Source organism: Notechis scutatus, chromosome 3 (genome assembly GCF_049901735.1).
Source record: "Notechis scutatus isolate UNSWTSFEM ecotype Mainland chromosome 3, rNotScu1.2, whole genome shotgun sequence".
Classification (NCBI taxonomy): domain Eukaryota; kingdom Metazoa; phylum Chordata; class Lepidosauria; order Squamata; family Elapidae; genus Notechis; species Notechis scutatus.
The window spans coordinates 204,898,116-205,042,294 of NC_142011.1; the positions used below are offsets into that span (position 1 = coordinate 204,898,116).

The 144,179-nt window shown below is 44.9% G+C and overlaps 1 protein-coding gene across 3 annotated transcripts; it reads right to left on the reverse strand.

Annotated features, from left to right (window-relative positions):
* Positions 1–1,402: 1,402 nt before the first annotated feature.
* SLC45A4 (solute carrier family 45 member 4) lies at positions 1,403–103,316 on the reverse strand. 3 transcript variants are annotated; one of them, XM_026683819.2, is made up of 8 exons: positions 103,075–103,316; positions 35,799–36,587; positions 18,827–19,015; positions 14,743–14,922; positions 9,272–10,347; positions 7,708–7,807; positions 5,568–5,779; positions 1,403–2,395 (listed from the first exon to the last, which is right to left on the reverse strand). In XM_026683819.2, the coding sequence occupies exons 2-8, from the start codon at positions 36,037–36,039 to the stop codon at positions 2,030–2,032; spliced, it is 2,364 nt and encodes a 787-aa protein (XP_026539604.1). In that variant the 5' UTR covers positions 36,040–36,587; positions 103,075–103,316; the 3' UTR covers positions 1,403–2,029. The 3 variants fall into 3 exon arrangements, with proteins under 3 accessions (XP_026539604.1, XP_087818384.1, XP_087818385.1); XM_087962258.1 differs by lacking the exon at positions 103,075–103,316 and adding an exon at positions 96,635–96,723; XM_087962259.1 differs by lacking the exons at positions 35,799–36,587; positions 103,075–103,316 and adding an exon at positions 21,320–21,524.
* Between the last annotated feature and the right edge of the window lie 40,863 nt (positions 103,317–144,179).

Sequence of the window (144,179 nt, forward strand, 5' to 3'; positions counted from 1 at the left end):
TCTTTGATTGACTCCCTCCTCTGAGCTCTTCAAATCCCCAGCTGAAGGACGACCGCGGCAGTTGTGTAAAACGTGACGTCTTCTTTTGAAACAGATCGACGGTTCAAGTAAGAGATCAAAAACGGCTTCTTTGAATTAGATATATAGAAAGTTAAATACTTGCTTCTTAACCGCTGGGCTCGCTGACATGCATTTTACAGAGATGTTACCGGAAGGAGCAGCAGGGGAAAAAAAAAAAAAAGAACACCAAGAGGGCCTCCCAAATTTGCAACACTCCACGAGGAAATCTGCCTCGGAAACCGTCTATGGGAGGAGAACTTTCTAGAAGAGTGAAAAACCGAAGAGATTACATGTGGTATGGAATCAAGAGTCGGGCCCTATTAGGGGTTCCCTTGGAATTTGTCCCAAATGATGCCAAAAATGATTTTTTTGAGGTGCGAGACCCGCTGAATTTCTGCCTTCCTCCAGCAGCAGAATTTCGGCGCCTCCGAAGGACACTGTTGGAGCAGGCGGGCCTTACGCACGGAAGCCGCTCAAATCAACATCCGATCCAAAGAAACAAGAAAGGCGGGTAGGAATTTTCGACTGAGGAACAAACGGAAGAAGAATTTCTTTGAGACTCCAGCGACATCTCACCATCCCCCTCAAAGCTGAGGAAAAGAACTGCAGCGTTTTGGGAAAAAAAAGCCGCGTTCTCGAAGACCTGAAAGCTTTTTTTTTTTTTTTTAATTAAAAAAATTAAAAAGCAAGCGAGGAAAAACAAACAAACAAACCAACGAACACGTAGGCAGACGAATATTCGTTACTCTGCAAACCTCAGAGGTAGGCCTTTGGTTTTTGCTTGTCCATGTTGAGAGAAACTCCTTGTTCGCCACCGTTTCCAGCCTGGAAGTTTCAGGAAAAAGTGCAATCAACAACCCTTCCCCCTCCCATCTCCCCCCAAAAAGCCTTCCCCCAAAAAAAAACAAAACCCAAGGGAATCCATCCTTGAAGAGACTGACGATGGAGATTCCCCAAGCAGCTTTGTCGCAAAGGAGGACATTTAAGGACATTTAAATGCCACTAAGCTGGGAAAAAGAAAAATCGAAAAATTCAAATTGACCCAGTTTGTGGGTTATCAATAGTCACTGCCTTTCCCCTCCCTCCCCGCAGCCCTGGTTCTTTTTCACACTATCCCAAACTGGCTGAAATTCTCTTTCCTTCCACCAAAACAGCTTCTATGGATCCAGGTTGCCTGGGGTCCTAAGTGAAAAAATGACCCCATCAGCCTGAGGGTTTTATTTTTATTTAAAAATAAATAAATGAACACGCGCTCCCACTGTTCACTCCGCTGCAATAATTTCGCATAAAATTGGGGGCGAAAATAGCAGTGACTCCCAAAATAATGAGTTCCAGGCCAAAGTTCAAGATAGGAAGAGGAGGGGGAGGGAACACCCCCTCCCCCAACCAAGGAAAGCTGTCGATTTTAATATTGCATCAATTCTACAAATGCACACATTTCAACCAGCTGCAATTGATTGTCTTAAGAAAAACCACACGGCCTGATCAAAATAAAAGCTGTTTTTTTCCTGGGGGGGGAAAAAAATGCCGAAGTAAGAACAGCTTAATTTAAATCCCAAACTGTCCAATTGTCAAAAAAATAATGAATTGGCACGGGGAAGAAGAAAAAAAAAAAAGAGAGAAAAGGAACGCCATGACTTTTAAAAACCCCAAAAACAGAAGGATGTTTTCCTGCTTGTTGATTTAAAAAAAAACATCTCGGAAATCCGAAAAGTGTTTCTCTTCGTTAAAAACACCTCTAAGAAACAGAGATTTTTTTTTTTCCCCTGGATGGTAGAGAAAGCAGTCAGCACGAAAATTCTCCGAGCTCCGCAATTGCGCGAAAGGACCTTTCTCCCCCGTAAAATCCCCTGCTGCAAATTAAAACAGCGGGAAGCCGCCCCGCTAAAAATTCAAAATGTTGCTTTGAAGGATGTTCTGGGTTTTGCATCTGGATTGCTTGGAATGTGTGTGAGAGGCCGGGACGCCTTCACACCGCTGACTCGCTTTCCACCTCTGGCGCAGCTGGATCTTTTCCGCGGCTGAGTTTGATCACCGTCGGTTTCTCCTCGCTCCCACCGCTGTTTTCGGCTGCGGCAGGTGGGGCCAACGCCTTCTGCTCTTCCTTCAAACTCTCCCCAACATCTGGGTAAATCACCAAGAAGGTGGCCGTCAAGAAGCCCAGGAAAGAGCCCACGGATGCCACGACAGGGATGACCCGGACGGTGCCCACGGCATCCACCACACCTCCCAGGGCAGAAGCTACCAGGATCTGGGAGATGTAGACCTGGCACGACAAGATGGCACAATCGATGCCAAAACCTCGCTTGGAGTTGCCAGGGCTGTGATGGATGTACTGCGAAAAAGAAAGAGCACAAAAACAAAACAAAAAGACAAGTCAAGGTTTGCACTGGTGGTGCAGAGGTGGGAATGCAGTACTGAAGGCTATTTCTGCTGACTGCCGGCTGCCAGCAGTTCGATCCTCACCAGGCTCGAGATTGATTCAGCCTTCCATCCTTCCAAGGTGGGTAAAATGAGGACCCAGATTGGTGGGGGCAATAGGCAGACCCTGTAAACCGCTTAGAGGGCTGCAAAGCACTGTGAAGCGGTAGATAAGTCTAAGAAGGAATGAAGGAAGGAAGGAAGGAAGGAAGGAAGGAAGGAAGGAAGGAAGGAAGGAAGGAAGGAAAATAACATCTGAAAGAATGGGAGGAACAAAGGAAGATAACATCTGAAAGAATGGGAGGAAGGAAGGGGAGAGGAAGGAAAGAAGGAAGGAAGGAAGGAAGGAAGGAAGGAAGGAAGGAAGGAAGGAAATAACAGGAAGGAATGGAAGGAAGGAAGGGGAATAGGAACCTGAAAGAATGGAAGGAAGGAAGGGAGAGGAAGGAAGGAAGGAAGGAAGGAAGGAAGGAAGGAAGGAAGGAAGGAAGGAAGGACATCTGAAAGAAAGGAAGGAAGATAACATCTGAAAGAATGGGAGGAAGGAAGGGGAGAGGAAGGAAGAAAGGCAGGAAGGAAGATAACACCTGAAAGAATGGGAGGCACGAAGGAAAGAAGGGAGGGGAGAGGGAGAAGGAGGGAAGGAAGGAAGATAACACCTGAAAAAATGGGGGGGGGGGGAGAGAGAGGGAGGGAGGGAGGAAAGGCCATGGTGTTATAGTGGTTAGAACACAGTACTGCAGGCTGACTCTGATGACTACCAGGAGTTCGATTCTGACCGACTCAAGGTTGACTCAGCCTTCCATCCTTCCAAGGTCAGTCAAATGAGGACCCAGATTGTTGGGGGCAAGAGGCTGACCTTGTACACTGCTTAAAGAGAGGCTGTAAAAGCACTGGGAAGCGGTATATAAGTCTAAGGGCTATTGCTGTTGGTGCACAGGTAGTTCCTGACTTCTCCATTGCTTCTTCTGAAGAACCGCCAGCATTTTTTAAAAATACAGGTATTCCTCAACTTGCCATAGTTCGCCTAGTGACTGTTCAAAATTATAACGGCACTGAACAAACGGCACTTATGACCATTTCTCACCCTTACAATTGTTGCAGCATGCCCAAGGTCACGCAATCAATTTTCAGGCGTTTGGCAACCGACTCATTAGTTATGACGGGCGCCGTTTCCCGGAGTCACATGATCCCCTTTTGTGACCTTCTGACAAGCAAGTCAAAGGGGAATTCACTCAATAACCCTGTCAGTAACTTAACAACTGCAGTGATTCACTTAACAGCTGTGGCAAGGAAGGTCATAACATGGGGCAAATCTCCCTTAATAAATGCCTCCCTTAACAAACATATATTTGGGGCTCCATTGTGCTCGTAAGTCGAGGACTACCTTTATCTGAGCAATGTTTTGCAGATCCAAGTGTTATAAACCTAGCAATCGCTCCCAAAGGTGCTTGTTCAAAAGGCAACTGGACTTTGTTATTCCTCGAAGAGGTTTCGCTTCTCATCCAAGAAGCTTCCTCAGTTCTAGAAGCTTCATCCAAGAACTGATGAAGCTTCTTGGATGAGAAGCGAAACCTCTTCGTGAAAAAACAAAATCTAGTTGCCTTTTGACAAAGCACCTTCGGGACAACCATCACCTGGGTGACTGGAGAATCTCCATAGACATAAACCTAGCAATTGTTCTAAGGCTTGGTTTGTCTTAAAATGGTGAACTTTGGGGTAGGTGAATGTTCTAGTACCATGATGGCGAACCTATGGCACACCTGCTGGAAGTGGCACGTAGAGCCATCTCCGCCAGCACGCGAACCGTCGCCCCAGCGCAGGTCCACTGCGCAGGTGCCCGCCGCCCACCTGATCGTTGGATAGCTGCCGCGCATGTGTGAGGGGCATACAGGAGATGCGCGCGCATGCACAGAGATGCATGTCCTGCATGTGGGGGTTGTTGCATGAGCATGCCCAGAGATGCGTGCGGTGCGGTGGTCGTGCATGCATGTGCAGGGGTGTGGGTGCCCCCGCATGCACTGCCTTATGGGTACTGGCATGCGTCCGCATGTGTGTATGTGCGCACTTTTGGCATGTGAAGACGGAAAGGTTAGCCATCACTGCTCTAGGAGACCCAGGCCATTTGGTGATTGTGCTGTTTAGAGGCTATGGTTTTCCCAGTGGCAATGTATGGCTGTGAACGTTGGACTGTAAGGAAGGCTGAGTGCCAAAGAATGGCGGCCTTCGAACTCTGGTGCTGGAGAAGACTCCTGTGAGTCCCTTGGACTGCAAGGCGATCCAACTGGTCAGTCCTAGAGGAGATCAACCCTGGCTGTTCTTTAGAAGGCCAGATCCTGAAGATGAAACTTAAAGACTTTGGCCACCCCATGAGAAGGAACGACTTGCTGGAGAAGAGAACGATTGAGGGCAAAAGAAGATGGGGACAGCAGAGAATGAGGGGGCTGGATGGAGTCACTGAAGCAGTCGGCGTGAGCTTAAATGGACTCCAGGGGATGGTAGAGGACAGGAAGGCCTGGAGGAACGTTGTCCATGGGGTCACGATGGGTCAGACACGACTTCATAACTAACAACAATAACAACACCGTTTAGCACAGGGGTGTCCCCAGTCCGTGCTGGCTAGGGAATTCTGGGAGTTGAAGTCCACAGGTCTTAAGGTTGATAAGGTTGGGTGGCACATTTAGTGGCACATTATAGGAATCCACACATGGGTGGATTCAATGTCAGATTGTGCTGGTTGGGTGAGTCCAGAGAGGACAGATACAGGAGAAGTTCTGTAGAAGGTCTTGGTCACCATTTCATACCAAGGTAAGGGAGAAGTTCTCCTTTCCCTAATGATCTGCGTGCATCTGTATGGTTGGATAGTTGAGGGACCCATAACTCTATGAAGAAGTGTCCACAGTTCACCCTCCAACCTTTGATGGTAAGAGATGCTCCATTACTTTGACTGGGAAGCCCCTCAGTCAAAACAAGACACTCTCATCCCTGATCTAACTGGGGTTCTCCAATCCCAAAGGTGGTGCAACCTTAAGACTTAGTGAACTTGGTGAACAACACCCAGAATTCCAGCCCGAAGGCCACCTTACCTGCTTGATGTCATGGTACTGTCCCAGGAGTGCATAGGGGCAATAGGAGATGCTCATCGAAACAATTCCCATGGTGCTGATCATGATCATGGCGACGTAGACGTTGGGAAAAATGGCCATCACCGCTGTGCCGATGGAGAACCCCAGGGTGCCCAAGATGTAGATCACTCGTATGCTCAAGTCATAATTGTCCAAGTATTTCTGGAGTAAAGCTGGGAAACGATGGGCACAAGTCACAGTTACACAACATTCTGAACTTCTACGGATGAGGGCAACAACCCACCCATTCAACCTCTTCCACCCATGCCTACTGAGAAGATAGGATAGATGTGCATAAATTCTCCAAGCAACCTTGGCCGGCTGGGGAAGTCTGAGAGTTGAAGCCCATGGATCTTAAAAAGTCGCTCATTGGCTTAGAGAAAGGACGTCCCACTTGGGCAACTTAAGACCTGTGGACCTCAACTCCCCAAATTCCTCTGGTTTAAAGCGAGGAGAAATAATCCTTCCAGGTTTAAGAGTTGTGTTAACCTCAGAACTGTTGGAGAAAGCATCTTCCCCCAAAAGCATGACATGCCACACCAAGTATCAGGCAATAACCGAGTTGATGAATCTCACAGTCTCTTGACTAACTTAAGAATTACATGATTGGCTCATTGTGTCTTTTATTCCTTTGAGACATTTGAGAGGGCAATCCTCAGGCCAAAGCTTACAGCAGGAGTCTCCGAACATGGCAGCTTCAAAACTTGTGGAGTTTCCACGCTCAGAATTCCTGGCTGGCTGAGGAACTTTGGGAGCGGAAGTCCACAAGTCTTAAGGTTGCCAAGTTTGGAGACCTCTGGTTTATAGGACCCGTATGTGGTCTATATAGGATATACCTTGGGCCAAGCATCTTCCTCCAGTCTTGTGCCCAGATATACAGCTACTGCAACTCTCAACCAAAACAACTTGAGGGCAGCAATATGGAAGCAAATGGTTAAGGAAGGAGCTTTAGCTCTGAAGGAGAGGACATATTTTCCATGCTGAATGTCCCAAACTAACTGAGGTCTTCTCTGGGAGATTCACTGTCTTTCCCATTCCAACATGGAGATGTTATCCTTCAACATGTTCTAGTTCACCATCAAAGCTGACACCAGCCAGAGCAGAGAACAACTCAAAGGAGTAGTGGGGGAAAGATGTGGAGAGACCTTGGCCCATGGAATTGCCAAGAGTTGGATATGACTGAATGGATAACATCATGATAGGTTGTGATGTAATATGTTGTTATATAATGATATGTAATTCTCAAATACAGCTCATCTGCCTGGACTCCACACTGTATAATGGACATTAATACGATTGAACGAGTCCAGAAGACTACTTCACAGCTCGCAATAGAATACCTTATACTATCAGGCTTGAAATTTTAGGTTTAGACAACTTAGAACTACACTGCCTACGGTCTGATCTAAGCTTAGTACACAAAATTGTCTGCTATAACATCCTACTTGTCAACAACAACTTCAGCTTCAACCGCAATAACACACGGGCAAACAACAGATACAAACTCAAAGTAAACCGCTCCAAACTCGATTGCAGAAAATACGACTTCAGCAACAGAGTGCTCAACGCCTGGAACTCACTCCCTGACTCTGATGTTACATCCTCAAACCCCAAAAACTTTAACCTCAAACTGTCTACCGTGGACCTCACTCCATTCCTAGGAGGTCTGTGAGGGGGCGTGCATAAGCGCACCAGCGTGCCTACCGTCCCTGTCCTACTGTTCCCACTTATTCATACTCATTTATTATGTATATACTTATACCTGCTTATAATTATATGCTTACATGTTATGTTCATACTTATACTTGGTTTCTCATACATGCTTGAGAAACTAACTAACTAACTAAACATCTTGATTTCAGTAAAACATATTCATTCATTTATTCATTTCATTCATCTTCATTCATTCATTCATTCATTCATTCATTCATTCATTCATTCATTCATTCATTCATTCCATTCATTCAAATTATATAGCTTCCCATCGCACATACCTCACTCTGTACTGCTCACAATGAAACCAGAGTCTGCTTCCTCTTCCCCATTATGCAACTATTATTCACCCAGCTTTAACCCAGGACAGTAGCACACAGCCTCTCACCTGAACACACAGCAGCAGTAGCAGCATAGATGACCAAGCCCCAGCAACCCATCTGGACGCCAGCGCTGTAGTCCTGCAGTTCGGTCGAATTAGAAGGAGCCTGCCAGGAAAGAGGAGGCTTTGACCAAAGGCAGAAAGACTTGCAAGAAATGTTTGGCCACCGTCCCCACCAACTTTCCAGCTGCCCTTCTTTAAAGCAGACTATTTGTCGAGCTCACTGAGGATTGAACTGTGGGGTCCTTGGTGTTCTCTGAGCTTGGTGGTTTTCTTGCAGATGTTTCATTACCCAACTAGGTGACATCATCAGTGCTAGAAGGGGGTGGGTTTTGTGGAAGAGCAGGAGGAGGAGGAAGAAGCAGGAGGAGGAGGAGGAGAGGAGGAGAAGGAGGAGGAATGTGGGGTCCTAGATGCTCTCTGAGCTTGGTGGTTTTCTTGCAGATGTTTCATTACCCAACTAGGTGACATCATCAGTGCTAGAAGGGGGTGGGTTTTGTGGAAGAACAGGAGGAGGAGGAGGAGGAGCAGAAGGAGGAGGAGAAGGAGGAGGAGGAGAGAGGGGAGGAGGAGGATGAGGAGGAGGAGGAGGAGCAGAAGGAGGAGGAGGAGGAGGAGAAGAAGGAGGAGGAGGAGGAGAGAAGAGGAGGAGAAGGAGGAGGAGAAGGAGAAGGTGGAGGAGCAGAAGGAGGAGAGATGAGGAGGAGGACCCAACAGGAGAGGAGGAGGAGCAGGAGGAGAAGAAGGAGGGGAGGAGGTTTGTGGAGGAGGAGAGGAGAAGGAGGAGGAGCAGAAGGGAGGAGGAGGAGGAGGAGGAGGAGGAGGAGAAAGAGCAGGAGGAGGGAGGAGGAGAAGGAGGAGGAGGAATGTGGGGTCCTAGATGTTCTCTGAGCTTGGTGGTTTTCTTGCAGATGTTTCATTACCCAACTAGGTAACATCATCAGTGTTAGAAGGGAATGAGGTTGGCAGAGAGGAGGAGAAAGAGGACTATGAGGTCGTTGGGTGCTTTCTGTGCTTGTGCTTTTCTTGCAGACAGTTCATTACCTAACTGGTTAACATCATCAGTAATTATCAGCACTGAAGACGTTATCTAGTTTGGTAATGAAAGGTTTGCAAGAATACCACCAAGCTCAGAGCGCACTGAGGACCTCACCCTTCCACTTCCTCCTACGAGGCTACTTAGAACTTGCCCTTAATAGAAAGGTTCTCAGTTCAACTTGCAGATACACAAAGGTGAAAATGGTCTATCAAATCTGCTTTATGGTTACGTCCCAAGCTGGAGGGGAAAGATTACACTTTGAAACGCTTTCTCCCTGGTTGCCTAGAAGTTACTTTCCACTCATCACGGACAACTAGGCACAGGATGTTACACAAGGCTGAGTAACCTATGTGTAATGTTGAGTCGCCTTTACAAATTTCTATTGGGACTGAATCTGTTTGTGAGAGCAGAGAAGATTTCATTAATGGGATCTGTGTGTGTGTGTGTTTGAATGTGTGGCTGAGTGTGTGTAGTTGTGCCAACATTCCTCCTCTGCTCATCGGCCCCCGGCGACACCGGTGCTGTTCTCACCTTGGGATCACCATGGAAGATGACCTGCCCCATGAAGTCGGTGTAGAAGACGGCTTCAGCAATGATGGAAAACCAGGTCAAGAGGTGACAAACGCAAAGCCGCAGCAGCTCTTTGGGCATCTTCAGCATGGACAACCACAAGAGTCTCACGGTGGTCTCCGTTTCGCCTTCCTCGCTTTCCGTGTCTCCGCTGGAATTGGTGGCGCCGCTCGGGTTCCGGTGCCTGTACCTCTGCCGCTGCCTCTTCTGCATGTCGTAGATGTCGTTCATGCTCCGAGAGGACTTGATCAAGACTACCGCATTGGCCCGCCGGAAGCGGTAGTGGTGGGACCCGATCTTCCCATAGTAGGAGAAGGTGTTCGAAGGCTGGCGGTAGAACATGTGTCTCCGCCGGCGCATGGAGCTTGAGGTGCACGACTGCTTCATGCCCACCTGGATGTGCCCATTCAGGAGATCTTTTGGTAGGGAGCCGTTCCCGTTGGGGACTTTGGCCTCGTTCAAGTGGTTCTCAAGTAACACTTCGTCCTCCTTCTCGTTCTCCCTGAGGAAAGCGGACAAGCGGTTGAATTTGGATTTCATGAGTTCTTGGCTGGTGCTGCGTGGCGTCGCCGGGGAGGACGAATCCTGGAAAATGGAAGGCTCGATCTCGTGAAGGAAAAGCAGCTCTGATTCCATATCGAGGGTGGCGTCCGGCATGTGCAGGACCGAATCGCTCTTACTCCTGACAATGTCCACCTCCAGGAACTCCAGGTTGAGGTCTTGTTCGGACTGGACCTCGTCTGGGAAGAGGGAGTTCCCGTAAGGATCCTCCTCATTGATGACGTTGAGCCGGTTGAAGGGAGGGAGGCTGCCGCTCATCTTGACGCTCGAGAGGGTCTCCGCTTCATCGTCGATCCGGTCCTGCTGAGGGTTGTATTGCTCTTCTTCGATGCTGCATAGGTGGAGGACAACGGAAACAGAGAAGATAATGGCGGCAAAGAAGAAGAGGACTTGCTCCTGGGATTTGAAGAGGCTGCCTAAGATGGTCTGCATCCAGTTGAGGCCGCCCAGCATGTAGCCAATGGCTCCTCCCAGGCCTATGGACAAAGAGAAGATCAAAGGTACAAAATGGCCGCTCTGTTGAAAGATGGGAAGAACCGCACAGGTGGGAACAAGCTCCTCCCTCAAAGAGTTGCGGATTGTGGGGGGGAAAAGAAGAAGAAAGTTCACTGAGGAACGTCAAAGGATTTTCACCTGGACTTTCCTTGTGTCCAGAGTTGTGGATCTGAACATTGTAAGCATTACCGTATTTTTCGCACTATAAGATGCACTCCCTCCCCCCCAACAAAAGTGGGTGGAAATGTCTGTGCGTCTTATAAAGCGAATGTTGCCGAAGCCCCGCCCACCCACTGGCCCACCACCCTTTGGCCTCTGCCTCCGAGCAATTTGCCTCCTTGCAGCAAACAGCCTGGTCAGCTTCAACACAGCCTGATTTAGCACGAGCAGCTGATGGGCGGTTGGATGGCCACCCGGAATACCGCCCATCAGCTGTTCTAGGCTGCGGGGATCACCCACACCCATCGGTGACGCCTATCACTGCCTCTGCGCGCCCGATTTTTGGCTTCTGCGCATCCCATTTTCGGCCTCCATGCGCCCCGTTTTCGGCCTCAGTGCATCCCGTTTTCGGCCCATTCCAGGTGGCGGCGATCCCCGCTGCCTGGAACAGGCCGAAAAAGGGATGTGTGGAGGCCAAAAACGGGTGGTGGCATGGAGTTGGCGATAGGCGGCGGTGATAGGCGGCGGCGATGCCCGCAATCTGGAACAGCAGTATTCCAGGAGGCGGATCCAACCGCCAGTCAGCTGCTCGTGCTAAATCAGGGTGTGCTGAAGCTGAGGTAAATTGCTTGGAAGCAGAGGCAAAAATTGTTTTTTCTTGTTTTCCTCCCTAAAAGCTAGGTGCATCTTACACTTCGGAGCGTCTTATACTCCAAAAAATACAGTAATAAAGGAGAATATTTGTAGCTCAGAGTGGAAACCAGGGGTCCTTGGCGCTCTCTGAGCTTGGTTGTTTTCTTGCAGGCATTTCATGACCCAACTAGGTAACATTATCAGTGCTAGGAGGGAGGGGGGTTTGTGGAGCGGAGGAGGAGGAGGACTGTGAGCTCCTTGGTGCTCTCTGAGCTTGGTTGTTTTCTTGCAGACGTTCTGCTACCAAACTAGGTAATATCATCAGCAGGCCAGTGCTCAGAGAATACCAAGGATCCCTTACCGTGAGCAATACCACCCTTCTCCCAATTAGGTGATGCTACCATGATGACTACTATGACTACTACCAGTACATCCAGGAGGCCCAACCAGCATGGAATTTGTAGTTCCTCTACTTGGGAAAAGCTGCAATGGGTTATTCATGCTATGGTCCATGGTTTAGTCCAGGGGTCTTGAAATCTGGACTTTCAACTCCCAGAATTCCCCAGCCAGCTGTAGTGACTGAGGAATGCTGGGAGTTGAAAGTCCACAAGTCTTAAAGTTGCCAAGTTGGAGACCCCTGCCCTGATTGAAGCATCTTTTTTTTGGGGGGGGAGAACACAACAGCGATGCTTGTATAATTTGGAGTCACGTGCAGATGAAGTCTGGGAAGAAAAAGAAAATTCAAGATGGCTGGCTGAGGAATGCTGGGAGTTGAAGTCCACAAGCCTTAAAGTTGCCAAGTTTGGAGACCCCTGGTTTTACTTCCCTGATTTCTGTCAATGATCAGAAGGTCTTTCTTCTAACCGTCTCATAGCCGTAACCGTGTTTAGTTGGGAGGGGGACAGGATCGTCACCCCAGAGCCAACTGCAAACCTGCGGGGATTTGAGCCCTGACTTGGTTGCTGTTGGGCACACATGCTTCAACTACACACCACCAATAAACATTTCTCCAGTTGCTTCAATCTCCGGCCTGTTGCCATCCAGCTGCAAGATTAGGCTGCAGCCTCCGGGGACTTCTCCACTAGTCTTAAAGCTTTTAAAAGAGAATGCAACCGATGGAGGCGATTTATTTTAAGTGTGTTTGTAAAGCGTTAGGAACTCCTTCTCTCTTGCTAAGATTCCACTTTCAAGCATAACATTCCCAAGCAAGGAGGAGGTGATGACTACTATTACTATCATTGTTGCTGTTGACTTGATCTTCAATTCGATTCATAGTCTGGGACTGGTAAAAACTTCACAGTTCCAGGACCTCAGTGCTGTTGAGGTAGCGTCTCTGTCAGGGGTGTCAAAACTCGATTTCCTTGAGGGCCGCATCAGGGTTGTTTTTGACCTTGAGGAAGGAGGCGTGACCGGGACGGGATGGGTGTGGCCCTCTGCTACCGAAAACGGAGCTTGTGGGGGTGCTGCACACATCTCCCCCTCCCCCCAGCTCCATTTTCGCTGGCAGAGAGCTGCAGGTGGCTGTCCCAGCCGAAAACGGTGCCCGGGAGGGTCGTGAGCAGCTCTCACCAGCTCTGTTTTCACTGGCACAGGAATTGCAGGTTGGTTCTCCACTATATTTCCCATGGTGGCCCAAGGGCCAGATCCTGCAGGCCAGTTTGATACAACTGGTCTAAGTGATATAGGAAGTTACGAATAAGGTGGGGTGTTTTTTTTTTTTTTTTTTGTAAAGTCAGGATATTCAGGTCTAATAAGTTCAAAATTTCCATATAATCTAGGCAGCCCCAAGGGCTCCTATTGGTACAACCATTGATATCTTCCTCCGCAGTCGCCCAACTTCAATTTTTTGTCATTTTTATTATGATTGTGGTTATTGTATGGCACTGTGACATTAACCAGGAGAACACCACGCCATGCCATAGCAGAGGGATAGTTAGGCTGCCAAGTTACCAGCTCTGTTGTAGGAAACGTCCGCGTGCTTCCCAAGGTGCGCCACAAGGGGGCGTGCTGGCTTTGCACCAGAGAGAAAGGGCAAGCGGGTCTTCCTGCCGCGTCATGCAGGGCTCCTTTCCCTTCTTGGAGCCGCCTTGCAAATGGGTGCCGCGGCCAGGAAAGTTCAAAGCTGGCAAGAATCTTACTGCCTAAACAGAGCACCGATTCATCTCCTCACTGAAGTGGTACCCACGTATCTACTCGCATAGAACGGGCTTTCAAACGGTTAGGTGGACAGAAGCAGAGATGAATGACAGGAACTCACCCCGCCACACTGTGCTAGACTCAAACCGCTGGAGCAGAGACCATCTCCAACGTCGTTAAGCGACTGAGCCACCGCGCCTCGTGGAGGAGGAGGTGGTCAAAAAAATGCCAAGAGAAGGATCACCATTTTATTAAGTTGGGAGGATTTATTCAAGTCCGAGCTAGAATCTCACCGCTAGGCTGCACTCAAATAAATCCTACCGCTGTCTACAAAAATCGGTGAACATCCAGAGCAGAAGGGGTATTCAGCAAGTTGATCAGTTCTGGAGAACTGGTAGTGGGAATTTTGAGTAGTTCGGAGAACCGGCAAATCCAACCTCTGACTGGCCCCGCCCTCATCTATTCTCTGCCTCCCGAGTCCCAGCTGATTGGCTGGGTCTTCTTTGGTTGCCCTGCACAGGAGAATGGAGCTGGAAAGCAGGCTAGTGGGGTGGGGAGGGAATGGGGATTTTGCAGTAACCTTCCCCCAGGAGTGTGTGTGTGTGGGAATTTTACAGTGACCTTCCCCTGCTATGCCCGCCAAGCCATGCCCACAGAACCGATAATAAAAAAAAATTGAATCCCACCACTGATCCAGAGGCTGGGTTTAGGAGCAACACAGCTGCTTAGATTAGAGAGGGATAAAACACAGTCTTCAAGAACAGCCTGGAAAGCTGGCTACAAAACAGAAAATCTCAGCAGCATTTTATTTTAAAAAAATAAAATCAAATGTTATTATTAAAGTCTTAAAAATACCCAGGCGGCTTGATAAGATCTATTTTATGGAAGTCTTCAAATCGACAAACAGCTAGAGAACAGAAGGGACTGGTCTGTCCGAATGAGTTTACAAGAGATGCCTTTAAAAGTTTTAAATAAAAATTTTAAAATAAACTTCAGAAGGAAGAAAGAAAAAAAAAAGAAAGAGAAAAAAGAGAAAGAACGAACCAGCCATGAAAAACTCCTCAAGAACTTACTTTACATGACACTTTCCCCACCTTTTATTTACCAAAAATATACTGATACACGGGGAATATTAACTATTATTTCAGTATATTTGTTTATTAGTTAAATTGATCATTTAATTATATGGTTGACCAACTCACACAGAGTCCCGAGAGGCAGGTGGAATACAACGTTAGTGATTACATAGTTACTAAAATATATTACATTAAGCTAGAAAGAAGGAAAGAAAAAAAAAAAGCCCAAACTTATGCCTCCTGTCTTTGGCTTGGAATGATTTCAGAGGTAACCATGTATTTCCCCCGGGTTTTCACCACAAAGATGTTAGCGACGTTATTCTAAGCGTATAAAACTGCAATGTTACAAGGGGTGTAACGTAAACATCATACCGGCTGAAAAAGCATGGATGTTGAGGGCCATATCCTGCTCTTCGCTGTCCACCACATCCAGCAAATAGGCGCGGATGGGCCCCTCAGTCGCGTCAGCGCAGAAGTCCAGCACCACCACGCCGAGCACGGTGAGGACAATGCCAATGGGCTGCTTGTCTGGGACATCTCCGATAGCAAGGCCTGGAGAAGAAGAGAAGGACTGTGGGTTGCTTCGCGTAAGACAAATTCCAGGAGGGGTAAAGACCTTTTTTGGGGGAAAAAATCAGAGGCAGGGAATGAAGGAAGGAAGAGAGGGAGGGAGGGAAGAAATGATAGAAGTGGAAAGAAAGGGGTGGGTGGATAAGAGAAAGGAAAGCAGGATGGAAGGAAAGGAAAGAAAGGTAAAAAGGAAGGAGATTGGTGGATGGGTAGACGGAATGATGGATGGAGGAGGAAAGAAAGGAAAGAGGAAAGAAAGGAGTGTGGGTAAGAGGGAGGAAGAAAGGGAGGGAAGGAGGGAGGAAATGATAGAAGTGGAAAGAAAGGGGTGAGTGGGTAAGAGGAAGGAAAAGAGGATGGAAAAGAAAGGAAAAAAGGAAGGAGATTGGTGAACAGGTAGATGGAATGATGGATGGAGGAGGAAGAAAGGAAAGAGGAAAGAAAGGACTGTGTGGGTAAGAGGAAGGAAGGAAGGAAGGAAGGAAGGAAGGAAGGAAGGGAGGGAGGGAGGGAGGGAGGAAGGAAAGAAAAGGAAAAAGGAAGGAGTTTAGTGGATAGGTAGATGGAATGTTGGAGTTCATGGATGGATGGATGGATGGATGACTGGGAAGAGGAAAGAAAGGAGTGTGTGGGTAAGAGGGAGGAAAGGAAATGATAGAAGTGGAAAGAAAGGGGTGAGTGGGTAAGAGGAAGAAGGATGGAAGGATGAAAAGGAAAAAAGGAAGAAGATTGGTGAATAGGTAAATGGAATGATGGATGGAGGAGGAAGAAAGGAAAGAGGAAAGAAAGGAGTGTCTGGGTAAGAGGAAGAAAAGAAGGAAGGGAGGGAGGAAACAAAAGGAAAAAAAGGAAGGAGTTTAGTGGATAGGTAGACGGAATGATGGAGATCACGGATGGATGGACTGGGAAGAGGAAAGAAAGGAGTGTGCGGGTAAGAGGGAGGAAGGGAGGAAAGGAGGGAGGAAATGATAGAAGTGGAAAGAAAGGGGTGAGTGGGTAAGAGGAAGAAAAGAAGGATGGAAGGATGAAAAGGAAAAAAGGAAGAAGACTGGTGAATAGGTAGATGAAATGATGGATGGAGGAGGAAGAAAGGAAAGAGGAAAGAAAGGAGTGTGTGGGTAAGAGGAAGAAAGAAGGAAGGGAGGAAGGAAACAAAAGGAAAAAAAAGGAAGGAGTTTAGTGGATAGGTAGACGGAATGATGGAGATCATGGATGGATGACAGGGAAGAGGAAAGAAAGGAGTGTGTGGGTAAGAGGGAGGAAGGGAGGAAGGAAGGATGCTCAGATGGGAGAGAACCACTGTGGTTCCCTTTTAAATTCTCAGAGAAAATGGAGAAATTAGGAGCTCCAACACAAAACCCTCCAAGGAACGCCAGGATGGTGGCACCGAAGGGGTGCAAGTCACCTCGCTCCGAATGAAATATTGCCGTGGAACCGATTCTCAGGCTAAGTTCCTAAAGATAGTAAATTCCCAGCTTCAATTGTTTCCTCACAATGTTTTCTTATTTTTTTTATTTTTTTTGTCGAGAGGGATAAGGGGGGGAAAAAAACCCAATCCTTTTCCATTTAGACATGCGATAAACAACTTTTAAGATCTCGTTTATAATCTTTTTTGTCCTTCCATGCTTGGGGAGAACAGGGAAGAGGGAGAAACACACACACACACACACCAAAATGATCTGGGTTTTTTTTGTTTTTTTTGTGGGTTGGTTGTCTCTCTTTTTTCAAATAACGCTGGAAACAGGATGTCTTTGCCAGATATGCATTAAAAGGAAATCAGAAAACAACAGGAACTGTTTCCCTGTGAAAAAGCTCCCACAGGGTTCCCATGCCAGGACCTGCCTCATTCATCCCGGCTTCGAAGCCGATATATTGTGCTGCAACACAATTATATGAATGGGAAGGTGTGCTTGTGAACACAACGTGCTTGTCCTTGAGGTAAACATGGCAGAAAACACAAGGCTTAGGCAGGCTAAGGGCTCCCTCTCATCAGGTTTGGTTCAACGTGGGCAGCCGCTGAAGAGCTAGCTGGTTAGTTCGTTACAGAATAGAGCTGGAAGGGACCTCGGAGGTCTTCTAGTCCAACCCCCTGCTCAAGCAGGAGACCCTATACAGGTAGTCCTCGACTTACGGCGGTTCGTTTCGTGGCCGTTTGGAGTTACAACGGCACTCGATGACTGAGGACCGTTTTTCGCAATTACAAATTGCAGCATATCCCCATGCTCAAAATTCAGGCGCTGGGCAACTGGCTCATACTTATGACCGTTGCAGTGTCCCATGGTCTTGTCTTAACAACTGCATTGAATTGCGTAACAACTGTGGTCAAAAAGTGGTAAAAACAGCCCCGCATTAACAAACTCCTTGCTTATAGCAAGGAAAAACCTGGACCCAATGACGATCGTGAGTTGAGTTCTATCTGCAGCCATTATCCTCTCATCATCAAATCGGCTCTTACATCATCACTGAGCACTCTGACTTACCCAAGAATAAAATAAGGAATGTGAGTTGTAAGTTTCTGTGATTTTTTTTCCTCTTTAGGAAAGATTCCTAGAGATAAATTCCTAAAGTATTCAGATTCCTAAACTATTTTAGGAATTTACATAAAATAGATTCCTAAATGCCTAAAGTATTCAGATTCTTCAACTATTTTAGGGATTTATATTAAATAGATTCCTAGAGATAAATTCCTAAAGTATTCAGATTCCTAAACTATTTTAGGAATTTGCATAAAATAGATTCCTAAATGCTTAAACTATTCAGATTCTTCAACTATTTTAGGAATTTATATCAAATAGATTCCTAAAAATAAATTCCTAAAGTATTCAGATTCCTAAACTATTTTAGGAATTTATATCAAATAGGTTCCTAGAGATAAATTCCTAAAGTATTCAGATTCTTAAACTATTTTAGGAATTTACATAAAATAGATTCCTAAAAATAAATTCCTAAAGTATTTAGATGCTTAAACTATTTTAGGAATGTATATAAATAGATTCCTAGAGATAAATGCTCAAAGTAGTAATTAGTGCAGCTACTCCTCGACTTACAACATTTCATTTAGTGACCATTCAAAGTTACAACGGCACTGAAAGAAATAACTTACGGCCATTTTTCACTCTTCTGACCATTGCAGCATCTCCATGGTCACATGATTTACATTCAAATACTTGACAAGGGGTCCATATTTACGACGGCCGCAGTGTCCTGGGGTCACGTGATCCCCTTTTGCGACCATCTAAATGAGCAAAGTCAGTGGAGAAGCCAGATTCGCTTAATGACGGTGTTACTAATTTAACAACTGCAGCGATTCACTTAAACAAACTTCACTTGGTATTTCTCATTTAGCAGCATATATTTTGGGCTCCATTGTGGTTGTAAGCCAAGGACTACCTCTAAGCCGATTCCAAATCCACCCAGCACATCTGGAGATGTCCACTTTTTGGGGATAGATTTAAGTCCCTCCATCCCAGAGGTGGTATTCAGGAGGTTCTGACCAGTTCTGGACAACCAGTAGCGAAAATTTTGAGTAGTTTGGAGAATTGGCAAATCCCACCTCTGATTGGCCCCGCCCCCATCTAATCTCCGCCTCCCATTGAGTCCCAGGTGATTGGCTGGGTCCTTTTTGGTTGCCCTGCATAGGAGAATGGAGCTGGAAAGCAGGTTAGTGGGGTGGAGAGGGAATGGGGATTTTGCAATAGCCTTCCCCTGCCGTGCCCAACAAGCCCACCCAAGAAGCCACACCATGCCCACCAAGCCACGCCCACAGAACCGGTAGTAAATTTTTTTGAATCACACCACTGCTCCATCCCCTTCGCTTCCAGCCATCAAGGGAGGGTCTTCATTGCCCAAAAGGGGCTTACTCCGAAATCTGTAGGGCTTCACTTACCAATAACGGATCCGTTTAAGAAAAGGGCGACGCCAATGAGGACCCCAATGCAAAGGGCGAGAATGAACGGCCGTCGGCGTCCCCAGCTGAGGGTGCAGCGGTCGCTGGCCGAACCAATTAAGGGGGTAAAAATCAGGCCCAGGATTGGACTAAGGAACCAGGTGAGGCTGTAGTACTGTTCAGGAAGACCTAAAAAGAGAAACCGGGAAACGTGGGTTAGTTCCGCAGGAAGGACTGGCGGGAGGAACCTGGGCTATTTCAATTGGAAGAGAAGGGACCAGGAAATCATGGCCGCGTACGGGAAGGAAAGGGAGTCAGGAACGCTTTTGGGGTGTGTTTGCGTGTGTAAGGCCATGATGTAGGACCAGGGGTGGGATTCCACCGGTTCGGCCGAACCCCTTGCTCCGAACATCAGCTGTCTCTGAACCGATTCGCCGCGACGGGCATGTAGGCCTGCCTGCTCGCCCTTCCTCTTTCCTGTCCTTTTACTTCCTTTGTTTACAGCATAGCTGATCCACGTGGCCAAGTGGTTTGCCGTGCCTCAGCTGTTTTCTTCACAGAGAACTGCTGTAGAAGGTAAGTATTAGAGCTGTTCGTAATGCGGAACGAAGCCCGCATTCGCGTCCAATCCCCAAACCGGTTGTTATACCGGTGGAATCCCAGCCTTGTGTAGGACATCAAAAACACGATTCCTGACCAGCAAACTCTGGCTATATACATTCCACCCCCCCCCCCCGCGTTCCCTCAGTGTGTTTTGGAGCAATGGGTGTGCAGTTTGCAGAATTGGCAGCAGGAGGCAGCAAAACAAGAGTCAGGCCTGGTTAACCTTTGGAACGGAGGCCACCAGGAGATTCCTTAGTTAAAAAAAAAATGCTGGAAGAAACCACGGCAAATCTCCTTATTGGTGCCAAGAAAAAGAGCATAGTTACATTCTTGTAGGTATCAAGAACACAGCTAAGGGTTTTAGGATGGCTTTCTCTAAAGTTTCCTTCACATGTCGGATTGGGTGTCCTGTGGATGGGTCCAACTACCACAATGTCACTGTTGGCCTACGACAGTGATGGCAAACCTTTTTTGTTGTGGTATGCCGAAAGTGTGCATGTGCTGGCACCCACAATGCAATGCGCCCTCCCCTCCCGCGCATACGTGTGCAACACCTCCACCCCGCCCTCTTACCTGCACTGCACATGCACGCGACTCCCAGCTGAATTTTGGCCTGTTTGAGGCCCTCCCGGAGAGCCTCTGTAGCCTCCGGAGCCTGAAAAACGGGCCTTCCGGAAATGCTCATTTTCAGCCTCCAGAGGGCCCGAAAGTGCCCGTTTTCCAGCCTCCAGAGGGCCTCTGGAGCCCAGGGGCGGCTGTTTTTTCCCTCTCGGAGGCTCGAGGAAAACCTCTACAGCCTCGGGAGTCTGAAAACAGGCCAGTTTCGGCATTTCTGGTATTTCTGGAAGGCCCATTTTTCGGCCTTCTGAAGCTTGCAGAGGCTTCCCTCAAATGGGCCAAAAATCAGCTGGGACATGCGCGCATGCGCAGTACAGGTAAGTTTGGCTGGAGCTCACAGGCCCCGCACAAATGGCTCTGCGTGCCACCTGTGGCATGCATGCCATAGGTTTGCCATCACGGGCCCAGGAGAATTCTGGGAAATGCCACCCGAACACATCTGGGCTCTTCTGCTTATTCTCTGCCAATGCAATGTTGCAAAACATAAAAGTTCCACTAACAGCTTTTCAACAGCAAAGAAAATCAACTGCGAAATATCTCTGTGTTAGGACTGCTATTTGCTGGTTGCAAAGTCAACTCTTTTCTCCTTTGGAATTGCTAGAGGAAAAGCAGGGACAACGAAAACACTAAATGTATACATGCAGATATACATTTTAGACAGCAATGCTAACATTTAGCCAGTAGATGGTGCCAGCTGCAGAGTAACCATTCTAAAGCTTTTTAAAAGTCACAACACAGTCAACAACAGACCACTGCAGTTGAGAAGTCCCAATGAGCCATCAAACATCCTGAGTCGGTTTTGAAAATCCATATAATGGAATGGAAAGGAATAGAACAGAATGCAGAACAGAATGCAGAATACATAGAATAGAATGCAGAACAAAATATAGAGTAGAATGCAAATAGAATAGAATGCAAACAGAATGCAGCATAGAATATAGAATAAAACAGAATGCAGAATAGAATAGAATGCAAACAGAATGCAGCATAGAATACAGAACAGAATGCAGCATAGAATAGAATGCAAACAGAATGCAGAATAGAATATAGAATAAAACAGAATGCAGAATAGAATAGAATGCAAACCGAATGCAGCATAGAATATAGAACAGAATAGAATGCAAACAGAATGCAGAATATAGAATAGAACAGAATGCAGAATACATAGAATAGAATGCAGAACACAATGCAGTATTAGTTGCAGTATTCCAGGTGTGGCTTTACTTGAGGATTACCTATGTTATACTTGGCAGAAGATGGAGCAACCCTTACCCGATGCCATTTGGGAAAACCAAAATTCCTCCAGGGTTTGCAGCCAAAGAACTCCATGCCTGATGAACTGGATTTCCCAAATCTAACTACAATATTTCAGTGGACAGATTTCTGGGCTTTCGTAGTGTGCAGACAATAATTTGGTCCTCAACACCAATAAGACCAAGGAGCTTATAGTGGACCATAGAAGGAACAGATCAGACATCTAGCCCTTGCTTATCAGTGGAGACCGAGGGGAGCACGTGGCCAGTTTTAAGTTTCTGGGTGTTACCATAAAAGAGGACCTGACCTGGGATGCTCACCCTGGTCAAAAGGGCCCAGCAGAGATTATACTACCTGAGGCTTCTCAGGAAACAACAGCTGAATGGAAAACTGCTGGTGACTTTCTACCGCTGCACCATAGAGAGTATCTTAACTTACTCCACCTGTGCCTGGTTTGCCAGTTGCACAGTGGCAGATAGGACAGCACTCCAGAGGGTTAACGTCATTGCCTAGAGGATCATTGGTTGCCCTCTCCCCTCTTTGGAAGAGCTTTATAGCTCCCGCTGCCTTAAGAAAGTTCAAAACATTCTCAAAGATCCATCTCATCCTGGCCACCCTTTTTTTGAACTATTACCATCTGGCAGACGGTACAGGATAATTAAAAACAAGGACAAATAGGCGGAAAAAACAGCTTCTATCCCAGGGCAGTAACTCTATTGAATTATACTGTATCGTGCAATATTAATGCAATATCAGGGGTTTTCAATTCAATTGTATAGAATGCAAAGAATGTGTGTTTGTGTTTTATTTTTATAGTCATAATGTACACTGAAGAGGGCATTTAATTTCATTGTATGAGGTGCAATGACAATAAAGTAAAGTAATAATAACGGACTTCAAAGTCATCAGCCCAAGAATGTTCTGTCTTTCCTCTTGGCCCCTAGAAGGCCCTGCTGGGTTTATGGACTGGAAAATGGGAATTGCAGCCTGAAATAGTGTGATTATGTGGTACAGGTATTCCTTGACTTACAACTATTTCGTTTAGTGACCGGGTCAAAGTTACCATTGTGGCTTAGGACTGTTTTTTACACTTCTGACTGCTGCAGCATCCTCATAGTCATGTGATCAAAGTTTGGCCACTTGGATAATACGCTGGCTCGTATATTTATGACGGCTAAAGGGTCCCGGGGTTACGTCATCCACTTTCATGACCCTTTTGGACAAGCCAAGTCCATGGGGAAGCCAGATTCGCTTAACAACCAGGCGACTTACTTAACAAATGTAGTGGTTCACTTAACAACTGTGGCAAGAAAGATTGTAAAAATGGGCCAAAACTCGTTTCTTAACAACTGTCTCGCTTACCCGTGGAAATTTTGGCTCAATTGTGGTCGTAAGTCGAGGACTACCTGCATTTGAGGGAAAACAGCTACCCACACATCTGTTTCATGAGCAAATGAAGTGCCTCCATCTTTAAAATCCAACTATCAACACTATCACCACTGCTATTGTATTGTAATTGAATTTGAATTCTTTATTGTCATTGTATGTATATACACAGTATACATGCAACAAAATTCACACAACATCCAGAGACCAGACCCAACACACACACACATGACAATCCCCAAACACCTCCCCACCTACCAAAATTCCCTGCCCCCTAAAAACACACAAACATCCACACAACAGATTAAGTAATCCTGTCCAACAGCTCACTGATGGTGGTATTTAAGTTCATTGTTGAGTGCAATTATAGCTCTGGGATAAAAACTGTTCAGAAAAACGTGTGGTCCAAGTTTTAATTGTTCTGTATCTTCTGCCAGAAGGCAACAATTCACAAAGATTGTGAGCAGGATGGGAAGAGTCTCTGAGAATATGGTAATTGTAATTTTTAAGCAAATGTATATGGCCACCCAATTCACTCCTGGTGACTTCAGGCAGCTTACAAAAGTAAAACCCCAAATAAAAAACTCAACACACACAAACACACACACTGACAACAACAGGACTCCCAAGTTCTGTTCTGTTCTGTTCTGTTCTGTTCTATTCTATTCTAAAGTTGAGTCAAGCTGATATCCCTTTAAAGCTTTAGAAGTTAAATGCTGTTCTCGGTCTAGTGCTATTGCCTTATCTGACGCAGAAAATCACATGGCGAGGGTCAAGTTATGCAAACTAAAAAGAACTTCTGAATTCCAGACTAGATTTTAAAAGAATGGGATTTCATGCCCCATTACCTTGGAGGAGGTGTGCTCAATCGGCTTGGAACTAGCCAAGCACAAAATCAAAACCCATTTGAAATGTTCTTTCGGGTCACAATAGGAATATAGTTTTGCCCGGAGAGCCAGAACGGCCATCAACGAAGCAACAGAAACCATACCTGCCATTTATGAATTTTAAAACCTTGGTCGAGTTTGTGTTTTGCTTGCTCAAGAGATACTTTTACACCACCTCAGAGGCTGATATCCAGGTTTTGCACGTTCTGTGGGTAACTCAGATACTCAGTAAATTAGAATTAGAGTAACACAGCTGGAAGGGACCTTGGAGGTCTTCTAGTCCAACCCCCTCTGCTTGGGCAGGACACCCCGTACCATTTCAGACAAATGGTTGTCCTATCTTTTCTTAAAAACTTTCAGTGTTGGAGCATTCACAACTTCTGGAGGCAAGTTGTTCCACTGGTTAATTGTTCTAACTGTCAGGAAATTTCTCCTTAGTTCTTTCTAGGTTGCTTCTCTCCTTGATTAGTTTCCATCTATTGTTTCTTGTCCTGACCTTTTGGTGCTTTGGATAATAGGTTAGAATAGAACAGAATAGAGTTGGAAGGGACCTTGGAGGTCTTCTAGTCCAGCCCCCTGCTCAAGCAGGAGAACCTATACTATTTCAAACAAGTGGCTGTCCTCACTGTTAGGGAGTTTCTCTTTAATTCCAGGTTGCTTCTCTCCTTGATTAATTTCCAAGCATTAATTTCTTGTTCTTCGCTCAGGGGCTTTGGAGAATAGCTTGACTTCCCTCTTCTTTGTGGCAGCCCCTGAGATATTGGAAGACTGTTATCATGTCACCCCTTAGTCCTTCTTTTCATCAAACTAGATGTACCCAATTCCTTCATGCTTTGGCCTCCAGTCCCCTTGCTTTTTTCTCTGCACTCTTTCCAGATCTTTCAAGCTCTACTATTTATGACCCCAGTTCTTGATCTCTAATTAGGCTTGCAAAGATAAGGCACAAAGGAAGAACTTTCTCAACAATGTGATCCGCGCCGAGGTTTGCTCAGCTATGGGCAAAGGCCAAAAGTGACCAACACCCTGTTTTGGGAGGGTGAACAAAGGGATCCTTACCTCACAACTTCAAGGCTGAATGGAGTCCTTGGGTTGTTGTGAAACTGTACGGGGAGAAGCTCTGGGAGTGGTTTTAATGGAAAGGAGGACTACTAGGGGTGACATGACAGCAGTGTTTCAATATTTGAGGGGTTGCCACAAAGAAGAGGAAGTCAAGCTATTCTCCAAAGCACCTGAAGGCAGGACAAGAAACAATGGGTGGAAACTAATCAAGAAGAGGAGCAACCTGGAATTAAACAGAAATTTACTGACAGTTAGGACAATGACTCAATGGAACGGTTTGCAATGACTCAATGGAAGATGCGAATGCTCCAACATTGGAGGTTTTAAAGAAGAGATTGGACAGCTATTCTTCTGGAATGGTATACAGTCCCCTGTTTAGACAGGGGGTTGGACTAAAAGACTTCTAAGATCCCTTACCAGGGTGACATGATAGCAGCCTTCCAATATTTGAAGGGCTGCCACAAAGAAGAGGGAGTCAAGCTACTCTGCAAAGCACCTGAAGCAATGGATAGAAACTAACCAAGGAGAGAAGCAACCTGGAATTAAGGAGAAATTTGCTGACTGTGAGAACAATTAACCAGTGGAACGACTTGTCTTCTTTAAATTGTGGGTGCTCCAACACTGGAGGTTTTTAAGAAGAGATTGGACAGCCATTTATCTTGAATGGTAGGAAGTCTCCTGCTTGAGCAGGGGGTTGGACTAGAAGACCTCCAAGGTCCCTTCCAGCTCTATTCTGATTGATTGATTGATTGATCTCTTCTTAAAGACTTCCAGTCATGGAGCACCCACAACTTCTGAAGACAAATGGATTAATTGTTCTCCCTGCCTCGAAAATTTCTCCTTATTTCTCAGTTGCTTCTCTCCTTGATTAGTTTCCATCTATTGTTTCTTGTCCTGCCTTTTGGTGCTTTGGAGAATTGGTTGACATTGATTTATTATCTCCCCCAAGCAAGGCAGGGATCCCCTTTCCATCACCTCTCTCTCTCTCCCTCTTGAATTGTTGGGGGTGCCTGAAGAGGACGGAACAGACGAAAGGAAGTGCTAGAAAACAATCTGGGGGAAAAAACCCAACAACAGGGCACCTCAAACAGCTCCTGATAAGCCGTGATCTGATTGTAAGTCAAGGAACAAAAACAAAAAATAAAAAGAAAAGAAACGGCATGTTTTTTTGCATAAAGCTTCGGGGCCCCACACAAATCAACACAAAACAATTTCATTTGTTTGCAGCCTCGGCTGCCGCTGAGACCCTGGCGGAACGGCATTTCCCAGCCGGCTACAAACAAACAGGACATTATACAGTAAATAACTTTTATTTCTTCTCTCCCCCCTCCACCTCCAGACCAAAAAGAATAAAAAAAGAAAAAGAAAGATAAAGAGGTTTGATGACTGGTCAACAATTGTGTGACCCAAAGAGTTTGCAGTTCACAGGAAGCCGATAGGACTCACTGACTGGTCACACGGCAGGCTCACAAGTTGTGGTATTTTAGGAGGAGGGGTGGGGTTTGGGGTTTGAGAACTTCCATGCAGGCAAAAAGTCTAGTACAGCAGTGGCTAACCTTTTGGGGTTCCTGTGCCAAAAATTTATTTATTTTATTTTATTTTATTTATTTATTTTTGTCAATTGCTTACAAGATAATAGGTATAAGTAAAAACATAGTTATGAATACATGGATACATATAAGAAAAATAAAAGAAACAATAGGACAGGGACGGTAGGCACTTTGGTGCGCTTATGCACGCCCCCTACAGACCTCTTAGGAAGGGGGTGAGGTCAATAGTAGACAGTCTAAGGTTAAAGGTTTTGGGGAAGAAACCACAGAGTCAGGTAGAGTATTCCAGACATTGACCACTCTGTTGCTGAAGTCGTATTTCCTGCAATCAAGTTTGGTGCGATTAACCTTGAGTTTGTATCTATTGTTTGCTCTTGTGTTGTTATGGTTGAAGCTGAAGTATTCATTGACAGGTAGGACATTGCAATGTATGATTTTATATACTATACTTAGATCGGACCAAAGGTGGCATAGTTCTAGGTTTTCTAGGTCTAGAATTTCGAGTCTGGTGGCATAAGGTATTCTGCAACAAGTAGAGGAGTGGAGAACTCTTCTTGTGAAATATTTCTGGACCTTCTACATAGAGTATGAAAAGAGTTGGTCCTAGAACACTGCCTTGGGGGACACCACTGTTGACAGGTACAGAATTTGATAGGACACTCCCAATTTTGACCATTTGTTGTCTGTTTGATAGGAATGCTTCTATCCAGTTATGCAGGTGTCCAGAGATACCGTAAGATTTTATTTTTAGGAGTAGTTTGTCGTGTACCACTGAATCAAAGGCTTTACAGAAGTCTATGTAGATTGCATCTATTGCTTTGCCCTGATCGAGTTGTGTAGTCCATATGTTTTTGCAGTGTAAGAGTTGCAGATTACAGGATAGTTTTTTCCTAAAACCAAATTGTTTATTAGAGAATAGGTTGTTTGTTTCTAAGTGGAGGATGTGTTTGTTTCTAAGTGGAAGATTGTGCTCGCGCTTGTACGTTCACCCTCACGTGCCAGCACCCAGATGGCAATGCGCACTCCCCTACGCATGTGCGCGCAATCCCCATCCCCCCGCTGCTCCCTTACCTGGACTGCGCCTCACAGCTGATTTTCGGATGGTTTGAGGCCTTTTTCTGCCTCCTAGAGGCTTGAGGAAGGCTTCTGCAGGCTTTTCAGTCCGAAAATTAGGCCTGTTTCGTCACTTCTGATATTTCCAGAAAAACAGGAATTGATGAAACGGGCCTAGTTTTTGGCCTGAAAAGCTTGCAGAAGCCTTCCTCAAACCTCTGGGAGTCGAAAAAGGCCTCAAACCGGCCGAAAGTCAGCTGTGAGGCGCAGTCCACCCCTCCACCCAGAAGGATACCCTACACCATTTCTGACAAATGGCAGTCCAGTCTCTTCTTGAAAGCATCCAGTGATGAAGCTCTCACTTCAGAAGGCAACTTCTGTTCCATGGGTTGATTGTTCTGTCAGAAAGTTTCTCCTTATTTCCAGGTTGAATCTCTCTTGGATCAGTTTCCATCCATTGTTCCTTGTCTGGCCTTCAGCTGCTTTAGAAAATAGCTTGATCCCCTCCTCTCTGTGGCAGCACCTCAAATATTGGAAGACTGCTATCATGTCTCCCCTGGTCCTTCTCTTCTCTAGATTAGTCAAGCCCAGTTCCTGTAACCGTTCTTCATGTGTTTTAGTCTCCAGTCCCCTAATCATCCTGGTTGCTCTTCTCTGCACTTTTTCTAGAGGCTCAACATCTTTTTTATACTGTGGTGATGAAAACTGGATGCAGTACTCTAGGTGTGGTCTTACGAAGGCTTTATAGAGTGGTATTAGTATTTCCCTTGATCTTGATTGTATCCCTCTGTTAAGGCAACTTAGGATATGCCAATTTTGCAATGTACACTTGGGATTCCCACAGCCTTCCTGTCTGAAAAGAAGCAAAGTATTGTGCTATTAATGTCCAGCTTTTGTGCAGTAAGGCAGCTCCGAGAAGTGTAGAAATGGGACCTCTTGTTGCCAAGTCTTGATTTATGTATCTGGACAGGTTCACAATCCTCCGGAGACAGTCAGCTTTTAAATTCATGCCTTTGTTTCCATCCAAAATAGGTCAGGGCCAGCGATTATAATGATGGGAAGTGCTGAAGGTGCTTTAATTATGGAAGTTCCTGACAGTTTTTTTTTTAAAAAAAAATTATTTTGTTGGGAGTTTTTCAACAAAGTTTTGGATGAATTTGATAAAATAAACCTGTAAATTCCAGGTGATTATTAACACAGGGAGACCTCAGTTGAATGTTGTGAGATACTGGGATATAAAAAAATAGCAGATATAGGGGTTGTTTTTAGCAGGGGGTGTCTCTCAAAATACTGTTTTAGATCCATTCAATTCTGAGCAAATTTATTTTTAGAATATTTACCGATTTCCAACCCCACCCCCCTTAAAGCAAGCTAGATTTGGAGCAGGATTTCTTGCCAGTTTAAGCATTTGTGGTTCGTCGGTTTCAACCTGATACTATTGCGCTGTGATCCAGAGGTGGTATTCAGCCCATTCTGACCAGTTCTGGAGAACTGGTAGTGGAAACTTTGAGTAAGTTTGGAGAACCGGCAAATACCACCTCTGACTGGCCCCACCCCCATCTATTCTCTGCCTCCCATTGAGTCCCAGCTGATTGGCTGGGTCTTCTTTGGTTGCCCTGCACAGGAGAACGGAGCTGGAAAGCAGGTTAGTGGGGTGGGGAGGGAATGGGGATTTTGCATTAACCTTCCGCTAGGAGTGGGGAGGGAATGGAGATTTTATTTATTTATTTGATTTGTCAATCGCTTACAAGATAATAGGTACGAGTATAAACATGAGTAAGAATACAGGAAATCGGTACAAATAAAATAAATAATTTTGCAGTAACCTTCCCCCAGGAGTGGGGAGGGAATGGGGATTTTACAGTATCCTTCCCCTGCCACGCCCACCAAGCCACACCCACCCATCAAGCCACGCCCACAGAACCAGTAGTCAAGCCACACCCACCCACCAAGCCACGCCCACAGAACCGGTAGTAAAGAAAAATGTGAATCCCACCACTGGTGTGATCCATAGTGGTTAGAGGTTTGGGCAGCATTGACTGTGTCTCCTAAGCCATGTTTAAAAAAAAAACCAAACCCAAACAAACAGGGACTTGCGATGAAATTGATACCCTTTGCGTGATCTCTGGAAACTTGGACATCTTGTTTTGGTAAATGAGGCGAGGGATACCTTAAATCATGTAAAATATCTTTTATTGTTTTTAAGAGAGCCAAATGTTAAGAGCCAAACCCCTTTTTTCCAATGGAGGGCACCTCAAAAAATTGTTGACCGGCTACAATTCTCTTGGTGGAGAGGACCATTCCAAAACAAGGACATTTTTCTTATATTCCTTGGATTTGCCTCTCTGTTGCCCCCATGCGAAGCTAAAATCCACAGTGTGAATTTTGAGCAATGGTTGAGGTCTTCAAAATGCACAATGCATAAAATACTTCTCCTCCTGCTTCAAAGAGACTCTGACATGGTTGAAGCTTGTCGAGAACTTGAGGGCTGATTTCCTTGAGGGTGTGAGTGGCGTGGGAGATTAATAGGATATAGAATGGAACGGAATAGAATCAGAAATGAATAGAATCCGAATAGAATAGAATAGAAATAGAAATAGAATAACAGAGTTGGAAGGGACCTTTTCTCGTCCAATCCCCCAGCCTAGGCAGGAAACCCTACACCTTTCACAACCTCTAGAGACAAGTTGTTCCACTGAGTAATTGTTCTAATAGAGTAGTGTAGAGTAGAGCAGAATAGAGCTTAGAATAGAGAATAGAGTAGAGTAGGAGTAGAGTAAAAATAGAATAGACAATAGAGAATAGAGTAGAGTAGAGTAGAGTAGAGTAGAGCAGAATAGAGCTTAGAATAGAGAATAGAGTAGAGTAGGAGTAGAGTAGAGTAAAAATAGAATAGACAATAGACAACAGAGTAGAGTAGAGTAGAGTAGAGTAGAGTAGAGTAGAGTAGAGTAGAGTAGACAGAATTGGAAGGGACCATAAGGCCTTCTAGTCCAACCCAGGGGTGGGCTTCAAAAATTTTAGCTAGGGGTTGCTGGGTGGGCATGGCCATGTTGAGTTTTGAACCTGCCATGCAGCGTATGCAACCTTGAACCGATCCTAGGTGACTAGAGAAAGATTAACAAAGCTCTATCAGGAGGTTTTGCAGAGAACTGCAATAATGACTCACTCCTGGCCATTAGCCAGACCCTCCCTGACCCTCTCCCAAATAAGGAAATGCATTAATTGTTTTTTTTCTCTTTCCCTTAAGCATTACATCACCGTGTACCCTTGATATATCCAGCATTATTTAAAGTCAGCCGTGGCTTGCACTCAATCCGTCACTCGGGCATGTCAGGGAGAACTAAAAATCCAATATTGAAGGTAGACCGATTAATCAGTTTTATTGTATAACAGCGGGTCTTGCTTGCGTTAAGAGTTAAAATAAGGTCATCCAGGAGGCAAGGGATAAATTCTTGAAATGAGACTTGATGCCAGGAAGAGGCCAAAAAAAAGTAACAGAGCATCGTACGGAATGAGCTGAAGCAAAGCAACACAGCGCCCGTCTGAAAGTCTTTTGAGCAGGCGTGATATATATGAAAGGGAATAAAAGCAGCGTAAAAGCAGTTTTTCTGAGGAAGAATTGCAGAGGACATAAAGGTGAAGTACCCGAGTTGCTAGCTGTGAGAAAGACAGAGGCTCATGGCCCACCTCGAACCACTCAAAAGCGCCTTTTCCACATCAAGGGGACAAGAAAAATGGCAGCCATAAAAAGTGACAAAAAGAGATTTGCAGGCATCCGGACCCTGCCAAAACTTTGCACGGCACCGAAATCACAAAAGAGCTGGTTGGCAAGGCCTGGCATATAGAGTACAAACAAGGAGGCAGGACTACAATTTTAAGCAGCCAAATTTGAGTTTATTCTCACACAGGGTCCAATGCTGTGGGGTTTGGGAAACTTACTCCTTGGGGGCTCCCTGTGTTGTCCCACAGATTCCTTTATTTTTGAATATTTTGAGGTTTTCTAGTCGAGGGGTCCCCAACCACTGAGCCACAGCCCACTATCGGGGCTGCGGCCTGGTTGTAACTGGGCTGTAGGAGAGATAATGAGTGTGCCTGTGGGAAGCTCCACTCGTGTGAGTGGAGGCCGTTCGTTCGCAGGAACCTTCCCCTGGAGTGGGGAGGGAATGGGGATTTTGCAGTATCCTTCCCCTGCCACGCCCACCAAGCCACACCCACAGAACCGGTAGTAAATTTATTTAATCCCACCACTGAATGAGTCACTTAACCACTGTGGCAAGAAAGGTCACAAAATGGGGGCGAATCTCCCTTAGCAAACATCTCACAGAGCAAACATAAATTTTGGGCTCAATTGTGGTCGTAAGTCAAGGACTACCTGTCGGAGAAAATAGAATTTAGAGTCATCTGCCCACGGTGTTGTTTACTTGTTTGTTTTTTTTTAACAGAGAAGGAATGCATTTTTTTAATATTTTGCCCGGGTGATGTTTTTAACGCTTGGAAAGCCACCCAAGGTTTCTCGGTGTGTGGGTGGGCTTTCAAAGTCAACTAAACAAAATTACATCATGTTGTTCCCTTATAACTGTTTGGCGGGGAGTGCCTTTGCAAAACTGATCATCAGAAAACCAGTTGGTCCACTCCACTGGAGTGATTTAAGGCTTAAAAATAAATAAAGGCCAGCCGCTTGAAATACCTGCTTTTCTCACCCCGGAGAACACAAGAATTCTACCATGCCACTTCTGAATAACGTGGACGATATATTTTCTTTGCAATTAGCTCAACCGTCACGTGCATGTGCCATGCATTCAAATGCCCACATAAAACCAGCCGATGATCTAATTGAGACCTTTAATCAGCTTTCAGGTTAAGAAGAGTAAGAGAGGCTAGTTGGAAAGGAACCCAGAAGCATTTGGGAAGATTAAGTAACGGCTTCAGTTGCGTCAGAGTTGAGTCTTTGTCTCTTTCGCCAGCACCTGGACCTTTGTTGTCCACATCCAGATTGGAAATCTGACGGCTTCCCAAAATTCAGAAGGAAAATCGGATGGCTTCCCAAAATTCAGAAGGAAAATCGGATGGCTTCCCAAAATTCAGAAGGAAAATCAGATGGCTTCCCAAAATTCAGAAAGGAAATCAGATGATTTTACAAGATTTAGAATGGAGATCGGATGCTTTTACAAAATTCAGAATGGAAATCGGATGATTTTACAACATTCAGAAGAGAAATTTGATGCTTTTACAACATTCAGAATGGAAATCTGATGATTTTACAACATTTAGAAGGGAAATCTGATGGTGTTACAAAATTCAGAATGGAAATCTGATGGTTTTACAATAAGCAGCCAGCAGTGTGTGGCGGCAGCTCGAAAAGCTAATAACAATCCTTGGTCGTATTAAACAGAGGCAGAGAATCAAAATCATGTGAAGTATTAGTACAGCTTTATAAAGCCTTAGTAAGGACCACACCTGGAATACGGCATCCAGTTTTGGTCACCACATTACAAAAAAGATGTCAAGATTTTGGAAAATGTGTAGAGAAGAGCAAACTAAGATGACTAAAGCCCTTGAGACTAAAACATATGAAGAACGGTTGCAGGATTTGGATTTGGCTAGTCTAGAGAAAAAAAGGATCAGGGGGCACATGATAGCAATATTCCAGTATTTGAGAGGCTGCCACTAAGAGGAGGGGGGTCAGCTTATTTTCCAAAGCACCAGAGGGGGAACCTTATGCCATTTCAGACAAATGGTTGCCCAATCTCTTCTTTAAAAATTTTTCCACTGATGGAGGAACACCCACAACTTCTGGAGGTGAGTCATTCCGCCGACAACTTGTTCTAACTGTCAGGAAATTTCTCTTTAGTTCTGGGTTAATTTCTCCTTTATTCTAGATTAATTTCTCCTTAATTCTAGGTTAGATCTACAACTAGAAGCTGGCTTTCTTCAAGGAGGACGAGTCTCATGAACTCTGGCACTTTCATCGCCCCATTCCTGAAAATGACCTCCTTTTGGAGGTCTGGAACCAGCATTTTCTTGGTTGCAGGAAAATTCCTTTGGAGCAAGGCAGCCCCCCCTGCCCTCCTCCCCTCCCCCGGCTTCATAGACATGTCAGGGCAGGACAGACCTCACCAGCTCCAAGGGAACATCTTAGAGATTTCCAAGCTGAATTACTTCCCCGTGGAGTCTCTTCCCCAGGCTGAGCGTTTCGCAAGCTAAGCTCCTTATTTGCTGACGTTTTGCAAACTTTGCCGCCCGCTGTTTACCTCCTCGGTGCTTGACATGACTTAGCAAAAAGCAGCTGAAGTTTCCACACAGCCTACATCGTCTTATGTTTAGCCAAGAGGCAACTGGACTTTCTGGATTTTGCTTTGAAGATGTTTCGCTTCTCGTCCAAGAAGCTTCTTCAATAAAAGGATGGTGCGGAATGGAAGGATTTATATTCCTTGCGGACAAAGCTGGTTGTTGGCATCCTTTTTGAGGGTCATTAAGGCTACTTGGAGGTTTATCTGTGCTAACAGTGGAAAGGGGTTTTATCCATACCCATTTGCACTACTCAGGTGACCCTTGGAGGTTTATCAGCGTCCTGAAGGGTCACCTGAGTAGTGCAAGTGGGTATGGATAAAACCCATTTTCACTACCAGTACTACTACAGATAAACCTCCAAGTGGCCTCAAGGACTCTAAAAAGATGCAAATGACCAGCTGTCTAAAAGGAGTATCAATCCTTCCATTCCCCATCATCCAGTCAGAGTTGAAGAAGCTTCTTGGATGAAAAGGGAAACATCTTCAAAGAAAATCCAGAAAGTCCAGTTGCCTCTTGAAGAAAAGCACCTTTGGGAGAACCATGACTGGGTGACGGAGGATCTCCACAGACCTACATCATCGGCTTTCCAATCCACCTTCAATTAGGAGATCAATTTACGATAGGATTTTCAGGTGCATTGACCACTGGGGCTTCCAGCTCAGGCCAAATCCATTTTTTTTTTTAGCGTTAGCGTTAAATTCCCAACCTGCCCTGCATGAAGGTAACTGGGGAAGCTTTGTGCAGGTAGTCCTCGATTTACAACAGTTTGTTTAGTGACTGTTCAAAGTTACAATGGCCCTGAAAAATATGACTTATGACCGTTTTTCACAGTTACGACCTTTGCGGCATCCCCATGACCACCATGATCCAAATTCAGACGCTTGGCCGCTGGTTCATACTTATGACCGTTGCAGTGTCCCAGGGTCACCCGGTCCCCTTTTGCGACCTTCCAACAAGCACAGTCCAGAGGGGAAGCCCGATGCACTTAATGACCGGGTTACTAACAATCACTTCATCGATGGCAAGGATTCACTGAAGAACAGTTCAGGCAAGGACGGTCGTAAAATGGGGCCAACCCTCCACTGAACGAATGTCTCACATAACGACAGGAACTTTGGGCTCAATTGCGGTCACTAAGCCGAGGACCGCCTACAGTTCCTTGCAGCCAACTTCCTTGACCCAGTTTAAATCAGAAACTTTGCCAAAGGCTTTTCACCCTTGTCTTAAAAGAGCTGGAACGGAGTGAGATCCTTATCTTAAGCGACGCTGTGTGGGGTTGGTTAGGCAGGCGATGAGCTGACTGAGGCCCATTTAGCAAAAACGCTTTTATCTCCTATCCAGGCAGATAAAAACCAAAATACCATCTGCTGCAGAGCTAATTTAGATAATTGAGTAAGGTTTGGAGTAAGACACGGGGCAGCCCTGAAGGATCAACTCTGTCTCCTTCCCCCGCCTCCAAAAAACCAACAACCCAGAAAGTCCAGTTGCCTCTGGAAAAAGCACCTTTGGGACAACCCTGAGCTGGATGGCGGAGAATCTCCATAGACTTTTAGCTATACACTTTGGGATGAACACCCTTGGAATGGTGTGGGAGTAGGAATGGATTTCCAGAGGAAAACTGCAGACTACAGGAACCATTTAACAGATAACAGATAATCAGAGTTGGAAAGGATCTTGTAGGTCATCTAGTCCAACCCCCTGCCCAATTGGGAGACCCTACACCATTTCTGACAAATGGCAGTCCAATCTCTTCTTGAAACTCTCAAGTGATGAAGCTCCCACAACTTCTGAGGGCAACTCCTGTTCCATTGGTTGATTGTTCTCACTGTCAGAAAGTTTCTCCTTGTTTCCAGGTTAAATCTCTCCTTGTTCAGTTTCCATCCATTATTCCTTGTCTGGCCTACAGGAGCTTTGGAAAATAGCTTGAACCCCCTCCTCTCTGTGGCAGCCCCTCAAATATTGGAAGACCGCTATCCTGTCTCCCCTGGTCCTTCTCTTCACTAGACTAGCCAGGCCCAGTTCCTGCAACCGTTTTTCATATGTTTAGTTTCCAGTCCCCTAATCATCCTGGTTGCTCTTCTCTGCACTTTTTCTAGAGACTCAACATATTTGCACTACTCAGGTGACCCCGAGGACCTTGAGGCCAACCTCACTCCCTTCTAGCACTGATGATGTTTCCTAGACAGGTAATGAAATGTCTGCCAAGCAAACCACCACGTTCAAGACAGCCACCATCTCCCTATGGAGGCCCGGCACATTTTGACTTACCAATTTGTAACAATACCGGTGTCACCAAAGCTGTCTCCATCGCGTAGCAAAATTCCCTGCCAAACATGACGGCGCCGTGCATCACCCATAGCCGTACCGGGATACGGTCTATGGATCCTTCGCTAATCGTCTCTTCTTTGCTCTCGCGCTCTTTTTCCGGTTTCTGGAGCTGAACGCCCGGAAGCTCTTGGACTTGCATAGATTCTGAGTCAGCATTCTGGGGAGCCATTTTCATCACCATAAAAAATACAATATATATTTTTGTATATCTATATCTATATATCTATTATCTCTATATATAGATTTTAAAAAAATTTCTCCTTTTTTTTTGTTTTGTTTTTTAAAAAAATCTCTATATAAATAATTCTGTCATCTCTTGCAATAAATTAGGGTGCCTTCCGCTGTTCCTCATGGCATCCCGTTCCTTGTGCGCAAGCAAATATTTGTAATTTCCCTCAGGAGCAAAACGGGGTTGGGGGGGTTTGGCATCGAATCTTCACAAAGGCTTTTCCAACATTCGTAGAGGAACATCCAAACTTATTTGGTAGAAAGAAAGGATTTTTTTCCCAACATATGGCTTGGCGGGCTTCCTTTTGTTGTTGTGGTTGTTGTTGTGGGGTGGTTCTTTTTTTTTTTTTTTTTGCTTACTGGGATTTAGAGTTAAAAATCCATAATTGCCATTCAGTTAATACCAGTTTCATAATGAGAAACGAAGAGGTGCTGAAGTCGTTCTGCTGGCTACACAAAGGTGAAGAAGAGATGCGAATCCCCATCGAGCGGCTGATAAATCTGGAATCAACATTAAAAAAAAAGAGAGAGAGAGAAAAAAAATCAAGTCACGGATTAACAGGCGTGTTAAGAGAGCTGCCTCTCCTTTCGTTCACTGAAAACAAGGGCTCCCTTCAGTCCCATGGACTCTCCTGGCCGGCCGCCTTGTGTGCGGCCCCTTGGAGCAGCTCTCTTAACGTATCTGATTTGCTTTTTTTATTTTTTATTGTCGTCTCTCTCCCCCCGGGCAGAACCACTTTAGGTTTATTATTTCTAAAAAAATGTGTGCCCCTCTTTCAAAAGAGTCTGGAGTAATTAGAAAGAAAAAGAAAAAAAAAAAAAAAGAGAGAGAGAGAGAGAGAGAGAGAGAGAGAGAGAGAGAGAGAGAGAGAGAGAGAGAAAGAAAGAAAGAAAGAAGAAAGAAAGAAAGAAAGAAAGAAAGAAAGAAAGAAAGAAAGAAAGAAAGAAAGAAAGAAAGAAACGAAGGAAGGGAAAGGGAAGGAAGGAAGGAAAGAAAGGAGGGAAGGAAGGAAGGAAAGGAAGGAGGGAGGAGGGAGGGAGGGAAGGAAGGAAGGAGGAGGAAGGAAAGAAGGGAGGAAAGGAAGGAAGGAAGGAAAACAAGAAAGAAGGGAGGGAGGGAGGGAGGGAAGGAAGGAAAGAAAACAAGAAAGGATGGGGAAGGAGGAGGAAGAAGGGAAGGAAGAAAAGAAAGAAAGGAGGGAAGGAAGGAAGGGGAAGGGAAGGAAGGAAGGAGGAGGAAGGGAAGGAAGAGGAAGGGAAGGAAGGAAAAAAAGAAAGAAGAGAGAGAGGGAAGGAGGAGGGAGAGAGGGAGGAAGGAGAGAAAGAAAGACCAGTGTTGAGATTTCTTTCTTTCTTTCTTTCTTTCTTTCTTTCTTTCTTTCTTTCTTTCTTTCTTTCTTTCTTTCTTTCTTTCTTTCTTTCTTTCTTTCTTTCTTTCTTTCTTCTCTCTCTCTCTCTCTCTCTCTCTCTCTCTCTCTCTCTCTCTCTCTCTCTTCTTTCTTTCTTTCTTTCTTTCTATCATGCCTGCCTGCCTGCCTGCCTAACTAACTAACTATCTCTGTCTATCTCAGGGGTCTCCAAACTTGGCAACTTTAAGCCTTGGAAGTTGAAGTCCACAAGCCTTAAAGTTGCCAAGGTTGGAGTCCCCTGATCTAGAAGGTAGCAAAGGACACACAGGTCGTGAAGAGGGACGTGTGTCGCGTGCCCCCACCCAGAGGATGGGTGAAGAGCCCTGGAGAAATATTTGGAAGCAGCTGCCATCAACATTGGCCCCGAAAGAACCCTGCTTTTTTTTTCCCACACGTCGAGAGCAACTGCTTCGCTGTATCGGCCGGTTTTGCCAAGTGGCGCCTTTCAAAGGCTTCGTGGCCTCCAAGCAACTGGGGACGAGATCACGGGTCTCAACTGCTCTGCCTTTTTCTGACCCAAACCTGGTTCCAAGGAAGCAAACGCGAGACAAAGGTAACAGCACAACCTTTTAATGTTTCTTTACGAGCCCCGTTCCTTCACGGGCAAAAGGCTGCTTCAAACCAATTAGCTCCGATAAGAAAGAGCCTGGCCAAGGTTTTGCAAGGCTGCCAAGAACACCAGATAAAGTTACTAAGCAATAATTCCAACACGAAGAGTCTCCAAACACCAACTCAGATATTCCTCATGTCCACCAGGCTCGAGTGTAAAACTTCTTTGCCTTCTGCAAAAAAAAAACTGTGGTTTCTCAGCTGGCTTTTATCTCCTCAGGGAGGGGCCATTACCTTGCAGCCTTACTCCCGAGTCGCCCAGGCTGCAGCAGCTGCTCTTTCCTTTGAGCTGCCCTGCGCGCATGCGCACTTGGCACAGGCTCCTCGGGGACCTCTTCCTCACTGCTGCCAGCCTCCACAATCTCCGAAGGTAGCTTTCCACTCCCTGATGGTCCTGGCCCCATCCCTGCCTCACACGCAGGCCCCTCATCCGAGTCCTCGCTCTCCGAGACCTCAGCCGTCCGCATCTGTTGCCAGCGAACCACAGCACTGGCCTGTGTACAAATATCCACATTTTAATGACGTCACTTCCCTGCATTAACTAATATTCAGCCTTCCAGTGTCGGCAGTGTTGGTTACTAAGGAATGTCAGGCTGAGCTCTGAGGCTCTTCTGCTTTGGATTAAAAGCAGGAGAAGGCGGGGAACAAATTTTCACGCTTGGGTTTTAATGTCTCAGTTCCCCCTGGATGTTTCAGAAATTCGGTGCCTTGCCTGAATCTGCTATCTGTGAATCCGTGACTTCTCAGCCTTCCTCAACCCCGTGCCCTTTCTGTGTCTTAACAGGCTTAAGGTTGAGAACTGTAAACTGCTAACACGGATCATGTTACCTAGCTGGGTAATGAGACGTCTGCAATCAAACAACCAAGCTCAGAGGGCACCAAGGACTCGCTACTCCTTCTCCTTGTTCAAGAAAGCAACCGAGCTCACAGCATCGAGGACTCCATAATCCTCCTCCTCCCCCTCTCCACAAACCCCCACTCCTTTGTAGCATTGATGAAGTTACCTAGTTGGGTAATGAAACGTCTTCAAGAAAACAACCAAGCATCAAGGACTCCCTAGACATCGTCCTCCTACCCCCCCTTGCAAACTCCACAACCTACTAGTACTGATGAGGTTACCTAGTTTGGAAATGAGACGTCTTCAAGAAAACCATCAAGCTCAATGAGTACAAAGACTCCACTGTCTTCTTTGTTCTTCTTCTCTTTCTCCTCTCTTTCCTCTCCGCAAACCCCACTCCTTCTAGCACTGATGATGTTACCTACTTGGGTAATGAAACGTCTGCAAGAAAACAACCAAGCACCAAGGACTCCATAGTCATCCTCCTCCTCCCCCTTCCCCATGCAAACTCCACAACCTATTAGCACTGATAATGTTACCTAGTTTGGTAATGAAACATCTTCAAGAAAAATATCAAGCTCAATGAATATCAAGGACTTCACTTTCTTCCTTGTCCTCCTCCTCTTCCTCCTCCTCCTCCTCCTCTCCACAATCCCCACTCCCTTCTAGCATTGATGAAGTTACCTAATTGGGTAATGAAACGTTTTCAAGAAAACAACCAAACTCAGAGAACATCAAGGACTTCATAGTTGTCCTCCTCCTCTCCACAAATCCCACTCCCTTCTAGCACTGATGATGTTACCCAGTTGGGTAATGAAATGTCTGCAAGAAAATAATAACCCAGCTCAGAGAGCATCTAGGACCCTGCAGTTCAACCCTCAGCAACAAATATTCTGTTAGGACTGTGTAATTCCTTCTGGGCATTTCAATGGAGAATCCTTGAAATTGCAATTTTAATCCATACAGAGGGCACTAAACTAGCAAAGACTGCATTAGATCAATCCTTTCTAGATCAAGCTATGCCCAAAGAACGTATGACTAAGAAAGCACTATGAATAGCACACAATTGATATGCAAAGCCAGCAGATCAATGAGCTGCAGAGGAAACAACAACAGAATATGAATAATTATTTTTTTAAAAATATTGTGCATTAAAGCACCAATCTTCTCACAAGGATAAGCATAGAAGAGCAATTTAAATCCAGAATGTGTGACTCACATTTTTTAAAAAAATAAAGCCGGTTGGGAATATAACCTCTATTATCAGAATGGTGGAAAATACATTTTTAAGGCTTGAAATCTATTGTTATAACAAGCAGTGATGATGTCACATTTAAAAAAGCAAACAGAGCACAAATTGCACAGACCTACTTATGCAAGCAACTCTCAACATTACGAATTCCAAAACTGCAGTCAAATAATTACGGAAGGATATCTCTTTAAATGTGCTAAGTGTGTTTTATTTTATTCTTAATTATGTAATCCTGGCATGGAAAAATCTATTCATGAGGTCTATGCAAACGTGACAGCACATAATCAATCAGATAGGGTGGATTTGCTAATCGCCTTGTCAGCTTTATATTTTCCCTACATCTGGCTGCCATTGTGCAAAGCCCAATTAAGACTGTTGATTACAGTGGGCGTTGTCTTGAAGATTATCTCAAGTTGGACAAGTCTGGGCTTCAGGGATAATATCTCCTTCCCCCACCAGCCAGCCATGGATACAGCCAAAGGGAATGTAAAGCTACCTGCAATTAACTGAGAACCAGTTTACGGCCTAGAGGTTTAAGCACCAGGGTAGAAAGTAAAATACTATGAGTTCAAGTCCTGCCTTAGAAATGAAAGCCAGTTGGGGAACTCTGGGCCAATCACCAGGAGACTGTGAGTTCTAGTCTCATTTTAGTCATGAAAGCCGACTGGGGACTCTGGGCCAATCACCAGGAGACTGTGAGTTCTAGTCTCATCTTAGCCATGAAAGCCGACTGGGGGACTCTGGGCCAATCACCAGGAGACTGTGAGTTCTAGTCTCATTTAGTCATGAAAGCCGACTGGGGGACTCTGGGCCAATCACCAGGAGACTGTGTATTCTAGTCCCGCCTCAGTCATGAAAGCCGACTGGGGACTCTGGGCCAATCACCAGGAGACTGTGTGTTCTAGTCTCATCATAGTCATGAAAGCCGACTGGGGGACTCTGGGCCAATCACCAGGAGACTGTGTGTTCTAGTCCCGCCTTAGTCATGAAAGCCGACTGGGGGACTCTGGGCCAATCACCAGGAGACTGTGAGTTCTAGTCTCATCATAGTCATGAAAGCCGACTGGGAGACTCTGGGCCAATCACCAGGAGACTGTGTGTTCTAGTCCCGCCTCAGTCATGAAAGCCGACTGGGGGACTCTGAGCCAATCACCAGGAGACTGTGAGTTCTAGTCTCATCTTAGCCATGAAAGCCGACTGGGAGACTCTGGGCCAATCACCAGGAGACTGTGAGTTCTAGTCCCGCCTTAGTCATGAAAGCCGACTGGGGCAGTGATCCCCAACCTTTTGCGCGCGCCCGGTACGCATCAGCTGGGCGCGCGCCGGTCCGCATCAGCTGGCGCGCCATCTTTTGATGAAAGCGCCCGGTGACCTCACGGAACGCGTTTCATCAAGATGGGCGCATCGCCGTGCTTTTCTGGTGAAAGCTCACGGAGCAGCGCCATCTTTTTTGATAACGTGCTTCCGGTGAGCTTTCGGAAAAGCTCACCGGAAGCACTTTTTCATGAAAAAGATGGCGGCCGCGCCGTAGGAGTTGTTCCGCGACGTGCGGTCGCGACCGGTTGGGGACCCTGGACTGGGGACTCTGGGCCAATCACCAGGAGACTGTGAGTTCTAGTCTCATCATAGTCATGAAAGCCGACTGGGAGACTCTGGGCCAATCACCAGGAGACTGTGAGTTCTAGTCCCGCCTTAGTCATGAAAGCCGACTGGGGGACTCTGAGCCAATCACCAGGAGACTGTGAGTTCTAGTCTCATCATAGTCATGAAAGCCGACTGGGAGACTCTGGGCCAATCACCAGGAGACTGTGAGTTCTAGTCCCGCCTTAGTCATGAAAGCCGACTGGGGGACTCTGGGCCAATCACCAGGAGACTGTGAGTTCTAGTCCGCCTTAGTCATGAAAGCCGACTGGGGGACTCTGAGCCAATCACCAGGAGACTGAGATTTCTAGTCCCACCTTAGCTGTGAAAGCCAGTTGGGTGATTTGGGGGGGGCCAATCGCGCTCTCTTTGTCTCAGCCTAACCTATCTCACAGGGTTGTTGTGGGGGAAAACAGGAAGAGAAAGGTATGTTGGATATGTTCGTCACCCTCAGAATTTGTGGGAGCGCCATCACTGGAGACTTGGACTGCCATTTGTCAGAAATGGTGTAGGGTCTCCTGCTTGGGCGCGGGGTTGGACTAGATGACCTACAAGGTCCCTACCAGCTCTGATTATCTGTTATCTGCACCTTACATTGTTTGTAGAAATAATAAAGGCGGGATGCAAATAAATAAAGTAGACGGGTCCAACAATCTTTTCAAATTGAGCCAAGCTTTTAGCAAGGCCCTTACTACATATAAACAACCAGAATACTTTATTATATGACATGTACAGATAAGCTATTTCTTGCGACCATTCTAAAGTGGGGGAGGGGGATCTTGCTAAACTTAAGCAAGGCCCTCAGGGTATCTCTGGTTATACACTTCTTTCTCTGTTATCACCATCAGCTAGGGGCTGGCATGGTATAATCTCGAGAGAAATACACAATGCAATATTAATGCACAGTAAAATAGAAGAAGCTGTGTTGAGTAAGCAGAGAGCCAATTTGCATTATTTTTTGGGGGGAGGGGAACGTGAAGGCTGTGGAGAGATCTGTGTCCCACCGGATTACCTTTCCACCAACTTTTGTGAATTCTTTTCAATTCAGCAGATTCACTGAGGCCAATCCAAGAAGAGACCGGCGCAATAAATCTTAATAAAATCCCTGTTTTTGCTTTCCGGGCAGTTAAGATCTCCTCCTGAAAGCCTTGGAAAAGAAACCTAAGGAAGTGCTGGAAAATAATAATAATAATAATAAGATGCTCGAAGCCAAAACAAAAGGATGAACAACTGCTGAATCACGTACCACTTCTCTTGTACGCAGGCACTGAGTTTTCCTATCCGAGTGCTGAAAATTACATTTCTTGCCACGGACGCACATAGGATTTGGACCGGGCCCAAACTCAAGTCTGTCAAAATCCTTTTGAGCCTTGAGCCTCTCTTCTGTGATCTTAGCAATCCCACCAGCTTTTTTTTGTCATCTGCAAATTTGATGAGCACCTGTCACCGAGGTAATCGATGAAAATGTTGAGGCGCACTGGATCGAGGACAGAACCCTGGGGTGCTCTATTGCGGGAAGTGGTCCATTCTGCAGCAAAAAAGCCAATGTAAAATATTCCTGCTGGCTTTCTTGCCTAAGGCAGAACTAGAAATTGAACTGGTTCTTTGAGGACCACATCAATATTGTAATTCTCCTCCGTGGGCTGGGGGGGGACGGAATGGGAGGGAGACAGGACAGATGCCTCCTGCAGTACTCTGCCGGCCAAAATGAGGTGCTTCCCCCCTCTGCCTGGTTTTCAGCTTGAATGGCCTCCTGCAGCACTTTGCTAGCCAAAACAGGGCACAGGGGCCGTGCACAGCCCCCCATGCCTCATTTTTGGCCTCCTGCAGCACTCCACTGGCCGAAACAGGCCCCACGGCATTAGTTTTTGGCCAGCAGAGTGCTGCTGGAGGCCGAAATTGTGCCAAAAACGGGCTGGAACTTCGTGAGGCTTCCATGGGGCCTGTTTTCGGCCGGCAGTGCTGCTGGAGGCCATGTTGGCTGAAAACAGGCTGCGTGGGGACCACACACAGCCTGTTTTGGCTGTCAGAGGCACCATGGGCAGGTCCTTTGATATTTCCAAGCTGGCCCCGCATGCCAGATTTAAGCACCCTGCGGGCTGGATCCGGGCCGCGGGCCTTGAGTTTGACACCCCTGTTCTAGAATCTGGAACTATCCTGGTTTCTGGATCCTATCCAGTGCAAAGAGTCCTTGACTTCATTTAGTGACCATTTGAAATTACAACCGATTGCACTTCTTAACCCACAAAACGTCCAGGTTCTTTTTGGCTGGTTAAGAACACAGTGAGACTAGGAGAAAACCAGAAAAAAAAAGGCTCTCCAGCCAAGACAAAGCTGGAAGAGGCTACAGTTTCAGAAGCTGGATCAAGCCCTGGGCCAACTCACAGCGGGGAGACATCACAATCCCCACAACTGGCACTCCTGTCCTACAGTTTTACATTAAAAGGGATGCACAGAACCTTCCAAGCCGTAGCAACTCAAGGATCATAAAAGCTCTCCACAACTAATGGTTTCTGGATGAAGCCACCATTCAAACTGCAGGGCAGTGTTAACCAAGCCTGCATTGGCTTTTATAGCTGAGTACACGAAGGAAGATATCCAGGCTAGAGTTGCCAAAAATAGTCCATCTCTCTTGCTGGGAGACAATTTACTCTAACTTGAATCTTTGGAGGTAGATGCCAGCCAGAAGCGTTGAAATCTACAATTCCCCCAAAATGCCAAACCAGATGCTGGCTCAGAAAATTGTTCTTCCTCCGTTATCCCCAAAGGACCCTAGTTTGAAAATACTTTTTTTTTTGTTTTCATTTAAAAGAATAGCTTTAAAAACCAAACCCAAACAACTATAGTTCCTTTCGTCTTGCTGTAGACCCCCTTCGGATTAATTTCTCCAGAAGACCTATGACCAGGGGGTGGGATTCAAATTTCTTAACAACTGGTTCTGTGGGTGTGGCCTAAATTTGTGGGTGTGGCTTGGTGGTCATGTGACTGGGTGGGCATGGCTTGCTGACTGGGAGTGGCTTGTATATAAACATTGTAAATATTTATGTAAATATTGATTTTTTTATTAAAAAAAAAAGAACAACTTTTACCCAAAATCAGCCCAAGCAGGCAGTCAGATTGAGTTGCTTGCAGAATCACAGATTCGCTCACAGATTGGCTTTTTCTGCAATCTGCTATCTGAGTCTGTCACAAGAAAATTTGCTTGCACAACGCAGGCAAGTTGGATGGCGCGCATGCGAGATAAGGAGTGACTGGGCGGAGAGGGGGAAGGGGCAGGGCTAGCCAGTGGCGTGATTTGCCGGTTATCCAAACTGTGCAGAATGGTAACAACCAGTTCTATATAGGAACTGGTCCGAACTGGTATAGAATCCCACCCCTGCCTCTGACCCTGAGATAAGCATTAAATTTTTCCCCCCCCTGTCCGCTGTCTCTGTGTGTGAACTTTGCAATTCGGCAAATGCCATCCGTGAATTTTGTCCCACCAAATCGCCTACAGCTAGTCTTTGAACTTTGAACCGTTTGGTCCAGCGACTGTTTGAAGTTAGAACGGCACCGGAGAAACGCGATCTACGACCAGGGATGGGGCTGCTGCGGGTCCGCAGGGGATCGGGAGAGCCCCTAGCTAAGACTCTGTGCAATTCGGAGAACCCCCCAAATCCCACTCATGGCTGGCCCGCCCGCCCTGCCCTTCCCCTCCCAGGAGAGGCTCAGGGAGGGCAAATACCAGCCCCTGGAAATTCAGGAAGCCCAGAAATGGGGCCCGTTTCTGGCTCCCAGGGAGCCTCCGGAGTCCAGGAAGCAGTTTTCACTCTCCCGGAGGCTTGAGGAAAGCCTCCGGAGCCCAGGGAGGGCAAAAACAACACCCCCCCTTGCCATGGTGCCGGAGGCTGACTAGGCCACGCCCACCATAGCCACGCCCACCCCGCGGCAGAGAACCTGTTGCTAAAAGTTTCGAAGCCCGCCCCTGCCTACAACTGGTCTAACTTCCAAGCATTGTAGCATTCCCACCATCACACAATTAAAATTTGGGCGCGTGGTAAACCAACATGCAATCACACCGATGGTTTTTGACCTATTTTCCAAAGCACCCGAAGGCAGGGACAAGAAGCAACGGGTGGAAAGAAATCAAGGAGAGAAGCAACCTGGAATTAAGGAGAAACTTTCTCACAGTGAGAACAGTTAACCAGTGGAAAACCTTTGCCTCCAGAAGTCGTGGCTGCTCCAACACTGACATTTCTAAGAAGAGATTGGACTGAAATGGTGTAGAGTCTCTTAATTGAGCAGGGGGTTGGAATAGAAGACCTCCAAGGCCCCTTCCAACTCTGTTATTCTGCCAAGTGATATAATACATAAATCATATTCAGAATACAACTTCTCAACACATTTAAAATATGTGTAATAAATCAAGATTTTGTTTTCTTGTTTGGACCAGACATTCCAATGGACTATTATTATATCTTCCCTTGTCCACTTCAATTTTGGATTTTTTTCCCCCCTTCCAACATTGATTTCTTATTCAACTCTAGCTCTAAACTTAACACCTATTATTAACAACACGAGCCTGGCAGCTCTCAAAGCTTGAAATCACGATGGTTGCAAAGGTCGTAACTATAAATAACGGTCATAGGTCACCTTTTTTTTTTCCAGTGCCCTTGTAGCTTTGAACCTTCACTAATCGGACAGTTGTAAGTAGAGGACTCCCTTTACCACCCAAGCGGTACCACCAAGAGGTCCTGTGTGGGAGAGGCACCCTTTTTGCAGAACTGGTGGACACACAAAAGAGCATGAATGAATTACTTCTAAGTGATCTTAGTGGGCACAAGGGGCCCTTTCTTTTGGGTAAAAATGTGACGGGTGTCCCAGATCTCCAGACAGCCTGCTTTCCTTCTACATGCCAATTTGCTTTCTCCGTGGGAGGAACGCAGAGTAGCTGTGTAATTGCACTGCTTCATATCTCTAGATAAGAGAGGCAACGAGAGCCTTGCCTTCAGCCAAAGGTCTGCACGCTGAATCTTATTATATCCCAATAATTGATTGCAAAGAGAAATGCTTACACATGATTACACAGAGCGCCCAACCTCTTGATAACAGGTCTTCAAAGGGAGACTGCGGGGTGAATTTAAGGATGAATTTAACGCGAGGAGAGGGAAAAAAAATAAAAATTCAAGGGCCAGCCTCTCCAGAAATTATTTTTTTTCCTGATCCTTCCCTTGTTTCTCACAGTCGCTCAGCAGCTCTATAGAAGTGGGTGTGCCTGCATGTCAGATCTATCATCCTTATTTGCATTTTTATCCATTCTCCAAAGCACCTGAGGGCAGGCCGAGAAGCAACAGATGGAAACTAATCAAGGGTAGAAACAACCTAGGACTAAGGAGGAATTTCCTGCCAGTTAGAACAATTAAACCAGTGGGACGACTCGCTTCCAGAAGTTATGGGGGCTTCAACACGGGAGGTTTTCAAGAAGCCATTGGACAGCGACTGGTCTGGAATGTTCTAGAGCAGGGGTGTCCAACCTTGGCAACTTTAAGACTTGTGGACTTCAACTCCCAGAATTCCTCAGCCAGCTTTGCTGGCTGAGGAATTCTGGGAGTTGAAGTCCACAAGTCTTAAAGTTGTTAAGGTTGGACACCCCTGTTCTAGAGCAAGGGTGTCAAACTCAAGGCCCACGGATGCGACCTGCGGGGTGCTTAGATCCGGCCCACGGGGGGGACCCCAGAAACAGCAAAGAACCAGCCCGCAGTGCCTCTTGCCAGCAAAAACGGAGCCCGGGGGGCCTGCACGTGGCTCCCCCCAGTTCCGTTTTCGCTGCCGGAGGGCTATCAAAACAAACTAAAAACAAAAACCAAAGGAGAAACGCTTCCCCTTCTGCATTTTGAGCACGCAAGAAGGGAGAGGGAAGGAGAAAGGGAAAAGAGGAAAGACAAAGAAAAAGGAAGGGAAGGTGGGAAAGAGAGAAAGGAAGAGAAAGAAGGAAAGAGGAAAAGGAAGAGGGAAGGAAAAAAAGAAGGAAAGGAAGAAAGGAAGGAAGGAAGATTATAATGAGAGTGAGGGAGGGTCTGAGGGAAGCCCTGCCTTACTTAGCACTTGGCCACCACAGGTGCCCCCGGACACGAGTGACCGTCGAGCTGGCCACAGGGATGCTTCGCAAATTGACACCCGATCCATTAAACAACCACGTTAGTAACTGAAGAACTGCAGAGATTCATTTAACAACCGTGGCAAGAAAGGTTGTAAAATGGGGCAAACTGTGTGTTCTGACCCAGCTCCCCAATCACGACAAACCCTCTGTAACCAATCAACGGTTCCTTTATTAGGAGTGCCAGCAGCCCCGGCAAAAGGTTTCTCTCTCACTGCAGGCTAACAAGTCTGTCCGGCAGAGAGAGGAAGAGTTGCCTGCCACACCTATTCATCTCCAACCCCTGCCTTTAAATCCCCAGAACTAGGGGTGGCTCTTTTGTCCCAAGGACCGGCCCATAGATTTCCACTGCTCTCCTCTCCTCTGCCTCCTGCGCATCAGGCCCTGGACCCAGCTGTTCCTCCTCTTCCTCATCAGCCACCTCCAGACCTGGGGGCCGTTGACTCTCCATCTGAGGGTTGACCGATGGCTCAGGCTCCTCCGCCATCTCTCTGACAGCTCCGTTCCCTCTTCCGCCTTGGAGCTCTCAGGTTGCTTTGATACTGGCTCCCTGACTCCCACGCCTTTTTCCTTCTCCGATTCTGCTGGAGGGACTGGTGGTTGGCAGGCCACAACACTGCCTCCTTAGCAACAGAAATTTGGGGCTCGGTTGTGGTTGTAAATCAAGGATTATCTGCACTTCAAATTGTCTCTCCATAGAAGATATGAGTTTGAGGGGAGCAAAGCTGTGAAAGCCTTCCCCGCGGAGCCCAGCTCTGCTGTCTTCTGGAGGGAGCAGCCCTTGTTACACTGTGAAACATGAGCCAACAGACTGTACTTCTAACCCACAAAATGTCCAGGTGTTGTTGTTGTTTTTTTTTTTTTGGGGGGGGGGGGATAGTTAGAACACAGTGAGAGACTAGGAGAAAACCAGAAAAAAAAGGCTCTCCAGCCAAGACAAAGCTGGAAGAGGCTACAGTTTCAGAAGCTGGATCAAGCCCTGGGCCAACTCACAGCGGGGAGACATCATAATCCCCGCAACTGGCACTCCTGTCCTACAGTTTTACATTAAAGGGGATGCACAGAACCTTCCAAGCCGTAGCAACTCAAGGATCATAAAAGCTCTCCACAACTAATGGTTTCTGGATGAAGCCACCATTCAAACTGCAGGGCAGTGTTAACCAAGCCTGCATTGGCTTTTATAGCTGAGTACACGAAGGAAGATATCCAGGCTAGAGTTGCCAAAAATAGTCCATCTCTCTTGCTGGGAGACAATTTACTCTAACTTGAATCTTTGGAGGTAGATGCCAGGCAGAAGCGTTGAAATCTACAATTCCCCCAAACGCCAAACCAGATGCTGGCTCAGAAAATTGTTCTTCCTCTATTATCCCCAAAGGACCCTAGTTTGAAAATACTTTTTTTCCCCTTCATTTAAAAGAATAGCTTTAAAAACCAAACCGAAACAACTATAATGCCAAGAGGCAAAATACAATGGTAATCATGCAGTATAAAAGGAAGCTACCTAAATTGCTTGCGATTGTGATTAAAATTTTGTCATTGGGTTGGACCATACATAAACCTATTGCTTCATCTTCTCATGTTTAGAAAGATTTTTTTTTTCAAAAATAGGTAAAGGACTCATTCCCTAAAGCCATTCCTTGGTATCAGATATATATGATTATTCTATTTCTGAGCTGTGAAAGAGATAGCCAAAGCATTAAATGCCAAATCCCATAATTTAGGAACATAGTTTAACTTTAGATTTTAATCCTTATTCTTATATTTCTTTCCAAAATTGTATTAACCTATTCTAGGATTTGGAATGAAAAGAAAGCTATGGCTGAATAAGAACAAATAATGAGTTTAAAACTTTCACATTTCTCAATGATGCCAACATAAATGCAAAAACTGATGTCCAACTTTTTAAAAACATTTTTTGAGGGATCCAAGAGACATGAAATAATATTTTCTGGTCAATTAGTTTAATTCTAAAATCATGCAAGTATGTTTCACATTTCTTAACACCCATATCTATCACTTTTCCAAACTGGGTACACCATTTCAATTCTTTCTTCCACAGTTCAGATAAATAAATAAATAAATGTGAACCTTTTAAAATAAGTCTGTTAGGTTTCCAAGTGATGAATCTTGACAAGGTCCTTATAGAATTTAATTGTTGCTTTCAAACCAACTCTTCAAGATCCTAGAACTGTATGAACTTCTGAGGCTGTTAAAGGCCACAGTATTTAATCACTATATATTTCAACAATTTCTATTGCCAGTTCTAGGTTGCTTGATGAGTTTCCATCTGTTGCTTCTGGTCCTGCCTTCTGGTGCTTTGGAGAATAAGTTGACCCTCCAACAAAGAAGAAAGGGGGTAAACCTATTTTCCAAAGCACCCGAAGGACAAGAAGCAATGGGTGGAAACTAATCAAGGAAAGAAGCAATCTGGAATTAAGGAGAAACTTCCTGACAATTAGAATAATTAACCAGTGGAACAGAAGTTATGAGTGCTCCAACACAGACAGAAGAAGAGATTGGACTGAAATGGTGTAGTCTCTTAATTGAGCAGGGGGTTGGAATAGAAGACCTCCAAGATCCCTTCCAACCCTGTTATTCTGTCAAGTGATATAATACATAAATCATACAGTATACGACTTCTCAACAAGTTTAAAATATGTGTAATAAATCAATGGATTTAAAGATTTTTTTTCTTGTTTGGACCAGACATTCCAATGGACTATATATCTTCCCCTGTCCACTTCAATTTTGGATTTTTTCCCCTACAATATCGATTTCTTATGAAACCCTAGCTCTAAACTTAACACCTATTATTAACAACATGAGCCTGCTGGCAGCTCTCAAAGCTTGAAATGAAGATTTCTGCTTAACCGAAGTCAACCCTGGCAAGATTTCAAAGGAAAAATCGTATCTTTTGACAGATACGTGGTCTCCAGAGAAGCTCAGAGGGCAATATTTGAAGAAGTTCTCGTCCAGGAAAAAAAATATATAGAGAGGTTAAAATAAAAGCCCAATAGCATTGTCCAAAATCTGGCACGTTGAGGCTGCTTTTTAATCATAAAACAATCTGAATTTGGCCAAAGAGGTTTGCTTGTTAATTTGTCTATCTACGTATAGGAGCATCCCAAAGAAATTAATCTTGTATTGAATAGAAATTGCATCACCTCTTAAAATAGCAATAGCACTTAGACTTATATACCACTTCATAGTGCTTTATAGCAGTGGTGGGATTCACATTTTTTAACTACCGGTTCTGTGGGCGTAGCTTGATCGGCGTGGCAGGGGAAGGATACTGCAAAATCTCCATTCCCTCCCCACCCCACTAACCTGCTTTCCAGCTCCATTCTCCTGTGCAGGGTAACCAAAGAAGACCCAGCCGATCAGCTGGGACTCAATGGGAGGCAGAGAATAGATGGGGGTGGGGCCAGTCAGAGGTGGCATTTGCCAGTTCTCCCAACTTACTCAAAATTTCCACTACCGGTTCTCCAGAACTGGTCAGAACCTGCTGAATACCACCTCTGCTTTATCGCCCTAACTCTAAGCGGTTTACAGAGTCAGCATCTTGCCCCCAACAATCTGGGTCCTCCTTTTACCGACCTTGGAAGGATGGAAAGCTAAATCAACCTTGAGCTGACTGAAGTTACACTTTAAAAAAAAAGGTGACATGACTGTTTTTCACACTTACGACCGTTGCAGCATCCCCATGGTCATGCAATCAAAATCCGGAATGTATTTATTGAGGTCGCAACATCCCGGGGTTACGCAATCCCCTTTTGACAGGCAAAATCAACGGGGGAAGGCTGAGTTCACTTAACGACTGTGTGACTAACTGAATGACGGCAGAGATTCGCTGAAGAAGCAAAGTTGCAAAATGGGGCAAGACTCACTGAACGATGCCTTGCTTAGCGATGCAAGTTTTGGACCTCTGTGGAGGCTGTGCATCGAGGACTTATTCATCAGGGACAGTCAGAATAACAGGAATAAAACCGAGAAAAATTGGCATTCGCTATGGTTTTTGTGAAGAGTGAACACCATGGCAACACTGCTGCGTTTCCACCATCCCCTTAGCCTCCTACTCTTTCTCTGTTTGTCTGAACAGTTCTGAACCCTTGAAAAGCAAGCTCTCAAAACTGTGGTTTATTTTGGTCCACGTCGGCCGCTGAGTGCCTGGTGCCATTTTAAGGGTTTCATCAACGAAGTAGCGTGGCGGAGGGGGAAAATAATAATAGTAATAATAATAATAATGTTCTAGCAGTCTAATTGTCATTTGGGAAGGCAAAAGGAGGGGAGGGAGCTGCAGGTTGTCTGAATTAACAACTTCCTCTATTGCCTGGTTTGAAATGGTTGAAAGGAAACGGTTGCCAAGCCACATGACTTCCAGCTGCAATGCAGAGGAATGTGTGCGATAAGCTGCTAATGCTGGCTAGCGGCATATCCTTTATCGGAGACCATGAAATAACGGAGCCAGCAGTTCACTTCCTTCTGAAGACACACAACCTGTTTGAAGCAGTTTTAGATTCCGTGACACTGTCGAGGAAAAAATAAATACAGGCAGTCCTCTATTTAATGATGGTTCATTTAAGGACCATTCAAAGGTCCTGTGGGAAGCCCCCCACTTTTCGTAGAAGAATGAAATATTTTGAGGCATATTAAAAAGGCAGAATATTATATTTCCCCAAAGGGAGAAATGGAGAAACATGTTTTTAGAGGTAAAAAGCAGCCCTCACTTTTTCTTAATAGCCCACAACAGATGCCAGCACTTAAGGAGATAAAGAGCTTATTGAAAGAAGAAGCCTACTATCTAGATGGCTCCATTCATAAGCAAAGCAAATACTGCAGGCAGAAATCCATTCAAGGCAAGATATTTTGAAACTGCTTGCAGCAAAGTTTGACAGCTAACAAAGGCAGAATGGTAGGATTAGAAAGCAGCCCCTCACCCAAGATCCAACACAGGAAGAAAGTCATCACCCTTTCAGGACCCAAGCCCCTTCATTGCACCATCCCAGAGCAGTCCAAATATCAAACCTTGGAGCTTTGATTGACATTAAGCCAGAGGTTGACCAGATTAGTTCAGACAACCAATTAGGATTTGCATTTCCTCTTTTGCCTATGGAGCCAGCTATGACCCCTAAATGACCCCATAGAAATCTGACAATAGCCAACAGATTATTAAAGGACATGTTCTTGCACAGGAACAGGAAGCTCAGATACAAAGCCCAAAGAAGGTATTAAAAAAAAAAACCACTTTCAAGTCCATTTTGTCAGCTTCCCCAGAATCACATGTGGTTCTGCTTCACCATTAAACCATCTTTCCAAACAGCCTCCATGTTTCTAGCCCTCAACTTACAAACAGTTCATTTAGCCACAGTTCAAAGTTACAACAGCCCTGAAAAAAATTGGCTTACAACCATTTTTCATACTTACAACCTTTGCAGCACCCCCTCCATCAAAATGCAGACGTTTGGCAATTGGTTCAATTGGTTGCAATGTCTCAGCCAAACCCACCTGACAGGGCTGTTGTTGTGGGGGACACATTAGGAGAAATTCAGTGTGGGTGAAGATATTCACTGCCTTGAGTTACTTGTAAAGAACAGTAAAGGCAGGATGCACATAAATTAAATAATTATTAGCTCACCTGGCTTTATCTTCTATCTGGTCCACCTGGCACTTCCTGTTGAATAATCTAGCCTGTTATTTCCCCACAGTCTATACTTTATACTATCTTTGAGTTTGGAAATCTTAAACGATTAATTGAATTAAGGTAAGAGATACAACCGAGGTGAAATGGTAGCAGCTGAGATCAAAGTGTATAATATTAATAGAACGTTAACTGATAAATAAACGCAGTGCTATGCATTTCTTCGTGCAGGAGTTCAATTCATGTGCGGGGCCTCAGGTCATGTGTTATGGTTCAGCATACCTATTCTTTAAAGCAGGGCTCTCCAAACTTGATGCCTTTAAGGGTAATGGACTTCAACTCCCAGAATTCCCCAGCCAGGTAGGTGACTTTGGGCCAATCACCAGGAGACGGTGAGTTCTAGTCTCATCTTAAGGACGAAAGCCAACTGGGTGAATTGGAGCCAATCACTAAGAGACGGTGAGTTCTAGTCTCACCTTAAGGATGATAGCCAACTGGGTGAATTGGAGCCAATCACCAGGAGACAGTGAGTTCTAGTCTCACCTTAAGGATGATAGCCAACTGGATGACTTTGGGCCAATCACCAGGAGACAGTGAGTTCTAGTCCTGTGTTAAAACCAACTGGTGACTTTGGACCAGTCATTTGGGCCAGTTTCTTGCAGAAACAGCTGCCAGAAAACAATGAAGCTCAGAGAACATCAAAGATTAACAGTTGAACCCTGAGCTACAAATATTCTATGGGAAAATGGACTTTCATTCATTAAGAAAACGGTTAGTGCCATTAAATACCTTATTTGAGAATTCTAGCCCATCTCATAGATGTCATTAATTCCAGACTACATGCAGTTATCATATTAGACAGATAGTTCTCGACGTATGACCATCGAGCCCAAAATTTATCTGGGGAGAAATTTTGGTTTAAGTGAGTTTTGCCCCATTTTACGACTTTTCTTAAGTGAATCACTGCAGCTGTTAAATTAGTAACGCCATTGTTCAGCGAATTTGGCTTCCCGCTTGACTTTGCTTGTTAGAAGGTCCCAAAAGGGGATCACGGACATCCCCCGGGACACACTGCGACCGTCGTTAGTATGAACCATTTGTATGTAAATCACGTGAACCATGGGGATGCGGCAAAGGCTGTAAGTGTGAAAAACGGTCGTCGGTCACTTTTTCGGTGCCGTTGTACCTTTTAAACGTTCACTAAGCGAACTGTGGTAAGTAGAGGACTACCTGTATACAATTTTTAAAAATGAATATATGCTGAACATTCTGTTTTCTCCTTTTTTAAATTTGTATAAAAACAGTGGGCCGGGGACCACCGGTGGTCCATGAGAAAATTTGGGTGGTCCACAGAGAAATTGTCACCCCCCAAAGCAATTAATCCAGGCTGTGTGGAAACACAAGGTTGTGCCACCTACATGGCCCGTGGGAATACAAGGCTTGCGTCGCTTGCATTGTGAACAACACGAGGTAGGGAGGAGAGGGGGGGAAAGGGGGGAGTGGGGGAACTTGCCCCACGCACTCCACGCGCCTGGCCTGGCCACCAGGCTGCTTCTTTCCGCTTCTTTCTTCTTTTGCTTTTGGCTGTGTGCAAGGAAAGCAGCAAAAGTCTTTCTTTCTCTCCCCCCAAACTCCGCCAGAAATGAGTCTTTGGGACCCTGCAAGGCATCCTGCTCCAAGAGGCTGCGTCAGCAAAGACTCATTTCTGGCGGCATTTGGGGGAGAGAAAGAAAGACTTCTGCTGCTTTCTTTGCATGAAGCCAAAAATCTCTCTCTCTCTCTCCCCCTGAGAGAGGAGCTGGAGACGGTTTCCTGCGATCCCAAATAAAGAACGATTGGTCGGTAGGAAAATGAGGTGGGGAATTTTCCTGCACACTTCTTTTTTGAGATTTTCCCAGGGTCTCTGATATGTGGGATTTAAAATTATGAGTTTGGGGGTCCCTGAGGTCCAAAAGGTTGGTGACCCTTGGTATAAACAGTACTATACTGTTCAACTATTACAAAGTCTGCACTACTATTACTGTTAATCTTCTCATCACTCCTTATCACCCATCCCCTCCCACTTGTGACTGTATGAGTGTAACTTTGTCGCTTGTATCCTTAGGATTTATATTGACTGTTTCCTAGTATGATTTGATTGCTTATTGTACCTTATGACTATCACTAAGTGTTGTACCTTATGATTCCTGACGAATGTATCTTTTCTTTTATATATAATGAGAGTATTTGCACCAAGACAAATTCCTTGTGTGTCCAACCACACTTGGCCTATTCTATTCTATTCTATTCTATTCTATTCTATTCTATTCTATTCTATTCTATTCTATTCTATTCTATTCTATTCTACTCTACTCTACTCTACTCTACTCTACTCTACTCTACTCTACTCTATACTCTATACTCTACTCTACTCTACTCTACTCTACTCTACTCTATTCGTTTGTTTTCTAGAGAAACAAAATTGAAAAAGTTCTTGAGACATAAGAGGTCCTTCCATCTAGGTAAGAAAGCCAACAACTGATAGGGAAATGGGTGTCACACACGATAAGTGCAGTAGCAAACTACCAACAGCCACTTTTTAACTCACTGTCCTATCAGTGTAATGCTGTACTGCTATCTCTCCGAAGAGATTGTCCTTTCAAAACTATTAATTGAGGACTTTGAGCTGCACATATGCTAGTGATAAAGGAATTAATAGCTGTTGGGACATTCTGTTCCCTCGCTACTATTAAGGTAAATTAAATAGCCAAGGAAAAGCAGCAGAAAAGATGATAATCCTTCTGCAGGCAACTAACAAAGCAGAATAATGGTAGGTCAGAGTTGAAATGAGGGTTTCTTTGTTGTTCCCCGAGCTGGGTTGTTTTCTTGGGGACGTTTCATTACCCAACTAGGTAATGCCATCAGTGCTACGAGGGAATGGGGAGCTTTGTACTCCGATTGTACACAAGTGGGCTTGCCCTGTTAGTGTTGGTGTGAGTATCCATGGTGGTTTCTTGATTAGGTTGTGGTTTGATGTTAGCTTGTTTGAGTTGGCAGTTCCTTGATTGATGGCTGGGGTATTCTGGGAGTTAAAGCCTGCACATCTTAAACTGGCTAAGGCTGAGTAACACAACTCAAGAGCAATCTTGGTTTTAGTCAGCTGGCACAAGCTTGAAGCTAACTTAAAAGATTTATAGAAATTAATTTGAAGGTGGCCAGATTCAAGCCTGCTGCTCTCTTGTTTGGACTACAATTCCTATCGGTCCCAGCCATTTGCTCTAGAAGCTATAACAGGTTTCCTTTCACTGGGTCTCATTTAGCCCAAGGAAATCTTTGGATCACAAATGCTCTTGAGGGATCCTAGGTGCTTTCTGATCTGGCCTGTTTCCTTCCAGACCTTTCATTACCCAAATTAGATAACATCCTCAGCGACTAGCCTTGATGATGTTACCTAGTTGGGTAATGAAACGTCTGCAAGAAAACAACCAAGCTCAGAGAGCCTCAGAGATGCCACAGTCCTTTTCTCCTCCTCCTCCTTCTCTCCACAAACCCCATTCTCTTCTAGCCCTGATGATGTTACCTAGTTGGGTAATGAAATGTCTGCAAGAAAACAACCAAGCTCAGAGACTGCCAGGAGCTCACAGTCCTTTTCTCCTCCTCCTCCTCCTCCCCCCATAAACCCCGCTCCCTTTTATCACTGATGTTAGCAATAGTAATAGCACTTAGACCTATATACGGCTTCAGAGTACTTTACAGCCCTCTCTAACCGATTTACAGAGTCAGCCTCTTGCCCCCAACAATCTGGGTCCTCATTTTACCCACCTCGGAAGGATGGAAGGCTGACTCAAGCTTGAGCCGGTCAGGATCGAACTGCTGGAGCGAGCAGTGAGTTAGCCTGCAGTACTGCATTCTAACCACTGTGCCACTACGGCTCTTGTTCCCTAGTTGGGTAATGAAATGTCTGCAGACAACAACCAAGCTCAGAGAGAAGCAAGAACCCCCTAGTTCAAACCCTGGGCTACAAAACATTCTCCTTTATTGGTATTCTTGCTCTTATTAACTAACTCTATTCTGCTCTGCATTCTGCTATTCTCTTCTCTTCTCTTCTCTTCTCTTCTCTTCTCTTCTCTTCTCTTCTCTTCTCTTCTATATTCTATTCTGCGTTCTGTTCTACGTTCTATTCCATTCTATATTCTATTCTATTCTGCATTCTATTCTATATTCTATTCTATTCTGCGTTCTGTTTGCGTTCTGTTCTGCGTTCTATTCTATTCTATTCTATATTCTACATTCTATTCTATATTCTATTCTATTCTGCATTCTATTCTATATTCTATTCTATTCTGCATTCTGTTCTGCGTTCTATTCTATTCTATTCTATATTCTATTCTATTCTGCATTCTATTCTATTTTGCATTTTTTTAATTTTATTCTATTCTATTCTATATTCTATTCTGCATTTCTATTCTATATTCTATTCTATTCTGTTCTGCGTTCTATTCTATTCTATTCTATTCTGCATTCTATTCTATATTTTATTCTATTCTGCGTTCTGTTCTGCGTTCTGTTCTGTGTTCTATTCTATTCTATATTCTATTCTATTCTGCATTCTATTCTATATTCTATTCTATTCTGCGTTCTGTTCTGTGTTCTATTCTATTCTATATTCTATTCTATTCTGCATTCTATTCTATTTTGCATTCTATTCTATTCTATTCTATTCTATTCTATTCTATTCTATTCTATTCTATTCTATTCTATTCTATTCTATTCAGTTCTATTTCTCATTCCATTCCCATTCCATTCAGCGCTATTCAGGTTGGGAACCATGGGCTTTGAAGTTCCCCAACACTTCAGTCATTCTCCAATCACATTTCTTCCTTCCTAATGTGTACTGCCCTTGGCACCAAGCTAGTGATTTAACCCGTAATCCAGGCACTTTTTTCCCTTAAAACAACCCCTCTGAGTCATTTCCCTTTCCACTTCCTGTCGCATCCGGACCGTGGGCTCTCCATCAAGATAGGTAGCTGGCAGAGGGCAGGTTCCCCCCATGTGGGAAGATATCGGGGGCATGAGAAAGGGCAGCTCAGAAACAAAACTGGCATAATTGGGGGGGCAATAGACAGGAGAGGGCAGGATGCATTCCTGTCTTAGAAAACATTGATTAAAAGGGTTTGTTTTTCGTGGACTGACTTGAAACTGGCATAGATGTGCCTATTGTTTGCAAAGTGCAATAGCCAGCGCTGAAATAGCACAAAATAGGGCTTTAGCCAGGCTCCTTTAAACAAAGCAATCTACAGGTGGTCCTCAACGGACTTGTTCTGACCCAAACCTTTTTTTCAACGAAACAAACACCAGACGGGGGTAACAGCAAAATCTTTTAATGATTCTTTACGAATTCCGTTCCTTCACGGTTAAAAGGCTGTTTCAAATTAATTGTCTCTGCCAAGGTTGTGCAAGGCTGCCAAGAACACTAGATAAAGTTACTAAGAAATATTTCAAACACAAAGCGTCTCCAAACACCAAACCAAGATACTCCGAATGTCCACAAGGCTTGAGTGCAAAATCTTCTTTGCTTCCTGCAAAGAACTCCGGTTTCTCAGCTGGCTTTTATCTCTTAAGGGAGGGGCCATTACCTTGCAGCCTTACTCCCGAGTCACCCATGCTGCTGGTGCTCTTTCCTTCGAGCAACCCTGCACACGTACGTGCTGGGCACAGGCTCCTCGGGGACCTCTTCATCACTGCTGCCAGCCCCCACAATCTCCGAAGGCAGCATTCCACTCCCTGATGGTCCTGGCCCCATCCCTGCATCACACACAGGCCCCTCATCTGAGTCCTCGCTCTCCGAGGCCTCAGCCATCTGCACCTGCTGCCGGTGAACCACAACAGTACGACCACAACGGAGCCCAACGTTTCTGTCATAAAGCGAGACCTTGGTTCAGTGGCTCCGGCCCCGTTTTACGACCTGCCTTGTGGCTCAGTGAATCACCGCAGGTGCTAAGTTAGGAACCCAGTCGTTCAAGTGAACGGAGCTTCCCCGTTGGACCTGCTGGTTCGAATGTCATCAAGAGGGGATCGTCTGACCTTGGGACAACAGCAACCGTCGTTAAGTAAGAACCAGTGGCCATTTGGATCACGGGAATGCTGCCAAGGCTGTGAGTGTGAGAAATGGTCATTAAGTCACATCTTTCGGGGGCTGCTGTAACTTTCGAACGGTCGCTCAATTGAACTTGTTAAGTCGAGGACTACCTGTGCAATATGAGTTTAGAAAAATACACAGCTGATGGGTTTCTTAGATGGTGTGCTCAGTTCACTCATGCCCTGGTCATCTTGCCCCTATAAGGTAGTCCTCAGCTTATGACCACAATTGAGCCAAAACTTCTATGGCTAAGCGAGCGCCAAAACTTCTATGTTATGCGAGTTTTGTCCCAGTTTTCAATCTTTCTAGCCACAATCATTAAGTGAATCACTGCAGCTGTTAAGTTAGCAACATGGTTGTTAAGTGAATCCAGCTGTCCGAAGGCTGCAAAACGGGATCATATGACTCTGGGACACTACAAACTGTCATAAATACCATGTTTTCCTGAAAATAAGACCCTGTCTTGTGTGTGTGTGTGTGTGTGTGTGTGTGTATATATATATATGTGGATCTTTGGTTATTCGGGTTTCTCCCGCGTAGATTGGTGAGTATCTAGGCAACGTTTGATGAAGTCTCATTCATCATCTTCAGGCTTGTGTCTTCAGCTCTGTGCTTCTCAGAGTGAGAAGCTCAGAGTCTCTGAGAAGCACAGAGCTGAAGACACAAGCCTGAAGATGATGAGACTTCATCGAAACGTTGCCTAGATACTTCCAATCTTACGCGGGAGAAAACCCGAATAACTAAAGATCCACATACAAATACCCGCGAGAACCTCAGAAAACATCTCCACCAAAAAAGGCACCACGTCTTATTTTCGGGGGATGTCATCCACTGACTAACCTCACTTGCACGCATCGCCTCTGGTCTCCCTTTCGCTGTCAGAGGCCTTCAGGAATTTCTTCTGTGCCCTTTTCTGAAGGCCTCTGCAGCCGATAACAGAACTCCAGATCGATCTGGAACTTTGTTATCAGCTGCAGAGGCCTTCAGGAAAGCCTTGCCAACCTTGCTGGCTGCAGAAGAAATGGGCTGGCAAAGCAGGTGTCAGGGTGTACCAGACCTGGCTACAACTGTCCAAAGGTAAATAGTAGGGAAGCTCCACCCCCCCCAATCCCCATCCTAGCTTAATTTTTACCTGTCCACTCTGGAATGGATGGGATCTTAATTAGGGCTTATTTTGGAGGTAGGGCTTACATTGGGTGCATATATAAAAATCAAGCTGGGACTTACTTTCAGTTTAGGTCGTATTTTCGGGGAAACAGAGTATGTTGTCAAGCATCCAGATGTAAATCAGGGGGATGCTGCAATGGTCGTAAGTGTGGAAAACATTCATAAGTCACCTTTTTCCAGTGCTGTTTCATTTTGAACGGTCACTAAACGAACGGCTGCAAGTCAAGGACTACCTGTTTTGTAAGCAGCCCAGAGTCGCTTGGTAGAGAGAGGGGTTAGCATGCAGATTTCATAAACAAGAAAATAAAAAATGAATCAATAGGTGTGATTCACGTAGAACAAGTATTATGATCCAAAGGTGCTTTCCTCCCTCCCAAATGGCAACTGGACTTTCTCGGTTTTTCCCCTTTGAAAACATTTCGCTTCTCATCCAAGAAGTTTCTTCAGAACTGATGAAGGTTCTTGGATGAGGGGTGAAACGTTTTCAAGGAAGGAAAAAAACAAAACCCCAAGAAAGTCTAATTGGTTTTTGGAAAAAGAACCTTTGGGATAACTATGACTTGGATGACTGATAATCTCCATAAACAACTATTAGGCAAACTTTAGCCTCTGGGAAAAATAATATGCACCAGTGGGTCTTATTTTCCAGAGCATAAACACCATTACAGTCACATTTGGGGGTGGGGGGGTTATTTTTGCAACCGCCGCAGAGAAGGAACTAAGAAAGACTTCTTGTGGGTGAGATTATGCTTATCAGGAACGCATCGTGCATCCTTAAAATTCAAAACTGTCAAGAAATGGTAGATCAGCAACTGAGAGAGTTTCCTTCCCCTTTCCTTATAAACAGCCTGTTTTGAGAATTCAGAATATTTTAATTGCACAGGCTAAAGAGCCTAAGAACAACAAGGCAACCGGAAGAAAGAAAGGGCAGGGAATAATTGCAGAAGGTTGGGAAGAAAAAGTCTTAAAATTAAAGCATCATAAAACATGCTTTGGAGCTGGAGTCCTCAGTCCTAGGCCTGCAAACTGGTACCGGCCTGCAACTATTGGTCATTTGCATTCTTTCAGAGAGTTACTGAGGTCGCTTGGAGGTTTTTTTATGTAGCAGTAGCAGAAATGGGTTTATCCACGCCCACTGGCACTACTCAGAGGACCCAGAGGACGCAGATAAACCCCCCAAGTGGCCTCAACAACTCGCTAAAAGGATGCAAATGACCAGCTTTGTCAGCAAAGAGTATCAATACGTCCCTTCCCCACCATCCAGTCAGACCTGAAGAAGCTTCTTGGAGGAGAAGTGAAATGTCTTTGAAGAAAAACCAGAAAGTCCAGTTGCCTCTTGAAAAAGCACCTTTGGGACAACCATGACAATGGGTGATAGAGAATCGCTACAGGCTTTTAGCTATACAATTTGGGATGAACACCCTTTTAAAAGGTGTGGGAGTAAGAATAGATTTCCAGAGGGAAAAATTGCAGACTACAGGAACCAGGAGTGCTACTCAGGTGACCCTGAAGACGCCGATAAACTTCCAAGTGGCCTAAAAGAATGCAAATGACCAGCTATCTACAAGGAATATAAATCCTTCCGTTCCCCATCTTTCCATTCTTCAGAGCTGAAGAAGCTTCTCGGATGGAAAGGGAAACATCTTCAAAGAAAAGTCCAGTTGCCTCTTGAAAAATCTCCTCTGGGTTCGCAGTAAGCCTTTAGGCCATTTTGTCCTGAGACAATATACTGTACCCGACATGCATTCTTGGGTACATTCAGATGGCTTAGAGCTCGGTGTTTACCGTTAGCACCTTATATTTTTAGCCACTTAATCTCCTGACGTCAACATGATCCCGAACGTTGACCAGAGCTATATCAGGTTTGCTCCAAAACAGCTTGGCAGTGATTTATGCAGCTGTAAGCAAAGTGAACATCCAGCCTTCTGCTAATGTCGGAGATGGTGCCAGGGGTGAAGTGTTGCCATGATTGAAAAATAAAGGATGCGAGGGGGCACCTGTCCAACTCCATCCATTTTAGCCAGGGGCACTTTAACCTTTGACACGAAGGAAGCAAACAAGAGGTTTTGCCGTTTGCAAAAGGAGGCACCGGTCCAATTTTGCAGTGGCAACTTTTCAGGCCGCACTATTAAAAAAATCAAATCCCCCCCCACCCCACCCCCCCAAAAAAAACCAGGCTTTCTGGCCGAAGTTAGCAGTGAAAAGATTTCATGGTCCTTTCGTTCTGTGAGACTTCAGTAGAACAAGAACGGTTGCGGGAACCGAGTATGTCAAGTCTAATGAAAAGAAGGGCCAGGGGAGACATGATAGCAGTCTTCCGATATCTCAGGGGCTGCCCCAAAGAAGAGGGAGTCAAGCTATTCTCCAAAGCACCAGAAGGCAGGACAAGAAGCAATGGATGGAAACTAATCAAGGAGAGATTCAACCTGGAAATAAGGAGAAATTTCCGGACAGTGAGGACAATGAACCAGTGGAACAACTTGTCTCCAGAAGTTACAAATGCTCCAACATTGGAGAGATTTTTAAGAGATTGGATTTGTCTGAAATAGTACAGGGCAGGGGTCTTCAAACTTGGCAGCTTTAAGACTTGTGGTCTTCAACTCCCAGAATTCCTCCTCCAGTCATGTTAGCTCAGGAATTGTGGGAGTTGAACTCCACAAGTCTTAAACTTGCCAAGTTTGAAGACCCTTGGTATAAGGCACTGATGGCGAGTGCCCGAAACGCGTGTGCACATCCCTAAAATGCAAGGTGTGCCCCCCCCCAGTCATGTGCATGACCGCCCATGCATGCGTGTGCCCCTATGCATGCGTACGTGCCCCGTGCATGAGCCCCCACATGTGCAGCAAAGACCCGAAGGCTACCTGGCTAGCGGGAGACGCATGCGTATGCATGGTGGAGCTGAGCTGGGGCGAAGGTACACGTGCCCACAGAGAGAGAAAGAGAGAGAGACAAAGCTTAGAGCAGTGTTGCCTAACCTTTTGGGGCTCCTGTGCCAAAAATTGTGTGCTCACTTGCACACTTGCCTGCCAGCACCCAGAAGGCAATGCGTGCCCCTCCTTATGCATGTGTGCACAATCCTCACCCACCCCCGCCACCCCCTTAACTGCACTGCACCTCACAGCTGATTTTTGGCTGGTTTGAGGCCTTTTTCTGCCTCCCAGAGGCTTGAGGAAGGCTTCTGCAGGCTGAAAACTAGGCCTGTTTCGTCACTTCCGGTATTTCCAGAAAAACAGGAAGTGATGAAACAGGGCTAGTTTTCATCCTGAAAAGCCTGCAGAAGCCTTCCTGAAACCTCTGGGAGCTGGAAAAAGGCCTCAAACCGGCTGAAAATCAGCTGTGAGGCACACACATGCGCGGTGAGTTAAGTTTGCCTGCAGCTCGTGTGCTGTCACAAATGGCTCTGCGTGCTACCTGTGGCATGTGTGCCATAGGTTCGACATCACAGGCTTAGAGTATAGTTTTCCAAGTCTTTCTTTATTCAGTATGTGTATCAAGTGAAGTGTGTGCATTCATATACACAGACGCATATACATACTGTATATACCAGTGGCCGCCAACTAGTGCGCCGCGGCCCACTGGTGGGCCATGAGAAAATTTTGGTGGGCCACAAAGAAATCTCACCCCCAGAGCACCCCCCCCAAAGCAATTAATCCAGGCTACGCAGAAACACAAGGCTGCCCAGCCCATATGGCCCGTGGGAACCCTCCCCGCCCACTCACTCCTTACCCCGCAAACTTGTCTGCTAAGTTGCTATTTTTCCTTTTTCCGACCATCATCTGTTCTGCTGTGCCGGGAGATTTAGATTAGCTAGGAAGCAGGAAATGGTTGGATTTCTTGCTTTCTAGCTAAGCACAGCCGAACCTCCCTTAGTTAGGACTGAAGGTTTGCTTGCAAGCAAATTCAGTGCAGACTCACGGCAAGCAAATTTGAGAGACTGAGCTAGCCAATGGCAGACAGATAGATCACTGAATGATTCTGTGAGCAACTTAATTGCCTGCTTTGCCTGATTTTGCATAAAAGTTGCTTTTTTAATAAAAAAATCAATATTTACATACATGGTGTGCTGTGAGTTAATTTTGTGAGTTTGCTTGCTAGCAAATTTTATGTGACAGACTGAGCTAGCCAATGGCAGATAGATAGATCTCTGAATGAATCTGTGATTCTGTGAGCAACTCAATCTGCCTGCCTGCTTTGCCTGATTTTGGGTAAAAGTTGCTCTTTTTTTATAAAAAAAATCAATATTTATATAAATATTTATAATATTTACATACAAGCCATGCCCAGCCAGTTACATGACCACCAAGCCACACCCACAAATTAGGCCACACCCACAGAACTGGTTAGTGGTCCCTGGGATCTAAAATTATGAGTTTGGTGGTCCCTGAGGTCCAAAAGGTTGGCGACCCCTGGTATATACAGTACACACACATATATTTATACAGATACAGACAGACAGACAGAAAGGAAAGGAAAGCAAGACAGAGGGCAGGACAAGAAGCAACAGATGGAAACTAATCAAGGAGAGAAGCAAATTAGAACTGGGGAGAAATTTCCTGACAGGGAGATCAGCAGAATGAGATGAATGAATGAATGAATGAATGAATTCTTTATTGGCCAAATGTGATTAGACACACAAAGAATTTGCCTGTGGTGCATATGCTCTCCATGTACATAAAAAGAAAAGATACATTCATCAAGAATCATAAGGTACAACACTTAAAGATAGTCATAGGGTGCAAATAGGCAATCAATAGAAATCCTAAGGATACAAGCAGGGAATTGTTTGTTTAGCAGAGTGATGGCGTTCGGGAAAAACTGTCTTTGCATCTAGTTCTGACGTGCAGCGCCCTATAGCATCGTTTTGAGGGTAGGAGTTTAAACAATTTATGTCCGGGATGTGAGGGGTCTGTAGATATTTTTACAGCCATCCTTTTGACTCCTGCAGTATACAGGTCCTCCATGAAAGGGCAGGTTGGTAGCAATTGTTTTTTTTCTGGAGTCCTAATTACTTTCTGAAGTCCTGTTGGGTTGCAGAACCAAACAGTTGCCTCCAGAAGTTGGGGGAGGTCCATCACTGGAGCGATTGAACAACCATATGTCTGAAATGGTATAGGGTCTCCTGCCCGAGCAGGAGGTTGGACTAGAAGACCTCCAGGATCCCTTCCAACTCTGTTCATATGTTGTCCTGTCGTCAGGGTGCGTTTCCGATGGACCTTTTGGGAAATACCCCCCCGCCTCCAATTATATAAGAAAGGAAGTTAGTCTGTTTTGGTTCTCCACGCTTCAAGCTTTCTTTCCTCGTGTACAAAATCTGAAATGTTCATCTCGATTATTGGCAGAGGAACTTTCACGTCCTTCCTTTGACAAGTGAGACTTGTGAAGAGAGACACAACATGCCCAGAGAAAGATGCTGTCACCTACGCCTGATGAAATGTGAACAAAAATAAAGCGAGAAAGAACAACATTGCCCTGACAAAGGATGCCCTATAACCGTGATGGCGAACCTATGGTACACGTGCCACAGGTGGCACGCAGAGCCATTTGTGCCGGCACACGAGCTGCAAGCAAACTTGCCTCACTGCACATGTGGGTGCCTCACAGTTGATTTTCAGCCAGTTTGAGGCCTTTTGTTGGCCTCCCAGAGGTTTGAGGAAGGCTTCTGCAGGCTTTTCAGGCCAAAAACGAGCCCTGTTTCATCACTTCCTGTTTTTCCGAAGATACCAGAAATGACGAAACAGGACTAGTTTTCGGCCTGCAAACCGGCAGAAGCCTTCCTCAAGCCTCTGGGAGGCCCAAAAAGGCCTCAAACCAGCCGAAAATCAGCTGTGAGGTGCAGTGCAGGTAAGGGAGCGGCAGGGGGGGGGTATTGCACGTGCATGCATAGGGGGCATGGGGGGCACACATTGCCTTCTGGGTGCTGGCCATGTGAGCACGAGCGTGCAAGCGCACGCACTATTTTTGGCACAGGAGCCCAAAAAGGTTAGCCACCACTGCCCTATAAATTCCTACACCTACACTTAAGAATGCACATGAACTCCACGACTTAGGACCAGAGCTGAGCCCAAGATTTCTGCTGTTAAGTGAAACAGTTATCAACTGAATGTTGCTCCATTGTATGCCTTTCTGTGCCATGGTTGTTAAGGGAATCACCGCAGCTTCTTATAATGTTAGTACCACAATTGTTCAGTGAATCTGGCTTCCCCATTGACTTTGCTTGTCAGCTGGGATGCTGCAACAGTCACAAGTACATGCCAGTTGCCAAGCGTTCGAATTTGGGTCACGTGACCAGGGGTATACTGGGAAGGTCGTGCAAAAATCAGCCGTAAGTCACTTTTTTCCGTGCCGTTGTAACTTTGGTCACTAAACGAAAGGTTGTAGGTCAAGGACTACCTGTATCTAGAAAAGAGTGAATTTTCATTGGAATAAGTGATTAAGAGTTGAAGGGACCCTGGAGGTCTTCTAGTCCAACCCCCCTGCCCAGACAGGAAACCCTAGACCTGTGATGGCGAACCTATGGCACGCGTGCCACAAGTGGCACGCAGAGCCATTTGTGCGGGCATACAAGCCCACACCCACAATGCAATGCGCCCGCCACCCCTGCGCATGCATGCGCAACACCCCCGCCCGCCCCTTAACCTGCACTGCTCATGCGCGTACCTCCCAGCTGATTTTTGGCCCGTTTGAGGCCATTTTTGCCCTCCCGGAGGCTCAAGGGAAGCCTCTGCAGCCTCAGGAGGCCGAAAAACGGGCCTTCCGGAAATACCGGAAGTGCCGAAACGGGCCTGTTTGCAGCCTCCCAAGGCTCCAGAGGCTTCCCTTGAGCCTCCAGGAGGCGAAAACGGCCTCAAACGGGCCAAAAATCAGCTGGGAGGTACACGCATGAGCAGTGCAGGTAAGGGGGCGGGCGGGGGGTGTTGCACATGCATGCGCAGGGGTGGCGGGTGCATTGCATTGTGGGTGTTGGCACACATGCGCTTTTGGCACACCACAACAAAAAGGTTCGCCATCGCTGTCCTATACCAAGACAGAGCACTGGTTGTCCAATCTCTTCTTAAAGACCTCCAGTGATGGAGCACCCACAACTTTTGGAGGCAAAGCTCTTCCACTGGTTAACTGTCCTCACGGTTAGGAAGTTTCTCCTTAGAGCGACGTTGCTTTTCTTCTTGATTAGTTTCCACTCATTGCTTCTTCTCCTGCCTTCAGGTACTTTGGAGAATAGCTTGACCCGCTTTTCTTTGGGGCAGCCCCTGAGATATTGAAACCATGTCACCCTTAGTCCTTTTCATTAAACCAAACGTACCCAATTCCCGCCACCGTCCTTTGACATGTTTTAAGCCTCCAGCCCCCTAATCACCTTCGTTGTTCTTCTCTGCACTCTTTCTAGAGTGGTTGTCAGACAGCAGCTTCGCAGGCCTGATCTGAGCACCCTTCAGGCTGGATCTGGCCCTCAGGCCTTGAGTTTGACACCCCTGGAAATGGCATAAGGGTCTCCTGCTTGAGCAGGGGGCTGGACTAGAAGACCTCCAAGGTCCCTCCCAACTCTATTCTGATGGATTGGTTGCGCAATGTGTCCTATCCAAATTGTCATGATTGGAAACACCAGGGACGGTTCTTCCAGTTTTGAAAAAACAAACAAAAAACTCCAGGGTGCACAATCTAGAGCCCCCAACCAGATAACCTTTTCCCCAGAGGACAAAATAAATGCCGGATAATGCACGGATAGCAATTTGGCATAAGGTTGCCTTCATTTGCTGCGCTCAAGCCTCCCCGGGCCACTATCTTCACGCTAGCCCAATATTGCAAAATAAACAAACATTAATAAGCTGAGATTAAAGATCAGGCTGCACTACTTATGCCCTAATTCTGTTAAGTACGGAATTTTATTTCAACACGTCGTCATATTCTTGATTTTAGTTTTTATCTCCAAGGACCAAGTCCGTGGTCTGAATTTCAACCTTGGTCTACTCACCTACAGGACAGTTGGCTCAAGTCCAAGCACCTGGGGTAAAGGCTACAACAGGTGGCTCTTGGCTTACAAACATCCTGTCAACTCATAAAACGTTTTGTATACACGTTTTATATGTCAACAGAAAGAAGGGAGGGGGGGTTTCAAAGAGCAGGCGGCAGTGTGGAATCGAAAAGTACATTCCATTCATGTTTTCTTCGGAGGCTGATTAGATGACTGAAGCTTACTGACGGTTTAAAGCAAGGGTCTTCAAACTTGGCAACTTTAAGACATATGGACTTCAACTCCCAGAATTCTTGAGCTAATATGACTGGAAGAGGGAATTCTGGGAGTTGAAGTCCACAAGTCTTAAAACTGTCAAGTTTTTGGTTTAAAGCAAGGCTCTTCAAAACTTGGCAACTTTTAAGACTTGTGGACTTCAACTTTGTTCGCTGAGGAATTCTGGGAGTTGAAATCCACAGGTCTTAAAAGTTGCCAAGGTTGGAGGCTCCTGGATTAAATTACAGATTAACAGAGTTAAAAGGGATCTTGTAGGTCATCTAGTCCAACCAGGAGACCCTACACCATTTCTGAGAGATGGCAGTCCAGTCTCTTCTTGAAATCTTCCAGGGATGAAGCTCCCACAACTTCCAGGGATGAAGTTCCCACAACTTCCGAAGGCCAGCCATTGGTTGATTGCTCTCATTGTCAGAAATATTCTCCTTATTTCCAGGTTGAATCTCTCCTTGTTCAGTTTCTATCCATTATTCCTTATCTGGCCTTTGGGTGCTTTGGAAAATAGCTTGAACCCCCTCCTCCCTGTGGCAGCTCCCCAGATATTGGAAGGCTGTTATCATGTCTCCCCTGGTCCTTCTCTTCACTAGACTAGCCAGGCCCAGTTCCTGCAACCGTTCATCGTATGTTTTAGCCTCCAGTCCCCTAATCATCCTGGTTGCTCTTCTCTGCACTTTTTCTAGAGTCTCAACATCTTTTTATAGTGTGGTGACCAAAACTGGATGCAGGACTCTAGGTGTGGTCCTACTAAAGCTTTGTAGAGTAGTACCTCCCTTGATCTTGAAGGTATCCCTCTGTTAATGCAAATTAAGAGGGGCAGCAGCAACTAATTTCACCACCACCTCGCTTAACAACGGAAAATTCGGGCTCAATCATGCTCATCATTTGAGGATTACCTGTCGCATGAGACCGGTTATGAAAGACCTCTCCACCCCCATCTTCTTAAACCATTGTTTTTTTATTCTTGCCAATAAGCCACACATTAAAAAAATAAAAGCTTATATGGACAAAAAGGACATTTTACAAGGCCGGCTCAAAAAAGAACAACAATTGACCTGTTGACAAAAAAAAAGAAAAAAAAAGAGGAAACTCTGAATGAAGAGATTGAAAACCCAATGCACAATACCTCTGCTCATGTAAATAATTCTTCATTTAATAGTGGAACAATGGTTCATTCAAAGGGAATTAATAAACCGTTCTGATTTAAACTGAAGTGTAGCATTTTTTCCAGGATAAACATTAGCTTGGAGAGTAGGCCGGGGGGGGGTGGGGGGAGGTTAGGATGGAGAGTTTGCTTAAAAGGACTTTTAAAAATGCATATTATTATTACGATTATGATTATTTTTGGTCCACTGATGTAAGAATGAAGGAATTGTCTCGAAAGGCAGGTTTAGGTTCACCAATGCATTACAGATGTAAGTCCTCAAACTTACGACCAGAACGGAGCCCCAACATTTCTGTTGCTGGGCAAGACATTGAGGGACCTTTGCCCCGTTTTATGACCTTTCTTCCCATGGAGGTTAAGCGAATCAAGGCAGTTCCTCAGTTCTTCAAACGGTTGTTAAGTGAATCTGGATTTCCCCATTGAATTTGTGGGTCGGAAAGTTCCGAAAAAGGATGTGACCACGAGACATTACAACAGGCATAGGTACCCTGTTTCCCCCAAAATACGACCTATCCCGAAAGTAAGTCCTAGCCAGATTTTACACGTGTGCCCAATATAAGCCCTACCCCCCAAAATAAGCCCTAATTAAGATCCCGCCCACTCCAGAGTGGGTAGATAAAAATTAAGCTAGGGTGGAGGTGGTGGAGCCGCCCTACTACTTACCTTTGGACAGTTGTAGCCAGGCCTCACACACCCCAACACCTGACTTGCTGGCCTATTTTTTCTGCAGCCGCCAAGGCTGGCAAGGCTCTCCTTGAAAGCCTCTGTAGCTGAGAACAAAGCTCCAGATTGATCTAGAACTCTGTTCTCCATTGCAGAGGCCTTCAGGAAAGCCTTGCCGGCCTCGGGAGAAGAAGTTCCTGAAGGCCTCTGACAGTGAAAAGGAGGCTGGGGATGACGAACACAAGTGAGGTTGGTCAGTCAATGTGATCCCCCCAAAATAAGCCCTAGTGCAGTGATGGCTAACCTTTTCAGCTTGGTGTGTCGAAAATCGGGAAAAAGTGTAGCCTTCCTCGGGTCGTGTGTCACTTCAAGAGATATCAATAATTTGGTTTATGACGGACTGGGCTGGGGTGATCACACAGGGCTGTGAAACTCGTCTCCCTGGTCTCAGGGCTGCAGGTGCAGGTTGTGGGGATCGGAAGGCCACCTTACAGGGCTGTGAACCTCATGGATCTCCTTTCCTCCCGTAGCGTTCCTGAGGTAATGAAACTGACAAAACCTCAGTTTATGGCGGTTAAAACTGGTTCTCTGCTGCAAAGATCTTGCGGCAGCGGTGACACCACGCCTCCACGCAACAAGCAGGGAGCAGGGATTGGAGCAGAGCACAGGCAGCCTCTAAATGTGCAGGTTTTCCCCACACCAACAGGCGTGTCAGTCAAAGTGCCTTGGTGTGTCACGAGTGACACGCGTGTCATAGGTTAGCCATCACTGCCCTAGTGCCTTTTTTGGGGTGGCAACCCCCCCCTCCCCAGTAAGACAGGGTCTTATTTTGGGGGAAACACAATACATGCCAGTTGCCGAGCATCCAAATTTTGATCACATGACCACGGAGATACTGCAAAAATCATTGGTGTATGTGGGGTAGGTGGGTCAAAAGTATTTTTTTCCCGTGCCCTTGTAATTTTTGAATGGATGGTTGTAAGTCAAAAGATGGACATCTCCTAAGGCAGCTTGTAAGTTAATCAGGAGTTAACAATGGCGTTTAAACAGTGGAATTTTTGAACCTGACATTCTCTACAGAGAATGAGGAAGCATCGAACCAAAAACCAAAAACAAACCCAAAAACAAAAACAGGAACAGATTATTATTTCTTTTTTCTAAAAATCATGCACAACACAGAACCCCTCAACATATATAGAGAAGAACTCAAATGACACGCATTTCGCATTCAGGATGCGTTTCTTCGCAAACCTGATTTGCTTAGTAACTTAACTCTCAAGTTCTGGTCCATAAAAATTATTTATGAGGTGGTAAAGTTGTAGGGTAGTATTTGGCAATGGTATCAACTTTTAAGACCTGTGGACTTCGACTCCCAGAATTCCCCAGTCAGCATAGCTGACTGGGGAATTCTGGGAGTCGAAGTCCACAGGTCTTAAAAATGGCCATAGTTGGACATTCCTGTTCTACAGTATTCTGTAGGAAAATCAATCTTAGCCTTTTTTTCTCATTCTTGTCCTGATGGTGTTGAAATGGGCTAGAATTGTAGCTCTCATCATCCTGCCAGCAGGTGATGGGGCTTGTAGTCCAACGCCTGGAAGATGCCAAGATAGCAAAGAATTGAACAGGATGATTTTGTCTCTAAGCCTGCGAATGGGACCAAAAATGAGAGGAAGAATAAAACGGAAGACTTATAGCCAGATCTTCCAAAGTTGTCAACGGAAGATGTGTGGAACAGGGTTTCCTTTTATCCTCCCTGCAACTCCTATTTAGAAACGTATGAGTTTGGGAGGGACCTCAGGGGTCTTCTAGTCCAACCCCTGCTCAAGTAGGAGAACTTGTACCATCCTGGTCAAATGGTTGTCCAGTCTAGTTTTGAAAGCTTCCACAACTTCTGGAGGCAAATCCTTCCACTGATTAATTGTTCTTACTGTCCCAAAGGTGCTTTCCAACTAGGTGCTTGTCTTTAAAAATGTTCAGCTTCTGCAGGGTTTTTTACTTTTTTGATAAAAATATGATGTGGATATTGTTGATAAATTTACTTATTCCTTTGTTGGTAAGATTTTTTTTGTTTTTTTTTTGGGTGTTTTTTCTACAATTTTCACCCATGGCTTCTTGTCCTGGCCTCTTTACTCCTTGAGTAATCGATCAATCAAAATAGAGCTGGGAGCGACTTCAGAGGTCTTCTAGTCCAACCCCCTACTCCACTAGGAGACCCTATAACATTTCAGACAAAACCTCCAGTAATGAAGCACCCATAACTTCTGAAGACAAGCTGTTCCACTGAGTTCTTGTTCACACTACTGGGAAGTTTTTCCTTAATTCCAGGTTGTTTCTCTCCTTGATTAGTTTCTATCCATTGTTTCTTGTCCTGCCTTCAGGTACTTTGGAAAATAAGTTGAACCCCTCTTCTTTGTGGCAGCCCCTCAAATACTGGAATATTGTGATCCTATCATCCCTAGTTCTTCTCTTTGTTAGACAACACATATCCAGTCCCTTCAACCGTTCTCCATTATATTTTAGCCTCCAGTCCCTAATCATCTTTGTTGCTCTTCTCTGCGTATTTCCAAAGTGGTTGTAAGACGATGATTGTAAAACATGTCCTATATACCGTATTTGCCGGGCGTATAAGACTGACTTTTAGCCTCCAGTCCCCTAATCATCTTTGTTGCTCTTCTCTGCGTATTTCCAAAGTGGTTGTAAGACGATGATTGTAAAACATGTCCTATATAATAAGAAAGGACTGGAAGCAATGAAGGCTCTTCTACTTTTGAAAAACTCCTGGGGACATAATCCACCGGAACCCCGCTAAGTTCAATAGAGGGTAATAATAATGATGATGGTAGATACCTAGGATGGCTGGCAGAAACCTGTATCAACCATGAGTACCAGTCAGTGGTATTTGTGATGTATTTTAACATTGATTGAGTTTCATGTTTAATGAAGAAAGTATATAACAACAACAATGTATTCAAAAAGTCATGTAAACATTAAAGTGGAAAAAGTTGCTGAAAATAAGAAGATGAAGATCTTGTGCGACTTTTGAATACAGACGGGTCGCCAATTGAAACACAACACGCCAGATACCACAGTTGTCGAAAATCGAATCTATACATATAAAAGCGAAATGCTACTCACGCATCATCACAAAATCTCCAAAACGGTAAAGCCTACAAACTTGAACTTTGGCACCTATGTTCCTGTTGGCTTCTAGGTGCTCACTAAGAAAGGTTTTTTCAAAATGACCATCAGAGCTATTAGTATTTCCTATATTATTATTAACACGCTCTGATGCTAAGGAGTTCTACTCCCCCTCCCCGCCTGAAAAGAAATCTGTTCCAAATGCAAAACACAAGCAGAGGAGAGGAGTTTCAGTTTCAGAGCACCAAGCAGCTTTAGTACAGAACAGTTGAGCTAAGCCACGCCCAGGCTCCTTGCTGTCTCCTTCTTGCTCACACAACAAATACTGTTTCAGTTTCCAAACAGCCCTCAACTCTCTCACACACCGACAGGACGCTAGCCAGATGAATACTGATGGATGCTGGTAGGCAGAGGCAGAATTCTTTTTCTCCTTATTTTCCTCCCCAAAAACTAAGCCCAACCACATAGTTTTGTAGCGAAGCACGGGTATCGGGCTAGTTTATTGATATCGCTGTACCAGGAGATGCCAGGGGCAAAGAAAAAGAACTGGGGAAAAAAAAATCATGAAATATCGCGACCTGGCCATCGAAACTACCCGATGATGCTATGAAACATGGGACAGGGATACCCATTGTCATCGGGGCACTTGGTACCATGTCCAAGAATTCTGCAAAACGCATCAAGAAATTGCAGCTTCCTGCAGTAACAGCAGCGGAACTGCAAAAAAGACTGCACTACTCGGAACATCGTATATTTTAAGAATATATTTGGTCGATACCTAGGATGCTGGCAGCAACTCACATCAACCATCAGTGCCACTCACTGGTATTTGTGATGCATTTTTAAATGTTCAGTCAACTGAGTTTCATGTTTAATGAATAAAAGTTTATAATAATAACAACAACAAACCATCAGAATGAATGCAATGAAAGCCAGAATAGAAAACTCTGCTGATGATCCCAAGTGCAGATTCTGCAAAGAAGTGGACAAAACCATCGATCACATACTGAGCTGTTGCAAGACAATCACTCAGGCTGACTACAAACAATGTCACAACACAGTTGCTCAGATGGCCCACTGGAACTTGTGTCATAATTACCATCTGCCTGTAGCAAAGAACTGGTGGAATCATAAGCCCGAAAAAGTGGTAGAAAATGAGCATGCAAAACTACTATGGGACTTCTGAATACAAAGTTTTGGAACACAATACCCTGGATATCATGACTGTGGAGAAGAAAAAAGTGTGGATCGTCGACATTGCCATACCTGGTGACAGAAGAATCAATGAGAAACGACTTGAAAAAATCACCAGATTTCAAGACTTGAAAATCGAATTGCAGAGACTCTGGCATGAACCAGTGATGGTGGTTCCAGTGGTACTGCACACTGGGTGCTGTGCCTAAAGATCTAAGCAAGCCCTTAAAAACAATTGGTGCTGACAAAATCACCACTGGTCAGCTGCAGAAGCCACCTTACTGGGATCTGCTTGCATAATCCGCCGATACATTACGCTGCCCTAAACGCTTGGGAAGTGTTCAACTAGTGATTTGTGATACGAAACCCAGCATAGTTCCTTTGCTGTGTACACTGTCATTTTTGTGAATTACTATTATTATTATTATTATTATTATTATTATTATTATTATTATTATTATTATTATTATTATTATTTAGTTGATACCTAGGATGCTGACAGCAACCCACATTAAAATCATTCACTGGAAACTGTGCCAAAAATTTTGGATTTTTGTATAGTAACAATTACTGGGAACATCAGGTTGAGAAGGTTCTGGAGAATGAAAAAGTCAAGATCTTGTGGGACTTCAGAATTCAGACTGACAGGCACTTGGCCCACAACACACCTGACATAACAATAGTTGAAAAGAAAAAGGTTTGGTTCATTGACATTGCAATACCTGGTGATGCACGAACTGAAGACACGCAGCAAGAAAAAAAATCACAAAGTACTGGGACTTACAAATTGAAGTTGAGCGACTTTGGGAAAAGAAATCATGTGTTCTCCCTATTGTAATTGGAGCCCATGGAGCAATACCTAAAGGGCTACCTCGCTATTTGGAAATTCTGAATTTATCAGACTTGAATACCCTGATTCTACAAAAAAAACACCCTACTTGGAACAGCTTATATCCTCCAATGCTACCCTACAGTTCCTAGGTCCTTGGTTAGGACTCGAGCTGTTGAGCTACCAACCAGCCCCAAAGGCTGTGAATCCCCAAAGATTAACCACCATAATAATAATAATTTGGTTGATACCTAGGATGCTGGCAGAAACCCACATCAACCACCAGCACCAGGCAATTATATTTGTTGACAGAGTTTCATATTTAATGAAAGAGAATAATAATTTTGTTTAAAAAAAATAAATCATACCAGGAAATTGAAAGTTGCAGAAAGAGGCTGTTTGTCTACAGATCAGGCAAGACATCACAATTTCTCCGCTGCTGAGTCACTGTCCCGGCCAACATCAGAGACGCGCAGCTGTCTCTTCGCTGGTAAACACACTGAAACTCTTGGAAGCCCCGCTGAAAGTTAGCCAAGGCACATTTCTCAGCTCTGCCCAAAGGCAGCCAAGAGGATGATGTTCTGCAGAACAGATCTTCCATGACAGGTGTCTCCAATCTTGGCAACTGGAAGCCTGGTGGACTTCAATTCCCAGAATTCCCAAGCTGGAATTCCCAACCAGTTGCCCAGGTTGGAGACCCCTGTTCCATGACGTTCTGCAGAGCAGATCTCCCCAAGATGGGAAGAAGATCCTGACTAGATCTGTTGCTACCAAGCGCTTCTCTTTGAAGAAGCTGGCTAGAATCTTCCATCCTAACCTTGTTTTTGATGGCTGTTTTCTTCCTGCGCATTGAGGTTCCATCCCCCCAAGCATCGGAACGAAAGATGGGGAAATCCAGTGGTTTCCCCCCCCTTCCCCCCAGTGAGACCAGTCTATTGGAGCAACCCCGTCTCTCCAAATATGGGACGGAGCCAACTGCTTCCACTTTTGCCTTTCAGCCCCAATCCGGGGGCCTTCGCAAGCCGTCGCTGTCGCGACAAACTTATCACATGACCTAAAATGGACACCTAACATCAAAAACGTCATCCAAAAAAGCACAACAAAGAATGTTCTTTCTGAGCCAACTCAGAAAGCTCAAACTGCCCAAGGAGCTGCTGATCCAGTTCTACAGAGGAATTACGGAGTCTGTCATCTGCACCTCTATAACTGTCTGGTTTGGTTCTGCAACCCAACAGGACTGACGGAGACTTCAAAAAGTAATTAGGACTGCAGAAAAAACCATGGCTACCAACCTGCCTTCCATGGAGGACCTGTATATCCTGCATGAGTCAAAAAGAGGGCTGTGAAAATATTTACAGACTCCTCACATCCCGGACATAAACTGTCTCAACTCCTCCCCTCAAAACGACGCTACAGAGCACTGCACACCAGAACAACTAGATACAAAGATGGTTTTTTTCCCCAAACGCCATCACTTCCCTCAACACTGTCAAATTAACTACTAAAACTGCATTACTATTATTCTTCTCATCCTTATTAGTACCTATCTCTTCCCACTTATGGCTATATCCATGTTGTTTGTATCTTTACAACTTATATTGCTTTTATTGTTTCCTAGTATGATTTTGATTGCTTATTTAGTATCCTATGAATATCACTGTTGTATCTTATGATTCTTGACGAATACACTTTATTTTTTCTTTTATGTACACTTCATGCATATGCATCAAGACAAATTCCTTGTATGTCCAATCACACTTGGCCAATAATTCAATTCTGTTCTGTTCTGTTCTGTTCTAACTCTATTCTATTCTACTCCTGCTCTATTTTATTTTCTATCCTATTCCTATTCCTATTCCTATTCCTATTCTATTTTCTATTCCTATTCTATTTTCTATTCTATTCTATTCTATTCTATTTTCTATTCTATTCTATTCCTATTCTATTTTCTGTTCTATTCCTATTCCATTCTATTTTCTACTCTACTCTACTCTAATCTATTCTAGTGTGTTGAATATAAATTTAACACAACGATGGGGGAATCAGTTGCTGGGCCAAGTACAGGTGGTCCTTGACTTACAACAGTTCACTTAGTGACTGTTCCAAAGTTATGACGTCCCTGGAAAAAAAAGTGACTCGGAACCAGTTTTCACACTTAATGACCGCTGCAGCATTCCCCATGGTCACCTGATCAAAATGCAGACCCTTGGCAACCGACTCATAGTTATGACGTTGGCTGCATCCCAGGGGGTGTGTGTGTGTGTCACGTGATCCCTTTTGCGACCTTCTGACTAGCAAAGTCCAGGGGGAAGCCAGATTCACTTAACAATCATATTACTAACTTAACAACCGTGGCAATTCACTTAACAACGCTGGCAAGAAAAGTCATAAAATGGGACCCCAAAAAAAATCATTTAACAAAAGTTTCACTTAGCAACAAAAATGTTGGGCTCAGTTATGGTCGTAAGTTGAGGACTGCCTGTATGGAGGCTGGTCATAAGTAGGGAAGGGCACATAGGAGTTTTGCATTTAAAGCTAGAAACTCAGGCTGTGTCAGTGTCCTTTTCTTGATTTTCTTCAAGGGGGAAAAAAGCCCAGAAGAGGAGTGATTCAACCTTATTTTACACAGTATCTCCTTCTATTCTTTCATTCCTTCCTTCCCTTCTTCCATCCTTCTCCTCTCCTCCTCCCTCCCTTTTTTCTTTCTCTCTCTTTTCTTTCTTTCTCTCCCTTCTCTTTCTCTCCTTTTTCCTTCATTCCCTTCCCTTCCCTTTCCTTTTTCTTTTTCTTTTTGACCTTTCCTTTTCCTTCCTTCCTTCTTTCTCTTCCTTCCTTCTTTCTTTCCTTGCTTTTTCTTTCCTTCTTCCTTTTCTTTTTTCATTCCTTCCTTTCATTTCTTTCCTTTTTATCTTCCTTCCTCCCTTTTTCTTTTCCTTCCTCCCTCTTTCTTTCCTTTCTCTCCTTCCTTCTTCCTTTTTTTCCTTCCTTCTTCTTTCTTTTTCATTCCTTCCTTCCCTTTCTTTCCTTTTTCTCTTTTTCCTTTCTTTCTTCCTTCCTTTCTTTTTCTTTTCCTTCCTCCCTCCCTTCTTTCCTTTCCTTTCTGTTTCTTTTTCTTTCCTTCTTCCTTTTTCTCCTTCCTTCCTTCCTTTTTTTCTCCTTCCTTCCTTCCTTCCCTTCTATCCATTCATCCATCCATCCATTTTCCCTCCCTCCCTCCCTCCCCAAATGCTCATTTCTTACACGATAACACTGCAATTTGTCAGTTTGTGATGATGGTAAGGGCTGGGGGGTGGGTGGGGTAAACTGACTGCAAGAGAACCAACAAGGTCATTTATTTTTCAGGACTTATTTACAAAGCTGGTTTGCTGGAATAAGGCACTCAGTGACTTAAGCCTCCCTTCTTCTGAAAAGGGGGGAGGCAGAGACCCATCAGCTAAAATCCAAGGCAAACAAAAAAAAAACCAAAAAAAAAACCAAACCACAGAGTTTTCTTGGCCTTTCTAAAACGAAAGCCTACTCCCTTCGCCCTTTCAATATTTCCCACCACCGCCAAGTGATCCTGGGTTTGTGTGCAAATGGCCTGTGCTTGCATCAGAAGGCCGAAGGAGGCTGGGGGGCGTCTTGCCAGGTCTACCCTAAGAAGGAAAGAGCGAGAAGCCGGAGAAAGGAAGGCAAAGTTGCAAGAGACAATGGCAAGGCTTCGGCCACGAAGGCTAAAAGTTCTACTTGCCTTTGAAATAGCCTATTGCCTCGTTGGCTGTAAGCTGCTAGGGGAAAAAAAAAAACAGAAAACGGGACATCGGTTGGTAATCAGCCTCCAGGTAAGGCTATTAACCGCCTGCTAATTAAAAAAAGCAAGCAACCACTGCCTGTGACATAACTACTCTGGGTTTAAACTGCAACTCGAACCAGGAAATGTAAGCCGAGGAGGGCAGCAATACCCGGCCCCATCTTTTAAAACAGCCTTTGCGCGGAGCCTCTTCTCGAAGCAAAAGAGCTGAAGAGCAGGAAGGGTGGGAGGTGGAGTTTTGAGACGATAGTGAGTGAAACCTTAGGGACTAGAAGCGGAAGGGTTAGGAGCTCTGCCTTGCAAAAAAAAGTATCGGGATCGGCGCTCAATATCGGCTAAGAGTTGGGTGGTTGCCAGAACCTCTCGGCTGGGTCAGGCGGCACTGAGTAACAGAGAAGAAAGAGGGAAGCTCTTTTGGGAAGTGTTTCTCAACTTCAAGACGGGTGGATTTCAACACCCAGAATTCCCCCAGCCAGCCTGCTTTATCAGATAACAGATAATCAGAGTTGGAAGGGACCTTGTAGGTCATCTAGTCCAACCCCCACCCGCACCCAAGCGGGAGACCCTACACCATTTCTGACCGATGGCAGTCCAGTCTCTCCTTGAAAGCTTCCAGTGATGAAGCTCCCACAACTTCCAAAGGCAAGTTCTGTTCCATGGGTTGATTGTTCTCACTGTCTGAAAATTTCTCCTTATTTCCAGATTGAATCTCTCCTTGTTCAGTTTCCATCCATTGTTCCTAGTCTGGCCTACGGGTGCTTTAGAAAATAGCTTGACCCTTTCCTCTCTGTGGCAGCCCATCTGTGGCAGCTTTAAGAAGGGTGGACTTCAACTCCCAGAATTCCTCAGCCAGCATTTTTTTTTAAGACATGGGGATTTTATATTCCAAAATTACCCAGCCAGCATGGTCTAAGATGGGTGGACTTCATCTCCCAGAATTCCCCAGCCAGCCTAAGACGTCTGGGCTTCAACTCCCAGAATTCCCCAGCCAGAATGCTTTGAAGTGTGGACTTCAACATCCAGAATTCCTCAGCTAGCATGCTTTAAAACAGGGGTTTCCAACCTTGGCGACTTTAAGACTTGTGGACTTCAACTCCCAGAATTCCTTAGACAGCAAAGCTGGCTGAGGAATTCTGGGAGTTGAAGTCCACAAGTCTTAAAGTCGCCAAGGTTGGAGACCCCTGCTTTAAAACATGTGGACTTTATATTACAAAATTACCCAGCCAGAATGCTTTAAGATATCTGGACTTCAACTCCCAGAATTCCCCAGCCAGAATGCTTTAAAGTTGGACTTCAACTCCCAGAATTCCTCAGCCAGCATTCTTTAAGACATGTGGACTTTATATTCCAAAATTCCCCAGCCAGAATACTTTAAGACGTCTGGGCTTCAACTCCCAGAATTCCCCAGCTAGACTTCTGGGAGTTGAAGCCCACATATCTTAAAGCCTTCTGGCTGGGGAATTCTGGGAGTTGAAGTCCATACATCTTAAAGCCTTCTGGCTGGGGAATTCTGGGAGTTGAAGTCCATACATCTTAAAGCCTTCTGGCTGGGGAATTCTGGGAGTTGAATATCTTAAAATGGCCAAGTTTGAGAAACGCTGCTTTAAGAACTTTAATCACCAATGAGCTTAAATGGCCCCAGCGAAGAAGATCTAAGATTTGTGTGCTATTTGTTTATTGCTCTGCATCCTACCACAATCCCACAAGACTCATGGAGAGTTTCCAGGCACACAACCTTTAAAAGAATCCCTGGTCTCAAACATAAAAGACACAACACAGGACAATCTTAGAAAACCATCCAGGAAAAAGCAGACATGTAACGGAACAAGTTAACCTGCTGGAATCTTGGCAGGGCTACACCTTGTGTATCCCGAGCGGTGCCAAGAAGGCTGTCAATACTAAAATATTTATAAGCATTAGTGGGTAAAAGGCAAAGCAAAGAATCCAGGTTTGTTTTTTTTTGGGGGGGGGGGGTGTTAAGCTTTTATATCAACATCTACTGGACTTGTGGAATTCTACCAGAATGCAGCTCCTTTGCTTTCCGTTTTAGTGAAAATATATTTGTGGAGATTTTCTGTCATCCAGGCCATGGTTGTCCTAAAGGTGCTTTTTCAAGAAGCAACTGGACTTTCTTTTGGTTTTTCTTTGAAGACGTTTCGCTTCTCATCCCAGAAGCTTCAACTCTGACTGGATGGTGGGGAATGGAAGGATTCATACTCTTTTGCAGACAAAGCTGTTCATTTGCATCCTTTTAGAGGTCACAGATAAACCTCCAAGGGGCCTCAACGACCCTCTGAAAAGGATGCAAATGAACAGCTTTGTCTGCAAAGAGTATAAACCAGAGGTGGTATTCAGCAGGTTCTGACCAGTTCTAGAGAACTGGTAGCAGAAATTTTAAGTGGTTCAGAGAACCGGCAAATGCTACCTCTGACTGGTCCCGCCCCCATCTATTCTCCGCCTCCCATTGAGTCCCAGCTGATTAGCTAGGTCTTCTCTGGTTGCCCTGCACAGGAGAACGGAGCTGGAAAGCAGGTTAGTGGGGTGGGGAGGGAATGGGATTTTGAGTAACCTTCCCCCAGGAGTGGGGAGAAAATGGGGATTTTACACTATCCTTCCCTGCCACACCCACCAAGCCAAGCCACACCCACCAAGCCATGCCCACAGAACCGGTAGTAAAAAAAAAATTGAATCCCATCACTGGTATAAACCCTTCCATTCCCCACCATCCAGTCAGAGCTGGAGAAGCTTCTTGGAGAAGAAGCGAAACATCTTCAAAAGAAAAAGAAGGATTAGGGTTAAGGATATTTCAAAAGTTGAGGCACCTGCTGAAGCTGCAAGTCGGCCAAAAGGAGAGCCTTAATTTTGTAAGTGTCTTGCAGGAAAGAGTCCAAATTCCAGCACAATCTTCATCTGGAGATCATACTGTATCAAACTTCGGTACAAAGGATCAGGGTTGACTTCAAAATTGGACCTGATCCAACAAAGTGTTGTTCAGCGGTAAAAAAAATAGCAGGTTCTGCACCCAGGCAGGAAAAACCAGACACACAGGTACAAAGTGGTAGGCGGGAGGTGAAAACTTGCATTGGAAAACCTACAGGTGAAAGATATACAGGTAGTCCTCGACTTATGACCACAATTAAGCCCAAGCTTTCTGTCAAAGATATATACCATTTCCCTGAAAATATGACCTACCCTGAAAGTAAGACCTAGCTTGATTTTGACACGGGCGCCCAATATAAGCCCTACCCCCCAAAAAATAAGCCCTAATTAAGATCCCGCCCACTCCAGAGTGCACAGGTAAAAATTAAGCTAGGGTGGGGATGGAGGGGGGGTGGAGCTGCCCTACTACTTACCTTTGGACAGTTGTAGCCAGGCCTCGCACACCCTGACACCTGCCTTCCCGGCCCATTTCTTCTGCAGCCGGCAAGGCTAGCAAGGTTTTCCTGAAGGCTTCTGGAGCTGATAATAAATCGATCCAGAGCTCTGTTATCGGCTGCAGACGCCTTCAGGAAAGCCTTGCCAGCCACAGAAGAAGTTCCTGAAGGCCTCTGACAGTAAAAAGGAGGGCGGGAGCGATGTGTGCAGGTAAGGTTCGTCAGTGGATAACATCACCCGAAAATAAGACCTGGTGCCTTTTTCGGTGGCAAAAAATATATAAGTGTCTTATTTTGGGGGATATATAGTCCCCTCTGCATCATGCCCTGCCACATACATTGGACAGACCAATAGAAGAATAAGTACCCGCCTGGATGAACACAAAAATGCAGTAAAAAAGCTGGAACACACTTCCTCACTAGTCCAACACATGGAAGCCACAGGTCATAGCATCGACTTCAATGGCACCAAAACCCTAGCCACTATAGAAAACCCCAGCCACAGAATTATCAGAGAAGCCATAGAGATTGTAAAAAGACCTGAAAGCATGAATAGAAGAGATGATTCCACCAAACTGTCAATTATTTGGAAGCCTGCACTCACAAACAAAAAATCTCCACACCACTAGCCAGGCAAACACCTGGGCACAAACAGATTCCCCCGATACCTCCAGCTCAAACACACCCCAACCAGGCACCCAGATGAAACCTAGCTTCCTAGCCGTCCATTTACTCGGAGCCAAGCTGCACTAAAAGCCTCCAATACAGGAAACACAATGTTGCCAGCCAATCAAGACAAAAAAAGCCACAAAACAGACAGAAGATATTAGAAACACCAATCAAGCAGAACACAGCAAACTCCAAGACCAATAAACACAGACCAAGACTCCCAACCAATCAGGATGAAGAAAAAACCATTCTGGCACAGCAGTAGCCTAGCCCCAAATTTAAAACTGAAACAGCTATGAAAGTCTGACTCACAGACGAACACGATACAGAAGCCTGATGATGGCAGATGAGATTCTGCCGAAACGTTGCTACAACTTTAAAAGCACAACTATAATGACGAATACCATACATGTAAGTACCCGCGAAAACTTAAGGAGATATATATACATATACATATTCTGTATTCTGTATACACAATACAGAAGCCTGATGATGGCAGATGAGATTCTGCTGAAGGGGACTGTGTCCTTTAAGGAGCAATGCGTGGGATGGGCAGATAGAAGCAGCCTGGCGCAGGGAGTGTGTGTGGCTGGGCTTATTTTTGCCCCTGAAAAAAGCCTCTTTTGGGGGTCTACCTCCCCCGGCCCAGTGCAAGTGGCTCTATTGCCCATCGCGCTCCCTAAAGGGAAGCTTCCCCCTGCGGAAAAGTCTGCCTTAAAGGCGTAGGGACAGGGGCAGCCACGCCTCGCCCGAAGCAGCTGGGGACTGTGTCCTTTAGGGAGCTTTCGATGGGCAGATAGAAGCGGCCTCGTGGCGAGGGGAGTGGGCGAGGGGAGTGTGTGTGCACGCTCACCCCAGGCCGCTTCTACCGGCCGATTGAAGTGGCTGGTGATTCTGCCTTCAAGGGAGCTTCTATCAGCTATCAGGGTATTCTAGCCTAGGCTACCTGCAGGGCACTCCTAAAGGCAAGTTTTCTGCCCCCCCACCCCTGCCCTTTCCCCCCATTTCTCTTCACCTCGTGCAGTTCTAACGAACGATGTGAGAAATGGCAGGGAAACGCATGCTTTTAATAGGCCTTAATTTAGGGGGCGGGGCTTAATTTCACCTGCTGCCAATAAAACATGGTGGGGCTTCCTATTGGTGGAGGCCGTATTGTTGGAGAAACACGGTATATACATATATACATATATCTATCTATCTCACTTAGTTCATCTCATATTTTTTTTAAAGAGAGAAGCCGTCAGGAATAATGGCTTCAAGTCTTACGAGGTAAATCCCTCTAAATGGGCATGTTGGTCCATGAATTTATATGGTCAGAAAACACGAAGCAAACGAAGGAAGAGAAATGGTTTGTAAAGCTGCAGGCTGTCCTGTCCAAAAGGATGACTCTGAATTTATGGTGACACCCTGCCCAAAAGGCAGGGACCCCCCCCCCACCTCATTTGTCTCCATCGCTTCATTTTTTAATTTTTTGTTTAACCCTACGATGACTTTTAGAGTACAAAGATAATTTAGGGTTAGCCCCTGCACACTGAAGGTAAGGATGATCCCACCGTTTCCAAAGAAAACTATTTGGAGGAAAACACCCCCTTGAATACAGGAATTGCAAGGGGCAAAGACAACATAAAAGTCAGCAGGCAAATAGCAGATTGTAGGAAGGGGCCTGCAGGGAGTGGGACCGATGGTCTGGGCAGCTGGGCGTTGTGAACAAGGACCCATTGCTCTGCACCAGGGTTTCACTCCGATGCCCGAAAGCAAATCGGACACCCTTTGTTGAGGTACGCAGGGGCTGAGTTCAGGTGCTTCCCCAGCCTGACAACTGCAGGGAGCAGAAGAGCCCCAAAACAAACACTGAATGTGAACGCGAGACATGGATGTCAGCAGAATAAAATGCTTGATTACGAGGGATATTTTCCTCTTGGGATTTACTTGCTTACCTCCCAGAGCATTAATTGATAGGGGGAAGAAGGAAGGAAGGAAGGAAGGAAGGAAGGAAGGAAGGAAGGAAGGAAGGAAGGAAGGAAGGAAGGAAGGAAGGAAGGAAGGAAGGAAGGAAGGAAGGAAAACAGAGAAAGGAAAAAGGAAGTGGGGCAGAGAGGAAAAGAAAGAGCAAAAAGGAAGGAAGGAAGGAATGGACAGGGAGGGAGGAAAGAACAAACAAAAGAAAAGACAGAAAGGAGAGAAAGGAAAGAATGGGAAAGAGAAAGGAAGAGACAAAAACAAGATGGAAAGAAAGAAAAAGGAAGGGAGGGGGAAAGGAGAGGGAGAAGGGAGGGATGGGAGAGAGGAAGGAAAGAATGAACAAAAGACAGAAAGGAGAGAAAGGAAAGAATGGGAAAGAGAGAAAGGAAGGAAGACAAAAACAAGATGGGAAGAAAGAAAAAAGGGAGGGAGGGGGAAGGTACGGAAGAAAAAAAGAAAAAGAAAAACGAAAGAAAGAAACATCAATTTTGGGGGAAAAATGAAAGGAATCCTTTGCATGTAAAATTTATGGGCAAGTAATGAAATATCCTCCAGTGAGGTTTTCGTTCTCTTTGTGCACTTGGCTGGCCTTTTGCTTTCCACTTGAATGGAGGGAAACGACCACAAGCAAAACGCCGCCAGCAATTTCGGGATGACTGAAGTTTTAGCCCTGTCGGGTTGTAAAATTTCTCTTCTCACGCAGGGGGCCCCAAGAAAAACACCAAAAAGGCCATGCTGGGCAGACAACCCAAATCCACAATCACACTTGGAGCAAGATATTTGCCGGGTGGCCAAGTCTATGGCCTCTTCTAGGTCAGAAGTCTCCAAACTCGGCAACTTAAGACTTGTGGATTTCAACTCCCAGAATTCCCCTGCCAGCATATGCTTCAAAAGGGGTAAAATTCAACTCCCAGAATTGCCCTGCCAGCATATGCTTCAAAAGGGGTGGACTTCAATTCCCAGAATTCTTTTGCCAGCATATACTTCAAAGTGGGTGGACTTCAATTCCCAGAATTCCCCTGCCAGCATATGCTGCAAGAGGGGTGGACTTCAACTCCCAGAATTCCCCTGCCAGACTTCTGGGAGTTGAAGTCCACCCCTCTTAAAAGCATGGCTGGCTCAGGAATTCTGGGAGTTGAAGTCCACAGGTCATAGTTGCCACTGTTGCCCAGGGCTGCTCTAGAGCTCTTGAATCGAAGCGCCCAACCTGGATTTTCCTGCATTCGCGGCCATCTTAAGTGGGTTGGCCGGCTGCACCCCAAGGTGCTGAAGACCGAGGCTCGTGTCTTGTCAACCCTCACACAGATTGACTGGCATTTGCTTTCTGCGGGGCTGCTCTTGAAGGTGACTTGGCATGACAGCTTTCGAGAACGACGCCTGTTTCGCCGGAGAGACGACGACCTTGGAGAAACTCAACAGAGGTGGTTTCAGCCACGTGTTTTGTCAACGGCCATTTAAGAGAAAGAAATTTAGACAGACTCCACTTCAATTCCTTTTAGTACAGGGGTCTTCAAACTTGACAGCTTAAAGACTTGTGGACTTCAACTCCCAGAATTCCTCCTCCAGTCATGTTAGCTCAGGAATTCTGGGAGTTGAAGTCCACAAGTCTTAAAGTTGCCACGTTTGGAGACCTCTGTTTTAGTATAATGGGGAGAGGAAGGAAGAGAAGGTCTGGCTATCAAGATTCTGTTACAGGTAGTCCTCAACTTATAACCTGTTAGTTTAGTGATGTTCAAAGTTACCGTCAAGACTGACGCACACTTTCACCAAGCTTGCAGCTTGATAATAACAGGGATGGTGGGTGGATGGAAAGCAAGGGTGGCAGAATAGCAATTAGCACTTAGCCTTTTATACCACTTTACAGTGCTTTTACAGCCCTCTCTAAGCGATTTACAGAGTCAGCCTCTTGCCCCCAACAATCAGGGTCCTCATTTTACCCACCTCGGAAGGATGGAAGGCTGAGTCAACCTTGAGCCGGTCAGGATTGAACTGCTGGCTGTGGGCAGTTAGACTGAAATATTGCATTCTAACCACTGGTAAGGTAGGAAGGAAGGAAGGAAGAGCAATAGCACTTAGACTTATATACTGCTTCACAATGTTTTTACAGCCCTAAGTGGTTTACAGAGTCAGCCTCTTGCCCCCAACAATCTGGGTCCTCATTTTACCGACCTCGGAAGGATGGAAGGCTGAGTCAACCTTGAGCCTGGTGAGACTCGAACTGCTGAACTGCAGATAATTGACAGTCAGCAGAATTAGCCTGCAGTACTGTGGTGGCTCAGTGGCTAAGACGTTGAGCTTGTCGGTCAAAAACGTCGGCAGTTCAGCGGTTCGAATCCATAGCGCCGCGTAACGGAGTGAGCTCCCGTTCCTTGTTCCAGCTTCTGCCAACCTAGCTCGAACTCATGTAAAAAAAAATAAATGCACGTAGAAAAATAGGGACCACTTTGGTGGGACGGTAACAACGTTCCGTGAGCCTTTGGCATTTAGTCATGCCGGTCACATGACCACGGAGACATCTTCAGACAGCATTGGCTCTTTGGCTTTGTAATGGAGATGAGCACTGCCCCCTAGAGCTGGAAATGACTAGCACGGACGTGTGAGGGGAACCTTTACCTTTTACTGCAATCTAACCACTGCGCCACCATGGCTCTGATATTCAAGCTTCCGTCAGCTGCCATGGGACACTGCTGGCATCTCAAGGACACACCGAACAGATGTCCCAGCGTAGCTGGCTGTTTCCCATAACAAAATGAACAGATAACAATAACAGATAATCAGAGTTGGAAGGGACCTTATAGGTCATCTAGTCCTACCCCCCACACCCAAGTGGGAGACCCTATACCAATGGTGGCTAACCTGCTTGGGCTTCTGTGACAAAAATTGTGTGGGTGCGCGCTTGTGTCAGCACCCAGAAGGCAATGCGCGCGTGCCCCCATGTTCCCTGTGCATGTGTGCGCAATTTCTGCCCCTTACCTGCACGGTGCCTCCCAGCTGGTTTTCGGCCCGTTTGAGGCCTTGTTCAGCCTCCCAGAGGCTTGAGGATAGCTTCTGCAGCCTTTGCAGGCCAAAACATGGGCTTATTTCGGCACTTCCGGTATTTCCGGAAATATAGGAAGTGACGAAACAGGCCTATTTTTCGGCCTGCAAAGCCTTTCCTCAAGCCTCTGGGAGGCCGAAAAGGCCTCAAACAGGCCCAAAATCAGCTGTGAGCCATGCACATGCACAGTGAAGTAAGTTTGCCTATGGCTCACGTGTTGGCACAAATGGCTCTGCATGCCACCTGTGGCATGCGTGCCATAGGTTCACCATCACAGCCTACACCATTTCTGACAAATGACAGTCCAATCTCTTCTTGAAAGTCTCAAGTGATGGCGCTGTCAGCCTTCAAGATTTTCTTCCTTTGCTTTGCATCTTTCGGCTGTCATAAGTAACGGGGGAGGAGGGGGGACATGGTTATGGGAAGCGAGCTGGAGGTGTTACAAAACAAAACTGTATAAGTTGGGGGAAAGGTACTTGCTTAGGCTTCTATCCTATGCTATGTGCATCCACAACTCTATCCAAATATGTCAAGGTCAACGGACAGAGGCCTCATGACCACCTGGAGATGCCCACATGATGCTATACACAACTTTTAATTGGATGAGCCAATTGAACTATTGGGGGTGGGAACGTTGCCATCACTTTGTATATGTGATTTACGCGCCCATTTTCTCAGATTCAGAATTCTTTTGTTGCTACCACTTGACCTCCAGCAAAAGATATCTTTTCTCTAATTAATGGAGTCTAAGTATTTCTTTCTTGGATTTTGAATGGAGAACCATCTGACATTATTCTGAATACAGTACATTACGTTATTATTATAATACATTATTTTGAAACCACGTTTCAAATTTTTATCAATAAATGACACCGTGGGAGCCAGAAGAGCTGCGGTCATTTATTGATAAAAATTTGGAATGTGGTTTCATCCAACCTGCTAGGCCCCAAGTAGCGGCCCCAGTATTGTTCCGTGAGAAGGTGGCTCTCTGTGTTTATGTGTTGACTATAGAAACATCAACACCATTTCGGTGGAGACCGTGTTCCTCCTTCCCCTTGATGAAGGATCACCATCACTTTGTATATGTGATGCTCATTTTCTCAGATTTAGAATTCTTTTGTTGCTACCACTTGACTTCCAGTAAAAGATATCTTTTCTCTAATTAATGGAGTCTAAGTATTTCTTTCTTGGATTTTGAATGGAGCACCATCTGACAGGCGCTCCCACAACTTCTGGAGGCAACTTCTGTTCCATGGGTTGATTGTTCTCACTGTCGGAAAGTTTTTCCTTATTTCCAGGTTAAATCTCTCCTTGTTCAGTTTCCATCCATTATTCCTTGTCTGGCCTTCAGGCGCTTTGGGAAATAGCTTGACCCCTTCCTCTCTGTGGCAGCCCCTCAACTATTGGAAGACTGCTATCCTGTCTCCCCTGGTCCTTCTCTTCACTGGACTTTGGCAGGAACGATTGGTGGACGTTACGGACTGTGAGTGGCTCATAGGGAAAAATGGGGAATAAATGATGCTTGCTTTTGCGTGGGAAACCCAGAGCTGGTTTTGCTTCTTCTGTGCCAGTGTGGTTTATTCAGTAAACCTTTTTATATTCTTGGTAAAAATAACGTCCCAAGAGTTCCTTCTTCTGGATTCGACAACTGGACAGTTGATATTTACGATGGGCCTGAAAAAAAGCAACTTATGACCATTTTTCACACTTACGACAATGGCAGCATCCCCGTAGTCACGTAATCAAAATTCGGGCACCTGGCAATTGACTGATATTTATGACGACCTTCTGACAAGCAAAATCAATGGGAAGCCAAATTCACTTTACAACAGTTTCCTAATTAACAAGTGCAGTGATTCACTTAACAACTGTGGCAAGACAAGTCGAAAAATGGGGGCAAAACTCCCTTAACAACGGTGTTACTCAGCAATGCAAGATTTGGGCTCCACTGTGGCCATTAAGTCACGGACTACCTGTAGTCCTCCACTTGCGACCGTAATGCTATGTGCCCATTACAGCCGTAAATCATCAGGGCCATAAAGTGGCTCATCATGTCACTGACCAGACTTCATAACCTTTTTTTTTTTTGCATCAATCATTGAGCAAATCAGCATGGCCGTTAAGTGAATCCATGGTCATTAAGTAAATGCATTGTTCACTATAGGGCATTTTTGCCCCCAAACCAGAAAGGAAATGCCAGGTTTTGGCAAAAACAACAAAAATGGCTATCAGATTTTGGGATGGTGTAAACAGCTGTTGCTGAACACCTAAAGGGGGGGGTTATGTGACTGTGGGGGGGGGATGTCTGTTGAAATTTTGGAACCAGGTCGTAAGTATATTTGGTGGGGATCCATCCCAACTTTGAATGGTCACTACACGGCTGGCCTTGAGTCAAGGATTACTTATGATTACACATATAGCAATATACAATAGAAAAGAAAAGAAAATATAGAAAGAAAAAGAAAAGAAAATATAGAATAGAATAGAATAGAATAGAATAGAATAGAATCTCTCACTGTAAATAGAAATAGAATAGAAATAGAATAGAATACTTTATTGGCCAAGTGTGATTGGACATACAAGGAATTTGTCTTGGTGCAAATGCTCTCAGTGTACATAAAAGAAAAAATACATTCATCAAGAGTCGAGAATCTTCAGGTACAACACTTAATAATAGTCATAGGGTACAAATAAGCAATCAAGTCATACTAGGAAAGAGTCCATATAAATCGTAAGGATACAAGACACAAAGTTACAGTCATACAGTCACAAGTGGGAGAGGATGGATGATAAAGAGTGATGAGAAGATTAATAGTAATAGTAGTGCAGACTTTGTAAATAGTTGGACAGTGTGGAGGGAATTATTTGTTTAGCAGAGTAATGGCATTCGGGGAAAAACTCTCCTTGTGTCTAGTTGTTCTGGTGTGCAGTGCTCTATAGCGTTGTTTTGAGGGTAGGAGTTGAAACAGTTTATGTCCTGGATGTGAGGGGTCTGTAAATATTTTCACAGCCCTCTTTTTGACTTGTGCAGTATACAGGTCCTCCATGGAAGGCAGGTTGGTAGTAATTGTTTTTTTTTTTCTGCAGTCCTAATTACTTTCTGAAGTCTGTGTCTGTCTTGTTGGGTTGCAGAACCGAACCAGACAGTTGTAGAGGTGCAAACGTACAAACTCAAAAAAGGAGAAAATAGATTGCTCACCATGTATTCTTTACAAAAAACTACTGTATATTTTTCTAGTTTAATGAAAAGGACATGATAGTAATGTTCCAGTATTTGAGTGGCTGACACAAAGAAAAGGGGGTCAGCTTATTTTCCAAAGCACTGGAAGAGAGGACAAGAAACAGTGAATGGAAACTCATCAAAGAGAGAAGCAACCTGTAATTAAGGAGAAAACTTCCTAACAGTGGGGACAATTAACCAGTGGAACATCTTGCCTTCAAAAGCTGTGGGTGCTTCATCACTGGAGGTTTTTAAGAAGAGACTAGAGAGTCACTTATTTATGGTATAGGGTCTCCTGCTTGAGCAGGGGGCTGGACTAGAAGACCTCCAAGGTCCCTTTCAGCTCACTCTATTCATTCATATTCTCCAAAGCACCAGGAAGGCAGGATAAGAAGCAATGGATGGAAACTAATCAAGGAGAGAAGCAACTTAGAATTAAGGAGAAATTTCCTGACAGAAGAATTAACCAGTGGAATGACTTGCTTCCAGAAGTTGTAAATGCTCCAACACTGGAGGCTTTTAAGAAGAAATTGGACAACGAGTTGTCTCAAATAGTATAGGGTTTCCTGCCTGAGCAGGGGGTTAGACTAGAAGATCTCCAGGGTCCCTTCCATCTGTATTTTGTTGTTTAGTAAACTTAATAGGAGATAAAACAATTTAAATATCCATAATCAAAACTTCTACCACAAAAAGATGTCCGTACAGATGGAAGTAATTAGGAAATATACTGTTTTCTTAACATCTGTTCTTGATTTTTTTAACTGTATCAACCAGCTTTAATGAAAGGATTTTCCTCCCCCTAACTTTGCTGCTGTGTTAAGTTTTCAGCCAGTTCTATTTCCCATTTTTTAAAATACCTTTGATCCAAAAAAACACACACTTTAGTTTTCCAGTGGCTTGCTTTTTATAAATGTGGCTTCTAACAAAAAAAAATAAAAATGAAGTGAATTACTTTCTTGTGCTCTGCCATTTTATATATTTTTGCAACGATCAAAAGAGCTTGTTTCTGATACAATTTTTTTCTATAATATTGAAAAGCTCCTTTGATTTTTAATGATGCGGATGTGCATCATTATTTAAATGTGTTATGATCCTTGACCATTTCATGAAGTTAAGAAATTGTCTATTAACAAAATTGCAACTTGTGATTGTTGACTGATATTCAGAAGAATGAAGTTTTCTGTCAATAACCAAGTCTCTAATCTACCCCAAAAAACCCACAACACCCTCATTTTTCCATTCTTTTATATGATCATATCAAGGCATTACATCTTTAACATGTGGGAGATCCAGAAATCATTGAAAAATGGAAAAATCAATGACTAAACACTGAGTTTTTGAGTATTTTAAATATGGATTTTTGACCCTAGATATTAATTTCTCAAGATCAAGAAGAAATAGACAGACCCATGGAGCATGTTTTGAGCTCTAAATCATTGGAATTGTTTTAATATTTAATTTTAATAGCATCAAAACAATGGTTCACATTTGGTGTACTTAAATCTCGATGCTGGTTGATCTGCCTCACACCAAGATTTAAAAAAAAATATTATTTATGAGAACTCTTCATCACCTACGAAACCAAGTTATAGAGACTTCAAATGAGTTCAAAACTTGCATCTTCATATTTTCAAACAGCAGGTACTCAACTGATCTGAAATCTGCCTTAACTTGAAACTGATTTTACCAAAATTACGAAGACCTTCTCAGTCATTTAGATATTAATCTCTGTAGGGTTAGCCCCAAATTTAGCAGATGGATAATCTGAATTATATTGTTTAAATGTGGTCCTGCAACTTTGTCAAATTCACAGGTGGTACCTGGCTCAATAGTAGTAACTGTGAGAGGGATCCTGGAATCCTAGTGGGCAAATCACTTCAATATGAGCCAGCCGTGTGCTGCAGCTGCCAAAAAAGCCAACACAATCCTAGGCTGCATCAACAGAGGGATAGAATCAAGATCATGTGAAGGGTTAATACCATTTTTTAATGCCTTGGTAAAGCCACTCTTGGAATCCTGCATCCACTTTTGGTCACCACAATACAAAAAATATGTTGAGACTCTAGAAAGAGTTCAGAGAAGAGCACTAAAGATGATCAGGGGGGTGGAGGCTAAAACATATGAAGAACGGTTGCAGGAACTGGGTATGTCTAGTCCAGTGGTATAGGGTTTCCTGCCTAGGCAGGGGGTTGGACTAGAAGACCTCCAATCTCCCCCTCAGAATCTGACTCCAACAAGGGCATGACACTGTCATTGAGTCTGGAATTATGGTCATAAGTTGTGCCAGCTGTCAATAGAATAGAATACAGGTAGTCCTTGACTTACGACCACAACTGAGCCCAAAATATCTGTTGCTAAGTGAAGCTTTCATTAAGCAAATTTTGCCCCGTTTTACGCTCTTTCCCGCTGCAGCTGTGAAGTTGAATTACTGCCATTAAGTTAGACACTCGGTTGTTAAGTGAGTCTGGCTTCCCCATTGACTTTGCTAGTCAGGTGGGTGCTGCAAAAGGGGATCACGTGACCCCAGGACTCTGCAACCGTCATAAGGGTGAGTCAGTGGCCAAGTGCCTGAATTTTTTGATCAGGTGACAGTGGGGATTCTGCAAAGGTCGTAAGTGTGAAAAGTGGTCATAAGTTCCTTTTTTCAGTGATGTTGTAGCTTTGAACGGTCACTAAAGGAACCGTTGCAAGTCAAGGACTCCCCGGTAGCATATTCTTTACTGGCCAAGTGCGATTGGAATCTGTCTCAAACAAGGAATTTAACCCCGGTGCATAAGCTCTCAGTGTGTGTATATACAACAATCAAATGATAGGCCGTAGATCAGGGGTTGCCAATCTTTTGGACCTCAGGGACCACCAAACACATAATTTTAAATCCCGCGGACCAGAGACCCTGGGAAAATCCCAAAAAAAGTCTGCAGGAAAATTCCCCACCCCGGTTTTTCCTACCGATCAACCGTTCTTTATTTGGGATCACAGGATACCATCTCCAGCTCAAGGGGGGAGGGAGGGAGGGAGGGAGGGAGAGAGAGACTTTTGGCTTCATGCAAGGAAAGCAGCAGAAGTAGCAGAAGCCTTTCTTTCTCTCCCCCAAACTCTGCCAGAAATGAGTCTTTGCAGCCTCTTGGAGCAGGAGGCCTTGCAGGGTCCCAAAGACTCATTTCTGGCAAGAGTTTGGGGGGGAGAAAAAAAGACTTTTGCTGCTTTCCTCGCGTGCAATCAGAAGCTGAAGAAAGTAGCGGAAAGAAGCAGCCAAGGTGCGTGGGGCAAGTTCCCCCCCTCCGCCCTTCCCCCGCTCCACTCACTATCTCGTGTTGTTCGCAATGCAAGCAACGCGAGCCTTGTGTTCCCATAGGTCATGTGGGTAGCACAGCCTTGTGCTCCCGCGCAGCATGGATTCATTGCTTTGGGGTGACATTTCTCTGCGGACCACCAAAATTTTAACGCTAGTTTATTACTGGAGAGCATGATGGATGACTCTTGGCTACGGATGTGTCTAATTAGAGAATATATATCCAGGGGCTGGGGGGAAATGAATGGTGTGGGGGGAAATGAATGGTGTGTCAGAGTCAGCTGCAACCAGGAAACTCCGACATGTAACGCTGACATGTCAACTCCTAATCAATCAATCTTTTTTACTCTTGAGAGATGTGGCTAGAGACTTGTGATTTGAATAGGGGTGCCTGGTGGAGCCCTGACAACTGGTTGCCAAAGCCTCTGAATTTTTATCACGTGTCCACGGGGGACCCCCGCAAGGGGTTGTAAGGGTGAAAAACTGTCGTAACAAGTCACTGTTTTTCAGGGCCGTTGTAACTTTGCTTACTGAACAAATGCTGGCGAGGACGAGCCGTACGCACTGAGCAACAATTTACTTGCATATAATAACAGGTAATTTTTGACATAACACCACCAAAAACTCTCTCAGTCCTACGTATGCATGGAAAAACTATCGTCTAATAAAGTACTTTTTCTCATGTTTCGCTGCATTGCAAAGAGCTCACCTGTTCACCCTTTGCAAACAAGCAGACAGACACACACACACACACACAATCAAAACAAAAGATTAAGGCCCACTGGATTAAAAATGCACTTGGGATAACTCCCCCCACCCCCCGTTGATTTTTCGAGACAAGAGTAGGCTAATGTTACCCTGGTAAGTGCTTTTTATTTCAATCTCAGAAACTGTCATCTTTTTGGCAGTTCTCCCCAGCGAAAAGCAGCGATTCTGGAGACCGTAAAACTTTTCATCTTCGTTGCAAAGCACTCAATGGCCCCCATAAACCAGATTTCCCTTTTAAAATCCCAAGCCTGTTCTTAAAGGAAAATTGGTTCTGAAGTGGCCATTGCAAAAGCATTTAAATTCATTTTAAAAGCACGGCAGCCCTGGGTATATATCCCAGCTTACTGGAAAGACAGCCCAATTTAAAAAACAAAACAACCACACCACCCTCAAAACTCACCTTTCTAATTGCAGCAAACAAAACCAGGCCTCACTCTGCAACGGCAATTTCAAGGGAAGATTGCGTCCTGAGTAGCTAACACACCAAAACACAACGTCCACCCACCTGCACCGGTGAGAAATCCGGCCCGTTTTTTTCCCCCCCAATAAATCTTAGCAGGCGATGGAATGTGATACATACTGCCAGTCACCAACGATGTTCCGGCAAGCCATTTTAAGCAGCGGATGCTTGCATAAGGTCCGGGGTTGTTTACAATTCTCAGTTACAGACGGTTCCCGAGACGGGCATCCCTCACGTTGGGTGGCATCTAAAATTCCCTCCTTCCCCCCCAAATTTCGGTGTTGCCTACGAAGGGCAGGTAAGGAACAGAGATTTGCAGAGGCTGATCTGAGTCTGATCCCTTGCTTTGAGCAGGGGGGGTTGGATTAGGAGAAGGGTTCCCCCCCACCCTCAAGATCGTGGACCAGTACCGGTTCGTGGCATGCCAGGAACCTGGGCCTCGCAAACAAGCCCTTTAAGCCCCATCTGCAGGAAGCATGCGAAATCATGCCTCCTCCGGTACGTTGTGGGGGGAACGGGGACTTTTCTCCGTGGAACTCGTCTCTGGTGCCCAAAAGGTCCCTTCCAACTCGTTATTCTGTACTTCTGGGCATCCTTGGGCTTTTACTCATTCCGGTGCCGGAATCCTTGTCCGTAGCGCCTCCAAGAGAGAGCAAGAAATGGATGGGATGCTAACAAGCAGGGATAGAATGGTGGGGAGAGGTAGACAAAAAAACGAATTGCGTTTCTCGAAGGTCAGCTTCAAGGTCATCGAAGCACTGCCTTAGATACGATTTGCCCCCACTCCCGAACTCTGCAAAATTTAGACCCATGAGAAAAAAAGAAAAAAAAAAGAACTCAGTTTGGTCTCGTGGTTAAGGCAACGGGCTAGCAAAGTGGGAAGCAGCGACTTCTAGTCCTGCCTTAGCCATAAAAGCCAGCAGGGTGATTTGGGGTCAATCAGCAGGAGACAGCGAGTTCTAGTCCTGCCTTAGTCATGAAAGCCAGCTGGGTGACTTTGGACGTATTACCAGGAGGCTGTGAGTTCTAGTTTCGGCCTTAGGCACGAAAACCAGCTAGGTGGCTCAAGTCCAATCCACCAGGAGGCTGTGAGTTCTAGTCCTGCTTTAGGCATGAAAACCAGCTAGGTGGCTCAAGTCCAATCCACCAGGAGGCTGTGAGTTCTAGTCCTGCTTTAGGCATGAAAACCAGCTAGGTGATTTGGGTCCAATCATCAGGAGACAGACAACAAGTGCTAGTCTGGGTATGAAATAGGTCTGGGTGACCTTTGGGCCAATCACTAGGAGACGGTGAGTTCTAGTCCTGCCTTAGTCAGGAAAGCCAGCTGGGTGACTTTGGATGTATCACCAGGAGGCTGTGAGTTCTAGTCTTGCCTTAAGCGTGAAACTTGCCTAGGTGATTTTGAGCCAATGACCAGGAGATTGTGACTTCTAGTTTCGCCTTAGCCATGAAAGCCAGCTGGGTGACTTTGAGCCAGTCCCCCCGCCCCAGCCAGCCTACCTCACAGGGTTGTTGTTGTTATGGGGAAAACAGGAGGAAGATACTGTGTTGGACATGTTCAGTGTCTGGAGTTATTGGTAAAAACAATAAAGGCGGGATATAAACAAACAAATAAAAAATATGCCCTCTGGCGTTATCGTAAGACCCAAATGATGAATATCCATGGTAAAATGAAAGGCAGATTTCACAGACTCTATTAAAATATATATATATATAGGGCTATAACAACCGTTTTGAAAGTCTCAAAAACACATATTAGACCTAAGAACCACCCAATTGTCACACGGTTATGCTCTTCAAACTTGCAAGTCAGCAGTTCCCTGTGCCTGCATCTCAAACGCCTACTTCCTAGTCCGAAACAAGAGGGCAAAAAGATTTCCCCCTTGCTCCGAGGCCGGCCACAAATATGCAAACTGAAGCATTTTTCCTTAATCACCGCAAAGTGACTGTTTACATTACGGTCAGCATAACTTGAAGTGGATTGATCGCCAGGGTTTATCACTGATATGTAATTATTCCTGAGCCATAAAGAATTCCACCGTGGCTTCTTCCGAAATCAACTTGGTTGGGAGCCATGGCCCATATGCAAGGACCTGCGACCTCAAATAATACTTCCGCCAGGAGGGCTCAAAACAAAAGTTTTAATGGTATAAATATTTTTTAGTGGAGCGCTTTGGTTGGAAAGAGGAAGGATTTTGACCTGGCTTATCTCAGCCCTGTCAGACTCAAGAGATGTGGTCCAGAAACACTGAAGTCTCCCCCCCCCCCCCAAAATCACCTGTCTCCCCACAAGTCCGGTTCAAGAAACACCCCTTCTGACCTTCACTGCAGCGACACCCCAATGGCAGGCGGATTGCCTGCCTGCAATTTGGCAGTTTGATTCTCGCCAGGTTCAAGGTTGACTCAGCCTCCCAACCTTCTGAGGTGAGTAAAATGAGGACCCAGATTGTTGGGTGATCACTAAAGTGCTATTTGCTAAGTGCTATTGCCCTTCCTTCCTTCCTTCCTTCCTTCCTTCCTCCCTCCCTCCCTCCCTCCCTCCCTCCCTCCCTCCCATTCTTTCAGATGTTATCTTCCTTTGTTCCTCCCATTCTTTCAGATGTTATTTTCTTTCTTTCCTTCCTTCCTTCCTTCCTTCCTTCCTTCCTTCCTTCCTTCCTTCCTTCCTTCCTTCCTTCCTTCCTTCCTTCCTTCCTTCCCCTTTTACCTTCCAAGTGATTAGAATGTAATATTTCAGGCTAACTCTGCCCACAGCCAGCAATTTGATTCTCACTGACTCAAGGTTGACTCAGCCTTGCGTCCTTCCCAGGTGGATAAAATGAGGACCCAGATTGTTGGGGGACAAGAGGCTGACTCTGTAAACTGCTTAGAGAGGGCTGTAAAGCAATGTGAAGCGGTATATAAGTCTAAGTGCTGTTGCTATACAGTCTTGAGGCCTCCTATGATAACTACAAGAATTCCTCGAGTTACGACAGTTTGTTTAATGACCATTCAAAATGACCACGGCACCGGCAAAAAAACCGACTTATGACTGGTTTTTCACACTTGCAGCATCCCCAGGGTCACGTGATCAAAATCCAGATGCTTGGCAACTGGCTCATATTTACGACCGTCGCAGTGATCCCCTTTTGCAACCTTCTGACAAGCAGAATCAAAGAGGAAAGCCCAATTCATTTAACAACCGTGTTGCTAACTGAACTGCAGTGATTCACTTAACTGTGTGGCAAGAAAGATCGTAAAAACGGGGCAAAACTCACTTAACAATTGTCTCGCTTGGGTTCAACTGTGGTCGTAAGTTGAGAACCACCTGCCACTTAGTCTTTTCCTCCCTAAATTCATTTCATCCTTTCAGCTCAGTCAATGTGGGGTAAATGTGGGAAGGGGCTTCAGAGGGGAAAGTTAAGCCTCCTGACTCGCTATAGGATTATCCATTTGGCAGCCTTAATTTCAGATGAAACAGAGCAACTTGAACCACACTAAGAAAAGGAACAATTTATCTGTTAGAACTAATAAACAGAGTGACTTCCCCAGCAAGTCTGAGCTCCAGAATTTATTTTCCTAGGAGGGTCTGTTCAGGTTTACACACAGCCCGGATTTTGCTTTTCAGCTGCTGGGCTGGCTGGAAAAACAATATTTTCTTGCTAAACTGCAAGTCATCCAGATTTACCACCGACTTTGTTCAGCTTTTGGTTTCAGTACCTTCTCTCTCTCTGTTCTTCCTAAGCCCGAATACTTTCGTTTGGTAAAGATTGGGGGGGGGGAGATAGAGAAAGAGGGAGAGGGGAGGGAGGGGGAGAGGAAGAGACAGAGGGAGGGAGAGAAAGAGGGAGAGAGGGAGATTCATATTCTCTTTCGCTCCACCCTAAAACCACGTTCGGAAGAGTTACCTACGCAGGCATGCGAAAGAGCAAAAAAACTGATTTCGATTTCTGTTTCCAGGATTGTTTCTTTCTTTCTCACTCCTTCCACCTTCTTGTCTCTAGGATAACCCTAAAGAGCGCTTCAAAGTGGCCTTGGCTTCTCAGCGGTGGCCCCTCCATCCCTCTTGCCCTGACGGGCTCCCCTCCCCTCCGGAGTCTCCAATCTCTTATCCTCCCTGGGGAAACCCATTACAGACCATCAGTATAAACCCCCATGCAGATATCCCAGAGGGTTCCTAGCAGGAACCCTCCCCCACCCCACCAGGCTTCTGCAATTAATTCAAAAGTACCACCAGCATGAAATCTCTTTCCAACTGCCATCAAAGGACACCCCTCCTCCTTTCTACCTGGCGCCTGCATTCGCACAACCCTTCTGCTCCTCTGCTTTTGTTGCATAACCCCTGAAATCTCTTCCTCCTGCACCCTCGCAGCCTCTGCCCTGTCCAATTCATTCACACGCTGCTCCTGGTGCCGTTCCCAGCTTCTGATCTCTTTGGAACCAGCAGTTATTCCTCTCCGAGCTTCGGTCCCTGTCTCCCCCCCCCCCCTCCCCACCAAGCAGGTCCAAAACCCTCCCCATGCTCCCACCCTCTCTTCCGGGTCTCCTCCTCCTCCAAACCCCACCGCATTCAGATGTCCTGCGTTGTCCACCTCCTTTGCCAGAAAAATCTCATTCATCATTTCCATTTGCATGCTCCTCAAGAGGCATCTCTCGCACCCGAGACCTGTCCCGTGTGTCCCACCGAGGCATCATTTCACACAAGGGGGTTGGGGTTATCTCTGTCCGAAAGGCCCCTTTCCCCTTCCCACAACCTCTGCAGGCGCCTCTCCCAAGAGGCCCAACACCAAGAGGTTTGACCTCCAGCTTCTCTCCCCAATCAACTTCGGCCCGAAGAACAAACCCTCCTCTTTTGTGCCCATGGAACAGGAATCCTTTCATCCATCCTGCCTCTCCGACAAAATTCCACACTTCCCCCTCCCCTTTCCAAAATATTTCAAGCAGGATATGTCCTAATCCTTAAGTTACATAACAAGGCACATGGGTCCACAATCGGAAGATCTCCCTTTGCACCTTTCTCCAAAGCGATTCCACCAAAAAAAAAAAAAAAAAACACACCCCACCACACACGCCTTCTTTCCATCTCCTTCCCAAGCTAATGTTCCTCCTGTAAACCCATCCTTTCTCTCCCAGAAGGTGAGATTCTCCTTGGAATTCTTTTTTTTTTTTTAACCTGTTTGGTCCAAGAAAGAATGATATCACCAATGCCTTCCTCTTGCAGAGGGGATCATGCAAACTGACCCCAATGTAGGTCGTAGGGACACACTCATGCAGGGACACAGATCCGATGAGGAGCATCTCAAGGGCTGGGGTGTGTGTGTGTGTGTGTGTGTGTGTGTTTTTGCAGCCAGGGAGGCGCGCCTGGGAGAAAAGGAATTTGGGGATCCAGCAAGGATGCGCTGCTCCCAATCCCAGGATTATGTAACAGTTGCCTCGGAGTGACAGGATGGAGAGCCAAGCAGGAGGGAGGAATCACGGTAATGGGAGAGGCCATCCTGCTGCATGCATCCTTGAAGCCACCATGCAAGGGTAGGGGGGCGCCCAAGGGCCATCTATCTGCTCCAACCCAGTCTGAATGGGGGTGTCAGAAGGAGAGTGGCCTTTTGATGGAAAGGAGACCTGGCAAATACAGAAGAATCAAGCGAGCCTCCAGCATCCCTTCCACCATCACAGCCTCGGCTCCCGCAGCCACGTTCCTCCCCAACGTGGTGCCTCCCAGGTGTGCCAAGGGGACCCTAACCCCATCATCCCCATCCTGTCGGTCTGGAAGGGAGGGGGAAGAGGCATTTGATGGAGGAGGAGGAGACCTGGCAAAGAAAGGATGAAGCAAGCCCACCACCTCCACCGCAGCCACGTTCCTCCCCAACCTGGTGCCCTCCAGGTGCACCAAAGGGACCCCAACCCCCATCATCCCCGTCTCGAAGAGAGGCACGATGGAGGAGACCTGGCAAATCCAGAGCAAGGAAGGATCACGCAAGACCCCTCCTCCCCATCATCCCCTCCACCACCCCATCACCATCGCAGCCACCTTCCTCCCCAACCTGGTGCCCTCCAGGTGCGCCAAAGGAACCCCCCCGCACCCCAGCCTCTCCATCCCGCCCCTCCCCTCTTTTGGGGGAGGGAGTGGGGTGGGGGAAACACGGGGAGTCGGGGATCTTCTTGGTCCATCGGGAGGGCAGCAGCCCACCCGAGAAAGCGGATTCAACCTCATCCCCCCCACCGCGGGGTGGGGGTGTTTCTTGACGACGCCAAAGCAGAGAGCAGCGGGGAGCCCTTGGGCGGGCGTCCCGACGTGCAGATGCGTGTCGCGGGCCAAGAGGGTCGTGAGGACGCCCCCGATCCCGCGTGTTCCGACGCCTCCCGCGCGTGGGAAGGCCCTTGAAACCGAGCTCGGCCGGTACCTGCTCCTCGCGGACCGCGCTGCTCCGCCGGGGCCCGGCTGCTTCCCCCCCGCCCGGTCGGCAGGGGCCGGCTGCGTGGACGGCACTGGGAGCGGGGCTGCTCCGGAGGCGCTGGCAGGTCCGTCCGGGACGGCCACGACTCGCGAGGGGGCGACTGGAGAGGCGACGGACCAACAGCAGCGGCGGCGGCGGCGGCGGGCGCTTTATAACCCTCGACTCCTCGGAAACCGTCTCCGCGCAACGCTTCCGCTTCCGCCCGGCCCCTCGCGCCCGCCCCTCTCATGAATATGCACAAGGCGGGGCGGGGTGGCCGGCCGGCCGGCCGGCCGAGGCGCGTGGCCAATGAGGGGGCGCGGGGAGGAGCGAACCCCACAATACTTCACCCCCCACTCTTTCTCCTCCTCCTCCTCCTCCTCGCCCGTGGCACCGCGCGCCCTGATTGGCCGCGCGGGCGCGAAGGTGCGGTGGGGGCGAACCTGCGGAGTCGATGACGTCGCGCGTGGAGGGGGGAAAGGAGGGAAAGAGCGGTCGCAGGCACGTGACCCGACTCGCGGGGCGGGGAGGGGAAAATCCTCTCCCGCCGGCCTACCTCGCGGGGTTGTTGTGAGAAGGGCGGAAGAGAGGCGTTTTTGGGGGATCCTTGCGAGACAATTGGGAGAGGAAGGCAGTGGAAGAAGGGGTCTGAGGGACTCCCCGTCCAAGGAAAGGGGGGGAGAGCTTTAAATCTGGCGTTATTCAGTTAATCCTCGATTTGTGGCCGTCATTGAGCCCAGAGTTTATGTCACTAAGTGGGTTAACTGAGTTTTGAGCCTCGTTTTACTACCTTTCTCACCTCGGTTGTTAAGTGAATCGCTGCCACTGCTGTTAAGTTAGTACAGGTAGTTCTCGACTTACAACCATAATTGAGCCCAATGTTTCTGTTAAGGGTGACATAATGCCCGTTAAGTGAGGCAATTGTTAAGGGAGTTTTGTCCCATTTTACGGCCTTTCTCGCCACCGCTGTTTAGAGAATCCAATGAGTAACACGGTCGTTAAGTGAACCACTGCCGCCATTAAGTTAGTACTGGTAGTCCTCGACCTATGACCATAATTGAGCCCAAAATTTCTGTTGTTAAGTACCGTGTTTCTCATATAATAAGGCGGGTCTTTTTTTTGAGCCCTGAAAAATGGCTAGGCTGTCTTTTCGGGTGACTTAATTCCCCCCCTTGCATCTTTGGCCGGGCGGGCAGTGACGGCTTGGATGTTGACCTTGGCGTTGGTGGGGCACTTCGTATCGGGGTCAACGCAGGCAGCACCATATCCGGGTGTGCAACAAAAGTACTTCCTAATGGCAAGCCCCCCACCATTCCCCCATTTTGCATGTTTTAATATAGGCCTTAATTTGGGGGAGGGGCTTAATTTCATTTCATGCCTATAAAACATGCTGGGACTTCCTATTGGGGGAGGCCGTATTGTTGGAGAAACAGGGTAAGATATCTGTTAAGTGAGTTTTGCCCCATTTTACGAGCTTTCTTGCCACAGTTGTTAAGTGAATCACTGCAGTCAGATGCTTGTTAAGTGCATCTGGCTTCCCCCTTGACTTGGCTTGTCAGAAGTTCGCAAAAGGAGGATCACGTGGCCGTTATAAGCATGAACCAGTTGCCAAGCACCTGAATTTTGGTCGCATGATCACGGGGCTGCTACCAAGGTTGTAAGTGTGAAAAACGGCCGTAAGTCGCTTTTTTCAGTGCCGTTGTAACTTTGGATGGTGACTAAATGAACTGTTGTAAGTCGAGGACTACCTGTAGTACAGCTGTTAAGTGAATCTGGCCTCCCCATTGACGTTGCTTGTTGGTAGGTCGCAAAAGGGGATCCTATGATCACAGGACACTGCGACTGTCATAAATACGAGTCAGTGGCCAAGCCCTTGAATTATCATCACACGACCATGGGGATGCCGCAATGGTCGTAAAGTGTGAAAAACGGCCAGAAGTCACTTATTTCAGTGCCGTTGTAACTTTGAACGGTCACTAAAGGAACTACTATAAGTCAAAGACTAACTGTATAAGTCAGTGGGGGCTAACCTTTTTCGCCCCCTGTGCCAAAAAGTGTGTGCACACTTGCACAGATGTGCTTGCGTGCCAGCACTCAGAAGGCAATGCACACGCCCCCAAGCCCCCTGCGCATGCGCGTGTGATTCCCCCTCCCATCCCCTTACCTGCACTGCGCCCCTCCCCCCAGCTGATTTTCGGCCTGCAGAGCTCCGAGGAAGCCTCTGCAGCCTTTGCAAGCTGAAAAATGGGCCTGTTTCGTCACTTCTGGTATTTCCGGAAATACAGGAAGTGATGAAACGGGCCTATTTTTCGGCCTGCAAAGGCTGCAGAGGCTTCCCACAAACCTCTGCGAGGCCGAAAAAGGCCCGAAAATTAGCTGGGAGTCGTGCGCAAGCACAGTGAGGTAAGTTTGCCTGTGGCTCGCATGCCCGCACAAATGGCTCTGCGTGCCATAGGTTTGCCATCACGGGTATAAGTAGTCCTCGCCTTACAACGGTTCAGTTACAACCTTTGAAGCCTCCCTAGGCTCATGTGATTTGAATTCAGATGCTTGACAACTGCTTCATACTTATGACCGTTGCTGTGTCCCAAGGTCATGGGATTAAATGGCTTGTGTAATGTGGTGCCACGGGGGGTGTTATTTTATTAATGTATTATTTGATCATTTTCTTTTATTAGTTTTATGTTTTTATAAATATATGATGTTTTTATATCCGTGTAAGCCACCTTGCGTCGCCATGTGCGAATAGGCGGCAATGTACATTTTCTAATCAAAACAAATAAAACGAAAATCCCCTTTTGCGATTTTCTGACAAGCAAAAAAAAAATCAATGGGGAAGGGAGCTTCAGTTCACAACCATCTTACTAGCTTATCAACTGTGCTGATTCGCGTAACAACGGTGGCAAGAACGGTCGTAAAATGGGGCAAAACCCTCTTCACAAATGCCTCACTTAAGAACAGAAATGTTGGGCTCAATTGTGATAAGTCGAGGACTATAAGTCGAGGACGTATGTATCTTAAGTGACTTTTGCTGCATTTTATGCCTTTTTTGCCACAGTTGTTAAGCCAATTGCTGCAGTTGTTAAGAGAATCATGCGGTCGTTAATTGAATCTGTTTTCCCCCATTAACTTTTGCCTGTTGGAAGCCTCTGGGAAGGTCACAAATGGGGACCATGAGATCCCAAGATAGTGCAAGCGTGATAAATATATGCCAGTTGCCCGTCTATTTCGATCACCTGACCACGGTCGTCAGTGTGAAAAACGGTCATAAGTCACTAAACAAATGGTTGTATGTCAAGGACTGCCTGTATTTATCTTTCAGACCCCCCTGCCTTGAGGACTACAGACTTCCAGGGAATTCCACTTAAAACTGCCCGCTTAAAATACTCCCTTGCATTAAGTCTTTTTATCGATTGTATATTATATTTAGAATGATATCCTGCCTTTATTTGACATGGCACTCAAAGCAGTGAACATAATGTTCCTGATCCGTATTTTTCCTGTCACAACAACCCTGTGAGGTAGGCTAAGCTGACAGGCCCAAAATAATTTTGCAAACTTTCCTCTCTACATTTTTAAGCCAACATCTTCTTCACTGAACCAAACTGACTCTTTTTAAACACCTCCATCACGTTACTGTTGCTATATTTGACACATAGGAACAAAACATGTTACCACTTGCCTGTTTTTATATTTTATGTGGCTGAGATACTTCCTTTTCTCTGGCACAGTATGTATATTTATCTTCCTTTTTTTTTCTACTGTTCCTCCAGATAGGTTTAAAGTGGCATGCAGAGGTCCATTTTACTCTCGTAAAAATCCCGCCTAGCATTAATAAAACTCCAGAATTAGGTCCAAGGAACACTCATTATTACACTATAATGAACAGGGAATGCAATTCTCTTATTTTAATTAGTGTAACATTAGAAGATTCTGAATAGTAAGAATAATTTATGGTGGAACCAATGATCCACCCTTTTCTATAGAGGAAATGAAATTCTAGAAGTTAAAAACAAACATGGACATGTTTTCAGAATCAACAACACCAACAGAAAAAAAATATATTGCGTATTATAAAAAGAAATGCCTTAACCTTAACTTTGTCTCACAACCGCCTATGTATAAGATGTGTTATTTCACAACTATTGCCTGCAGTTTATAATATAAAACTCAATGGAGCAAGCTAAATTTCATTAAAAGACAAAAAGCAAGGGATATAGCCTGCAAACAGCCTCAGTGACAGAATTTCTGGAGAAAAGACTAGAAAAATAATACATTTTCAGATTAAATTGTGGAACAGTGTTTTTTTTTTAACCATGGCAACTTTAAGATGCTGGCTGGGGAATTCTGGGAATTGACGTTCACAGGAGAGGAACGTTTTTAATTTCTACAAGAAGGGATAATGTATCTGATTATTTTTCCTAAAAATGACTATCATCTGAATACCATTTGTCTCTTTCAGCCATCGTTTATGATATCACAGTAATTATCTGCGGGTTTGAGACATTCTAGATGTAGACTAGGGTAAGGTTTCTCCATATTGGCCAGTTTTAAGACTGGCTGGGGGATTCTGGGAGTTGACATTATTGGAAGAAAAATAAGGTCAGCTTCCAAACCAGGAGAAAGACTCTGGAAATAAAATGTAAGCAGGCTGCAGGAAAGAAAGATCTCCATTTATTTGGTAGCCAGAAACTTCAGTGACAGCAACACATTTGTGGGGTGGCTGACAAAATGGGGTTGAGAGTAGGTGAGCTTTTATACATTCTTTGGGGCTTTGTGATTGAGATGCCTATTCCTGTACAAGAATATATCCTTCAATATCTTAATTGAATTGATTCCAATTAATTCATGTAGATCAGGGGTGACAAACTCAAAGCCCAGGGGCCAGATCCAGCCTGCAGGGGGTTTAGATCTGGCCCGTGGGGCCTCCCTGGAAACAGCAAAGGACCAGCCTGTGATGCTTCTGCCAGCAAAAATGGAGGATTGCAGGAGGCCAACGCAGCCGAAATCTTTAAGCTAATCTGAGCTAATCTGGTCAGCTTTGGCTCCTTGCCTATCATGTTGCTTATTTGGAGTTTCGGATTGCTCTTTGCTTGTGAATAGAGTGGCTCAGTCTTTCCGAACTGATACAAACTCTCCATTCCTAAAGACTAGCCTCTTCAGGATTACTGCTTGAGGCTGTTTTCCTCCAGCAGGAAGACCGGGGCTGCTTCCTGCCTTTAAGAACACGTCTCTCCTCTTCTCCTTCAGGGGAAACATTCTATTCCGCCTCATTTTAATATTAAGAATAAAGAATATTTTATTCTGGGGAGGTGGGGGCGCTTTCCTACAACATCCACATGTATTAAAGTTGCCAAGGTTGAGAAACTCTGGTCTAGAAAATGTTGAGAAATTCTAGGACCTGAATTCTGGCGGTAGAAATAGGTTTTACTTAGGCCTTGGCAGTCCAGATTAAATCCCAAGTTTTATTTAGTCTTGACCCCCTTTGAATCTTGTTCCCTGAGCTTTTTGCACCAGACACTTCATAAGCAACACTTGTAGTCACTTGGTTCATCGCCCCCGCTCGCAGCCCTGATGCTTGATGAAGTCTGAGCAGAATAGATCGGAGAGAAAAAGCAGACATACCCCAAATATATTGTTGCAGAAGATGACAGAGTTGGATGAAATGGCAAAATTGACCACTTTGATTTAAAAAAAAAAAAGAACATAAGTACTTTTGTTTCCACATGGAAACCGCTTCTGAACTTCATGCTTGATGTGGAGAAGAACGAAACTCTGACTTTGGGTTTTAGAGATTAGGCTGATAGCTCTTTATAGAAATGACTTGTTCGTGGTATTATGGAAAAGCAAAAAGCTGTGATTTGATGTTGATGACGTATTTTACTATAACAGAGTTGGAAGTCAATGCTTCATTTTCTCCCCACCCGCCATCTTTCCTCACTTCTCTTCCCCCTTCCGCCTCCTCCCTCACTGTTCTTCTATTTACTTTTGCATTTTATAATACTCTACAACTCAATAAAAATGTTTTGTTTTTTTTAAACAAAACAAAATCCATCAGTTCCTGCTTGGCAAGAACTGTTTTGGATGCTGACCGCATCCAAAATGAGTAGGCTGGCTTCAGGAACAGAATTTATTTCTGTTTTCTGTTTGTTGAAACATCACTCTAATCTGATGATATGGGCTAGAGGAGGCTAAAGGAGGGTGTTATGGTATCTTTTGTCTTCTGCTAGAGATTGTGTATGTGTTTGTGTGTGTGTGTGCCTTCTTAAATGTTTTTAACAATTTTAAATCATCCAGAGTCTCTGGGAGTCAGGCAGCACATACATTTACTAGATTATTATTATTACAACAAGGTTCACAAACAGCACTCAGTAATCATTGATTATGTAGGTAGTCCTCAAGTTAGGACTGTAAGAGAGCCTACCCACCATGGTCATCACTTGTGATGGTCATTAATTGGCTCACCCATGTGATCGATCTGATTTTATGGCCTTTTTTTGCAGAGCATGATAAGTGAATGCTGTGATTGTGAAGCGACCTCTATAGTCTATAATAGAGCTAAAAGGGACCCTGGAGGTCATCCAGCCCAACCTCCTGCTCAAGCAGGAGACCCTATACCATTTCATACAGATAACTGTCCAGTCTCTTCTTATAAACCTCCAGTGATGAAGCACCCACAGCTTCTGAAGCTGTTCCACTGGTTAATTGTCCTCACTGTTAGGATGTTTTTCCTGAATTCCATGTTGCTTCCCTCCATGAATACTTTCCATCCATTGTTTCTTGTCCTGCCTTCTGGTGCTTTGGAAAATAATTTGACCCCCCTCTTCTTTGTGGCAGCCCCTCAAATACTGGAATACTGCTATCATGTCCCCCCTAGTCCTTCTTTTCTCTAGACAGGCCATACCGAGTTCCTGCAACCGCTCTTCATATGTTCTAGACACCAGGCCTTTAATCATCTTAGTTGCTCTTCACCGCACTTTTTCCAAAGTCTCAACATCTTTTTTGTAATGAGGTGGCCAAATATGCCTGGATGCATATTCCAGGTGTGGCCTTAGTAAGGCTTTATAAAGTTGTACTAATACTTCATGTGATTTTGATTCTATGCCTCTGTTAATGCAGCCAAAGATTGCATTCGCTTTTTTGGTTGCTGCCGTACATGGCTGGCTCATGTTTAAGTGATCGTCCATTAGGACTCCAGAGTCCTTCACACAGTTACTGTTTTTGAGCCAGTCAGTCATCAAATGGTTAAGCAAACCAATGGTATATTATGGGCTGGTTTTGCCCAAAACCAGAAGCAAATGCCAGCATTTGTTTTTATGTATTTATTAATTTATATGCCGCCCATCTTGTGGGTTCAGGCGACTCTGAGCAGCTTTGGTAAAGCTGTTGTAAAACTCAGTCGCTGGACCATGGGACATTGCAAATGACTGTAAAGGCAGCCAATTGCCAAGCCCTGACATGGTCATGTGACCATGGGAAGGTGCCTACTGGCAAAACTCCTACAGAAAGACCTCATTTACTGCCTGCCTCATTCAGTGGCCGAAGTTACGGGGTGCTGAAAAATCTTTATGATCAATGCCCCCCATTTATGACCTATACAATGTCTCTCAGTCATGGGATCACCATTGCCACATGTCCTGTGTCTGATATGTTTTCCCTCTCCCTTACAGAGATATTGCTTTAAAAGGTATGTGTGTGTTTGTGTGAGAGAGAGAGAGAGAGAGAGAAATAAAAAGAACGAGTTACTTTTGTAGGCCATCTCTCCTGTGCCTGACCTGTTTGTTTTTCTTTGTCTTTCTCCATCCCTCTGACACAAAACAGAGAGATTGGAAAGGAAGGGATTTCAAGAAAATAAGCAGGCACACAATGGAAATTACACCAGGCTGTTTGTGTAGCACAGTTGAAACTGCCTGTGCCACCATCTTCCTTCCGGATGTGTATTTATCATTGTATCCCCGCTTACCGTCTTGGAATCTATTCAAACAACATGTTTATTTTTTCAGTTGCCCATTAGATTGTGAATCAGGAGAAGACGACAAACATCTATGAAGTGGAAGTGGGACAAAGGTGTTCTGGAGCACTGTATGCCAGTGGTGGCTAACCTTTTTCAGCTCCCGTGCCGATAAGTGTCCGCGCGCTCGCCTGCCAGCACCCAGAAAGCAATGCGTGCTGCCTCCCCATGCCCCCTGCACATCCACGTGCAATTCCCCCCTTGCGCACCGTGTCTGCACATGCACACACAATCCCCTTGCATGCCGTGCATCTCTGCGCATGCGCACGAGGTACCCCCAACACACTGCGCATCTGCACTTAAATGCACATCTCCGATGCACCCCTGCTCCCTGCGCATGCACGCCAGATACCTGACAATCAGCTGTCGGGTGGCGGCGCGCACACACATGCGCAGTGGAGCTCTCCCATGCGACCTCTCACATGCTGGGGAAATGGCTCCGCGTGCCACTTCCGGCACGCATACCACAGGTTCGACAATATGGCTCTAGGCTCTGTTCACACATGCTATGTTAAACTGGATGAAGGGCAGACCCATAGCTTACCCCTCTAATCTTGAAGTGGGTGGCCAAGAACTGAGATCCTGCTTGTTTGTGTCAGTCTGGTTCATATCAACTAATCCGAAACTTTTAGAAGGGGAGAAGGTGAATGGGAAAGGGGGCTGCTCCCTTAGTTACAACCCTGAGACAACTCTGTAAAGATTCTCAGTCATCCAGGTCATGGTTGTCCCAAATGTGCTTTTTCCAAAAGGCAACTGGACTTTATTAGTATTATTATTTTTCTTTGAAAATGTTTTGTTTCTCACCTAAAAAGGCTAGAACTGAAGAAGCAGGACCAATCTCTTATCTCATCTTTTCTCAATTTCTCATCTTTCCTGCTATCTTCTATACTCTATAGAAATCCTTCTATCTTACGATTTATCACTTGTTTGTATCTTATGATTAATGAGTGTAACAAGGATTTATGATCTATGACCTATCTCTATGTTGTTTAATTGAGAGCTTATGCATCTGAGACAAATTCCTTGCGTGTCCAATCATACCTGGCCAATAAAGAATTCTCTTCTCTTCCCTTCCCTTCCCTTCTATTCTGTTTCATTCTCTTCTGCATTCTCTTCTGCATTCTCTTCTCTTCTCTTCTCTTCTCTTCTCTTCTCTTCTCTTCTCTTCTCTTCTCTTCCCTTCCCTTCCCTTCCCTTCCCTTCCCTTCCCTTCCCTTCATTCTTTATTATTCTATTCTATTCCATTCCATTCCATTCCATTCCATTCCATTCCATTCCATTCCATTCTTCCTTTCCTTTCCTTTCCTTTCCTTATCTTATCTTATCTTATCTTATCTTATCTTATCTTATCTTATCTTATCTTATCTTATCTTATCTTATCTTATCTTATCCTATCCTATCCTATCCTATCCTATCCTATCCTATCCTATCCTATCCTATCCTATCCTATCCTAAACATTTCTTTAAAGAAAAACCAATTGCTTTTTTGGAAAAAGCACCTGTAGGACAGGGGAAATGGTTTTTATTCTCATAAACTACCAAATAATCTTCTGGTTGATTTGGCAGATTATCAAGGTGATTATGAAATAAATGACATTTGTCTCCTTCCCTGCTCCCTGCCACAAGCCATTCAGTATTCCCGGAGCCAAAAACCACTTCAAGGAGGCAAGAACATTCTCATCCAGAGATAAACAGCTAATAGAAAACCTGCACAACTTTTTTTTTTTTTTAAGTTACTTTGAGCTGCCTTTTTGGAGCACCGGCATTAATAAGTAATCAATTAAGAGGGTTTCAATCCTTTCATGGTTAGTAAGAGACCAAGGTGCCCTTTCGAAAAGCAAGATGGAAAAATGTGAAGTCAACCTTTGTGGCAGGACTGACTGCACATTCCCGAATTAGAGCCACGCTTGAAAGATGAAAGGAGAACAACATTTTGGGGCTTTTCAGCTTGGGGGAAAGACAGCGTTAGAATGAGAACATGATAGAATTATACATGCCAAAAGATGCAAAAGGGAAGGCGTTTGCCTTCTTCTTAAATAGGATTGGTGTTGTTGTGGTGCGACTATAACCCGAGATTAAAGGATGGCAATTCCCGGAGAGACTTGAAGCTAGGAGCTGCCATGCAGGTGATCCAATAGGACTGTCAACATGGCTGGTCATTTTGGGCTGCTGGGGATCTCTAGTTTAGGTGACGGCTTAAGTGACCAGATTCTGGGCAAGGGTGGCTGATCTCCAAACAGTAGGGGGAGCTTGGAGCCAGACTGATTGGGCGGTATGTGTATGGTGGCCACAGGAAATCTCTAAGAGTTGTGGTCTACTCTAGCCCAGCCAGGGCTTCTCAACCACAACGGAGGAGCTGAGTTCCTCTGAAACCTTAAAGTGGTTGAGCTTGAGGAACAGAGGATGGACTCCCTGTCTCTGTCTCAGCTTTCATTTTCTGTTTGTCTGTCCATCTACCATCTATCTATCATCTCGTCTCTTTTTCTTTCTTATTTCTCTCTCTCCTTCCTTCCTTCCTTTCTTTGTCATCTCTATCTTTCTCTTTCCCTCCCATCATCTATCTACCTTTCTCATCTGTCTCTCTGTCTGTCTGATCTCATATGGTATTTCTTTTTCTTTCTTATCGCTCTGTCACTACTTTCTTTCTTTCTTTCTTTCTTTCTTTCTTTCTTTCTTTCTTTCTTTCTTTCTTTCTTTCTTTCTTTCTTTCTTTCTTTCTTTCTTTCTTTCTTTCTCATTTCTACCTTTCCCCCTCCCTCCCATCATCTATCTATCTTTTTCATCTGTCTCTCTGTCTGCCTCTCTCATCTAATACAGTATTTCATTTTCTTTCTTATCGCTCTGTCAGCTTTCTTTCTTTCCTTCTTTGTCATCTCTTTCTTTCTCCCTCCCATCATCTATCTACATTTCTCATCTATCTATCTATCTATCTATCTATCTATCTATCTATCTATCTATCTATCTATCTATCTACCTACCTACCTACCTACCTACCTACCTACCTACCTACCTACCTATATAACATCTATCTATTTATCTCTATCTATCTATCTATCTATCTATCTATCTATCTATCTATCTATCTATCTATCTATCTATCTATCTATCTATTTCTTTTTCTTATCGTTCTTTCTTTCTCATCTCTCTCTGTCTTAGCTTTCTTCCCTCCCTCCCTCCCTTCCTCCTTCCCTCCCTCCCTCCTTTCCTGTCATCTATCTACCTTTCAGCCACCCCACACATCTGTCTATCACACATCTATCCCTCCATATCTCTATCCATCCATTATCCATCCATCCATCCATCCCCCAGATCCTCCCTAGAATAAGACAAATGAAGCATTATTGTCAAGAAAGTTATTGTTTATTTATTTATCGAGCATGTATTAGATAACAGATATAAGTATAAACATGCTTATTAATACATTAAATGGATAAGAATAAAAGGGAACATTAGGACGGGGACAGTAGGCACGTTGGTGCTCTTATGCACGTCCCTGACAGACCTCTTAGGAATGGGGTAGGGTCAACAGTAGACAGTCTAATGTTAAAGTTTTTGGGGTTTGCGGTGGGAAAAAACCACAGAGTCAGGTAGTACATTCCAGGCATTGGCCACTCTGTTGCTGTATTTCCTGCAATCAAGTTTGGTGCAATTTACCTTGAGTTGTATCTATTGTGTGTTTGTGTATTGTTGTGGTTGAAGTTGAAGTTGAAGTAGTCATTGACAGGTAGGACATTGCAATAGATAATTTTATAGGATAATTACATGGAGATCTTTCTGGAGTCCCTGGGATTTGAGTGTGGTTCAAGGACTCTTCGATTAAATTGGATGCTTGGTGATAAATTCTCTACTCTGGAATTTTTTTAAAAAAAAAGGGGGGGGGGGAGAAAAGTCACAACAATCCATAACAGTTCATGGGGAAAGTGTGGGAACTATGCTCCTGGCAGCTTTTCCTTGGCATCAGGCTGAGCAGTTTTCGAGCCAAGCCACGATGCTTCTCTGTATTCTCTTGGATATTTAGAAAAGGCTGGGTGTGTTCGAGAGCCTTCTTTTAGCCTGGTGAATGAGACCTTCTTTTCTGTGGCTAAAGTCACTCTTCGAATTAAGCTTTGAGGGTCTTTAACTCTGTTCCATCATAAATTGGCTGGTCCACCAAATGTGTTAAACCATCTTTCCAACCACAGTGAAACATCTCTAATGAAAAAACAACACAGTGAAACATTTACAATGCCTTGATAAGGCCACGCTTGCAATATTTCATCCAGTTTTCTTTGTCAAGAGATATGTATGTATGTATGTATGTATGTATGTATGTATGTATGTATGTATGTATGTATGTAAAAGATGTTGAGACTCTAGAAAGAGTGCAGATAAGAGCAACCAAAATGATTAGGGGACTGGAGACTAAAACAATTGCTGGAATTGGGTATGTCTAGTTTGATGAAAAGAAGGACTAGGAATGACATGATAGCAATCTCCCAATATCTTAGGGGTTGCCACAAAGAACATGGGGTCAGCCTATTCTGCAAAGCACTTAAAGGAAGGACAAGAAGCAATGGATGGAAATTAATCAAGGAGAGAAGCAACCTAGAACTAAGGAGAAATTTCTTGACAGTGAGAACAATTGATCAGTGGAACAACTTGCCTCCAGAAGTTGTGAATGCTCCAACCCTGGAAGTTTTTAAGAAGAGAGTAGACAACCATTGAAATGGTATGTGGTTTCCTGCCTGAGCAGGAGGCTGGACTAGAAGGCCTCAAGGTCCCTTCCAATATTCTATTCTATTCTATTCTATTCTATTCTATTCTATTCTATTCTATTCTATTCTATTCTATTCTATTCTATTCTAAATAAATATTCTATTCCATTCCATATTCTATTCTATTCCTTATTCTATTCTATTCTATTCTATTCTATTCTATTCTATTCTATTCTATTCTATTCTATTCTATTCTATTCTATTCCTTATTCTATTCTAAATAAAGATTCTATTCCATTCCATATTCTATTCTATTACTTATTCTATTCTATTCTATTCTATTCTATTCTATTCTATTCTATTCTATTCTATTCTATTCCTTATTCTATTCTAAATAAAGATTCTATTCTATTCCATTCCATATTCTATTCTATTCATTCTATCCCTTATTCTATTCTATTCTATTCTATTCTATTCTATTCTATTCTATTCTATTCCTTGTTCTATTCTAAATAAAGATTCTATTCCATTCCATATTCTATTCTATTACTTATTCTATTCCTTATTCTATTCTATTCTGTTCTGTTCTGTTCCATTCTGTTCCATTCCATTCCATTCCACTCCACTCCACTCCACTCCATTCCATTCCTTGAGACCAGATTATTTGAAAGAACATCTTTTCCCAGTTCCATCAACCTGACCCACCAGGTTGGGGAGGCAGGACACGTTACAGGCCCCCTCTTTTAAGGAGGTCCATCTGATGGGACCAAGAAGAAGGTCCTTCTCCGTGGTGGCTCCCTCCCTCTGAAACATCCTCCCTTGCTGCGATAAGATTGGCCCCCTACTTGGACACTTTTTTTGCAAGTCCTGGTTCTGCTAACAGGCCTGGGGACTCCAGAATGATACGGAGCCCATCAAGTGGTTTGTTGTATGGTTGTCACCAGGGGAATGGAGAATTATTGCACTGGGCTTTTTATTTATTCATTTTTATAAGCTATCCCGAAGTCACCACGAGTGCATTGGGCGGCCTTATACATTTCCTTTACAATTTTTTTTTCCCAAAAAAATAATAATCAATAAATAAACTTCTTGTCCACAGGGCATCTTTTCATCGGGGACGGACTAAGTCGTGTGTTACTCCTAAAGCAATAAAAATTCCTTCTTGTAATTGCAGGCATCGGAGGGTCAGATAAATGGCCATCCATCACACGTTAAGCTGGGAACTCCCTGGTCTTTTTCAATAGAAAGTGAAGCGAAAGGAAGCGGGCCATTTCCTGGATCATCCTTCTGGGGATCCTGAACAGGTCAGCAAAAATCACTTAAGGCAACATTTTCACTCTGGCCGGAAGGAAAGGAAGCTGTGAACAAGCAAACTGCCGTTGTGGGTAGAAACCGAGGCAGCTCCCTCCGATGTGTTAACGTTACAAAGGCCCCTTAACATCCCTGATTTTAAAAATCGATCCATTTCTGATTTGCAAAAAAATATTCAACTATCTGATGGTTAAACAAATAGCATTTTATTTACTCTTATTTGTTCAAAAAAATGAGAAGGGCTAGGGGTTTTTATTGAATAGAATAGAATAAGGAATAAAATAGAATAGAATAGAATAGAATAGAATAGAATAGAATAGAATAGAATAGAATAACAGAGTTAGAAGGGACCTTGGAGGTCTTCTAGTCCAACCCCCTGCTTAGGCAGAAACCCTATACCACTTCAGACAAATGGTTGTCCAACATCTTTTTAAAAACTTCCAGTGTTGGAACATTCACAACTTCTGGAGGCAAGTTGTTCCACTGATTAATTGTTCTAATTGTCAAGAAATTTCTTCTTAATTCTAGGTTGCTTCTCTCCTTGATTAGTTTCCACCCATTGCTTCTTGTCCTTCCTTCTTGTGCTTTGGAGAATAGCTTGACTCCCTCTTCTTTGTGGCAGCCCCTGAGATATTGGAAGACGGCTATCATGTCTCCCCTCGTCCTTCTTTTCATTAAACTAGCCATGTCCAGTTCATCTTTGTTGCTCTTCTCTGCACTTTTTCTAGAGTCTCAACATTTTTTTTACATTGTGGTGACCAAAGCTGGATGCATTTTTTAAAAAGTACTTTTTTATAATAAGATGGACCCTTATTTTTCAAATCAACTGGCATTAAAAAAAAAAAACAAACTAGGATTAGAGATCGCAGTATTCCAGTATTTGAGAGGCTGCCTCAAAGAAGAGGGGCTCAAACTCATTTTCCAAAGCACCAGAAGGTAGGTCAAGAAACAATGGATGGAAACTAACCATGGAGAGAATTAAGGAGAAACTTCCTAACCAGGAGGACAATTAACCAGTGGAACAGCTTGCCACCAGAAATTGTGCTTCATCACTGGAGGTTTTTAAGAAGAGATTGGACAACGATTTGTCTGAAATGGTATAGGGTTTCCTGCATGAGCATGGGGTTGGACTGGATGACCTGCAAGGTCCCTTCCAACTCTAATTGACTGATTGAGAACACTCTCTGAAATTGGCAAAGCGTAAGGGATTTAATTTTTTTCCCCTTCTTGCGTTTCAGGGTTGGCTCATCTACGTTTAAACTAAATACAGTCACCAAACTGCATATTTCTCCTGTAATTGTGTTGAAAGGAAAAAAGTGTGTGCATGCTTTAAATAAGTCTCTTGCTTATTGTGTTAAAAAAAAAAAAGAAAGCAGTCTGCTCCAGAAGTCTGTTTCATGGGCTTGCTTGCATAATTTCCATGGGACTGTAAATTTTGCCTTTGTTTTCTTTTCTAAATTTATATGAATTCCATTTACATGAATTCCAAGTGAAGGACAACATAAAACCATGCATATATAAACTATAAAATCTTAATCAGGCAGATCAGAGGTAGACCGGACAGCATTCTCAACCTCAATATCTTTGGAAAAAGCTGAATGGGAATCAGAATAACAGTTAGAAGGAACCTTGGAGATCTTCTAGTCCAACCCCCGGGAAACTAACCTAGAAACAACCTAGAACTAAGGAGAAATTTGCTAACATTGAGAACAATGAACCTTTGATGACCCGGGGCGTGACACAAAAATAACAAAGTCACAAAAGTAGAATAAATTCCCTTTAATGCCTCCAACTTGGTCCCAATGTCTAATTGTCCTCAGCTGGATAACAAACTCTTCACAAAACAGTCTACGAAGGGCAGAAATGAACCCAAAGTAAAGATAATTAGAAATTTAAAAAAACCAACACAAACCACACTGAAGTAATTAACATGGCAGGCCAGGATGATAAATAGCAGACTTTCAAAAGATAATGCAGCACCACAGTTGGGAGGACGCCAAAACCCAGATAAGCCTCGACCAAGATAATGCTCGCTTTGCTTCCAGCAAGGAGCTGTGTGCAAAAGCCTCTCTTATATCCTGTTCTCCCAGCTGCAACTAATGAAAGGGATCAGGGCCTTTTTCTCTCTCATAAGCCATGTTGCTCCCTTCTCCATTCCTTCCTGTATGCCCTAGGATGAAGAGGGGGTGGGCCTGGGTCTTCCTCTGAATGCCCAGCTGGACTGGGCCCTTCACCCGTTTCTTCCACAGCCACCGGAGCCCCACTCCCACTCCCTGTCAGCTGCTCAATCTCCCCTTCAGAATTGGACTCCAACAAGGGCATGACAGAACCAATGGAAGAGCTTGCCTCCAGTAGTGGGTGCTCCATCTCTGGAGGTTTTTAAGAAGAGATTGGACAGCTATTTGTCTGAAATGGTATATGCTGTTCAAGCAGAAGATTGGACTAGAAGACCTCCACGGTCCCTTCCACCTTTATTATTCTATGTTCTAGATAGATAGATAGACAGACAGCAAATAGACACCGACAAACAAATAAGACTGATAAAGAGAAGAGAAACAACAGTGGCTGCAGAAGAATAGAATAGAATAGAATAGAATAGAATAGAATAGAATAGAATAGAATAGAATAGAATAGAATAGTGGATAGGGTAGGGTAGGGTAGGGTAGGGTAGGGTAGGGTAGGGTAGGGTAGGGTAGGGTAGGGTAGGGTAGGGTAGGGTGGGTAGGGTAGGGTAGAGTAGAATACTGTAGAATAGAATAAATAGAATAGAATAGAATAGAATAGAATAAAATAGGATAGAGTAGAGTAGAGTAGAATAGAATACTGTAGAATAGAATAGAATAGAATAGAATAGAATAGAATAGAATAGAATAATAGATAGAGAGTAGAGTAGAGTAGAATAGAATACTGTAGAATAGAATAGAATAGAATAGAATAGAATAGAATGGAATGGAATGGAATGGAATGGAATGGAATAGAATAGAATAGAATAGAATAGAATAGAATAGAATAGAATAGAATAGAATAGAATAGAATAGAATTCTTTATTGGCCAAGTGTGATAGGACACCCAAGGAATTTGTCTTGGTGCAAATGCTCTCAGTGTACATAAAAGATACATTTGTCAAGAGTCAAGAATCATCAGGTACAACACTTAATGATAGTCACAGGGTACAATAAGCAATCAAATCATACTAGGAAACAGTCCATATAAATTGTAAGGATACAAGCAACAAAGTCATATAGTCACAAGTGGGAGGGGATGGGTGATAAGGAGTGATGAGAAGATTTATAATAATAGTAGTGCAGACTTTGTAATAGTTGAACAGTGTTGAGGGAATTATTTATTTAGTAGAGTGATGGCTTTCGGGGGAAAACTATTCTTGTGTCTAGTTGTTCTGGTGTGCAGTGCAAAACGTAATCACTGAACTGGTAGTAAAGCTGGTTGAATCCCACCCCTGATTAAGAGCATCATCTGTCAATCTATTTGCTCGGTATGCAAACTGCATGGGATCTAACAGCGGATCCGTGATGGTTTTCAGGTGGGACAGCACAAGCCTTTCAAAGATTTTCATAACTACAGATGTTTTAGAGCAACTAAGAAGAATCAATAGAGCCTTCAAAAATATCTCTGGATTAATGGAATTAATACTGAATTTTGAAGTAAGGACAAGAAAAAATTGAAGGAGGGCCCTCCCAGCAGAACCACAGATTATTCCAGGAACAAAGCTCTGGGATTCAAACGGTCAAAGCCTGATGCCTCTTCTGGAAGCATTTTGATTTTTCCATCCTGTTGAACTGTTCTCAGGGGACCGGGCTAAGTTGTTAAAATGAAGTACAAGCCACTATTTTAAGACTATTTTAAGAATGGGGATAAACAGGCTTTGCAAACACCATTAGTCAACTGTCAAAGGACTCGTTTCATGCCCGCAGCAAAAATTTTTGCAATCGTTACTATCAAAGTTTGTGGTTTGGCAGGGAGTCCTCCTCTAATTCTGAACTGGTGGGGGAGGGGAGGGAAAAATCAGCAAATCAGCACTGAATGCCTTTAATTGGTTTAACCACGGTCCATGTGTATCGACTTGGTTGTTGAGAGACATGATTGTTATGATTTTGATTTAATTTGTATGATTGTTTCATCCTCCCAGGAAACAGAAGGCAGCTAATAGGTAGAACAAAATTATAAAAAAATAAACAGGAGAAAACAGAGGAACTGGATAACAAAGAAGTTTTCAAGTATTTCAGGTAGATAATGATGCAGATCAGGGGTCGCCAACCTTTTGGACCTCAGAGACCACCAAACTCATAATTTTAAATCCCAGGGACCACTAACCGGTTCTGTGGGCGTGGTCTAATTTGTGGGTGTGGCTTGGTGGTCATGTGACTGGCTGGGCATGGCTTGTATGTAAATATTATAAATATTTATACAAATATTGATTTTTTTTAAATAAAAAAGAGCAACTTTTACCCAAAATCAGGCAAAGAAGGCAGGCAGATTGAGTTGCTCATGGAATCATTCAGTGATCTATCTATCTGTCATCGGCTAGTTCAGTCTGTCACATAAAATTTGCTTGCTTTGAGTCTGCACTGAATAATAGAAACTTCAGTCCTAAGGGAGGTTCGGCTGTGCTTAAAAGCAGAGCCGAAGATTTAAAGACTAGCTAGAAAGCAAGAAATCCAACTATTTCCTGCTTTCTAGCTAATTTAAATCTCTCGGCACAGCAGAACAGCTATTGTTTGGAAAAAGGAAAAATAGCAATTTAGCAGGCAAATTTGCCGGGTAAGGAGTGAGTGGGCAGGGAGGGTCATGTGGGCGGTGCAGCCTTGAGTTTCTGCACAGCCTGGATTAATTGCTTTGGGGGGTGCTCTGGGGATGAGATTTCTCTGTGGCCCACCAAAATTTTCTCACGGCCCACCGGTTGGCAACCACTAATGTAGATGATAGATAGATAGATAGATAGATAGATAGATAGATAGATAGATAGATAGATAGATAGACAGACAGACAGACAGAGACAGATGAGAAGACAGATGATAAGATGGAAAAGATAGAAGATAGTTGATAGATGATGATGATGATGATGATAGCAAGCTAGCTATAGGTAGGTAGGTAGGTAGGTATAGATCATTTCTATGATCTTCTGATAGAAAATAGGATAGAAGGGAGTTGATAGATGTAGATAGATGATAGATAGATAGATAGATAGATAGATAGATAGATAGATAGATAGATAGATAGATAGATAGATAGATAGATAGATAGATAGATAGATAGATAGATAGATAGATAGATAGATAGATATGGAGGATGGATGGATGGATGGATATAGATGATAGAAGATAGCAGGATAGAAGATAGGGAGTTGTTAGATGTCGATAGTTGATTGATGACAGATAGATCGATAGATAATAGGATAGAGATGATAGATAGGACAGTGAGATGATGGATGATACACAGATGACAGAGATGGTAGATGTTATATTATAGACAGAAAGATTGATAGATGATAATGGATAGATGGATGGATGGATAGAGATAGATAAATAGAAATAGAGACAGATGATAGAAGATAGAAGATAGGATAGAAAAGAGACAGAGAAGATTGTTGATAGATGTAGATAGTTGTTGATGATAGATAATACACACACACACGCACACACATATATATGATTGTTAGATAGATAATGATAGATAATAGGATAGCTAAATGATAGATAGAACAGCTCGATGATGGAGGTATAGATAGATGATAGACAGATAGACAGACAACAGACAATGATAGAGAGATTGTCAGCCTTCAAGATTTTTCTCCCTTTGCTTTGCTTCTTTTGGCTGTCATAAGTAACAGGGGGAGGAGGGGGGAATGGTTATGGGAAGTGAGCTGGAGGTGTTACAAACCAGAACTGTATAAGCTGGAGGGGAGGGTTACATTCTTGCTTAGGTTTCTATCCTATGCTATGCGCAGCTGCAACCCTTTATCAAACTATGTCAAGGTCAACGGACAGAGGCCTCATCACCACCTGGAGATGCCCACATGATGATATGCACAACTTTTAATTGGATGAGCCAATTAAACTATTGGGGGTGGGAACGTTGCCATTACTTTGTATGTGTGATTTACGCGCCCATTTTCTCAGATTCAGAATTCTTTTGTTGCTACCGCTTGATTTCCAGTAAAAGATATCTTTTCTCTGATTAAAAGAGTCTAAGTATTTCTTTCTTGGATTTTGAATGGAGCACCAGCTGACAGAGATAAAGATAGGGATAGAGAAGAAAGAGAGCAAGGAAAAAGACAGACAGACAGACAGACAGATGATAGATGAAGATAGAGAGAAGTAAGAGAACGAGCGAGCGAGCGAGACAGACAGACAGACAGACAGACAGGATGCTATTCCAGAGGGCAGGCAATGCAACGGCACTCATGCTGTCTTGCAGCTTTGGAGTCCTCTTTCTGATGCTCATAGGAGCAAGCAGCCTCATTGCAGGGGGTGAGGGTGGAGCACAGTGGGAGGTATAAATCCAATGCAACCATGAGTAACCGAACTATGATTCCATCAGCTCAGGAACTGCCACTGTTCCACCACAGGTGTTGCTGCGCGCCTGCTTCCTGCCACTCTCGCCCGCTGATCCAGGGACCACGAGCAGAATCAAGAACCAGAGGTAGATTTGCCTTTCAGGGACCACACTCGCAACATCGCAATCCCCTGTGCTGGGGTTGTTTCCTTTCCCTGCAATTAACGTGCCCATTCCACTGGAGAACGCAGCTTCCCCCTTCTTCTACCACTATTCAACGACACTAAGTTACTATGGCAACAGCAAAATCCTTCAGTACATTTGTAGATTGACCCACTCGGCAAGATAAAGGAACAACCGAATTGCCTTCACCTATTGTTATGCCTCAAGTATAGGCTTGGAGATCAAAAATAAGGTAGACGGTATGTTGGAATGAAGTTGTGGAACTCAGGCTGAAGTCTACCTTTGGACTTTCACTGGATGACTGAATCACTGCTGTCTCTTAGGCTGAATTCCTTCCCAGAATTGTCCCAAAGGTGCTTTTTTAAACAAGAGGCAACTGGACTTTCTGGTTTTTCTTTGAATTTCTCATCCAAGAAGCTTCTTCAGCTCTGACTGGATGGCGGGGGAATGGAAGGATTGATACTCCTTGCAGGCAGCTGGTCATTTGCATTCTTTTTAGAGAGCCGTTGAGGCCACCAGGACACAGGTGAAACTCCAAGTGGCCTCAATGAGTCTTTTCAAAGGATGCAAATGGCCAGCTGTCTGCAAAGAGTATCAGTCCTTCCATTCCCCACCATCCTTTCAGAGCTGATGAAGCTTTTTGGATGAGAAGCGAAATGTCTTCAAGGAAAAACAAAGAAAGTCCAGTTGCCTTCTTGAGAAAAGCACCTTTGGGACAACCATGACATCCCAGTCTTTCTCTCACTGGAGAGCAAAGAGACACAGCTGTTGGTGCGACAAGGTGTAGAAGACACCAGAATCTAGAACTGTGGATGTGGGAGGGATCAGCAATTGGAAACTTCAAATTGGGCATCTTGCTAAAGGCAAAGGATGTGCAACATTTGGCTGGGCTTACAAATCAAGCATCTGTGGGGCCATTTTGATTCACTCCTGTGGTTTGGCTCTGAAGATGTTTTAAAGCAGGGGTCCCCAACCACCGGTCCGTCCGTGGAACAAGTCCTACCGGCGCTGTGCGCCTGAAACTGGGCTTCGTGAGCTTTCGGTAGAAAGCTCACGAAGCAGTTCGCAGCGCTCGTGAGCTTTTCGGAGAAAGCTCACCGAGCACTTTGATGGCGCGCCAGCGCCGTGAGCTTTCGGAGAAAGCTCACCGGCACGTCATCAAAAGATGGTGCGCCAGTGCTTCCGGTGAGCTTTTCCGGGTAGAAAGCTCACCGGAAGCACGTTTCATCAAAAAGATGGCGGCGCCATGCTTCGGTGAGCTTTCCGGTGAGCTTTCATCAAAGATTTTCGCGGTGACTTTCCAGAAAGCCATTTCTACCCGGAAAAGCTCACGAGCGGCGCCTTATCTTTTGATGAAAAGTGCTTCCGTGAGGTCACCGGAAGCACTTTTTCATCAAAAAGATGGCGGCGCCCAGCTGATGCCGGTACCGGGCGCGCGCAGCTGATGCGGACCGGCGCGCGAAAAAAGGTTGGGGATCACTGTTTTAAAGGATCAAGACTTTCAGAGCTTTGGGGGAATCTTCCAAATGATGAGATTGCAGAAGAGGGACTAACAGTTTCAGTGACAAACATCCAAGATCCCTCTCAACAGCCATAACTGCGAGAAGGATCTTGGAATCTTAGTGGACAATGACTTAAATACGAGCCAGCCGTGTGCTGCAGCTGCCAAAAAAGCCAACACAGTTCTAGGCTGCATTAACTGAGGGATAGAATCAAGATCCCGTGAAGTGTTAATACCACTTTATTAGGCCTTGGTAAGGCCACACTTGGCATCCTGCATCCAGTTTTGGTCACCACGATGTAAAAAAGATGAGACTCTGGAAAGAATGCAGAGAAGAGCAACAAAGAGGATTAGGGGCATGGAGCCGAAAACGTATGAAGGACGGTTGCAGGAATAGGGTACATGGAATTGGATAGGTCTAGTGAAAGGAAGAACTAGGGGAGGCATGATAGCAGTGTTCCAATATCTCAGGGGCTGCCCCAAAGAAGAGGGAGTCAAGCTACTCTCCAAGGCACCTGAAAGCAAGACAAGAAGCCATGGATGGAAACTGAACAAAGAGAGAAGCAACCTAGAACTAAGGAGAAATTCCCTGACGGTAAGAACAATCAACAACTTGGAACAATTTGCCTTCAGAAGTTGCGCATTAGCTATTCCACTGATTAATTGTTGTTGTCACTATAGAGCCTAGATTGGGCAGAGAATGGGGAATAGAAAAATAAACTACCATCTCCATTGAATGCTTTAAATTGCAAACATAATAAAATAAGTTGGAAGGGACCATGGCAGTCATCTAGTCCAACCCCTTGCTCAGGCAGGAAACCTTACACCATTTCAGATAAATTGTTGTCCAATCTCTTTTTTTAAACTTCCAGTGTTGGAGCATTCACAACTTCTGGAGGCAAGTTGATCCACTGGTTAATTGTTATAACTGTCAGGAAATGTCTCCTTAATTCTAGGTTGCTTCTCTCGTTGATTAGTTTCCACCCATTGCTTCTTGTCCTGCCTTCTGATGCCTTTGGAGAATAGCTTGACTCCCTCTTCTTTGTGGCAGCCCCTGAGAGATTGGAACCTTGCTATCATGTCACCTCTACTCAGTGGTGCGATTCAATTTTTTTTAGTACTGGTTCTGTGGGCGTGGCTTGGTGGGCATGGCAGGGGGAGGATACTGTAAAATCTCCAGTCAGAGGTGGTATTTGCTGGTTCTCTGAACTACTCAAAATTTCCGCTACCGGTTCTCCAGTACTGGTCAGAACCTGCTGAATGCCACCTCTGGCCCTAGTCCTTCTTTTAATCAAACCAGAGATACCCAATTCCTGCAACCATTTTTCATACATTTTACACCTCCAGTCCCCTAATCATCATTGTTGCTCTTCTCTGCACATTTTCCAGAGTCTCAACATCTTTTTTTTAAATTGGTTGCTGGTTCCCACTAGTACCAGTCTGATCGAGCCAACAGCAATATTATTCACAGCTGATGCCAAATGGGAAAAGAGCCACCTTCTCTTCCTGTCCAAATGAAAAAAAAAGAAGACGACTAAAATCAACAAAAAAGAAGCCCGAGAAGAATATGCTTTTGCCAGTCCCTAAAAGGAAATGCGATTGCTGTGTTGGAAACCTGCGGCGGTTAATACTTTTTCCTTGGAAAATCAGCCCTGAGAACCTTCCTGCCACATGCATGCGCCTGTAACGCATGTGCGTCTTTGTGTATGAGGCACACACAAATGACAAGGTGCATGCGGTGACATCATTCCACATGTGTCGTCACTGCGGCGACAAGCACAGTTTGCTGTGAACGCTCTCGCATTCCCACGTATCCGGTACTCCTAGACTTACTGCCACAATTGAACCGAAAACTTCGGTTGCTGAGTGAGAAATTTGTGAAGTGCGTTTTTCGCCCCATTTTACGATCTTTCTTGCCACCATTGTGAAGCGGATCTCTGCAGTTAGCAATAGCAATAGCACTTATATACCGTTTTATAGTGATTTACAGCCCTCAGCCTCTTGCCCCCAACAATCTGGGTCCTCATTTGACCAACCTCAGAAGGACAGAAGGCTGAGTCAATCTTGAGCCTGGTGAGATTTGAACTGCCGGCAGTCAGCAGAAGTAGCCTGCAGTACTGCACTCTAGCTACTGTGCCACCCTGGCTCTTTGTTGTTAAGTTAGTAACAAGGTTGTTTAGTGAACCTGGATTCCGCATTGACTCTGCTTGTCGGAAGGCTGTAAAAGAGGATCATGTAACTCTGGGGCATTGCAACCATCATAAATATGAGCCAGATGCCAAGCAATCAAATTTTGATCATGCGACCATGGGGATGTTGCAGTGGTTGAAAGTGTGAAAAACAGTTGTAAATCACTTTTTTCAGCACCATTGTAACTTTGAATAGTCACTAAAGGAACTGTTGTAAGTTACCTATACAAATGTGTGTGCAAATCCATCTGTACAGGAGTCATTAGAAGGATTTCCCCACCCGACCACCAGAAGTGTGGTACATACACAACAGATTCATGCTACGTTGTTTTGTTCATTGGGGGAATAAGTTGTTTTAACTCACAAATGGGAACAACTGGTCAAAACGCTTTTCTCCAATTTCCAAATGATGAGCCAGTAGCTGAATGATTGGGGAAGGATTAAATCAGTGGTGGGATTCAAATTTTGTTTACTATCAGTTCTGTGGGCATGGCTTGGTGGGCGTGGCAGGGGAAGGATACTGTAAAATCAGAGGCGATATTTGCTGGTTCTCCAAACTACTCAAAAATTTCCGCAACTGGTTCTCCAGAACTGGTCAGAACCTGCTGAATACCACTTCTGGATTAGATGGAGTAAGAATTTGTACAGGAATGTGGAACCATCATGGCAGGAGAAATGGCCATCTGAGTCCAGAAAACAGGCATGATATTCCCCTCTGAAAAAAAAATGGGGCCGGCCAAAGAGACCCCCCACTGCGCGCCAAGAAATTGCTGCCCAGCTCCCTTTTCCTGCCGCTCAGTGGCCTCCGCTCGCACCGCCTGCCCGCCCGCCCAGGCTCCGCTCAGGTATCCGGCTGGGGCTGTCAGGAGTTGCTACTGCCGGCGCAGCTCATGAGCTCCAGTCCGCGTTGCCTCGGGAAGGGAAAGGCAAAACCAGGAGCCACTGCTGCCGTTGCAAAGCGCCGCCGCGGCTCTTCCTTTTGCCTTTCCCTTCCTGAGGCAACGCGGGACTGGAGCCACGCAGAGCCACGCCGGCGGTAGCAACTCCTGACTCTGGGCCTCCGAGGGAGGGGAAGGAGGAGAAGAAGGGGGGAAAAGGGGGGCGATTCCCAAAAAAATCGGAATTCGATTTTAATCGGAAGAATATCATGTCTGAGAAAAGTGGAAATGGTGAGAAAGAAACTAAAGACAATTCTGTCTTCATTCACTTTGGTGTCGGATGAGGGAAAGGGAACCGTTAGTAGACTTTCAAGATGTCAGCCGTTTAGATGTCGGCCAGGGGTTGGAGAAGAATCTGGAAGAAGGGGCTTCTGAATTGTTTTCTCCCATTTTCAACTTCCATTTACCTTCTCACTTGGCCCCACAGGGTCCAAGTAAGGTCTCAAAGAACTTCAGTGGAACCGCTTGCCTCCCAAAATGGATAGTGCCCCATCATTGAAGGTTTTAAAGAAGAGATTGGACAGCCATTTGTCTGGAGTGATATAGAGGTCTCCTGCTTGAGCAAAAGGTTGGACTAGAAGACCTCCAAGGTCCCTTCCAGCCTCTTATTCCAAATCCAACAAAGCACATTGGGGGAAAACGATGGTTTAAGCATGCCATATTTACTCAGCCCCTTTGACAACATGGATCACTCCAACATGGAACTCCACTAAAATTCAATAGTGGACCTGATGTGGATTGTGCAGATCCCTATTCTGAAACCAGGTCCAAAATAATTGGGCCACTTTAATATATATATATATGAATTTGAACGTTTAATAAATAAATCACTTTTTAGGAGTCAATCATTATTAATCAGGTTACTTCCTAGAGAGTGGACAAGCCAATCTGAATAGAGCTGGAAGGTATTCTATTCAAACCCCTTGCTCAAGACCCAATACAATTTGAGACATCTCTCTTCTTAAAAAAGGTCCAGTGATTGGGCACGTACAACTTCTGGTGGCAAGCTGTTCCACTGGTCAATTGTTCTCACTGTCAGGAAATTTCTTCTTAGCTCTAGGTTGCTTCTCTCCTTGATTAGTTTCCACCCATTGCTTCTTGTCCTGCCTTCAGGTGCCTTGGAGAATAGCTTGACTCCCTCTTCTTTGTGGCAGCCCCTGAGATATCTGAACACTGCTATCATGTCACCCCTAGTTCTTCATTAAACTAGATATACCCAATTCCAGCAACCGTTCATCATATGTTTTAGCCTCCAGTCTCCAAATCATCTTTGTTGTTTTTCTTTGCACTCTTGTTAGCTGCAGAATGTTTTCTGCCCAGTGTCCCTTCACTGTTGAAGACAGGCGCAGGCTGTTGGGGATGAGTCCATGTTGTCTGCATCTCAAACTGAAGTGCACATGGTTTCTGTAGTCTGCAATTTTTCTGGGAATTCGTTCATACTCCTGCATCATTTGAAAGGTGTCCATTCCTAAGTGCCTAGCTAAAAGTGTATAGAGATTCTCAGTCATCCAGATCATGGTTGTTCCAAAGGTGCTTGTCTCTGCACTGTTCAACTCCCAGAATTCCTGAGTTAACATGACTGGAGGAGGAATTCTGGGAGTTGAAGTCCGCAAGTCTTAAAGTTGCCAAGTTTGAAGACCCCCTTTTCTAGAGTCTCAACATTTTTTTACATCGTGGCGACCAAAACTGGATGCAGCTGGTGTTATCTCTTAAATTAGGACCACGCAAGGTCCCTGTCTCAGAGAAAGTTCTCACTTCAAGGAAGGATAGTACTTTGGAGAATAGCTTGACCTCCCTCCATCTTCTTTGTGGCAGCCCCTCAAATACTGGAATATTGTTATCATGTCCCCCACTTTTCATCTTAAAGAGTGGACTATGAAGCTGCAAGGCTGTAAGAAACAGTGGTGGCGATCGCAGAATTGCAGCTGATACAAAAAGTTTTTCCCATGACTAAAAATGGAGAAATGGCCCACCTGACTTGCCCCAGCTCTCAGCAGGAGCGAAGGAGAAGACCTCTGCTGGGAAATCACGATCGAACCCCTCTGCCTTTTCGCTTCCTTCCACGCACAACCCAAGGTGTGCTAAAAATGGCCTGTGAAAGAACGGGCCTCCGTGATATCATTCAGGCCCTCGGGTCAGCCCTGCTGTGTGAGGCTCGAGGGGATGGAAATTTCTCTCAGCCAAAAAACAGCATTCGGCCGCAAAAAAGGCAACCCTGCCAGATCATTCTCACAAAACGATAACCATGGCAACCAAGGGCCGGATGGGGCTAGAAATAGGCAATCCGTTCACGGGATGGCACTGCGATTATTTGCGTTGGATCCCGTTCTCTCTCGGTTCTCTCCCTTCAGACTTTGCAAAAGGAACCGTTTGTCTTGGAGGTGCTCAGGGATGGCCTTCAAAAATGGTAGCAAGGGGTTCTTTGCCCTGTTGCTGGGTGGGCGTGGCCATGGTGGGCGTGGCCATGTCAGCCTCCTGCACCACGATGGAGCGTGGGGGAAGGTTTTGCCCTGCCCGGACTCCAGAGGCTTTTCTCGAGCCTCCGGGAGGGCGAAAACAGCCTCCCCAGGCTCTGGAGGCTCTCTGAAAGCTGGAAACAGGCCCGTTTCTGGCCTTCCCAAACTTCCAGGAGGCCCATTTTTCACCCTCTCTGAGCCTGCATGCACGCCCTGCACTTACCTCCATCCAAAACGGGCCGTGTGGGGACTCCTGGGAGGGGAGGGGTGGGCTGGGCCAGACAGGAGTGGGATTTGGGGGTTCTCCGAACTGCCCAGAATCTTAGTTAGGGGTTCTCACGAACCCCTGCGAACCCTCAGCAGCCCCACCCCTGGCGACACTCTGTTGTGGCCTCAAGTCAGCTTGTACATATCGGGGTTTCTCCACCTTGGGTGCTGGAAGCCGTGTGGACTTTGTTAAGTTCGGAAGGACGGATTCAGAGACGAGAGACTCGGGTTCAGTAACAACAGCTCTTTATTAATAGGCTAAATCAGACTCATGGAAGATAGCAGCGGCGGCTCTTTTATAGAGCTTTGCCGAGGCTTGGCGGCCAATGAGCGTCGCTTTGAGTCTCCGCGCTTGGTTTTAACTAATCGGCAGACTCTTAGCGAGTCAATCATAACCGCCCAGGCTGACCAATCAGGTAGCGGTTAAAACGGACCAATGGGAATGCAGGGTTTCAAGCCTGCTAATATGGAACAGACTTCAACTCCCAGAATTCCCCAGCCAGCCACAGGGAAAACTTTGCAAAAGACACGAGCCCAGGGAACAGGTTACCAATGCTGAGCACTTTGCTCGGGGGCTTGGAAGGTGGCGAATGTTTCCCTGCCCAGCATAGAACCTTCGGATCTACGGCTGGAAAAGGATCGTGGAAATCTTCTAATCTCAGGACAAGAGATCTTCTTGTCCTCCTGGTCAAATGGTTGTCCAATCTGTTTTTGACAACCTTCAGTGATGGACTCCCAAAGGTGCTTTTTTTTTTTTCAGGAGGCAACTGGGCTTTCTTGTTTTTCTTTGAAGACGTTTCGCTTCTCCTCCAAGAAGCTTCTTCAGCTCTGACAGGATGGTGGGGAATGGAAGGATTGATACTCTTTGCAGACAGCTGGTCATTTGCATCATTTTAGAGAGCTGTTGAGGCCACTTGGAGTTTATCTGTGTCCTCAGGGTCACCTGAGTAGTACAAATGGATCTGGAGCCTTGTTGGCTACAGGATGTTTTCTGCCCAGTGTCCCTTCACTGTTGAAGACAGGCGCAGGTTGTTGGGGAGGAGTCCATGTTGTCTGCATCTCAAACTGAAGAGCACATGGTTCCTGTAGTCTGCAATTTTTCTGGGAATCCTTTCATATTCCTGTACCATTCTCAAAGGTGTCATTCCAAAGTGCATAGCTAAAAGCGTATAGAGATTCCCAGTCATCCAGATCATAGTTGTTCCAAAGGTGCTTTTTCAGAAGAAAAAACCCAATTGCCTCCTGAAAAAGTATGACCTGGATAACAGAGAATTTCGATAGACCTTCAGTAATAGAGCACCCACAAGTCCAGGAGACAAGCTATTCCGCCCAGAGGTGGTATTCAGCAGGTTCTGAACAGTTCTGGAGAACCGGTAGTGGAAATTTTGAGTAGTTCAGAGAACCGGCAAATGCCACCTCTGACCGGCCCCGCCCCATCTATTCTCTGCCTCCAGAGTCCCAGCTGATTGGCTGGATCTGCTTTGGTTGCCCTGCACAGGAGAATGGAGCTGGAAAGCAGGTTAGTAGGGTGGGGAGGGAATGGAGATTTTACAGTATCCTTCCCTTGCCACACCCACCAAGCCACGCCTTCCAAGCCACGTCACGCCCACCATGCCACACCCACAGAACCAGTAGTAAAAAGTTTTTGAATCCCACCACTGATTCCACTGATTAATTATTCTCCCTGTCAAAAAAAGTTCTCCTTATTTTAGAGAATTCTCTTAACAAGTTTGCAACTACCCTGTTTCTCCAACAATATGGCCTCCCCCAATAGGAAGTCCCAGCATGTTTTATAGGCATGAAATGAAATTAAGCCCCTCCCCAAATTAAGGCCTATATTAAAACATCAAATGGGAGGAATGGTGGGGCTTGCCGTTAGAAGTACTTTTGTTGCACACCCAGATATGGTGCTGCCTGCGTGACCCCGATACGAGTACCCCACCAATGCCGAGGTCAACATTCAAGCCATCGCCGCCGCCCGAAGATGCAAGGGGTTAAGTCACCCGAAAAGACAGCCTAGCCATTTTTTCAGGGCTCAAAAAAATAAGGCCTTATTATATGAGAAACACGGTATTACTTCTGGTCTTGCCCTGTGGCCAAAAAAAGGTGGTAAAATTAGCCAGACTTGCTTAACAACATAACTTCTGGTCCCAATTATGGCCGTACGTGGAGAACTACCTGCAGTAATGTTTTGTTTTAAAGAAAAATGAGCTTGTAATTTGAAATTCGTCCAATGTAAGAATTATTGAGTGTGTGCTGTTTTTTTTTTCCACCAAGAAATTTTGGAGCCTACCCAGTACAACCTTCTGGAACATTTCTGCAAATTAAAAATAACAGTGTCAAGGTCTCTAAGGAGCTACACTTTTTTATTTATTAGTTGACTAGATTATATTTGGGTTTATGCATTTTCCAGGGAGACGTTTGGCATAAGGGAAAGCTTTCTTCTGTAGTAGTATTTTTTTAAAAAAAGAGAGAGGGGGAGCAGCAGCAGCCCAAAAAGCCGATGCAATTCTATACTGCATTAATAGAGGGATAGAGCCAGAGTGGGATTAAAAAATCCCAGCAACCGGTTCGGTTGCTGGGTGGGCATGGCCATGGAAGGCATAGCCATGGTGGGCATGGCCTACCACCTGTTGTGGTTCGCCGGCAGCCTGTACAGACGGCAGTGGAATCAGACAGTGGAGAAGAACAGGGACCAGTCCAGGAGACTGGAGAGGACTTGGACGAGGGTCCTGCATTCGATCCAGGGATGGGGAGTGGGGTGCTGCCTTCGGAGCCTTTGGAGTCTGGCAGCAGCAAGGCAGAGGACCCAGGGGAGCCTGTTCTCAGTGCGCATGTGCGCAGAGCTGCTAGAAGGCGAGAGCAGCTGAGACAAAAGGAGTGACTCGGGAGTAAGGCTGGGAGGTGATTGCCCCTCCCCTAAGGGATAAAAGTCAGTCCTCAGTGACGAAGAGCCTTGCAGGAAGCAAAGCAGTTCAATAGATTCCGAGCCTTCTTTGAAGCCCTGTGTATTTCTGGGACTTTGGTTGGTTTATGTTTTAATTAATTGGACTTCTGGTTTTTTTGGCAGCATTCTACAGCACTGAACGGCTTGCTCTTATCTGGGGAAACTGTTTATAATTAGTTCTGGCTGGGAATGAAATAGGTTTTGCTTTTAAAATAAGTTTGTTTTTTCATTAAGTTTGACGAAACCTGGGTCAGAACGCTGCCTTCCCCAGGGTCTGAAGACTTCCCTCAGGCGTCTGGGAGGACAAAAATGGCCTCCACCGGGCTCTGTAGGGCCTCCAGAAGCCTGAAACAGACCTATTTCCAGACTTCCTGAACTTCCGGTTCGGCCTATTTTTCGGCTTCCTAGAGCTTCCACACGGACCCTGCCCTTACCTGCATCCAAAACGGACTGTGTGGAGACTCCTGGAAGGATTGGGGCGGGGTGGGCGGGGCCAGCCAGTCAGTTCAACTACCGATTCAATGAACCAGAAATATTTCACAAGAAGAGTTCTCCACTCCTCTACTCGTTGTAGAATACCTTATGCCACCAGACTTGAAATTCTAGAACTAGAAAACCTTGAATTACGCCGTCTTCGGTCTGATTTAAGCATGGTATACAAAATCATACATTGCAATGTCCTACCTGTCAATGAATACTTCAGCTTCAACCATAACAACACAAGAGCACACAATAGATACAAACTCAAAGTAAACCGCACCAAACTTGATTGCAGGAAATACGACTTCAGCAATAGAGTAGTCAATGTCTGGAATACTCTACCCGACTCTGTAGTTTCTTCCCCAAACCCCAAAAACTTTAACCTTAGACTGTCTACTATTGACCTCACCCCTTTCCTAAGAGGTCTGTAGGGGCGTGCATAAGCGCACCAACGTGCCTACTGTCCCTGTCCTATTGTTTCTCTTATTCTTCTTTTATTTTTCTTATATGTACCCATTTCATGTATTCACAACTATGTATACACTTATACTTATTATCTTGTAAACAATTGGCAAATCAAATAAATAAATAAATAAAAAAATAAAAAAAATAAACCAGATGTAAATTTAACACCCGGTTTGCCCGAACTGGCCCGAACCAGTAGAATCCCACCCCTGGATAGAATCAAGATGTTGTGAAATTCTAATACAGCTTTACAAAGCCAAATGTAAGGCCAAATGTGGAATATTGCATCCAATTTTGGTCACCACAATATAAGAAAAGATGTTGAGGTTCTGGAAAGAGTGCAGAGAAGAGCAACAAAAATGATTAGGGGGTTGGAGGATAAAACATATAAAGCATGGTTGCAGGAATTGCGTATGTGTAGTTTAGTAAAAAGAAGAATTAAGGGTGATGTTAGATCTGGAGGAGTGGGAGTGAAGAGGAGTGAAGCGTCGCAGGTGACAGTTAACGGCAAAGTCTCGTTATACTGCATTAATACAGCATCTGAGGTTAAGAGATCTTTTACTTGCTGGAATGCTCGTTCTTCCCGATGTCCCCAGACCCAGGAAGCCTTCTTGTCGAGTAGTCTATGTAGGGGCTCAGCTACAGTCACCTTCTGGGGCAAGAAGATGTTATAAAAGTTATAAAAAGAGTCCCAGGAAGGCTTGGAGGTCTGTTTTATTCCTGGGTCTTGGGGCGTTTTTTATTGCAGTTACTTTTTTTCTCAGTAGGATGGATTCCCTTTTTGTCAAGAAGGTACCCCAGGAATTCAACCCTCTCAGTACAAAGTTGACACTTGTCTTTTTTTACTTTCAACCCGGCGTTTTTGAATTTTTGGAGAACCATTCTGAGTCGTTTCTCTAATACGTCTCTAGTGGGGCCAGCTATCAATACGTCATCGAAATAAGGCACGACTCCTTTTATGCCTTGTAGCAGTCTCTCCATCAGGCTTTGGAAAATGCCTGGTGCTACACTCACTCCAAACTGGAGTCTATTACATTTAAATGCACCTCTGTGCGTGACTATAGTCTGGGCCTCAGCAGTTTCTGCATCTACGGGTAGTTGCTGGTATGCCTGGGTGAGGTCCAATTTTGCAAATATTTTTCCGCCGCCCAGGGAGTGAAGAAGATGTTGGACCACAGGTACCGGGTAAGCGCTCTGCTGAAGTGCGTGATTTAGGGTGGCCCGGTAATCCCCACAAATTCTTATTGATCCATCAGGCTTTATGGGTGTTACAATCGGGGTTTCCCAACGGGCGTGATCGATCGGTTCCAACACCCCCTGAGCTATTAATTTGTCCAATTGTTCATCAATTTTTGGCTTGAGTGCGAAAGGCACTCGACGAGGCTTAAGGCGGATGGGCGCAACATCGGGGCTGAGGCTAAACGATATGGGGGATCCCTTGTACTTGCCTAGCTTCTCGGTGAACACGTCCTGGAACTCCTGGATGAGGGCCGCTTCCCAGTCGCTGCTTCTGGTCTGGTGAATGCCAGCTAGTTCAATTCCCAGTGGAGCGAACCACTGTAACCCGAACAAGCTGGGCCGGTCTCGATCGACGATGGTAATAGGCAGAGTTGCGGTGTGGTCCTTGAAGGACACCTGGACGTGGCGGGAACCAGCAACGGGAATCCTGTTTCCCTGGTAGTCCCTTAATATGATTTTTTGGGTGCTGAGGTCCTGGCGACGGATGTCAGGGATCAGCTGTTTGAAGGTTTTCCATGAGACCATTGATAGGGATGATCCCGAGTCTACTTCCATTACGCATGGACGATTCTCAATGGCGACCTTCACTCGGATCTTTCTTGCATCCAAGGATGATGCGTGACCAATGGTAATGGTTTGATGCGCCTCTTCCCGCCTAGCTGACGCAGCAGGCGCTTGATTTCTGTAGTGATAGTGGTTCCATTGGTGATTCAGACGGTCCCGATTTACAGGTGGGCTGCCCGTTGTTCTTCAGATTGGACTTGACCCTCGCTTGCTTCTGCAGACCTTTGCGATGTGGCTCCTCTTTCCACAGGAACGGCAGAGTGCGTCGAGGAATTTGCAGTCAGATCGCGGGTGATTGGCCCCACAACCGGCGCATTGACGCGCAGGTTTCTGGCTCTTCTGGTCTCGCTGGTCACACTCTGACCTGAGTCGGTTGACCTCCTCTTCCTCACTATCAGATGAGGATTTGAGGTCTTCATGGTGAGTCGTTGTTGAGTGCCTCTCAGAAAAAGGCGTAGTATCACTGGCGAGTTGGCGGAGTGGTGCGTTGGTGAGGCGCATTCGAGCGGCCGACTTCCTGGTTGCTTCTGCTGCAGTAGCGTCGGCGATGACATCTACGAGGTCGATGTCCCCTTTAGCCATGATCTTGCTCTGCGCCGCGTGGTCATCTAATCCCAGAACTATTCGGTCTCTCATGGCTTCCTCGAGGTTTGCAAAACCACAGAGGCCTCCCAGGTTCCGGAGGTCTGCGATGAAGTCTCCAACGCTCTCGTTTTTCCGTTGGTCCCTCTGGTAAAATTCGTGTCTTCGGATAAGTGTTGGCACCGCGGGTGCATAATGGGCCCGGAGGATCGGTGCGAGGGTATCCCAATCCATTGTCTTAACTTCTGCTGGTTTAGCAAGTGCCTTAGCCATTTTAAAAATGGCAGGCCCGCAATGGGTCAGGAAGACCGCTCGTTTCTTGCCAGGCGCAGCGTCCTTCAGATTGTTGGTCTCCAGGAACATCTGGAACCTGTCTATATACGAGTCCCAGTCTTCGTTAGCCGGGTCAAATGGAGCGGGTGGTATGGCGCCGCTGGTCATCTTGCTGTTGTTGGCGCGCTCTTAGCCACGTGCTCTGTTCGGTACTCAGCGAGTGCTCAGTCAGCTCTATCGTCTCCGCATCCCATCCTCGTCGCCAGTGTTAGATCTGGAGGAGTGGGCGCAATAACGGAGATGAGGCATCTATAGTGACTCAACTCAACTCTTTAATAGTGACTTCAGAACAGAACAACAACTTGGGCAGCAGCAGCTCTTTTATAGAGCTGGCTGCTGTCACAACAACCAATGTAATTGAATTAACTGCTCTAAAAGCGTCCAATCATAGACGGCCCGCTGTCAGCCAATCAGGTCAGCCAGAGGCGGCCAATCACGATTCGCTTATCCGCGGGCCAATCAGAAGTGCAGGATTACGAGCCTGCTGCTGAAGTAAAGCTAGTATGGTTATTGATGAATGAGTTTGCTTAGTTCGTAACAGGTGACATGATAGCACTCTTCCAATATTTGATGGGCTCCTACAAACATGAAGAGGTCAACCTATTTTCCAAAGCACCAGAAGAAAGGACAAAAAGCAATGGATGGAAACTAATCAAGGAGAAAAGCAACTAAACTCCACCTGTTTCCCATAAATGAAACTCAATGGGGAAGCCAGCAGGAAGTCAAAAGTCATTCCAGCCGCCTCTGCTTTTTTGGTCTACCTTTGGACATTCTCTTTCTCTGTTTAGATATGGAAACATCTCTAAATGAAGAGCCAATTGGTTATGGGTTTTCTAGTACCCTAAACAAAATTCTAAAACACCTCCAAGGCCTTTGAAGAAGCAAGAGAGAAGAAAGCCATTTATTTCAATGGGTCAGCCTGGGATGCTCTGGGAGAAAAGCTTGTTTCCTATAGAGTCCAGCCTACATTTTGAATGGATGCAGGAACACGGATTGATAAATTTGTTGAGAAACTCAGGATGACAGTTGTAAAGTTATCAGCATGAGACTGTTCTCCTGTCTGGTTTTGAAGAAGCAATGTGATTTGGTGCCTGAGATAAACTCGCATAATTACTTGTTGCAATCATTTGATAAATGAAAACACATTGGCTGGATAGAGACAGCTTAAAGCCAGAAGTTGGAAGAGTAGGATTATGTATACCTAATTGTATTATTATTGCTAGCATCTGTAAAATATATATTTGTGTAGTCAATACATTGTCTGCAAAATTTGTATGGATGTTAAAGGAAAAGTACAAATTTTATATGTGTGTTTGTGTGTGTGTGTGTGTGACACACACACACACACAAAATTAGTGTTTTCCCAAAAATAAGACCCTATCTTATAATTTTTTTGCCACTAAAAAAGGCACCAGGTCTTATTTTCGGGGGATGTCATCCACTGACCAACCTCACTTGTGTGCGTCGCCCCCGCCAGCTACAGAGGCCTTCAGGAAAGCTTTGCCAACCTTGCTGGCTGCAGAAGAAATGGGCCGGCAAGGCAGGTGTCGCGGTGTGCGAGGCCTGGCTACAACTGTCCAAAGGTATGTAGGAGGGCAGCTCCACCCCCCACCCCCATCCTAGCTTAATTTTTACCCATGCATTCTGGAGTGGGTGGGATCTTAATTAGGGCTTATTTTGGGGGGGCTATGGCTTATATTGGGCGCACATGTAAAAAAATGAAGCTAGGACTTACTTTCAGGGTAGGTCGTATTTTCAGGGAAACAGGATATATGTATGTATATATATCGATGAACACAATACAGAAGCCTGATGATGGCAGATGAGATTTAACTTTAAAAGCACAACTATAATGATGTGGGAAAATACCCGAACAAAGCTGAATAACATACATGTAAGTACCCACAAAAACTTAAGAATATCTATTATCTATCTATCTATCTATCTATCTATCTATCTATCTATCTATGTTTTCTTAAGTTTTTGTGGGTATTTATATGTATGGTATTCAGCTTTGTTCAGGTATTTTCCCACATCATTATGGTTGTGTTTAAAAGCACAACTATAATGACGTGGGAAAATACCCGAACAAAGCTGAATACCATACATATATATAGTAAAATCCAGCCTAACTAAATTAAATACAGATGAAGCTGATAGAATGAGACACCAAGTTACTAACATCCTATGCACAAACAAACCACCCAAAAGCAACTTGCACAAAGAGGAACTAAAAGCCCTGCAAGCCCTAAAAAACGACATCAGCATAATCATACTTCCAGCAGATAAAGGTAATGCCACAGTAGTAAAGGATAGAAAAGACTACGAAACAAAATTGACAGACCTACTCCAAGACTCCACATACAAACCCATAAACACGGACCCAACCACATATCTGGAAAAAATAACCAAGAAAATTATAACCAGCCACATGAGCAAAGAGATCCAACAGACAATCATCCCAAGAGAAAAATCTTCCAGATGCCCCAAACTATAGGGCCTCCCAAAAATACACAAAGAAGGCATACCTCTCAGACCCATAGTCAGCTCCAGAGGAGCACCACTACAAAACCTAGCTAAACACTTAGCAAAGCAGCTACAGCCCCATGCTGAAACAGCAGCTTCACATGTACAAAACTCATACCACTTCTTGGAAATGATCAAAGATCTACATGTGGAGCAAGAAGATCTGCTTGTAAGTTTTGACGTGGTTTCACTATTCACGTCCTGATAAAAGAAACTCTTGAAATCATCAAAAATAAATACCAACCAGTTAAACACCTCATGGAACTAGCAGAACACTGCTTAACCAACACATATTTCATATACAAAGGACAAAGATACAAGCAAATTGAAGGAGCCCCTATGGGATCACCACTGTCACCCATCATTGCAAACCTGTTCATGGAAGAATTCAAATCCAGAGCCCTAGCCAATGCCACCCACAAACCCAAACTATGGTTAAGATACATCGATGACACATTTGTGATTTGGCCCCATGGAAAAGAAAACCTAAATAATTTCCTAACACACCTAAACAGCACACACCCCAAAATCAAGTTCACCATGGAAATGGAAACAAACAAACAACTACCATTCCTAGATGTACTAATCTACAAAAAAAAAAAAAAACCAGATGGCACACTAGGACACACCATATACTAGAAGAAAACACACACCAACCGCTACCTCAATGCCCAATCCCACCACCACCCAGCACAGATAAACTCCGTGGCCAAAACACTAATTGCTAGAACCAAATGCCTGGCAGACAAGACACACATAAAGACTGAACTATGCACCCTGACTAAAGTACTGACAGCCAATGGCTTCCACAAAAGCAAAATCACTGGCTTGATCCACAAAAACACACTGAGACATAATAGAGACCCAGAAGATGAACAGACCTATGGAACAGCTGTCCTGCCCTACATAAGAGGTACTACAGACAAAATCAGTAAGATACTACACAGGCACCACATCAAGACTGCCTTCAAAACAGACAGAAAAATAGCAGCCATCCTAAGAAACCCCAAAGATAAAATTGACCTGGAAAACCAAGGCATATACGAAGTCCCCTGTGCATCATGCCCTGCCACATACATTGGACAGACCAATGGAAGAATAAGTACCCGCCTGGATGAACACAAAAATGCAGTAAAAAAGCTGGAACACACTTCCTCACTAGTCCAACACATGAAAGCCACAGGTCATAGCATCAACTTCAATGGCACCAAAACCCTAGCCACTATAGAAAACCCCAGCCACAGAATTATCAGAGAAGCCATAGAGATTGAAAAAAGACCTGAAAGCATGAATAGAAGAGATGATTCCACCAGACTGTCAATTATCTGGAAGCCTGCACTCTCAAACAAAAAAATCTCCACACCACAAGCCAGCCAAACACCTGGGCACAAACAGATCCCCCCTGATACCTCCAACTCAAACACACCCCAACCAGGCACCCAGATGAAACCTAGCTTCCTAATAAATGATAGCTGTCCATTTACCCGGAGCCAAGCCGCACTAAAAGCTTCCAATACAGGAACACAATGTTGCCAGCCAATCAAGACAAAAAAAGCTACAAAACAGACAGAAGATATTAGAAACACCAATCAAGCAGAACACAGCAAACTCCAAGACCAATAAACACAGACCAAGACTCCCAACCAATCAGGATGAAGAAAAAACCATTTTGGCACAGCAGTAGGCTAGCACCAAATTTTAAACAGAAAAGGCTGTGAAAGTCTGACTCACAGGCAAACACTATACAGAAGCCTGATGATGGCAGATGAAATTCTGTCGAAACGTTGCTACAACTTTAAAAGCACAACTATAATGACGTGGGAAAATACCCGAACAAAGCTGAATACCATTTATCTCTCTCTCTCTCTCTCTCTCTCTCTCTCTCTCTCTCTCCTCTCTCTTCTCTCTCTTATTCTCTCTCTCTCTTCATCTCTTCTCTCTTCTATCTATCTCTCTATCTATCTATCTATCTATCTATCTATCATCTATCTATCTATCTATCTATCTATCTTCTATCTATCATCTATCTCTATCTATCTATCTCTTCTATCTATCTATCTATCTATCTATCTATCTATCTATCTATCTATCTATCTCTATCTATCTATCTATCTCTCTCTCTCTCTCTCTCTCTCTCTCTCTCTCTCTATCTATCTATCTATCTATCTATCTATCTATCTATCTATCTATAGATATATACACATACATATATATATATATATATATATAAATAATTTGATGTAGTCCATTAACTCTAACCACTAGGAAATACAGTACTTGAGACTAGATTTGAAGGAGAGGCAATGATAACTCCCTAGATTGTACAAATCCTTTCAACCTTGTATTTTACAATTTCTCTACAGAGTTCAGAAACTAGAAAAGTCTATGCTATAGATATTCCAGTTTAAATACAATTCCTGACCTTGCTTTGGATCTACCGAGCATCCGACCTGCCGTTTGCTCATTAGTGCTGCAGCATTTAAGCTGGGAACTGTTGCCATGACAGCATAAAGGATGAAGATGTTTCGGCTGATTATGACATGAAACGCCTGGCTCTCCGGGTGCGAATCCTTCTGACTGATGGCTGGGTTGGTTGGTGGGTTGGTTTCCTTATTTGCAACAACAGCGTTATTGATGCACCCTCGTAAGGACACTGGGAGGGAATGGAAGGGCAGGAGAGACAAACCTGGCCCACCAGGAATGTTACCTTCTAAAAGGAATAAAATAAAAATCAAAGGCAACAAGGAAAGGTGGCAAAACAGAATAATTGCGACAGGATAGCAGAGTTTGAAAGGGGCCTTGGAGGTCTTCTAGTCCAACCCCCTGCTCAGGCAGGAAACCCCATACAAATAATAACCCCAGACAAATAGTTATCCAATTTCTTCTTAAAAATTTCTAATGTTGGAGCATTTACAACTTTTGGAGGACTAGAAAACCCCCAAGGTCCCTTCCAATTCTATTATTATATTCTGTTCTGTTCTATCCCTATCCTGCATTCTATTCTATTCTATTCTATTCTATTCTATTCTATTCTGTTCTGTTCTGTTCTGTTCTGTTCTGTTCTATTCTATTCTATTCTATTCTATTCTATTCTACTCTACTCTACTCTACTCTACTCTACTCTACTCTACTCTACTCTACTCTACTCTACTCTACTCTATTCTATTCCATTCATGCATATATATGTATATATTATGCATGGGTATGGGTAGCTCCATATTTTCTTTTGAGAGCAGGCAACAGAATTTCATTCTTAATGGGGACTAGTGTGCTCACAGCAAAAAAAATGATAATAAAGGTTATTTTATTTTATTTTATTTTATTTTATTTTATTTTATTTTATTATTTTATTTTATTTTATTTTATTTTAGGTGCTATGCAAAGGGCCCACATATACAGCTGTTTACAGCATCCTTTGGTTATACGATCTCATTTTACTATAGTTTTACTTCCAGTTTGGGGCAAAACCGGTCCACGGCAAATCATTATTTTGCTTAACGACTGTGGCAGTCCCTTAACAACTGCAGTATTTGCTTAATGATCACCACAAAAAGACAATAAAAGCTTGGTCACATGGGTGATTTATGACCCTTATGTTGTATAACCATGATGGATAAGCTCCTTTTTGGTCATAAGTTGAGTATGTATTTCCAGTGGCCTCTGCTGAGGAAAGTCAGAGAAATCAATGGCATACCACAACTGTACAATCAAAGCAGTTGGCAGTCACTGTTTTGGCTTTATGACACCCCCATGCTGCCCCCTTCCGTAAAAATTGGTGTTTGTATCCAGCTGTGTATATGTATTGTGCTTATTCACAACGTGGTTTGTTGTGTCGGCTGGATGTAGCCTTTGTGGCTAACAAAATATGGTTTG

Bases quoted from the DNA above. Each gene is read 5' to 3' on its own strand.
- SLC45A4 (XM_026683819.2), bottom strand. From the start codon at position 36,039: ATGGTGATGAAAATGGCTCCCCAGAATGCTGACTCAGAATCTATGCAA. The intron at 19,016-35,798 runs GTAAGTCAAAAT...TTCTCTTTTTAG, and splicing joins ACCGGTATTGTTACAAATTG to GTCTTCCTGAACAGTACTAC. The intron at 10,348-14,742 runs GTATGATGTTTA...CTTTGTCCATAG, and splicing joins CATCCATGCTTTTTCAGCCG to GCCTGGGAGGAGCCATTGGC.